The following is a 144,179-nucleotide window of genomic DNA, read 5'->3' as shown; positions in this document are numbered from 1 at the left end:
TTGCTAATAAAATTTGCTTAGATATTTCCCATTCTGCAGCATTGCTATAATTCATGGCAATACATTATATAGCCCACTCTCTATGGCTAGATTCTAAACATGCTACTGACTTCAGGACAATAGACTCATTTGAAGTTTATATGAAATCACTACCTTTCTTGTTGCTCCAAACAACTTCTTAGAATTTGGATAAAACCTTTAAAGATCAAAAATCTTTTCACATTTCTAGTGCAGATGGCCTGAGAAGGTATAACTCACATGGAAGAGCATAGAAGCCTGTATAATTGAAACAGAGTTTAAGGAAAATATTGCAAGAGAGAAAGTCGGGTGTGTAATAAAAGAGGTGCAGTTCATTAATGGTGGGCAGCTTCTTAGCTGGCTCCCAATGTTGCCTACCCACTTGGTATTCAAGCTCTTGCTAAATACCCTACCCTTGAGTATGGGCTGGACCTAGTGACTTGCTTCTAGTGAAGATAATAAATCAAAAATCATCTGATATTACATCCAAGATTAGCTTATAAATGACTCTGATTCCAACCTTGCTTGCCCTTCTGGACCTTATATTGAGAAACTTTATTAGCAAATCTCTGAGATGATGATGAAATGTTGGGTCAGGCTTGCTGTGACGCTGGGGTCCAGACAAGAAAGTGATTATGGTGAAACTCTAGAAGGCTCCTAGGCTCTCCTGATGTAAGCTACTAGTAGATTAAAATATTAGCATATTTTATATAATAGTCAGCCTACCAAAGAGCAAAAGAAGGAAAAGAAAAACATGAAAACAAACTGTGCAATCAAAAATACACAATTCTTCATGCTTTGTGTGTCTTCAGGATAACCACATTTGTAGAGCAGGGAATAATTGGCCTTGAAGAAATAATGAAGTGACAAGAATTTATCCATTAGCATTATATATGGATAAAAGATAAGACAAATACAAATACCAGACAATGAAAAACACTTGACTTGTGAGAGATTAGCACCAAAGTGTGAATTTGTTCATTGTTGCTAGATGTGAAGGGATATAAGACAAGAAATTTATTGACACTTTCGGGAAGGGGCAAAGAACTGTGTTTGAAACTTGGAATATGAGATACAGTGCCTGTCTTCAAAAAGTTTATAGTTTAATGTAGAAAGCAAATTTACAATTACTCTACAGTTTGCTTAAGTGTTATGATTGAGTAACACACAACGAGTTCTAGAAGAATTTAGTTAGAATAAGGAAAGGGTTGAAAATACTACTGGGTAAGAACACCCTGGCTTCTGTATGTAGAGATATTCAGGAAGGAAACAGACTTGGGATAGGATTATATACCGAGTGCTATAACATGCACAGCCATTGATGTATAGGCTGTGTTTGGAGATCTGAAAGCAGCTTGGGAGTTGAAACAGATGAGAAAAGTCAGGGCCAGATCAAAGACGAATTTCTTATGCCAAACCAAGGATCATAAAGTTGATTCTGAAGTTGCCAAGAGGTCACTAAAGTGTAGGTCTGTGAACTAGCCCACCAGCATGTGGGCTAGGTTGAAATGACACCATGTTTATAAAAGAAACTTGAGTTAGTATTAAAAATCAGAAAAATTCATATAGATTCTAAGATCCTCAGTCTGCATATGAGAAAACTGGTAAATGGGGTACTCAAATTTGCACAGCTGGTTGACAGGAGAAGCCAGAATTTCAATTCAGAAATACTAGCTGCACAGGTATTATACATCATCATTACTTTATGGTCAAGAGATTGAGAATTTGAAATGTGTGGCATTGAATATCCAGGTGACTGACCACGTAATACCAAAGAGAAACTAGTGCCCGTGATGGAATAAACATCAGTAAACTTATCACTTGCTCTTTTGTTCTGTGGGTTATAATGAAAGTTCATTTTGGAAGAGACTAAAGAGGATATTATACATTGACATTCTAAAAGTCTTTTTTGAATGTTCCAAGTTTGTCTTATCCAAAGTTATTGTCCAACTCCTATGGCAAAACGTATATAATATAGTTAGTGGAATTTCTTAAGTTCCTTTAAATCAAATGGCCTCCATGGTTACCTTGAATGGTACTACAACTCAGTGAATGAGTCCTGGGACCAAAAACTTGTGAATTAACTCCTCCAAGATTGGTATGGGTGGCAAGGCTATAAGAATGGCAATGAAATTTTAGCTTATATGAGAGGGTATTTATTTCCTTAATTTTCCATCTGCCTTATTTTCCAGGACAGAAGGAATAATATTTTTGCTCCCTTTTAGTTTTAAATGCCTCTATTTTTTTTTTTTCTAGGAGAGAGAGAGAGAGACAGCGTGAGCAGGGGAGGGTCAGAGAGAGAGGGAGTCACAGACTGAAACAGGCTCCAGGCTCTGAGCTGGCAGTCAGCACAGAGCCCGACACGGGGCTCGAACCCACGAACTGCGAGATCATGACCCAAGCGAAAGTCGGACGCTTAACCGACTAAGCCACCCAGGCGCCCCTAAATGCCTCTATTTATTTTTGAAAGTAAAAAAAATCAGAGAAGCGGAATAATGAAAATAAGGAATATTTTTAGTATTTTTACAACCAAAAGATAGTCACTATTAAATTTTGTGTATTTCCTTTAAGATATATTTATTTGTAAACACAGATAACCCTTGAACAACATGGGCTTGAGCTGTGCGAGTCGATTTCTGTGCAGACTTTTTTACAGTACATTAAATTATTATACATAAACACAGTACCATAAACGTATTTTCTCTTCTTATTATTCTCTTAATATTTTCTTGTCTCTAGCTTACTTTAGACTACAGTATATATTACATAAAACATGTAAATATGTGTTAATCAGCTGTTTTAAGTTATCAGTAAAGCTTGCAGTCAACAGTGGGCTATTGGTAGTGAAGTTTGCTGAGGAGTCAAAAGTTACACTTGGACTTTTGACCGCAGAGGAGTTGGTGCCGGTAACCTTCACATTGTTCAAAGATCAAGTGTATTTGAAAACTGGTATTTACAGAGGGGTCTGGGTGACTCGGTTGGTTAAGCATCTAACTTCAGCTCATGTCATGATCTCATGGTTCCTGGGTTCGAGCCCCATGTTGGATCCCAGCTTGGATCCTGGAAGGTGCTTCAGATTCTGTATCCCTCTCTCTCTGTCCCCCCCTACTCATGCTTTGTCTTTGTCTCTCAAAAATAAACAAACGTTAAAAACAACTTTAAAAATTTTGTATTTACATAGACATGAAAATGTTGGCACATTGTACAAACATGATTTCCAATCATCTTTCTAAATCATTCTATAATATACCATTGCGTGGTTGTATCCACATTTATCACATAATTCTTCTGTTATGTAATATATGTTATGTATAATTCAACTTTGGACCATTTAGTGAGTGCTAATCCTCCCCCTTAAAAAATACATTAAATTCTGGGGCGCCTGGGTGGCTCAGTCAGTAAGCGTCCGACTTCGGCTCAGGTCATGATCTCGCAATTCGTCGGTTCGAGCCCCACGTCGGGCTTCTGTGCTGACAGGTAGCTCAGAGTCTGGAGCCTTCTTCAGATTCTGTAACTCCCTCTCTGACCCTCCCCTGCTCACGCCGTTTCTCTCTCTCCCTCTCTCTCTCTCTCAGAAATAAATAAGGAACATTTTTAAAAGTTAAAAAAATACATTAAATTCCTATACATATTTTCACACTTGTCCTATTTTTATTCCTAACATAAATCCTTAAAAATTGAATTCTTAGCTCATGTGTGTATATTTTAAAGCTTTTGGTACATGTTACCAAATTCCCTTTTCAAACTTCAACAAATTTATATTTCCCATCATTGTTTTTACATTTTGTCAAGTCTGATTAATAAAAAAATAGTATCCCACTCATTTAATTTTTATTTCATATACTTTTCATTTATTATGGTAAGATATGAGATTGGGACCTAGTGATGTATGTTCTTTTCTAAATGATTTTCTCAAAACCAAATATTTAATCCTATTCCTTCCTAATTCAAGTGCTACTTCATTATATTACAAGTTATATATGTTAGGGTGTATTTCTAGATTTTTTCTCTTACATTCTAATGATCTATTTAACTATTATGCTAATACCACATTCCATTAATTAATAATAATATTAGATCCATTTTAAATTATATCTCAAATATACTTCTTAAACAAAATATTAGGACATATTCTTATTTGTTTATTCTTATTTGTTTATTCTTTTTATTTACTTTTTGAGAGAGAGAGAGTGAACAGAGAAGAGGCAGAGAGAGTGGGGGAAAGACAAATCCCAAGCAGCCTCCATGGCTCAGTGAAGAGCCTGACATGGAGCTCGATCTCATAAACCATGAGATCATTACTTGAACTGAAATCAAGTGCCAGATGCTTAACTGAGGCAGCCAGGCACCCATTTATTTGTTTATTCTTATTAGAAAATCTAACTGAGATATTGGGTGAAATTGTGAAATTTATAGCCTCACTTGGATCAACATCTTTGCAATATTGAGTACTCACATTCGTCATCCTTTCATTTATGCAAACTTGTTATATAAAAATATATTAATTTTCTGTAGGTCTTTCACATAGATTCTGTCCCTTTTTTACATGTATTACTGAGTATTTTGTTTTATTCAGAGTGGCTTTTACTTTTACTTCGTATTTAAATCCCAGTTAGTTAAAATCTACTGTAATATTAGTTTCAGGTGTACAGTACAGTGATTCAGCAATTCCATACAACACCCAGTGCTCACCACAGCCAGTGCACTCCTTAATTCCCATCACCTATTTCACCCATCTCGTCCAGCCACCTCCCCTCTGATAACTCTGTTTGTTTTCTATAGTTAAGAGTCTGGGAGTGCCTGGTGGCCCAGTCCACTGAGTGTCTGACTCTTGATTTTTAGCTCAGGTCATGATCTCACAGTTTGTGAGATCAAGCCTCGTATTGGCCTCCTCACTGATAGCACAGCTCCTGCTTGACATTCACTCTCACCCTCTCTCTCTCTCACTCTCCTGCTCAAACTTTCCCTCCCTCCCTCCCTCCCTCTCTCTCTCTCTCAAAATAAATAAAATTTTTAAAACATATGTTTCTTGGGGTGCCTGGGTGACTCAGTAGGTTAACCATATGACTTTAGCTCATGTCATGATTTTGCAGCTCATGGGTTCAAGCCCCGCTTTGGACTCTGTGCTGACAGTTCAGAGCCTGTGTCAGATTCTGTGTCTCCCTCTCTGCTCCCTCTCCCCAGCTCATACTCTATCTCTCTCTCAAAAATAAATAAACATTAAAAAAATAAAATTTAAAAAAGTATGTTTCTTGGTTTGCCTCTCTCCTTTTGTTTTGTTTCTTAAATCCCACATGTTTGTGAAATCATATGGCATATATCTTTGTCTGACTGACTTATTTTGCTTAGCATAGCATTCTCTAGCTCCATTCTTGTCATTGCAAATGGAAATGTCATTTTCTATGGCTGAGTAAAATATATATATAATATTCATTAATCAGTCGATGGACACTTGAACTGTTTCCATAATTCAGCTCTTGTTGGTAATAATAACTGCTCTAAACACTGAGATGCATGTATCCCTTAGAATTAGTATTAGAATTAGTATTTTTGTATTCTTTGGGCAATATACCTAGTGCTGAAATTGCTGGATTGTAGATTAGTTCCATTTTTAACTTCTTGAGGAAACTCCATGGTGATTTCCAGAGTGTCTGTGCCAGTTTGCAATCACACCAACAGTGCGCAAGGGTTCCCCTTCCTCCACATCATCAGCAACACCTGCTGTTTCTTGTGTTGTTGATTTTAGCCATTCTGATTGGTGTGAGGTGGTCTCACTGTAGTTTTATTTGTATTTCTCTGATAATCAATGATGTTGAACATCTTTTCATGTGTCTGTTGGTCACCTGTATATCTTCTTTGGAACATTGGTATTCATGTCTAGTGACCATTTTAAATTGGATTATTCATTTTTTGGAGTCTTGAGTTGAATAATTTCTTTCTTTTTCTTCCCCTGAGAGAGGGAGTGTGAATGGGGAAAGGACAGAGAGAGAGGGAGACCCAGAATCTGAGGCATGCTCCAGGCTCCTAGCCATCAGCACAGAGCCCGATGTGGGGCTCAAACTCATGAACTGTGAGATTGTGACCTGAGCTGAAGTTGGATGCTCAAGCCACTGAGCCACTCAGGCACTCCGAGTTGCATAAATTCTTTATATATTTTGAATACTAACCCTTTATCAGATATGTCATTTACAAATAACTTTCTATTCTGTAGGATTCCTTTTAGTTTTGTTGATTGTTTCCTTCACTGTGCAGAAGCTTTTTATTATGATAAAGTCCCAATAGTTAATTTTTGGTTTGTTTCCCTTGCCTCAGGTGACATATCTAGAAGAAAGTTGACATGGATGATGTCAAAGATGTTACTTCCTGTGTTCTCCTATGGGATTTTTATGGTTTGAGATCTCACATTTAAGTCTTTAATCCATTTTGAGTTAATTTTCATGTATGTAGTAAGAAACTGGTCCAGTTCCATTCTGCATGTTGCTGTCCAGTTTTCCCAACACCAATTGTTGAAGACATTCTTTTTCCCATTACATATTGTTTCCTACTTTGTCAAAGATAAACTAAACATACACTTGTGGGAATCATTTTTGAGTTTTCTATTCTCTTCCATTGTAATCTATGTGTCTATTTTTGTGCCAATACCATACTTTGTTCATCACTACAGTTTGTAATAGAACTTGAAGTTGGGAATTGTGATGCCTCCAGCTTTTTTTTGGTCCTTCAAGATTGTTTTGACTATTCAGGGACTTTTGTGATTCCATAGAGTTTGTTTGTTCTAGCTCTGTGAAAAATGATGTTAGTACTTCTATAAAGATTGCTTTAAGTGTATAGATTTCTTTGGGTAGTATACACATTTTACCAATATTTATTTTTCTGATCCATGAGCACGGAAAGTCTTTCCATTTCTTTGTATCCTATTCAGTTTCTTTCAACATTGTTTTAGAGTTTTCAGAGCACAGGTCTTTTATCTCTTTGATTAGGCTGATTCCTGTGTATCCTACTGTTTTTGGTGCAATTGTAAATGGGATTGATTCCTTAATTTCACTTTTTGCTGCTACATTTTTGGTGTACAGAAATGCAACAAATTTCTGCAAATTATTTTGTATCCTGTGACTGTACTGAATTTGTGTATCACTTCTAGCAGTGTTTTGGTGGCATATTTCATGTTTTCTATGTAGAGTATCATATCATCTCCAAATAATGAAAGTTTGACTTCTTCCCTTCTGATTTAGATAGCTTTTATTTCTTTTTGTTTTCGGATTGCTGAGGCTAGGACTTGCAGCAGTACCACATTAAATAGTAGTGGTGAGAGTGAACATCAGAATGGGATATTATTTTTTTTATCAAAGTATTTTTTGGTTACATGTAAGAATATTATTCAGAGGTGACTGGGTGGCTCCATTGCTTTAGAGTCTGACTTCATCTCAGGTCATGATCTCCCGGCTTGTGAATTCATGCCCAGCATCAGGCTCTGTGCTCACTGCCTGCTTCAGATTCTGTGTCTCTCTCTCTGCCCTTGCCCTGCTCGTCCTCTGTCTCTCTCTCTCTCAAAAATAAATAAACATGAAAAAAATTAAAAATAAATAAATGTTAGAATATTATTCATGTAGATATATTTGTTTAGTATCCACTTTTTGTATTTATATATTGGTTTTGAATGATTTCATTTGATTCTCTTTGGTTTCCCAATGAATAGTCATATCCTAAGTAAATAATTTTGGCACCTTGTTCTATGTCTTCCATTTCTATAAAGAGCTGCCAGACTCTCTCCACATTATGAAACAATCAAAAAGTTTATACAGAAGCATAGACCAGAGGACATATGTGGACTGTCACCTTGAAGGGTTATCATGATATCTTTCTCATGTCCAAATGTCTAGAATCAGTGATGAATTATTCTTTTAAAGAAATTAAAGAAATTCTATAGCTCACATTTGATGTATTTTTCAAATATATATTTTTTTATCTCTAAGAAACTTTCTGCTTATAGTTCAGAGTAGGCTTTTTATTTTTTCCTTAATCTTCAAGGCTTAATAAGTTCCTTAAGGATGTAAGAAGATACACAGCAAGCTGGACAAAAATGGAAAGAAAAGCAGAAAAATCATTACCCACCTGTGGCCTGCATAGAGTTTAGCATAGTGTCTGGAACAGAATTGGTTCTGCATAAACTTTAAAGAAAAGCCACTTCTAAAAGGCCTGGAAAAAAATACAACTTATTTTTTTTCTTAAATAGTTTATTGTCGGGTTGGTTTCCATATAACACTCAGTGCTCATCCCAACAAGTGCCCTTCTCCATGCCCATCACCCCCTTTCCCCTCTCCCCCACTCTCATCAGCCCTCAGTTTGTTCTTAGCATTCAATAACCTCTCATGGTTTGTCTCCCTCCCTCTCCCCAACTATTTTTCCTCTTCTTCTCCCCCATGGTCCTCTGTTAAGTTCCTCCTAATCCACCCGTATGTGCAAACATATGGTATCTGTCCTTCTCTGCCTGACTTATTTTGCTCAGCATAACACCCTCAAGGTCCATCCATGTTGCTACACATGGCCAGATTTCATTGTTTCTCATTGCCATGTAGTATTCCATTGTATAGATAAACCACATCTTCTTGATCCATTCTTCTGTTGATGGACATTTAGGCTCTTTCCATGTTTTGGCTATTGTTGAGAGTGCTGCTGTGAACATTGGGGTCCATGTTCCCCTATGCATCAGCACTCCTGTATCCCTTGGGTAAATTCCTAGCAGTGCTACTGCTGTGTCCTAGGGGAGTTCTGTTGTTAATTTTTTGAGAAATCTCCATACTGTTTTCCAGAGGGGTTGCACCAGCTTGCATTCCCACCAACAGTGTAAGAGGGTGCTCGTTTCTCCACATCCTCGCCAGCATCTAGTCTCCTGATTTGTTCATTTTAGCCACTCTGACCAGCGTGAGGTGCTATCTCAGTGTGATTTTGATTTGTATTTCCCTGATGAGGAGGGACGCTGAACATCGTTTCATGTGTCTGTTGGCCATCTGGATGTCCTCTTTGGAGAAGTGTCTGTTCAGGTCTTTTACCCATTTCTTCACTGGATTATTTGTTTTTCAGGTGTGGAGTTTGGTGAGTTCCTTATAGATTTTGGATACTAGCCCTTTATCTGATATGTCATTTGCTACAACTTCTTAAATTGACTTGTATTACTAAGTCTAAAATTAAAAGGAACTTCTAACACTATCATCTTCACTTCTGGGAGCAAGAGAGAAATGTTACTAAATGGGGCGCTTGGGTGGCTCAGTCAGTTAAGCATCCAGCTTCAGCTCAGGTCATGATCTCATGGTTCATGAGTTCGAGCCCAACGTCGGGCTCTGTGCTGACAGCTGGCTCAGAGCCTGAAGCCTGTTTCAGATTCTGTGTCTCCCTCTCTCTTTGACCCTCCCCTGCTCACGCTGTCTCTCTCTCTCAGAAATAATTAAAAAACATTGAAAATTTTTAAAAAGAGAGAGAGAAATGTCACTAAATGAAAGACTGTCACTGGTAAGAAAAGCATATAAAAACTCTGTTGTCACTTTAAAGTGACAGCGTACTAGGGGAGCCTCTGTGGCTCTTCTGACTTAACGTCTGACTTTAGCTCAGATCATGATTTCATCTTTCATGAGCTGGAACCCCACATAGGGCTCTGGGCTGACAGCTCAGAGCCTGGAGTGGCTTCAGATTCTTTGTCTCCCTTTGTCTCTGCCCCTCTCATGTTTGCGCTCTCTCTCTCTCTCTCTCTCTCTTATTTTATAAATAAGCATATAAAATTTTTTAATGATAATTTTAAAAATTGGCATGCTGTTGCCACATTTTTCTCAGCCATTTATAGAAGAACAAATAACAGTATTGAATAGTTACTGGGTTTAAAACTGGAAAATTACAACTAATGACAGATTATCAATTTCTGCTCCAACTCTGGAAAATTTTTGTATTCATGTCTCCTTAAGTTTTATGAGGAAAACTCTATTAATGGCTCCCTCTTTAGGCATCTTTCTCAAAGTGGGGAAAATTAACGTAAGTATGGGGTTCATTGGATTTTGACTTGCTGCAACATAAGTTACTACTACTTCCATTATAGGAAATACAGATAAATGACTGGCCCTTCCATTTTGGAAAAAAAAAAGTGATTTGAGTCAAGAGTTATTTAAGAAGAATAAAGTTAAATCTGACTTTCAGCATGTTTTATTGTGGCCATTCCTTTAGACAATTAATGCTTAGGCTTCACGATCATAATTTATTTTGAGATGTCAATTTTAAGAATGTGAAGGAAAAATGTTGAAGGCAACGATAATGTCCCACTTTAAAGTTCTTGTGTTTCTGCTTAAATGGTTATAATAACACATGCTGTAGAAATTTTCTATATTTATTTTAGAATTACTGCTATGTGCATGTGCATTATTCTTGGTAGGATGGGCATCTTCATATCTAGGGCGTCCCACTATGATGACTGATTATGTTCCAGCTGGTCTTTCTCTACTTAGGAATGAAATTTTTCACTAGAGTAAATTTAATCAGACAATCTTGTTAAATGTGGCACTGGTCCCAATCAGCTGAAAGTTTTCAAAAGAAAAAATAATATATGAAAAAAGACAAAAGCTCCAGTCTTTAAAGGCATGAACTTCTCCAGTGTGTGTTCTGAATTTGGACAGACTTTGAATCATGTCTTGAATTCATCCCTTACTGGCTCAGTGACTTTCAGAAAGCTGTGGAATCCCTCTAATTCTTGGTTTCTATAAGTTGGAGAATAGTATTAATAGCTATATTTTAGGCTTATCGTGAGGGTAAAATGAGATATGGTATGCATGTATTTAGTCAAGTGTCCCCAGATAGAAAGTAGGCAATAAATGTTTCCTTTTATTGTTACTATTATGTTTCCTAACCAGCATTCAAGAATAATTTACAAACCAACCATCGAATCATTATCTCTTGAGATACTTATTAAAATATAAATTCCTAGTCTCTCTCAGTACCAACTGTTTGAAGATCTGTAGGTTTTAGGCCTAGGAATCTGCATTTTTCAAGAGACTTCAAGGTGTTTCTTTTGCACATTAAAGTTTAAAAACCATTATTTAATCCTGGAATTTCCTTTTATTTTTTTTTAAAGTTTTTTTAATGTTTATTCATTTTTGAAAGACAGAGAGCACAATCAGGGGTGGGCCGGAGAGACAGGGAGACACAAAATCTGAAGCAGGCTTTAGGCTCTGAGCTGTTAGCACGGAGCCCGATAGGCGGCTTGAACTCATAAACTGTGAGATCATGACCTAAGCCGAAGTTGGACCCTTAACTGACTGAGCCACCTAGGTGCCCCTATTTTTAATGCTGTTTTCTTATCATATAGCAGTAGTTTAAAGTCATTCTTTAGTAATTTTATTGTTTCATATTCTCAATATGAATATGAAGACAGTAATGAACATTGCTAGATTTGTATTTAAAATGCCTATCCCCAGGGTGCCTAGGTGGCTTAGTTGAGCATTAGACTTTGGCTCAGGTCATGATCTCATAGTTTGTGGTTTCGAGTCCAGGGTTACACTCTGTGCTGACAGCTCATAGCCTGGAGACTGCTTCTGATTCTGTGTCTCTGTCTTTGTCTCTCTGCCCCTCCCTGCTCATGCTCTTTCTCTCCCATTCTCAAAAATAAGTAAACGTTGAAAACAAAAGTTTTTAAATGCCAACTCCCTCGCTTCCCCCCCCAAACTCAGGACCATTCATGACTGATTCCAACTTCCCTGGGGTCTCCTTGATCTCCTTTCTCCCTGCCCACTACCACTTGGATCTCTCTAATGCACTTATTAGGTCCTCTTCTTATCAAAATCTTTGAACTGTTCATTACTATGTAAATGGTAACTTCCAAGCCTCTGAATGTCCAAATTAAAGTCCTCAAATATAGCCCCTACCTCTCTTTTTGGCTATATCTCCATTCTGTCTCTGATTCTTCAAGTAACTAATTTTGCCTGCTTCGGTGCCCTTCCTTCAGTCAAGTAATGACTTTAAATTTCTTCCCATTGAAATCATGTCCACTAAGATCCAGCTCGAACGCCACTTCCTCCCAAGAGCATTTCTAAATCTTTCCAGCTGGAAGAGATTACCTTCTTGAAGCCCTTAGTTAACAACACTTTTCTAACACTTGGATTTTCCTTTTTTATATTATGTCCCCTATTAGGTGTTTTTTTTTTTTTTTTTTTAAATTTCTTACAGACAAAAACATATCATCTCTTCTTCATCTCTCATAGTGCTTGACATAATTCTGGTCTTAAAATGATTGTTCTAAAGTAACCACTAAATGAATGAATAGTAGTAACCTGTTGTTTGCCATAATGGCTTTCTAGAGACACTCAACTTATAAAATATTTATCTTTTGTGCTGGCGAGGATGTGGAGAAACGGGCACCCTCCTACACTGTTGGTGGGAATGTAAACTGGTACAGCCCCTCTGGAAAACAGTGTGGAGGTTCCTCAGGAAACTAACAATAGAACTCCCTTATGACCCAGCAATAGCACTGCTAGGAATTTACCCAAGGGATACAGAAATGCTGAGGCATAGGAGCACATGTACCCCAATGTTCATAGCAGCACTCTCCACAATAGCTAAAACATGGAAAGAGCCTAAGTGTCCATCAACAGATGAATGGATCAAGAAGATGTGGTTTATCTATACCATGGAATACTACATGGCAATGAGAAACAACGAAATCTGGCCATGTGTAGCAACATGGATGGACCTTGAGGGTGTTATGCTGAGCGAAATAAGTCAGGCAGAGAAGGACAAATATCATATGTTTGCACGTATAGGAGAATTAGGAGGAACTTGACGGAGGAACGAGGGGGAGAAGAAGGGCGGAAATGGTGGGGGAAAGGGAGAGAGGCAAACCATGAGAGACTCTTGAATGCTGACAAAAACTGAGGACTGATGGGTGTGGGGGGGAAGGGGGGATGGGCATGGAGGAGGGCACTTTGGGGATGAGCACTGAGTGTTATGTAGAAACTAATTTGACAATAAACTATTTGTAAAAAAAAAAAAATATTTATCTTTTGGCACTGTTTTTTTTTAAGTTTATTTATTTATTTTGAGAGGTTGATAGCATTCATGTGCAAGCTAGGAAGGGGCAGAGAGAGAGGGAAAGACAGAATCCCAAGCACGATCCATGCAGTCAGCACAGAGCCCCATGCGGGACTTACTCCCGCAAACCACGAGATGAAGACCTGAGCTGAAATTAGGAGTCAGTTTAACCAACTGAGCCACCCAAGTCTTCCCCCTATCTTTTGACAATTTGATTACTCTGGGAATACAAGGCAATTCTTGCTTTATTGAATGTATATCGACCTTGGATATCATCCATCCAACACTAACACTGCAGTTGAGTTATCAATGACTTGCCCAAATCATACTATTAAGGATGATAGTGGGTCCAGTAGTATATTAGATTAATTCTCTGTCCCAATGATTTATACACTTATTTTGTCATGAATTATTATACTTACTTTTCACTTCGGTATAGTATATTGTATAAGCCTGTACAAGTTTATTCTATTGCTTCAGTAATGCTGTGTCATCAATAATCACAAATTTTTACTGGCATACAACAAGATGTACTGTTCCTCACAGTTAAGAATCTATTGACTGTGCTTCAGCTGAACTACATTGAGTTCTGCTTTAGGCTGCATTTCAGCTGGGCTTAGCTGCAGACTGACAGTTGGGTTCAGGTTTTCTACATGTGTATTCTTTTGGGGGCCACACTAATGGTGCAGCAGCTACCTGAGGCATTTCTTTCTTGGTATGTCATAGGAGCTCAAAAATTAGACTTGACTTGTGACATTATCATCTATGCCCACATTACATTGGCCAAAGAAAGGAATTTGGTGAAGCCCAATATGAATGCTTCTGATGGTGATGGGGGACCCCAAACTGACAAGGCGAAGTACATGGATGCATAGAAAGAATAAGAATATTGAGAATAATTGTCTAACTATCATGTGTTTTTGTAATTAGATGTAATTAGATTTTACTATGTTTACAGTTACATTTCATACCTGAAAAATGAATGTATGTCAAAACAGTTCATTTCTAAAGATACGATTATAGATATTCCTTGTAACAATGGCAACTTGAAAATAAGCAAAAATCTACCAACATGGAAATTCAGTTTCTATATCTCCATTATGAAACTGGAAAAAATTCATTTTCAATTTTGTCTTCGTACTTGATGAAGTTCTTATATGATTGGCCTACACTAACCATTCTCTATTACTCATAGTTCTGCCAGTGTGAGAAATTACAGTGATTTCATTCATGCTAGCAACTTAAATAAATAAAACTCTACTTAAAGATATTAAGGGATTTAGATTTTGTTTCCTATTTGCACCAACAAACAGAAGAATGAAAAGTTATAATTTTTAATCTGCAGTGAGAAAATTCGTGAGAAAATTATTTAAAAGATATAAAGTTTCAGGGGTGCCTGATTGGCTTAGTTAAGCAACGACCCTTGATTTCATCTTAGGTCATGATCTCCCAGTTCATTGGATGGGGCCCTCTGTCAGGCTCTACATTGACAGCATGGATCCTGCTTGGGATTCTCTCTCTCCCTCTCTTTCAGTCCCTACCCTGTGTGCACTCATGCTCTCTCTCAAAATAAATAAACATTTTTTTTACAAAGATACAATTTTTTAATAATTACCCTGGTTGAATCAAATGCATGTGGTCTAAAATCATTTCATTAAATCCTTCTTAAAGGATTCCTCATGGAGCATGTCTTTATAAATACACTGCAGAGCAGTGTATATTGAGTGCTATGTGAAACTATATCATTAAACAAAATATTCAACTCTTTGCCTCCTTGAAGGATTGCCAGTGATTGACTATAGTCTAAGCAAAATATTATGTAAGAATACTTTGTTAGGCTCTATTTAATCTTATTTCAAAAAGTTTACTACTTTGCTAAGATACTTAATAAGATGTATAATTATGCATTTAGCTATAGATTTTCTTACTAATTCTGGGATGGTCAAGGATGCCTGAGTAACTCAGTCATTTGTGCAGCTGACTCTTGAGTTTGCCTCAGATCATAATCCTGGGATCATGGGATTGAGCACTGCATTGGGCTCCACTCTAGCTTGGAATTCTCTCTTTCTCTCTCTGCCCCTCTCCAGCACTCACTCTCTATCTCTAAAATTAAAAGCCAAATAATTCTGGTATAGGTAAATGTTTAATACCATTCTAGTTCCTGGTTTACAAGACAGAACAGTTTTAGAAAGCTCAAAATAATAAAAATTTAGGGGTTAATTGTTTTATTTTTGCTTGGAAATTAATATGCAACTAGTAATTGTTATATAGTAGTTATACTTAAGACATTGAGTCTGAAAATTCAAAGCAAAGAGTTGTTAAGAAGTATTATTGCCACAGTTTTAAAGATTCACTAATGAACTCTCATTAACTCTCAGTTATTTTATATTTGTTGGGTTGTCTACCAAAAATCCTTAGCCGAGCTTTCTTATAAATTTCATGTCAAAATGAGCCTAGTAATTCAGAATTTGTTTTTCTTCTCTCATATACAGTTTAATAACTGCTGGTTCTCTCTTTTTTTTTTTTCCAGGAATTCTGAAGAATGTAACCCATCAGATATGTTATTTGCCCCTAGTTGCCTCAAATAGAGAATTGGTAAGAAAGATATCACAAGAAAATTACCCCCCCAAGACTATCATCATATCATTAAAAAGGGAACACAATTCATTTCTTCCAGGATAAATATTTTTATTGTCTGCTGTCTTTGTAAGGTAGAATGAAGAGGCAGAAAGTATGTTCTAATTTGAAATAATTTGTAATAAAAGTAAGTTGTTTATTTCTATCTAACTACTCAGTGCTGTATTGATTAATTTCAACTAGGGTTCAGGTCTACATCAGGCAAGAGATATGTGCAAGTTACTCTGAAACTATAGTCAATTTTGACAATGTTGATGCTTTAAAAAGTTTATTGGCTTTCATTAAAATCATTTATTCATTTTCATAAGGAAAACTGTTTAAGTTTTTCAGTAAAAAGAATGCTGGACTGGTAAGTAATACTACCTTAACAAAGTACATATTTAATTATAAGAAAGAGGATGTCTCAATCTGGTTTTTAATTTCATTTTTTATAAAACGAGGAATTAGAACTGTATCAGATCCCAGGTCTTATCAGATAATAGAATGAAGTAGTAATGAAGAATTGTGTTTAGTCATTATTTTTATATACCAGCATGTATAATGATCAAATACAGAGCATATTTAGGATGGTCCTTGTAGAACATGTGACAGGGTTATTTGTTGAGATATTAATTTGTGTTTCATTTTCATTGCTATGGAAGGATCAGAAAAAGAGCTATTTTTACTTGGGTATCTCTAATTCACTCCCTCGTCATTTCAGAAAGTAGCCTAGAATTTGTGTTACCTAAAGATCAACTTCCCTCCCAGCGATTGTTTCAAAAGCTTCAGTTTATTAAGGTGTTAGGCTAGAGGCTGGCAAGAGAAGCAGAAGGAACAAGGAAGACCCAGAAGAGAAGCAGCATCAAAGTAGAAGAAGATTGTCTCAACTAGGAAGGTGAGGAATGGCTCGTAGACCTGTGATTAACAGGGGTCCACACCTCAGTCCTTTCAGAAACCCTAGGTGTCTGAAAGAACCTGGGGGAGGTTGTTTGAGTACATAGGTCTTCTAAGGAGGCTCATCTTGAAGTACTTGACAAAGCTTCTTTTGACTGGCACCACCTACCTTCAAGAAGAAATAAATAGGTTTGCATATTGAGTATGTCATCAGAGTCATGCTTGACTGAGGAACCAAGGCCTTCCGCCATCTTCCAGTCATCCCGTAAAACTCCTGGATTCCTGTGTGGTACTAAAGAGACAGATAGATGTGGCTAAAATGACTGAAGTTGGATCTCTTACAAGCCAAGCAAGTAGAAGTAGCTTGGAGTCAGATTCGATTTGACTTAACGATGAGAAAGATAATGTGACATTTATTGCTTGTGAATTTAGGAACTAAAAATTATAATGGCAACAAGTATTAAGCAGTAAAAAATTTATTTGAAAATAAAATATAAACATAACTGAATAATTAAGGTAGAATTATTTTCCTTCCCTCTAAACATCAAAAGGCCAAAATCAAACTGTGTGTGTGTGTGTGTGTGTGTGTGTGTGTACACATACATACATATATTTAATAGAGTGAAAATAGTGTTATTGTTTGTAGAATGGATCATTGTTGATAAAAATTCTCTAAGATTTTTTAATTCACAGAGAAATATAAAGATCTCAAACTTCTTTTTTACAACCTTAAGGGGTAAAAATTTTTAAATTCAGCCTTTTTATAGCACTTATGGATGTACATCACTACACATTCAAGAGATTTGCCTCTACAAAGCTTAGTTATTTCAGGAGATAGCCTGGTGAACTTGTCAGCATGATGTAGTGGTGAGAAAAATATTCTACTGTGTGTCAGGTATCCTAACTCTAGTCCTGGTTTCTGACCTTAACTTTGTGGATGTGGTTACATTTCTGAACTTCTCTGATTCATAGTGATATCTGCAAATTTAAAAGATGGTAATGAGAAATTCCAAAGCTTTAGCCAACTTGAATTTTCTATTATACTTTTTCCAAATACTTTCTTTTCCTGGGCTTTATTCGAATATCCAAGAGCCACTATCTTCACCGCCATTCATGTACTACTATGGCCAGTTAAAAGAATCACTCTAATGATTCTTGCATCAGCTAACAATTTCAGAATTCTGTTTTCTTGTTGTCTTCAGAGTCCATTTGAATTCCACAGCAAAGTGTCAATACTGTGACTTCAAACACACCAATATTTGAACAGAGGCAACATTACCCACCTCTTTTTACTCACAAGATACCCTGCAAATGGTTTAAGTTGTTTCAATGAAAATCCACAAAGGCTTCATTATATTTAAATTATTTAACAAAAATAAGTTGCCAGCATTGATGGCATCTATAAAGGATGAAACCTGAAAGTATTTTAAGCAATGTCAGTGTCTTTGAAATAAGCGTCATCCTTTAGTTTATATATTGAATTTAATTCACTAAATATAAGGAATGTATGTTTGCCTTACTTAGTTTATTTTTTCTTCTTTCTTTACGAAACATGAGTAAAGTTTCATTAATTGTAGGAGGTGCTAGGCCAAGGCAGGAAAGAGTATATATTTACACTGTTTATTCTTCTTCTTCAAATGTAATGATACCATACTTACATCAATGCTTAGAAAGGAGGCTTCATTTTCTGCATATGTACATTTTAAACTGACAGAAGATTATACTTCAGAAATATAGGGAGACTGATTTGGAATTTATGAATTAATTTATTAGGAGGTGAAAAGAAGTAGTTAAGCCTATTTTGCTTTTTCACCACATTGGTTGTTTTCTTTTTCTATTTTCTTTTATTCTTTTTCTTTTATGCATTTTATGTTTATCTGTATTAAATTTAATTAACTAAACTAAAAACAATGTATATAGCTTGCAAGACTCCAAGTAAGAAAAATAGATGAAATACCAAAGTATACCGGAAGATATGTTAAGCAAAAAAATATTTATAGAAATGGCTATTTCAATTAGGATTTCTAGAAAATGTGTAAGTCTCAGAAGCGATAACAAACTAATGAAACACATCAGAGAGGCTGCAAAATCATGTATATATTTTTTATTTTTTATCTGAATATAGTTGACACACACGTTACATTTATTTCAGGTGTACAACATAGTGATTCAACCTCTCTGTGTGTTACTCTGTGCTCACTACAAGCGTAGCTACCATCTTTCATAATATAGTGTCATTACAATATAATTGACTACATTCCCTATGCTTTACTTCTATTCCCATTATTTATTCTTCCCGTAACTGGAAATCTGTATTTCCCATTCCCCTTCACCAATTTTGCCCATCCCACCATATTCTTTTCCTCTAGAGACGTTTGTTTGTCCTTTGTATTTTTAGGTCTGATTCTACTTGTTTATTTATTGTTTTGTTTTCTAGGGTCCATGTATGACTGAAATCATTACAGTATTTGTATTTCTCAGTCTGACTTATTTCACTTAGCACAATACCCTCTAGGCCTATCAATGTTGTCACAAATGGTATGATCTTTTTTAGGTCTGTGTATATTCCATGGTGTGTGTGTGTGTGTGTGTGTGTGTGTGTGTGTCCTCTTCCTTATCTGTCAAGGGACACTTAGTTTGCTTCTATATCTTGGCTATTATAAAAACGCTTCAATAAACATAGAGTTGCATGTATCTTTTCAAATTAGTATCTTTGTTTCCTTTGGGTAAATACCAATAGTGTAATTACTGTATCCTATGGAATTTCTATTTTTAAGTTTTTGAGAAAACTCTTTACTATTTCCCACAGTGGTTGAACCAACTAACCTTCCCACCAACAGTGCAGGAGGGTTTGTTTTTTTTCTCCATATCATTGCCCACATGTATTATTTCATATGTTTTTTTGTCTTTGCCATTCTGGCAGTTGTAGGTGATATCTCATTGTGGTTTTGAGATGCATTTTCCTGATGATTATTGATGTTGAACATCTTTTCAAGTGTCACTTGGCCATCTGTGTGCTTTGTTAGGAAAATATCTATTGAGTCCTCTGCCCATTGTTTAAACAATGGGATTAAACAAACATGGGATTGTTTAGGTTTATTTGGTGTTGAGTTGTGTAAGTTCTTTATTTTAGATATTAATCCTTTATCATTTACAAATATCTTCTCCCATTCTCCATTTTGTTTTGTTGATAGTTTTCTTCACTGTGTATAACTTTTTATTTTGATGTAGTCCGAATAGTTTATTTTTGCTTTTTTCCCCTTTCCTTAGGAAACCTGTATTATTTTTATGGAGTCAGGTCTCACATCTAGGTCTTTAATCTAGGAGTTTATTCTTGTGTATGATTTTGAATCTATGAGTTTATTCTAGGTCTCTAATCTGGGAGTTTATTCTTGTGCATGGTTTGAGACCGTGGTCCAGTTCATTCTTTTGCATGTAGCTGTCCAATTTTCCCAGGACCATTTATTAAAGACATTGTCTTTGGCCCATTGTATATTATTGCCTCCTTTTTCATAGATTAATTGGTCATATAAGCAAGGGTTTATTTGTGAGCTCTCTGTTCTGTTCTACTGATCTATGTGTCTATTTTGGTACCAGTTCCATACTGTTTTAGGGACTACAGTTTTGTAGTATATCTTGACACCTGGAACTGTGATGAGTCCAGTTTTGTTCTTCATCCTCAAGATTGCTTTGCCTATTTCATGGTCTTCTGTGGTTCTATACAAATTTTGGTAGTAATTCTTCTAGTTCAGTGAAAAATGCTACTGGTATTTTGATAGGATTTGCATTGAATCTGTAGATTGTTTTGGGTAGTATAAACATTTTAACAATATTAATCTTCCAGTCCATGAACATAAAATATCTTTCCATTTGTTTATGTTGTCTTCAATTTCTTTTATCAGTGTTTCATAGATTTCAGAGTGCAGATCTTTCACTTCCTTAGTTAAGTTTATTCCTAGGTATTTTATTTTATGTTTTGGGGGTGCAATTATAAATGGAATCATTTCCTTAATTTCTTTTTCTGCTACTTTGTATTAATGTATAGAAATATTACTGATTTCTGAGTATTGATTTTGTATCCTGCAACTTTTCTGAATTCATTTATTACTTCTAACAGACTTTTGGTGAAATCTTCAGTACTTTCTATGTGTAGTTGTATAAATCTCGATAGTTTAACTTCTTCCTTAGCAATATGGATGCCTCATTTTTTTTTTTTTTTTTTTTGGTCTGATTGTGGTGACTAAGGCTTCCAGTATTATGTTAACTAAAAGTGGAAAGAATGAACCTTGCTGTTTTGTTCTTGATCTTAAAGGAAAAGCTCTCAGTTTTTTACCTTTGAGTATAATGTTAGCTGCAAATTTTCCATATGTAATTTTTATTATGTTGAGGTATTTTCTCCCTATACCCACTTTGTTGAGAGTTTTTATCATGAACAGATATCATATTTTGCCAAATGCTTTTTCTGAACCTATTGAGATGATCACATGATTTTTATCTTTTGTTAATGTGGTGTACCACATGGTCATTTAAGTTTGAACATATTCTTAAATAACAATTTTTTATTCCTCCACATTTTATGTAAACGCTGTCATGTTTTACATATTTTTAAAAAGTTTATTTATTTAGACAGAGAGAAAGCACATGTGTGTGAGTGGATGAGGGGCAGAGCGAATCCCAACCAGACAGGGCATTGCCAGCACAGAGTCTGACATGGGGCAATCATGAGATCATGACCTGAGGTAGACTCAGGCTTTGCTGTGTGAGCTACCCAAGTGCCCCATTTTACATCACTTTATTCATAATTTTCTTTTGGAGTGTATTTCTCTGCTCCCCATTTTGCTTGACGTTGTGTGTCTGTTCCTATAGATTAGAAAGAATAGATACTTATAAGTTTAAAGGAATGGACTGTGTATCTTTCTTGCTTTCTCTCTTTTGTCTCTCTTCCATCTCTTTTGCCATTCTATCTTTTGTTGTGCATAAGCTGTTCAGTCAGCCCTTAGTTCTTCAGAAAGAATTGCTCTCTAAATAGGTGTAATATGATGCTGTGTTTTGTGGAGGAGGTGAGTTAACAGTGTTTCTACATCACCATCTTGGACCAGAACACTTATTTATGATTTTCATTAAAATAAAAAAAATGCCCTTTTATAGAGGCATCTGCTAGACATGTGTCCACTGCTAACTGAAGACCCAGAATATCAAAGGGCCAGCATTCTTTCGAATTTAAAGATTTGGGATGTTTCCTGGAAATCACTTCAGTAACTGTACAATTATAATTTGCATACATATTTTTGCACATTAGCTTTTATCAGTAGGAATTATTTACATGACTTTAATGAGACTAAAATAAAGGCATTCACTTAAATTCTGAATACTCAGAGTTGTCCACAGGATTTGAGGACAGGAAAAAAAAGTAGAAAGGGTAGTAATTCATTGTACAGTAAAGAAAACAAAAGCAGACACATTATATTAAGTGAGTTCCACAAAGTTAGAGAGTAGACAATATCAAGTCTAGGACATAAAGGATCTTAAGCCATTTACCTTTCAGTTTTTGAAAATAAAGTCAGAAGGATTGATTCTCTCATCAATAGTTTCTGACTACATTTTGTACTTACAGAAGTATAAGAATTTTTGGCCCATAAAGTAAGTTTTCACCCACTCTCTAAAGAAATGATAATACACATAGCTAAATACAAATATAAATAACCCCAAATAAATAATCTGTGGTAGGCTGCAGCTTGTCTTATGAAGTGTCTGAAATTTTTACATCACCAAATAATTCATCCTTGGTTTCCTTAACCTGCAGAAAATAAGTTAAGCAGTCAAATTGTAGGAAAATCTCGTATGAATAGACAAATATGTTGTAAATATTTTCCTCTGCCCCATATTTTAAAAAAGTATTTACATTTATATATTTACATATTCACATAAGTTTATCCTATAAAGTATGCTTATTTTCTGTCCAATTTAAAATTCTCAACACTTTCCTTTATAGAGCTAAAAAATATGCCCATATGCATGACTTTAGTTGGAAAGCAAAACTTTTGTAATAGTACATAAACCACCTCCTGACAGTCTTAGTAGCCACTTCCTAAATTCTATAGATTGTATTTACTTTACCAAACAGGAAATGCAAATTCCCCTTCTTTGTTATTCTTCCATTAAAGACATGCCACTTCATTGAATTAGGGACTTTTGTTGAATACAAGCCAACTATTAAAATGAGATTATGAATACCACATATACATATATATCCAACCCCTTTCTTTCTTAAAAGTGTGGGAGAATAGAAGAGAATAGGAGAGAATTGTGAAACATCTCAGCGGTCCTGTCCTAAGACAGGAGGGCACTTGACACTTTTCCAGGACCCCACTCTTAGATGGGCTTTCATTTGTATTTTTCTCCCAAAATATTATATTATCATGAAAATATGAGGAATTGACTTGCATATATATGTTTCACTTTTTGATACTGGTCATTTATCTAAGATTCTTCTTTAGAACTGATAATATTTGCAGCAAATTAATTGGAAGTTACATTTAACTTTTCTTTCCTACATCCTAATTTTTTTCTCCTTATCTCTCTGCCCTCCTGCCCCCCTTTTTGTTTTCTTAGTAATAGCTAAATTGATAACACAAATTTAGAAAGGATTTGTGTTTGTGGAGTTTATTGAAAAAATAGCAAGAAAGATATTTTTTTAAATAAAGAGTTTTTATTTATATTGTAGGATTTCCTGAGTGTTTAGTTTCATATTTCTTTACACACTGAGAATCAAGAGAGGAATGGGAGACCACTGTGGTCTCCCCATCAACAGTGTTGGGGCTTTGAGCTGGATTCAAAATGAGAGAAACAAGGAAGGAAGGAAGGAAGGAAGGAAGGAAGGAAGGAAGGAAGGAAGGAAGGAAGAAGGGAGGGAGGGAGGGAGGAAGGAAGGAGGAAGGAAGGAAGGAAGGAAGGAAGGAAGGAAGGAGGAAGGAAGAAGGAAGGAAGGAAGGAGGAAGAAGGAAGAAGGAAGGAAAAAAGGAAGGGAGGGAGGAAGGAGAGAGGGAAAGAGACAGGAGAGAGAGAGAGAAAGAGAAAAGAGAAAAGAAAAAAGAAAAAAAGAAAGCAAATGGGGAGAAGTGCACTTGAAACATTATGAAGAAATAAAAATGTGTTAATTTTATTTATTATGCAGCCACTGTTTCATGTATATCATTAAATGATCATTTAAGTCAACAGTAATCTTGTAAATTGGATGCTGTTTTTTACCTGTATTTCAAAAGTGTGGAAACGGAGCTTACAAATATTAAATAACCTTCTCAGAATCACACAGCTATTTAGTGGCAGCAGCCAGTTCTGGAATTAGGCAGTCTAGCCCCAGAAATGTATTCTTCTCTGTGTCTCCCTCCCTCCCATCTTCTTCAGTTGAATCCAACATACTTTCTTTATTATTATTGTCTTCCTAGGCAAGAAGAAGCTTGTTTCTATTCAGAAAAATCTCAGCTGTATTATCAAATTTTTTAAAAAAACGAGATAAATATGTATAAGCTGGGAGAAAGTGAATGTAACAAGCATTGATCTAAGTGCTTGACAAAAGATAATTCCTTTTATCCTTTTATCAACACTGTGATGTAGGAATTTTATTTTCCCCATTTTGCAGAATAAATTAAGGTGCAGAAAAGTAAAGTAACTTACCTCATGTCAAACAACCGTAAAGTAGAGACGCTAGGATTTGCACCATGGCAGTCTGGCTCTAGAATCTGTGTTCTTATCAGGGCTTGACTTGTCTGTGAGGCACACAGACACAACACCAAAGGCCCACCAAATTTTAGGAGGACAGAAAAATGTTTTACTTTGAATTTCTTCTAAAATCAGAAGCAAAAAATGAAAATAATAGCATTGATTATATAATAAATATAATGAATTTGGTAATATTGAATATATAATTATGATTCCTTATGCCAACATATACTTAAAATATAATAATATAATTTTATGTATGTATGTATGTTTGTATTTTTCAATGAAGGAAACAGCTTATGAAAACAAATGCATTCACGGCCCACAGATGTCCTACAGCCATGCTCTTAGCACCTGTGCTCTGCCACATCTCATTAACGTCCAAAGTTGACTGGATGCCTAGGTGGCTCAGGAGGTTAAGTGTCTGACTTCAGCTCTAGTCATGATCTCATAGGTCCTGAATTTGAGGCCTGCATCAGGCTCTCTCCTGTCAGCACAGAGCCTGCTTCAGATCCTTTGTCCCCCTCTCTCTCTGCCCCTCCCCCACTAGAGTTCCATGCTGTCAAGTATGCACCCTCTATCTCAAAAATAAACAGACATTAAAAAAATAATGAAATAAGACAAACAAATAAATAAATAAATAATAAATTTTACAGTCAGTCTTCAGTTTAGTTGTGGAAATAATTTTCTCCCCTAATTACCTACTTACTATTTAGCATTCTTCCTATTTCCCAGTTAATGGCATTCCACCAACTCTTTCTAACCAAAAGGAATTAAAAAATATGAATCTTCCTTTTCATGGAGATATCACGTATCGCTACTAAATCCCAGACTCAAACTCATAAGAGAAAGTGCTGTTAGACACTAAAATGTAGCTGAGGTCAATTTCACAAAACAGAAGCCTGAAGTCAAGCATGTTATTCCACTAGGCCTCATTAATTCTATGGAGCACCATATTTGGTGGTGGGGGTGGGGGATTGATAACACAGGTCTGAAAACACTCTGAATATTAAACAGCAGTTTAAATGTTGCATCCCGATCTTTACTCATGTCAGGCCTTGTTACAGTCTACAGTTATTTTACTTTTTGTGTGAACACCCATGCTTTACTAGACAGACGGTACTGTGTTACATTCCAGAGGTCCATACTCTTTGAACGTTATTCAATATTCACTGTATTAAGGTACATATTTCCTTTCTGTGCTCTGCAAAAATAATAAGAGTTTCAAATAAGAAATTGAGGACCCATACTTTGTTTTGAGGATACAGGCTAGAATAGTAGTTCCCCACTTGCAGCTCACAGTCAAGCGCCTATATAGAAAAATCTTTTCATGCATTGTTATAGATTGTGTATTTATGCCCACCCCAGTTCATATGTTGAAATCCTCCTCCTCCAATATGACAGTATTAGGAGGTCAGGTCTTTGGGAGGTAATTAGAATTAGATGAGGTCATGAGGGTAAAGCCCTCATGAATAGGATTAATGTCCTTATAAAAGTCACAAGAATGCTTGTATCCTGTCTGTACCCTCTGCTATATAAGAATGAATGAGAAGGCGGGAATGTGTCAACCAGAAGGGGGCTCTCTCTGGTATATGTCGCTGTTGGTGCCTTGATCTTGGACTTCTAGCCTCCAGAACTGTGAGAAATAAATTCTCAATATTTATAAGTTGCCCCATGTATATTTATTACAGCAGCTTGAATAGATTAAGGCACATATATACACATATACATACTTATATTATACAAGGGTGTTATGAGATCACAGTAGTTAATTTATAAAAGTTATTCAAGTATATGCTTTATGTACTTTAAATTTATTTTCTTTTTTTTAATGTTTATTTATTTTGGGGAGAAAGAATGCATTCAGGAGAGGGACAGAGAGAGGGAGACACAGAATCAGAAGCAGGCTCCAGGTTCTGAGCTGTCGGCATAGAGCCTGATGCGGGGCTCCAACTCACCAGTGGTGAGATCATGACCTGAGCTGACCTGAGCCAAAGTTGGATGCCCAACAGACTGAGCCACCCAAGTGCCCCTTAAATGTTTTTTTTTTAATGTATTCTTTTATAAACTAATTTTATAGTCAAAGATAAGTAGTTCCCCTCTCCTCTGATATCCACCCATCCCCACCTTTGCCTTTTTTGTTACTTTTGGGTTCTTATCTGGTAAGACTGTTAGCTTTATGTTAAATCTTACATAGTTTTTTTTTTTGGTTTTGTTTTGTTTTTTTGTTTGTTTATTTGTTTTGTATTTTTATCAGTCCCCAGTTTGAGAGAACTGATGAACTGATCAAGTCTTTATAAAGGACATCCTGATATTCTAAGTGACAAACAATTTCTACTTTTCTGAGTGAACTCATTAAGGCTATAGGTACCTCAGAGACCGAGACTTAGGGCCCTACAGATCGAAAAAACAAAACTGGAAATTGGAGAAAGGACTCAGGGGAAGCGAAGTGAGTGGAGGGAATCATTTCATCAATATTAATTGGTACCAATTTTCTAGTATTCTTATTATAGCCTTTTCTTAGAAAAGAACATCTTTTATGTCCACATGATGATATTGAATCAGTATAATTAGTAGTCCTAGTGGTAGACTCCTTCTACCTGCTGTTTTGCTGCTTTGTTTTTGCTCTAATAATTTATACAAGTATTTCACAAACCATAATCCATAAAGCTTTAGTTCTATAAAATGTTCTGCCAGGGAAAAGTATTAGATGTTCAAATACTTTTGATAAGTTTAGTGTACTCTGTCTCAACCCTCTCTCCTCACCATTTCCATCTCTAGGCACTAAACCTCCTCCACTGAGATTAATTTCACTAGGAACATTAGCATAAGGAACATTAGCATATTAAAGTCTCTGATAAGTGCCAAAGGGTTATTTGTTTTGCTTTATTTTAAAGTGATTTGATTGCATTCAACTCAGCTTTTCTTAAATTCTCCCCCTGGCAACTTTTTCCCCCCAAGATAACCTCTATTAGTATTCCAAGATAATATCCTTCCCTCAGGACAAACTTTGGAATACTGTGTTCCATTTATTGCGCAACCACAGTTGTCAAGATTACGCCTTAGAATGTGCTTGAAATCAGACTTGAGCAATTATTCAGCAACCATTTGTTCATGGTCTTGAGGTGAATAACAGTCAAAGAAGCTGAGGTTGATGGCTCTGTTCCTCCATGTGCTGGCACTACTGACTGTGGGTGAATCCTTTGATCTTGTGGGTATCAGTTTCCTCAACTATAAAGCCGGATACTGATACTGCTTCCATGGACTGTCCTCAGTATGCAATGGGAAAATCAAGCAGTCTGTCAAGTGCCTAGTACCCAGAGCAGAACTCAGTGTTTTTTCCCCAGCCATCCCTCACCCCGCTGCATTCACAAATGAACAGTTCAAAATTAGCAACAAAAAAACTCCACTAAAAAATTTCCCGTCCAAGTTTTTATAAATTCTGAGAAAGTCAACTCTTTTACTCACCTTGGGTTAGTGGGGTAGTGATTTCCATGGCTACTGAAAAATAATTTTACAGGAGACTAATTGCAAAGCAGATCAATTTTTTGAATAAACGTCCTTGAAAATGTCTCTTTAATTTCCATTTAATTGGAACAGATTCGTCTGCCGTCTGTATTCATGCAAAACTCCCTTTGACATCACTTAGTTCTGAACTAAATGAGGTAATGTAAATGATAAAAGCAGCATCACTGCACAGACACAAGAATATTGGGCTCATGCTCTGGCTCCACAACTGAAAAAGCTAGAAGGAGGGGTGCCTGGGTGGCTCAGTCTGTTAAGTGTCTGACTTCGGCTCATGTCATGATCTCAAGGTTCGTGGGTTCGAGCCCTGCGTCAGGCTCTGTGCTAACAGCCAGCTCAGAGCCTGGAGATTGTTTCAGATTCTGTATCTCCCTCTCTCCCTGACCCCTACACCCCCCCCCCTCCCCGCTCATGCTGTCTCTCTTGCTTGCTCGCTCAGAAATAAATAAAAACATAAAATAAAAAAGAAATTAAAAAAGAAAGAAAGAAAAAGCTAGGAGGAGGGGACTCCATGGCAAAACAAAGTCGGTGATCACAATCCTGAAAACCAAAACCTTAAGTGAAGGCATAAAAGAAAAAAAGTAGAAGTATAGGCTTTGTCGTGGACATTCGGAGATAGGATTTATGGAAGAGAGTAAAAGAGACCATCCTGGTTTGAACATATTCCTACGTCAACTATATTCATTCAATGTGTATGTGGTACATGCTCAGTAGGAGCCAAGTCCAGTTCGAGGCAGGCTTGTAAAGAAAAAATCGTCAAGACCACTGAGATGCATCCTACCTTCCAGAGCTTACATCTTGTGTCGGTGAAGGAGAGGGGGCAGGTCAGGAAGCAAACAAAAACTAGGGGCACATAGGTATACACATGGCAAAAATTTTAAACAAGTTAAAACCTATGATGAAAATAAAACATTAATACGCTGGAGAGTGAGTTAGGAGAAACATGAGGGCATGTCATGAAAGACCTCTCTAAAGAGGAGTTTGGCTGTTACTGTATCTTTACTTTAGTTTATGCTCTTCATTTGTTGATGAGATGACATATTATCTATATATTTCTCATATAACACAGTGCCTGTTTCACTGTGGTAATGACTGGCAAACAGAATTTAATATGAGGGCATAAATTTAAACTTCAGGCTAAGGGATTTAGTTTAGTTATTACTGGACATATCCCTATCCTGAAGTGTTAAATCCATAAATGGTTTTGTTATTGAGGTTGTGCATTTCCTTTGTGTCTTAGTCTAGGGAGGCCTGGATGGCTCATCTGATTAGGCATCCACCTCTTGATCTCAGCTCAGGGCTTGATCTCAGGGTGAGTTTAAGCCCAAATGGGCTCTATCCTGGACCTGAAGCCTACTTAAAACAGCAACAAACAAACAAAAAAACTACTGAATAGGTGCCTTAAATGACTGAAATTTATTTTCTCACAGTTCTGTGGAAATCCAATATCACAGTGCCAGCTTGGTCATGTTCTAGAAATCTCTATTCCTGGCTTGGCTTTTCACTGTGTGCTTACAGGGGTTATTTCTGGAGAGAGAGGGGGGGAGGAGGGAGACAGAAGACAGTAGAAATGAGCAGGGCATGTGAGGAAGGAAGAAGGGAAAAAGAGAGAGATAGGGGAGAGAGGGTGAAGTAGGTTGGGAAAGGGATACTTTTCTCTTTCTCTTTAATCCCTTTTTCTTTCTCAATAAACCATCTCATCCATCTTGAGGACCCCACTGTCATGACCTAATCTAACCCTAATTACCTTCCAAAGGCCTCGTCTCCCAGGAGTATCACATTCAGTTAGGGCTTCAACATATGCACTTTGAGGGGGATATCAATATTTAGCCCATAACATTGTTTTAGCAGCTTTAAAAATAGGATGTGTTTACTAAATCGTTCAAGTCATCGCTCAGTCATGTGTAGAAATACAGCCATGAATAAGATAAAGTCCTTTTTGCCCTAGAGCCTTAAGTCTAATTGTAGAAGCCATTTTGCATAAATTAGAATGACAACTCTGTTCGATGTATGATAGATATTTTTAAAAATTTTTTAATGTTTATTTATTTTTGGGAGAGAGAGAGAGAGAGAGAGAGAGAACCAGCAGGGGAGAGGGAGAGAGACAAGGAGACACAGAATCCAAAGCAGGCTCCAGGCTCTGAGGTGTCAGCACAGAGCCTGATGTGTAGGGCTTGAACTTGAGATCATGACCTGAGCCAAGGTCGGATACTCAACTGAATGAGCCACCCAGGCACCCCAGATTAGACATTTTTAAGAGAGAAAATTATTATAGTAAGCTTCTAAATGGCCCCCAAATGATCACGGCCTCCTAATATTCACACTTCTGTGCCATTCCTCTCTCATGATCTTACTGGTCTCTGTGGCCGATATCATTAGGCAGAACTGATGGTTTGTCATTTCCAAGATTAGGTTGTACAAGACTGTGGCCTCCATCTTGAGCTTTCTCTTTTTTGGATTATTTGCATCATGCCCTCAGCATCCACAGGGAGAAACCCACATGTTGAAAAGGTGAGCTATATAACCAATAGTCACAAGGAACTGAGCCTGCAAACCATGTGAGCACGCTTTGAGGCACATTTTCCTCCATATGACTGTAGCTCTAGCCCATAAATTGACTACAATCTCGAGAGAGATCCTGAGCCCAGAAACACCCAACTAAGCAACTCAATTGCTTCTAGGTTCTTAATTATTAGATACTATGAAGTTATAATTGTAGATTGATTTAAACTGCTAAATTTGGGGAGAGTTTGATACCCAGTATAAATAACCAATGTAGGTCTTTCATTGTAGGAAGTTTGAGAAACAATGGTTTCTCAAATAGTCGAACTATTTGACTATTCAAACAATAGTCAAACTATTGTTTGACTACTATATTAGATATTGAAGGTTAAAGTAAGAATTAACTAGTTCTTATTAAGCATGGCTGGACGTGTTGCGAAATAATACCAGTTATGGCACTATAACAAACTAGATGAGCTATGGATACGTGTTCCTGCTGTAAAATCAAATTATCCAGAACCCAAGCATTGATATCTCCCATTACATCAGGAATGAGTCAAATAACAAGAGCTATTTATAAAGAATGTCATGGCTTTTTCTTCTCTTTTAACTGATAACACTCATTATTTTAAGAAATCTGAATAGATTTCAGTTGGAGTGGGTGTGAGAATGTGTGTAAGGAAAAAAATATCGGTTTTAACTCTAAATTCAAAAATTAATTTTAGGTCTCATCCATCCGCATACCTGAGGCAATGGAGCTCTGCTTCTGGAATGCCTTTCTGATAATGTCTTCCTTTATTAATTCAAATGATATTCATCTTTCCTAACAAAGGTAAGATTTTCATTCATAAATAACTTCTTCTTTGCTGGGTAGAACATGTTGCCCCAAAATATATTTGATAAACCAATAAACACTGATAATATTTGACAGAAGAGAACAGAGAGTAACTTCAATTTGGAATATAAAAGTGAACCAAGACTAAAAACCTGAGTTTTATTTAGAGTGTGTCATGCAGATACAAAGAAGATTTGTAGCTTTCTTTGATGTGCTTACATGAAATGCCTGTAGTCAAACGGCTATTTTTAAACTTGAGAAGAAATTCAGGACAAAAGGAACATTTTAAATATAAAAGGGAATTCAGGAAGATCACAAAGAAGTGAAATCACTATTACGAAGTTCAAAGACACATTGTTCTTCAAATACCAAGAAGCTGACTTGAGTATCATTGGTGACCCTGGTTCAAGGAAGACTCTCTAGGTTTTAAGGTTTATGGGCATGAGGCCATTTTTTTGCCACCTTTTCAGAAAATGCTCTATTTTGGAAAACTAGTCTGTTTTACTTTCTTGAAACTAATTCCTCTGTTGTGAATTCTTGTCAAATAATATTTTGTCTCTCTTTCAACTACTATGCTAGACTTTTTGAACTTTATAATGAGATCTTAATAGCAAAATCATTGGCCTCTTGTGTCAGGCATCAAGTCGGCCAACCACCAGACACCAGGGAGAGGGTTCTAATGTGTCAGTCCCCACCCTGAGCAGGGTAAGTATTAGAGTCCAGGAATTGCCCCCCACATATATAGAAAGGGAAAAAAAATTGTTCTAAACATGGGTAAGAACTCAGGCTAAGTGTTCCCAGGTGTCAAGGACACTTCTAAAAGTCATCCCTAAAGTCATAAGGATATAACTATGGCATCAGGCCAATGAGGACTAACAGAGGTAAGATCTACTGTCGTATGTCAGAGTAAAGTTCCAACAGATAAGAAAGGCAACTTTTATGGAGTTCCAACTCTGCCATTTAAATACATTAGCTCATTTCTCCTTCACAACAATTTTTAAGAAATAGGTTTCGTATACATTATATAAATGTGGAAGCTGAGACTTAGAGAGAAAAAGTGATTTAGCTTCTGTTGGAGCCAGTATTCAAATCCATCACTTTCTGGTGCCAAGTCCTGTTACTACTGTATGGTATTTTCTCCCATGTGGTTGAGTTCAACACAACTATTGATTAAAAATAAGAAAATTGGGAGATTCTTTTTGTAAGGGATCTAAGGGCATCTACTACAGACACTTCATTTAATAAATTTTAAAACTAGGTCACATTGAGACAAGCTATGATTCTGAATTCTGTTATTTCAGATACTTTGCTCTTGGTCATATAAATATCACAGCCTTAGAAATCACAAGAATGTTTTCTTAAAAAATGAGTTAAGCCTATGAATGTGAAAAATAAATGTAGTTGAATGCAGCTTTTAGTTTCCCTTTTGACAATAACTTTAAGAGCAAACTTTTAAGTAAGTACCGTTTGTACATGGGGAATCAATCAGCCCTTTTCACTTATCCAGTAATTTTTTTTTCAGAAAGTAATTGCTCATAACATTGCTTAAATATTTGAAATTTGTTTATATTGGTAGAGTAAGGCAGTTTTGCAGCATGTTTTCCATTTACTGCTTTTTTCAACCTGCAGCAAGCATTAAACACCTTCTACATGCCTTCTTTGACTACAAACACACTTGTAATCAAGATCCTAATGAGTTTATCAAATGAAAGACAGTATGAAACATTTACACATAATTTAGGGCTATAGAAAAATAGCAGCTTTGAGAGCCCATTAGGAGTTCTCCTCATTCTACTTGGGTGATCATGACAGGATAAAACAAACGCTTTCCAGGAAGACTTTCTAGAAGAGGCACTTTGTGACTATTCCTACCAATGTCTAATGCACATAACAAGTTAACTTGTTAGTGATTTAGATTGTTCTAAATCATATTGTGTCCCAGAAGAATAAAACTCCATTTCTGAAATGGACTTGAAGAAACCTTTTTGCCTTTGTTAACTAACCTGTCTTTTACATTTGAGGAAAGCAGAGCAACCACACCTGTATCTCTTGTGGTGGTTCAGAAAACAACTCTAAGAGTAGAGACTGGTGTACTTTGTTGTTGTTTTATTATTTTATTTTATTTTATTTTAAACTATTTAAAGTTGCCAACACTGTGCTTTCAGTTCTAAAAGATATGCAAGGTGTCCTCTTTTAAAAGAAGGAGAAGGATTTGTATTTTGTTCTTTGCTTATCACTTATTCCCAACCGTGTATCACTTAGAAATTTAGACCCCTGACCAACTACATATATTGCTATTCTATAAATGAAAACTCCTATGGTTCTTAAAAAACTAATTCTAATATCAACTGCTAATTCATTAATTCTTTTAATGAATTAAAAAAACATTATAATACAAGCATATTGTAACAAGCCATTGTAAGTAATAGAAGAAAAATTTAGTTATTTTTTACTTCATACTCTCCATTCATATCTACTGGAGGTACATGTGACTAATAAAAGATGGATGTGTATCCTTCTTTTTGATAAAAAGAATCAATATGTATAGATAAATATAGTATCCATAAGAAGAAAAAAAAGTATAGGTATATATTATACATTCTCAGCTGGCAGTGATATTACCCCCAAGTGTTGAAAATTGATTCCTGGAGGAATGCATGTTAGGTACAACAATTGTTTTTGACTCTACAAAGAATTACAGGACATGAACAGATATACAGTATTATCTGTGGTACTAAAATTTAATGGGAGGAGGGCAATTAGGGATTTTAAAAAGTCTGAAAAGTCTCCTTGGGGGGCAATAATGAAAAATATTGAGAAATATTGATATATATGTATTGTATATATATCTGTATATGTATATATTAGTACACCTTCATGCACATTATTTTATATTTTGAACAAAAACAGAATATACTATTCTCCATACTCTGTCTCCTGCTTTGTTCACTTGACATGATATGTCACATGTAAATCATGGGTGACACATGCAAATACTTACAGGGGTCAAGTGAGTAACATAAACAAGAAAACCAGGGATTGGGGAAGAGTGTAGACCATAGCAAAATTAAGAGCCCATGCTACTTTACCCTTAAAGAGTAGCAGTACCTAGGTCCAGCTAATAGTCATCATGGAAGAATTTGGACTCAGTGTTATCATATTCTCTGATTTGACAAACAATACTGGAAGTCTGGATTAAAACCAAAATTAATGTTTATTCATTTTTGAAAGGTGAGGGGTGGGAGTGCACCAGAGGGGGAGGGGCAGAGAGAGAGGGAGACACAGAATCTGAAGCAGGCTCCAGGCTCTGAGATGTGAGGCTCAAACTCACAAGCCGTGATGTCATGACCTGAGCCAAAGTCAGATGCTTCACTGACTGAGCCACTCAGGCACCCCATGGAAGTCTGAATTTTAAAGGCTGATAATGAATTCCCCATAAAGGTCAACATTATGTGGGTCAAGCAAAACATGTCTTTGCCAATAAACATGCAGCCTCTGCTTTGGACTTTACTAGAAGTCCAACCCAGGGTTTCTCAAGAAAGATTCAGAAACCAATTACAACAAATTCCCCAGCAACAAAATTTAAGTGTGATGTGCCTGCTGGGCCCCAGTTCAGGCCTACTGAATTAGAAACTCTATGGATCTACCTAGGAATCAGGATTCTTAACAAGGTATTTTGTGTTTGAGGACCAAGGACATTGCATACTTTTTAACAGCTAAATAACTAGAATTGAACTCCAAAACATGAAAGTTTCATACTTTGTTAAAACCATTCCCTTATTTATACCACATCTTCTTTATCCATTCATCAATTAATTGATGGACATTTGGGCTGCTTCCATATTTTGGCTACAGTAAATAATGCTGATGTGAACACAGCTGCTGCATGCATCGCTTTGAATTTATGTTCTTGTATTCTTTGGGTAAATACCTAGTAATGCCACTGCTGGATTATAAGGTAGTTTGATTTTTAACTTTTTGAGAAAACTCCATACTGTTTTCTACAGTGGCTGTACCAGTTTTTATTCCCACCAACAGTGCAAGAGGGCCTTCTTTTTCTCCAAATTTTCCCTAACACTCATTGTTTCTTGTGTTTTGGATTTTAGCCATTCTGACAGGAATTATATGACATGGCACTGTGGTTTTAATTTGCATTTCCAGGATGATGAGTGATGTTGAGCATCTTTTCATGTGTTGGTTGGCCATCTGGATGTCTTCTTTGGAGTAATGTCTGTTTATGTCCTCTCCCCATTTTTAATTGGATTATTTGTTTTTCAGGTGTTGAGTTTTAGAGGTTCTTTATATATTTTGCATACTAATCCTTTATTGGATATGCCATTCGCAATATCTTCTCCCATTCCATAGGTTGCTTTTCAGTTTTGTTGATTGTTTCCTTCACTGTGGAAAATTTTTTTATACAATGGAATGCTATTTTGCCATAAAAAAGAATGAAATCTTGCCTTTTGAAATGACATGGATGGATGGAGCTAGAGAGTATAATTCTAAGTGAAATAAATCAGAGAAGGGCAAACACCATATGATTTCACTCCTGTGGAATTTAAGAAACAAAACAAGCAAAAAAAAAAAATACATAAGAGATAGAGGGAGAGAGAAAAGTCAAGTCACAAGACTTTTTTTTTTTTTAAGTTCACTTATTTTTGAGAGACAGAGAGGCAGAGCAGGAGCAGGAGAGGGGCAGAGAGAAAGGGAGACACAGAATCCAAAGGAGGCTCCAGGCTATGAGCTGTCAGCACAGAGGCCGATGCAGGGCTCAAACTCACAAAATGCAAGATTATGACCTGAGCAGAAGTGGGACGCTTAACTGACTGAGCCACCTAGGCGATCCAATTAATCGACTTTTAATTATAGAGAACAAACTGTTACTGGAGGGGAGGGTCAGGGGAGATGAGTTAAATAGGTGATAGGAGTTCAAGACTACACTTGTGAGAAGTACAGGGTGATTTATGGAATTGTTGAATTACTATATCGTATACCTGAAACTAATGTAATACTCTTTGTTAACTAATGGGAATGAAAATAGAAACTTAAAAAACAAAACCCAAAACCATTCCCTTATTGATGGGTATTGAAATTGCTTCTAAATTTTCACCTCTATAAATAACACTTCAATAAATGTGTTTATATACATTGCTTCTATTTTTATAGGATTGATCCGAAATTAGAGTATGGGGTCTAATTTTAGGACACAATAGATACTGTCTGTTTTAGGAGCTAGTAGGTATTGTAAACTTACTTTACAAATGTTGCAGAGAGGTGCCTGGGTGGTTCAGTTGGTTAGGCATCCAACTTGAACTCAAGTTGTAATCTCATGGTTCATGAGTTCCAGCCCTGCATCGGGCTTTCTGCTGCCTGTACAGAGCTTACTTTGGATCCAGATCCTGTCTCCCTCTCTATATGCCCCTCTCCCATGCTCTGTCTTTCTCTCTTTATCTAAAACAGATAAGAAAGCCATATTCTGACCAGCAATAGAGTGTACTTATCCCAACCCTTACATCCCTGGGTATTAAAACATTTTTAATGCCATTCATTTTTGAAAATGTATGTAATGTTCTGACTTATAGGGCAGTTAAGAGTTTTTCATAATTTAAAAAAAAAAAAAGAATTTTTTCTAATTTGTCTTTTTTCTTTCCTTTCCTTCTTTTGTTTTCGCTTTCCTTCTTCCTTTCTTTTCCTCCCTCCTTCCCTTTCCTCCCCCTCTCCACTCTTCCCTTCCCTTCCATTTCCTTCTTTCTTTCAGAAAGAGAGAGGGAGAGAGAGAGAGTCTTAAGCAGTCTCCATGCCCAGCTGACTTCGGCCTTGGGCTTGATACTATGACTAACTTTGAGATCATAACCTGAGCTGAAATCAAGAGTTGAAGGCTCAAAAGACTGAGGCACCCAGGTGCCCCTAGAACTTCTTAGTCATGTGTTTGCATTTCCTCTTCTTGGAGTGTTTGCAGATACCCCCAAGCTGACAATGGCAGGGTTGAGAGTGGGAGCCAACACATTGTACACAGTGTCTATTTCTTCCATACCCTTACCTTCTAGGCTCCACCCTCCCATCCAATCCCTGTTTTCTTCTCACAGGAAGCCCACTAAGGCATTCATTATCTTGTACCATTCTGGCAGGTCTCTAAGTTTTCCCTTGGAATTATATTCATTTGTTTATTTCCTTCGAACATTTGCCTACTTAATAGTCTATTTTTTCCTTATCAATTTGATGTAGCTCTGTGAAAACTAGGCCATTAACAATTTGCTTTATACAATATTTTTAAGGAATGAATTATGAAAGCCACTATTTTAATTAATGCAATTCGAGCAAATTTAATTCTAATCATATTAATCATTTAAAACAACTAGTATCATTTTTCTTTTTTGCTGCTTTTAGAAACTCACTGTATTTAACATCGTGCATTTTCAGTATAATGATAAGTTAACTGTAGAAAAGCCACTAATGAGTATGATTTTACACTATTAACGCAAAGCAAAGGAACTATAAAGATTTAAGTAGCTTATATGAAAGTTAAAAACTTTCCAAACTTAGAAATGGATTTTTTTTGAGGGGGTGGGGGGGTGTCTTTTTCTCAAGAGCTCCTATTTCAAGATCCAAATGGGATTTCAAAATACAAGTAAATAAATGTCAAAGCCTCTTGGCCTCTGCTCTGCCATTCTTTGCCTGAAATCCTGCCAAAATGAAATTTTCCATTCAAGGATTGGCATCTTCTAAGCTGATTTTTTTGTAAAGACTCACTTTCAGAAGTAGTGGAAATTCTGTGCAACTTTTGACGTTCCTCTCTGTGGATAGAACAGCTGCCTCTGTAGACATTTTCCACAATGGTAACTTTTTCTGAAAAACATATTTTTAGTCCTTCCAATGTCTTCAGCAACTAGGTCTATTGATTTTTCCTAGTGCCAAGCATAGAAGATAAAGAGCACCCAAACTAAAAGGTAGCGTTTCACTAGGTATGGCAGCACAAAGTGGAAAGAAAGAGAAAAGGACAAAGGAGAAGGTGGGCGAAAGGAGCATGGTCTAAAAGTTCACTTGCTAGAGGGTCAAATGAGATCAATCTCAGAAAAATTGTGCTGTCTCAACAAAACGGAGCCGTAGCGAGAATGGCTGTCTCCTTATTCACATAATATCACTTTCAGTTACTGTTAAGATCAAATAGTTAAAAGCTGCGTGTGTTTATAGAATCCAAAGGGGGATATATGGAGCCCCCCTCAGTACGAAGTAAAGTTTTAGGATTAGGGCGCCACTTCTGTTTGCCAGTCCAGTGGTGGTGGGAATAAAGGGAAGTGCCTTTGGGAGCCTGTTAAAGAGTGAGGACTTGGGAAATGGAAACTAAAACTGTCAGCGAGCAAAATCCTGCAATATTCCTGAATGAAACTTTAAAATGTTAAAAAGAAACTATGCGATAAATTTAAGGTAAAAATGAAAATGACAGCAAGTTAGGTGAGAAAACTGAAATCCATCTGTAATCGAACTGCTCGCACTTCTAAAAGCAATGCCTTGAAGCAGCAAGCAAGTTACTAAGTCTGTCCTAGGCTTTCTCCCCAACGAACTTAATTCTCAAAAAGCCTTTCACTGCTTTTCTCATAGGGACTGCACGCTGAGATGATCTCTCTGCGAGCCTTCCTTTAATTTCCGATTTCTTTCTTTTCCTCTTGTTGTCAGACCTAAGGCTCCTTTTCCTCATACAGTATTTGTTCAGGGACGAATCACAGAGGAGGTAGCGAGGCAGAAAAAAGTTTTGCGGTTTAGGAAACTTAGGCCTTTGTTGTGTCATTTCCCTTGCCCCTCCACGCCCCCAACCACGTGACCAGGAAAGGCCGGAATTTTGTGAATGGAGCCGAAAGGTGGCTGCCGGGGCGGGAGAAGCTCCGCCCCTTCCCTGAAGCGGCCAATCTCCTAGCGGAGCGCTGCGGGGTCAGCAATAAACAACAATGGGCTGGGAACAGGCGAGACGTTATTGGCTGCGGCGAGAACCTCGCGGGGGCCTACCCCGAGGCCCCGCCCCTTCCCGGTTACCCTGGATACCGTCCGGCTCTGGCCGCTGAGGTCTTTGGAAACTGTTGCTCACATTACAGAGGCTGGGTTATCCCGGGAATGCTGGGCGGCGGGACACCCTTGCTATTGGCTCCCTGCCTGATTGCACCCTCAGATTGCACTCCAGAGCCTCTCTCCGGCTTGGAGAACCCGACTGTGCCCGGAACCCCTCTCTGGCCGCGGTGAACGTGGAGTTCCCGCTCAAAATGCTTGTAGGTGCGCGCGTTTGCAACCGCTACTCTGATTTACTAGTTTCAGGGAATGCACCGTGGGTGTCCTTGCTGTCTACAGTGAATGGGTGTTTCCCCAGTAACACTTTTTCTGTTGTTTATTTAAAAAAAATTTTTTTTGACGTAGGTATTTACCCTCCTATTTCCTCCCATGAGTCCAGAAATGAATCTTTTGTGCTCATACTCTCATTTTAACGCTTCTCCATAACGTTCCATTTAAGGGACGAAACTTTCTAGAAATTGAGAGCTGCAGCACGTTTCCCTACGGGCGGAACAGCTGCCGGAAACGTCCTTCGGTCTGGTCGCCATCAGTATCACAAGTGAATTTCAACACAGTGCACCAAGTCCCTGGTCCCGTCCCCACGGCCTCCCATCCACGGTTGGGCCGAGCCTGCTTTCTAAGCGACTTTTTACATCTCCAAGCCCCCATAGGCGCGGCAGAGCGAGTGGTTTGGGTCGCAGCCCTCACTTGTTAACGTCCCGATCATTGTCCTTGAAACCCGAGCCCCATCACCGCTCGCCCCCAACTCCTGGCTTGGGCTGTTTAGAAGCTGGAGAGGAAGTGAAAGCGTCAAGTACAGTAAGTGACACCCTCCGCCTCCCTGTATACATAACAAAAGCTCAGGAAACGTTCGAGTCCCTAGGATATCCGAGCCACCCCGTTCCCTCCCCGCTCCTCCCCACCTCCCTAGTGGACTGGAAGTACCTTGTCCCAGTGCACTCGTGGGACACATTTGTTTTTTATACTTTTCTTCACCTAGCTTGCTCTGTGGTCCTAATTCTCCTTCCCAGTAGACCCCCTCCTGACAGGCAGTTCCTCGGCTGCCAGGTGCTTTGACTCATAGATTCTTTATTTTACTGTCTCATGAACGATACTATCTTGTTTTACTTGAGGGATGGCTGCTAAAGAGAAATGTTTTTGATAAATCATTATGGTGGTGCTGGATGTTGAAACACGGGAAAGGAATTTGGGCCAAAAGCTTAGTGGGAACGAAGCTACAGAGCGAGGTGGGCTCCTTATCAGGTTAAAAGTACGGGGGGCTGGAGATCTAGAGGAAGGTGGTTCGTAGGAATAAGGAGGCAAGGGGTTGGTGGATCGCACTTCAGAGTCTATACCCGAACCGAACAAAAGTGCTCTAGGGAATCAGCCCTGTAGTGGACCAGACACACCAGTAAGGAGAACTAGCGACACATGGCTTCAGTGTCCCGGGCGCCTTAACAATAAGCAGCGGGTTAGAAAGGCAGCTGATTTCCTCCTGGGCGTTTGCAGGCTGTGGACCCAGCGCCAGCCCGCAGCACATCCGTGTAGGCAGAGGGGCGCGAGGGATCCAGGAGAAGGGGCAGCGAGCCGCCTGATTGACAGCTCGAAATCTGATCTTGTGAAAGAGACGCGGAGCCAATGGGAGGCAGCGATCCATCAGTTTGGATTGGAGGCCCCTGGAGGAGAAGTAGAGGAAAAACCACCGAATTGAGCTCTGTCAGAGGCGCTTTCGGCTTCCAAGGGGGAAGTGCTGGGCAATAATTAATGTTTTTATTAAATTTGGAGGGAATTTTTGCAGCCGTTCGCCTAGCGTGGCCTTCAGGTGGGTCTTTCCAACAACTTTTTATGTCTCTCCAGATAATTGCATGGTTGTGGGTTGCAAAAACTATCCTTATGAAAGAGGTGTCTCCGTCTCTTTAGTCCCGTTAGGTGCAAAGCAAGTCTCGTTGATCGCCATTGCTAGTTTTGCACACGTTTGCGAATCAGAGCTGCCCGGGGTACACCGACCGCGCAGGGAAACATCGAGAGTGTAAATAAATACATCGCCTCTTGTTCGGATTTTTGCTACTGCCGAAAATATGTAAATTGTGAACTCTCTTGGCTCTCTTTGGATCCAGGTGAAGGAGGCTGTGTAGGGAGGGTTATTTTTGTGAATGGGACTCTCGGAGGGTAATTAGCTATGCAAATTCAAGAGCTTCATTCATGATTTTTTTTTTTTTTTTTTTTTTTTTTTTTGCCTAAAAGCCATCTTGTTCCCCTCTAGGTTGATAGAAGTCCAGATCCCGAGGAAATCTCCAGCTAAATGCTCAAAATATAAAACACTGAGCTGAGCTTTGCGAAGAGCAGCAGAATGGATGGATTTTATGACCAGCAAGTGCCTTACATGGTCACCAATGTGAGTGATCAGTTCGAAAGTTGCTGTTTATAAACTTGACTCCAACGGAGGGGAGGGGGGGGAGGAGAGAGAGAATGAGAAGGGAGGGGGTAAGGGGGTTGGGATTGCAGATACTTTATCTGCTTTGTTGCCACTGTAGGGCGACTCTGCTTCTAGAAGCCCAGTCTTCAAAATGAGCTTACCTTTCAGTGATTTGGATAAGGCATAGTTTTGTTTTTAAGACCCCCCCCCTTTTTTTTCTGTTTAAAGTGCCCAAGATGAGTGGAAGAGGAGACGGAGGGCAGCAGCAGCTGCACTCAAAGTTTTTGGCTGGGTTTGTCTGCCACATTGAAAAGAATGAAGTTGAGACTAATGCTGACACTTTTTGTTTACATGGGGTGTTTTTCTTTCTTTTTTTTTTCTCGTCTCATTTTTTTCCTCATATTTTTCATTTCACCACTCTGTGTTTTTTGTTTTGGGGGGTATCAGAGAGAATAAAACTCATTGTATTATAGTCTAGCTTTGATCTAGCTGAAAACGACTTTAAGTGTGACCGCTTAATGTTGTTTTGATGCCGAGATGCCATGAACACAGGACTGATAAGTCGTAGTGTGTTCCGCTTCGCTGGGAACAACTCTCCCTGGTTGTTGAATTCTCAGCTTTCACTGTCAGATGAATGCAGAAAATGAAGATTAGATTGAATTCTATGGACTTTTATTTTTCTATGTAGAGGACCTAGTAGACTTACGTATGCATGTGTTTTTGTGTGTGTGACATCTGAGGTTTACATATTTTTTTAAAGAATTTTTTTCTTTCCCTTTGTAGAATCAGCGTGGGAGAAATTGTAACGAGAAACCAACAAATGTCAGGAAAAGAAAATTCATTAACAGAGATCTGGCTCATGATTCAGAAGGTGAGGTTTGATTTTGAGCTGAATCCCCCCCTTACCTATACTCGCCACCCTCATAAAGAAGGGGAACCCTTCAGTCTTAGCTTAAAAATAATACTCTTTCAAATTACCGCATTTAACTGAGACCTTTACTTGGAGCAATTACCATAATGTGACAGTTTGCATTGGAGGGCATTTTATGGCCCTGTCACAAACTAATGAAAGAAGGAAATGAAAACTTAACAGTGGCATCCTTCTTTTAATCATTCTTTTGTGTTTAAATACTTATCCATATGGTATATAACTAATCCCATACACTAAGGTAACAATTTTAAAATATCCAACACAGTGGGACAGAAGCAGCAATGTATACTACTTAATTTCTCCTTTTTACTTTATTAGAAGTAAAACATATAAATGATTGTTTGAGGTCCTATTCCCCTTACACTGAAACCATATACCATTATAAAACTTTTCATGGATGATTTCGATGACTACGTGGTGAGGTCTTAGTATCCTGTTTATAGGCCTTCAAGAATTCATCAAATCATAATTAAGGCCTAATTAATAATTATAGTAACTATTTGAAAAATTAGATTATAGATTTTTTTTTTTTTAAATGCACTATTGGTTAGAAGGTCAATATATTATAAACTATTCCGGCCATATGGGAGCATTCATAATGAACTTAATCTACTTAGATTTAATTACCAAAGTTCGGTTTGCCATTTTGATTAGGTATATTGAATTCTGAAACTTAACTCAAATCTTCATCCATATTGGACACCCTTCTCCCTCCCACTCTGACAGAATACACAGTTTTGGACTTGATAATAAACAGGTGCCAGGGAATTACCTCACTGACTTTGTAGAACCTATTGATGTAGACATTTTCCTCTAAAATATTGTATTTAAAAGTTGTCCCTTTTAGTTTTGAGGCACTGAACCTCAAAACATACAGTGCTTTAAAAATTATGCCATGTTCTGTTAAATCTTTTATATAAGATCCAGGAGAGAGAAAAAAAATGATTTGCAGCCTTTCTAATCTTTCCCCTTCAAGAGTTGACTCTATTTAAGAAAGGTTTACGTGGATAGACACGCCTTCACCTCAGCCTTTTTGTGAATCCTAGTGTATGTGTGTTTGGTGTCCCTGATCGTATTTATTAAGTTTTAGGTTCAAAGGAGGGAAATCCTGCCTTTATTATTTCTTTCACTAAAAGAATTTTTTAAAGAAGCATTGCTTACTAGCAATTACAATGGCAGGGTTATTGAGCTATTTAAGTCATGATTCCTATTTTCTTTTTATATTGACTCCCCTCCCTAAATTAAATTGATATTTAATACCAATTACATGACAAACATTTCTATTTAATGGAGCCTAAAGGTTTTCAAATTTTTTGTTTATGTCTTTGACTTGTTTTTTAGAACTCTTTCAAGATCTAAGTCAATTACAGGAAACATGGCTTGCAGAAGGTAAGGCAAAAAAATTGCTTTAAAAGGAGGGCAAAAGCAACTCTAGAAGGGGGAAAAAAAGTCCTGAACTTGCTGTCTTAATGTTCAACCCAATTAATTGAGCTCTAAAAGAGCCACCTCATGTGTCATGCATACATTAGAGTCTCTGATGAGTTTGTCTTTGGGGACTCTGGGGCTGCACTACCCAGTGTCATCACAAATTACCAGGAGAAATTGCTTCCAGCTCACAATCACATCTGCTTTTGGCAAGAACTAATGCACCAAGACTTCAAGTTCTAAGCCTCTGTTCAGATTTTAATTGCAATTGATCAGGTTTATATTATTGTACCTCGAGAGACCTCCTAGAGCCAGAACCCGGCTTGCTGTTTCTTTTAGAGCAGCGCATATCATTATTTGGTGTTCTGGTGGAGGACTTTTCTGATGGCAGAAATTAGTTTCTCTGGGTTCATCAGGACGGGATGCTTCAAGATTTAAGTGCAAGTGTCTTCTTTCCACCTTGTTCACAACACAGAACGTTAGGTGTGTATGCAATACTTAGGAAATCTATGGCTTTAAAAGAAATCTTTGGGGGATTTAAGGATTGAAAAAATGTTTTCTATTTGTTACTATGATGTGATAGTTGTTGAAACTGGTTTTTGCTTTTATGTCACTTTCATTAGGATTCATTTAAGACAGCAAGGTGACATCTAAAGGCAGTACTTTTATTTTTAGTTACTTTCTAGTAAAATTTTGTGCTGCAACCTATTGTATCTTTTATTGGGTACAACTTTATTTTACAGGAACAATGAGATAATGCTTCAATAAGGTTTAATACAACTTGAGAAATGCCTAATGTTGAGGGACTTTTGTTAGTGTCCATAATTTAAAATTTTTCTTTTGGATTTGTCATCATAATAAATGTGAAATATTAATTTTATCCTATGATATGTTTTATGGGGAACAAAAAGAAAATTATACATATTTAAGCACTGAGTTTAATTTGTATTTCTGTCTGTTATATGGATATGCAGTTTTCAGAACAGATTTTTAAGATTGTTGGAAGATGAGAGAGGGTCTCTTTAAATGGAACTCAAGTGTTGCTCTTGCTACTTTGAGGCTGGCTGCAGTGTTTTACCGGGGTCTTGCTTGCTGTTCATCAAGTTGCTGTTAGCATGTAAAATAAGTTTCTTTGTTTTGCTGATATTCTTGTTCTCTTAAAAGCTTTTGCAATCTTTATAAATCTTTTAAGTTAAATAGCTTTCCTAGTAGCCCTTTGAAAGGGTGATTGAATTTGCATGTTCATAAAAGGTGAGTATTAATTAAAGTTTTAGTTACATTTAAAGGTCATTTTGCTTGTCTCTGTAAATGAAACTTATTGCAATAGATTACTTAGTATTGCAACATGAACCATGCATTAAAACTTAACTTTTTCCGAAAAATTTGCACAGAGGTCCTTGTATTAACCTTGATCTGTTAGTTTTGCAAAGTTCAAGGTTGTGAGAACATTACGTTTAGGAGGACATTTGTTTCCTTGTCTAAAATAATTGGAAATATCTAGTTTAATTGTTCTCGAAGGTTTGTTGGTTCTTAGATGTTTAAGTCTCATTGATTCCAAGGCGGTACACTTGCTGGCAGATTTTGAATGTGCATAGCAACTCTCTTTCTAGAATTTTAAAATATGGATTCTGTGACAGACTCTTGCCATTTTATAATCAGTTTTACTACAATCTCTTACTTTTGTTTTGTTTATTTGTTGCTCGGGTAAGTGATTTGAATAACTTATCCAAGTTAATCTTTTTTAAAACACTGCACTGCATATATTCTTACCCATGATTATTAACGTACCTATAAATCAGATCTGAAAGATTTAGCTTTATGTAAAACAAACCTGGAAAATGATGTATTTGGAGGAACATGGACTTGTACTTAGAAAATAATTCATAAGCTTAAATAAGTTAAGGAATTAATCCTCAGGGTGTTTTAGTGAATACCCAGGTGAGCGACTGTTTACAAACTATGGATATGATTGCATTTTAGAATAATGCAAACAGTTTTCAAAATAGTTTACCTTAATTTATTCTATCATGATAGAAACAGTGCTGTTAATATGAATTTTTAAATCTTACTAATGGAGACTTCTTTTTTTACTACTTGTTAATAGACTGCACATTTATTTGTATTTTTAGCAATTCTGTTTAATAATAATATTTGCTTTAACATTTTAACTTGACTTATCCCACATCTTGAACTAAGAAGAGATCTTAAAATTACAGTCGGTTATTTGTAGCTAGATTTGTCTATTTATGTCCCTCTGGACATCCACAAATTAAAACATTACCAAATTGGCAGACTTTGAAATGTTTCTATATTTCTTTTCATAATGCTTGGTAGCCAAAAACGTGACCAAGGGATTTTAAGGCATCTTGACCCTTTTAAAAAAGATCATGGGCAGTTAACCAAGTTCCTCTCAAGAGTTAGAAACCCACTGGGAAGTTAAACAGGTCTAAAAATCTTATTAGATATAAGAGTCAAGTAGTGTTGTATGAAAATCATGTTTTTAAAAAGTTATCAAAGCCCTTAAATACTTGGGAAATGATAGATCCTAGAGTGTTTAATTTGTTTTTTTTTTCCTGTAAGAATTTTTATAAATTAGATTCAAAGTGCAACATGGGGATTAGTCATAGGTAAAATATTATGGATTATGAAATGTGTTTTATGTCTAAGGACAAATTGGGATAGATAAGGGAGGACTATTTGAGGGTGAAGGTTGGAGCCAGTATTTTCAATTTACTAAAGTCCTCTAATTTAGGGGAAAGAATGGGAATATATTTTAAATTTTAGGCAGGGATCAAAAATATGTGAAGAATATAACTTTATATTAGAATCACTTTTAAGTACTAACACTGCAATTTAAATGCTGTTAACAGGTATACCACAATTTAATATATTCACATTTCATTCTGAAGAAAATTGGAAAGATATTTTCAGTGACCAGAGTAGCACTTCAAAAAATAATGTGTCAATGTTAAGTTTTGCCATGGTTGCTTTATATTATAATTTTACTATGTACAATTCTTTATTGATTCTTTGTCTTTTGAATTAGATTGCTACTGACAGAAAGGCAATTTCAGTTATTTGATCTCATGGAATAATGAGTTCATATATCAATCCTATCAACATCATGGTAACGTCTTACTCTGAACAACCTGTTTTAAGTGGTGCTTTAGTGATAGTGTCCTAGAAATTCACAGTTAAAATGGCCCCGTTTGTGTGTTAGGAAGATAAATAGAGGGATATAAAATTGAGTTTAAAAAGGATTGCATTCTTCCAAAGTTGCTTACTAGAGCTTACCTACTATAACATAACTTAAAGGGAAACCATAAATTTCCTATGTTTCTACATAAATTTCCTACGTATCTACATAAATTTCCTATGTAAATACATAGCAACTTTTGAACTTCGTTTTTGGTATGGGTCTAGCCATTCTAGAGGTTCCCTTTCATCAGTAATATTAAGGACAAAAGTCAACAGTGATTCGCTAACACAGGGTAGATGTTTTTCAATGGTGTTACAGTAAGTCAAGTTTTCTGGTGCCCCCACACTTAAATCTAAGTTTTCTCTTCAAGAACAGGCTTTCTATACCAAAGGTTATTGCTTCCTGCAGATAAGGCTTTTTTTTTTTCCTCTTGTCTTGTGTGACCTTCAAATAATACGTTGACTTAACAGTAGAGATGTCTGCCTTTACTTCAGTGGCTGATACTAAATGTACATTCAAAATAGTTTCACATGAAGCCCCTTTAAATAATAGATGCTGTTGTTACTCGCTATACATAATGCCATCTACAATGTACAGTGGTCCTAATATACTCATTTTTATTTTTCAAAAATTATAACTGTTTCTTGTTGAAACGGAACATAAATTGGATATGTGCACATTAATGTATTGCTTTTTCTTTTAAATGTGATCCAGTAAAAACTAAAGATTTTAAAAACTACATTATGTTGTGTGGTTTTTGTAAAAAAGGAAATGAGAATAAAGCATTAAATTACAGAAGTCCATCCTATTTCTTAATATTGAGCAAGAATCGTTTCTTGTGCAGGGGGAGGGAGTGCTACCCCTCTTTTTGTTGTACCAGGATATACTCTAAAACATGAGAGCAAGGCTTCTCTTTTGGACTTGATTAAAAGATAGCAGGTAGAGTAAATACTATATTTCTAAATGTTTATTGGAATTCTCTAAGTGCCTTTTTATCTAGGGTCTACTTGCAATGCTCCCCCCCCCCTAAAAAAAACCCCCAAAAACCCAAACTTTGTTTAGATAGAACTTGGATTTGGTCTAGTTTAGATACAGTTTTTCCAGAAGGTCCTAATAAGTGTTAATGAAATACTGCTTTTCTGGTTCAGTTACAAGAAATGTGTCATTTTTTGAATTTCACAATATAACTATTCCCTTTGACCTGTGTACAAGCTGGTAATTAAAATGGTAATAATAATAAAGTCAGAGCTCCGTAGTATTAGAGAAAATAGAAGACGGCTCTTAAGACTTGCTCAAGTTTTTACGTCACTGTAGGTCAGTTTAGTGTTAGGAATTCAAGCTGCTTTGAGACTAAAGACAACTAAAACTTATGGTTTGCTTTCTTTTAGAGCATCAAGTATTAAAGATGTCTTTGTCATGCAGAAACAGCTCTCTCTCTTTTTTTGTCTCTTTAAATATGTTTATACTACCGTATTAATTAATGCTTATACATTGGTACAATCTTTTTAGTTTTAAAAGCGGATGTGGTGTAAAACCAGGCTTAGTGGCTTCATGATTATTTTGTTCCGTGGCCTGAAGCTTCATTTTAGGATTACACAGAATACCACTGTGCAAAGGTTGATTTTCTTGTTTTACCTTTATTTAAAATAAAATTTAAGTTTATTCAGAGCAACTCATTTCTAATTCTTTGATTCAAAGTGAAATGCTACAAAGTTCAGCAATAATCTATTCTAATTTCAGGATAAAGAAAATTTGAATAATAGGCAAGAAAAACAAGGCATTTCTTTAATGATTTTTTTCCATCCTTTCTTCCTCTGTCCCTGTCTCCACTCTCTTAGTTCCTTCCCTCCTTTCTTTCATCCTTCCCTTTCTCCTTTTTTCCTAGCTTTAGACATTTAGATTTTTGTGACAAGTTACCCAATAAAGCGGGATGCATTAAATCAGTCTGTCTGTCTGTCTATCTATCATCTATCTGTCTGTAGATCTCTAGATCTCTAGATAGATTTAATTTTGTAAACTTGTCATTTACTTAAATGTATACCTTAATGAATCCGAGCCGTATTTGAGATAGAGCAATAAGATGGATGTGTTTATTGCAAGTTCAAGTTGACTCGCTTTAGCTCTCTGGAAGGGTGTGACATGAAAAGATTGCGGTTGGGCCACATGGCTCATGCTGGACTAGGTTTTTGTGAATGGAGGCAGAACTCCAGTTTTGCCTGCTTGTCTGGAGGAATTGCTGAGGAGATCAGCTGTCTCATTCACAGGCAGAAAGAATGACTCATACATCTTCCGCCTTGTTTGGCTCCAGGTCATTGTTACAGTGGATAGAACTGGTTTTAATTAAATATTAACCCCTTTTATACTTGACATTTGTTCCATTTGTAATTTTCCCACTTTTTTCCCTAGCTTTAAAAGAAAACCTCACGGACACCTAGTGTGTAAGAAACAGGTTGCCTGCAGCCAACCTTGGAAAATATTTAAACCCTCCCCTTTTCTTAAGTAATTATTATTTCATCTGAAAGTTCAAAATAAGCATGCAGTAAAGGGACTCTATTTAAAAACTGCCCCTGTCTCCAGAAGTGTTGGTTAAGAAAGCATGTTGAAACTAAATATGAGGGTTTGTGATTCTGTGACATCTAGATCATGATTAATACTTTTGTGAGTTTGTTTCTCATACTCTCTATTGCTACGCAGTAAACGGAGAGAGAGAGAGAAACAACAACTTTGGATAATAATCTAGGTGAAGCAAATAGCTGAGAGTGCAGATTCTACCCTGTTAAAGCTCAAGTCCTGAGACTTGATGGCAACTTGTCTATTAATGTGCAATGAATTGATAGAGCCGCTCCAGCTTTTACCAATAAAATCCACATGCTTAATCTTCTTGAAAGCCTTTTATTGGTCTTTTGGTATATACTTTTCCCCCTTGTCTTTTCTTACTCTTCCCCTTCCTCTTTAATTACACGGTGTGGGGAAACATTTTCATTCCCCAAAGGTGATTATTCCAAGCATAGTTTATAATAGATAGCAGTGAAAATAGTATTGTTTAAAAAGTTGGCCTTTATTGTTAATTTTCCACTTTGGAGTTGGTATGGCTTGCCACAAATTTTCAGGCAGCTGTAGTTTGCTACTTCACAGTATTCCTGTGAATTGAGGAAAAAAGGAAACGCATGATACGAGTGTGGCAATACTTTGTCATATTTTCCTTGCCCAGATCCAACGTGTGTTTTTCGTTAACTGCTTTCCTTTTACTCGAACTTGAAATTAGAAGTATACTTAAGCCTTTGTCTATTTAAGTAGCATGCTGCTTCATTTGGTCTATTCAGTTTCTTAAGATTAGCTTCTGTGAAAATGTGAGTCATATGTTTTTTGTTAAAATTCTGTAATATGTTCAGGCATAAGTGTGAAGTATTTATGCAGTATGTTAGAGAGAACAGAAATAGCAGTTCTTAAAGCAATTCTTATTCTTCTTACAAATTGTTATGCACCTATTTTCTATGTATTTGTGAAGTATAACTTCCAGCTTGTTCTAAAATTTTGCTTTTTTTCCTCTCCAACATATTACAACACGTACCACGTATCCATCAGCGATTTTTATGTCCCTCTTGCCGTGATATATATCACAGAGTTACAATTTTGTCTTATGATAGGAAAAAATAATGTCTAGACTTTAGGACACTCATACCAGCATATTCAGTTACAAATATGTTTTTGTTACTCACCAGCCATTTTTAACTATTCCTGTAAAGGGATATTACATTTTTATTAAATTCTTGTAAATCTTGGCTTTTAAAAAGCATAGTAATTGCTGTGACTGATAATTTTGCATCTCAATAGTTATGTCTGTTTAGCTGTTAATTTAGAAGGAAAACCAAAACATGTGGCTGTGATGGAAAAACGTGTAGGATTTGGTTCTGTCTACATGCTGTTATTTATTAAATAGATATTGAAAACATTTTTGTATTTTTTTTTTTTGGTGTGAAGGCTCCACTTATACTGCTCTCTGAGAAAAATGTAGCTTATTGTAATGTCAAAAATGTTTACAGTTAGAGAATACTAATGTACCAGTTGTAGCTGTTTTTTTTTTTTTTTAATCCCTTTCCAGTATAATTCATGAGAGGTGAAGTTGTGTAACATGCATTGTAATGTTGGGAGGGAGGAGTTGTGTGTGTGTGTGTGTGTGTGAATTCAAAGAAGTGGGTGGGAGGTGAAAGTTTGGCAAAAGTAAATCACATGTAGAATTCCGTGTAATTGTGACAGAAAACCTGTGTTATCACTTTTACACTGAGAAAAAAAGTACAGTTCAGATGGGTTAAATAATGTACGTAGTTTGCATAGACTGGAAGTTATAAAACTATGATTTGAAGTTCGCGTGACTTTAGTTACCCATGGTAGCAAACATTACTGGAATATGAAGGGGAAAAAACATCTCTTCTATTATAGGTTGATCAGTTATAACTTGGAGAAAAGTTCTTCATTTTTGGTGACAGAGGATAGAATTAGTCTTTAATAAGCTGATACATTGGTTAACAGAGAATGTTGGGAAATAATGTTACATTGTATATATTTTAATACTTGGCAAGATTATCAGTGGTTCTGCTTTTGATAACATGATATAAATTTTATTGAGCTGGATATTTCCTTTTTTAAAATGTGGTTAAATAAGCCAATATAAAAGAATACTTAATCCTCTTTATGTTGTGTTTCTTTTTTATATAAAATTTTAATATAGAATTTGTTTTTATAGGGAATTTTTCTTAACTTATTCAACCATCAACACAAAACCTTTTCAGCAGAGAGTGATTCTGTTCATAAACATTCCCCATTCAGAGTAGGCTCTTTTTAAAAAATTAATTGGCATTTATTTTCATATAAATTGACTGGATAAAATGTTTCAACATTAGATAATACTAGTAGGGTAACACTAATACTCACATCAGGGCTAAAATTAAATAGGATAATTCCTATTTTTACCAAATTAAAAGTAACTAACTTCCCTTTTATGTAGTGTGTTTGTGAGTATGTATATTTGTGTGTGTGCATAAAAACTTGTTTAGTTATATCCTGTCAATTTGGAATAGGTTTTTTTGATGTCTAAATCAACCATGATGAAAATATTTTGGAAGTGAAAAAGTGTACTTGTGTTTTGATTGCTGCTGAATGCATTAAGTCCTTGCTATTCAGTATTTTTTCCCTTTACTAAAAATAGGGAAGGTATTTGACATGAGGATTGATGAACTAGTGATATTTGTTTCATTAGTGTTATATAGTTGCCTGGAAAATAATTTGCATGAAAAGATTGAGTTTATTTTTATTATTTATACTTCACTGTTATGTAATCACTAAAATACAATATTTTCTTATATATGACCAAAATCAAAGACAATGCTTTGTTTAAAAAAAAAAGTCTTCTGTAGTATATTTTGGCCAAATTTACATTGAACATTTTTAATTACAGCAGTCTGATTTGCAATAGACCGAATATACCAAAAGCAGGCATTTCTGAAAATGCAGAGGAATGTGTGTAAGTGCATATCGTTTGGAAGAACTGTGTAGTTAATTTAGATGGGCTGCTGACGCACTGGCTGTGGGGAATTGAAATACTTCTTACTTCATTCTGGCAAAGAAGCACTGCAGCTAATAGAAATCCTGTAGCTTCTTCTATTTTGTATGTCTCTCTTTTTTTCCATCTGGCAGGTGATAGTCAAAGGGACCACAACTGCCTCAATTATATTTCTGACATAAATGTTTTCTAGCTGACATCAATGGTTGCTTCTATTTTCCCTCCCAAGTACGGCAGTCAATACCATTTTAAATAGGAGCTCATTGGCAAATAATCATAGGTTTGATCGGAGCCGAAAAAGATCTTACTTGAAAGATCTTACTTGACATTCCTTATGCCTTGGCAGTTTCTCTCTTAATTTTTTTTTTAATTTCTTTTTTTCTTCAGCTCAGGTACCTGACAATGATGAGCAGTTTGTGCCAGACTATCAGGCTGAAAGTTGTAAGTATAGTATGACTCATCTCTTGAATTTTTCTGTCTTTCTTGTTTCCTTCTCTCATTCTTTCTCTCTGGTTGGTTTCTACTTCCCGTGTCTGTTCTTGCATTATGTCGGTACCTTTCTAGCTTACAGTCATGAGGTGATTATATTTGTCAAGTTGTGACATCAGCTGGGTCCCTGTATGATCTGAGCAGAGCTCCAAAGTGTAGCTAAGGAAAACTGTTTTGATTAAAAGATGGTCCTAATCTATGTATTTGGTTAATATCTTTGGAGAAGAAATAGGGTACGATCCATGAACGTGCAAGTGTTTATTTACTTCCAGTTTTTTTGTTACGTTCCTAAATGCTGGTGGGAGAAAGTCAGTCGTTAATTAACATCCATGTGAGATTATATACTGAATAACTTATACAAATTTGTTGGCTTATATTATATTACACTCATGAACGTTCACCTGCTTTCATTTAATTTTTACCTTCGTTTTCTGCTTCCTGGTTACAGTAACACAAATGGAAGTAGCCCTTGGCTTTTCTTAGGGTCCCTTCCGGTTTTTTCTTTCCCTGAGCCTTGCTCTAGGGCCTGTCAGAGAATATGTAAGTTGTGATTCATGGGATGCTCTCCTCCCAGGAATCCCCGAGTGAGCATTATGCTTGTACAAACATGGCTGCCTCGGGGGTTCCTTCTCATATTTACGCTTTGCCATCCTACCAGCTAACGGCGCCTGTTGACCTGAGGTGTAACTAGTAAAGAAAGGAGTATAAATGGCGTCTTGATTATGAGACTGATCTAATAGGTTTTCATTCGTTAGTACCACCTAAAGCTCTAACTTGTTTCACTTTTTTCCAGATCATTGGCAATTTCATATGGGGCAGTATCAATAGCAGCCAGAGATGTTTTTGACCTTACAATTTATCAAACCCATATTCTCACACCAATATCACACATCTCATATAGATACCTCTGTGACTTTGAGAAATAGATGTCTGTAAGCCAAGTTTTCTCCTTTTGTGTTTGGTATTTTAAATTGCCAGGTGTCAAGAGTTGTGAGACGTTATATCTAGAATTTGTCCTGTGTTTTAGTTCAGCTGCATTAAAATTTTTTTTTGGTTTAATTGTGGTAAAATATGCATAACAGAAAATTTACCATTTTAGCTATATTTTAAGTGTGCAGTTCAGTGGCACTCCTGTTGTTATGCAAACATGGACACTGGCCACCCCCAGAACTTCCTCATCATCTCACACTGAAACCCTATGCTCACTTATTGAAAACTAACTTCCCCACTGCCCCCAGCCCCTGGTAACTGCTCTTCTATCAGCTTGATTTTTGATCTGAGAATTTTGTGTGCTATTTAATGTCTGAATATAGTTATTAGAAGACGATTTCAAGAAACCTATTCACCAATGCTATAGAACTAATTAGAGACTCTTAGGAATTCCCAGAACAATGACAGATAAGGATGCTGGCTAGGCAAGGTCTTCCTTTCTTTGCAATGTGGGAAGGGAACGGTCACATTTCTAGCATTTCTCTTTCTGGACATTTGGGTTCTTTCTAAAAGCTAAACCCGTCATCTGAGTGGGAGAATTATTCTCATTGAGTCATTTTACATCTGAAGAAATTGGTAATGATTCCAATACTATACCAAATGCCACAGTAACATCACTACCAAAAAAAAATGTTCCTTTTCTTATTTGATGTCCTTTCAGTTTTTCAAATTCTTGACTCTTTCGTTTCCTTGAACTCTGTCTTCTCTTGGTTCACGGTGGGGTGACTTTTTCCTTTCCCTTTTTACTACTTTGGCAACTCCTTTTCACTCCACTCATCTTCCTGCTTGCCCTTCTGTTTCCCTAGGGTTCTTTCCACATGGCTTTGCTCTTATTTTAACTTGTGCCATCCCTGCAAGTTCCCGTAGAACTATCCATGATGATGGAAATAATCTGTATCTGAAACATTTGGTATTATAGCCACTAAACACATTGCTCACTGAGTGCATGAAACGTGGTTAATGGGACTGAAGACATGAATTTTTTGTTGTATTGTATCTTTATGACTCTAGATATAAGTTGACATGTTGTGGCTATTGGCTGCTGTAGTAGTCAGCCCAGTTTTGTGTAGTGGTGTCTCCTACATCATTATCTCTAGCCTGGGTGCCCCCTCTGCCCCCGTCTACTGGACATCTTCACCTGACCCACCACCTGATCCTTGATCCTTGTGCCAGGTCAGAAAAATGCAACATCTCCGGACTCAACCCTCAGCCCTTAGTGTGGCTTTGGCATAAAACGCAGTGACACTTGAGGTTCCAAAGATAATTCCCGCTCAGCCACACCAGTGTGGAAATTGTAATGACAGTTTTTCCTGGTCAGCATCTTTCTTCTGCTTCTGTTGCCTTTCCCAATTAATGACATCACCATCCGAGCTGAAAATCTTTACCTTCAATCCCTCCCTGTTCCTTCCTGTACACCTCCAATTGCTTACCTTATCAAGTTGTTGATTCTGCCTGTCACAAATCTCTTCTTTTTGTGGTCTCTACTCATCTCCATTTCACCCTCTGAGTTCACACCCACATTCTGCCTTGACTGATCTAGTGCATAAGCCTTTCACTTGGTGTTCTTGCCTTCAGTTTTCCCTCCTCCCAGGGCATTCTGTGCATGGCATAAACACATAGCTGTCTGACCTTGTTAATTTTCTTCTTAAACTTCCTTCAGAGCAAAGTCCTCCAGAACATTATTCTACCATCTGGACCTTGACTTGCTGTTTCAGTTTTAACTCTTGCCATCCCAGCACCTGGTTCCTCCCTATCTTCTGAGCTTGAGCCCTTCGAATTTTTTAGTTCTCTAAACCGCTGAAGCTGTTTTAGGTCTCTCTGTCTTTGTACATGTTGCTCATTTTGCTTTATGAACCTGTACTTTTGCTTTGTGGTGCTGGTAGGCCTCCTGCTCCGGACTCAGCTTAGACTTCATTGCGTTGACGTCTTTCCTGACTTGGTCTTGCCATCCATACCCTGCAGAGTGAGACTCTACAGTACCTTGTAACATTTGAGATAAGTGTCTTTCTTCAACAAGAAACTTTTGGAGGAGTAGGAGCATATCTGCCTCGCAAATATAGAAGCACAGAAGGTAAAATGGTTACCTTAAATATGATCAGCTACTTAGGACTTTTTTCCTTCTAAGTGTTTTCAAAGTCTTAATTCCCTTCTTAAGGTAGAAATACATGATCATGCCTTAAAACAATAGATGTAGTCTCATTTTGGAAAAACATGCTAAAACCATGATTGTTTAACCAAACGTGATCAGAATGGTGAAGTTCTATTTTTCTTTAGTAGTGAATAGTTACAATTTAACAAATAGGGCTCTGGAACTTGTGAATAAAACACCTAATTATGAAAGAAACCTCTAAACAAAGGTGAAAATAAATCTGAAATCGTCTAAATAAAAAGATGGAGATGTGCTTTATGTCACGTTTTTATTGACATAAAGGACTATTGTTCAGAAGATGGTGAACAGCTAATTTCAGTGTTCACTAAGAGCAGAACAAAGGGAAATAATTTAAAAAGAGAAATAGGGTATATGAATTCTAAGGATTTCTGGAGGGAGGAGGTTATCAAATATTGGAGCTGAAAGGTTAGATTGTCTGCTAAATACCCAGTACAAATGTTTGATTCTTCTCTGGAAATGCTTCCTGGAGCAGAGGCATCCTATCTCTAGTAGAAAGAAACCCCACCCACTCTGCATGGCTCATCTACAAATTCTCTGGGGCTCTTTTTTCCAAATGTAAATAACCAGATTTCCTTACATACCTCAATCACATAAAATGCTGCTCTTTTTACTGCTTTAGGCTTTTGGTAAGTGTAGGTTAGGAGAATGAACAGCCAAAGTCTGCTCACCACCGGATTACAGAACATACATTTGTCAATAAGGTGTCAATCTATGTAGAAAAGTAGAGAACAGAGCATTAAAAAATGGTGAAAAAATGAGATTAAACCATACACTTGGGGTTTCTCTAAAAAATATCCCCAAATGTTCTTTATTTTTATTTCTAAAATATGTCAGTTGGAAATCTAGAATATAAAGATCTATAGCTTGCTGTTAATCTTTTAAAGGGTGCTGACTTTTAAAGCACCTAAATAGACATTAAAAGCACATGAAAAAGTAAAAACAAAAAAAAAGAGTCAAACCAAACAACTCCCTACAAGTCCATCCTAGGAAGTGAATAGAGACTAAAAGAAAAGATTACTTGCTTCTAACAAATTGTTTATGACTTAGAAACAAATCTTTTCAGAACTTAGACACTATTGAAAAAAGCAGAGGAAGTAGAATTCTGTCTTTTCAGAAAAGAGAATTTAAAGAATATTTAGAAGGTAAAGTAGCCTTATCTTTCCAAATTAGATGCGAATCTGTATGTAAACTGAATTTTTATAGATTATGTGTTTTAAATTTAATACATTAATCATCTTATATTTTAAACCACATACTTTGCATTTTAGGTTCAGCGTGCTTGAAATCTACTGCCACTCATTTTTTTCATTACAGTAATATCTTACAATTTTTCTAACTAGTTTGCTTCCATTTGGTTATATTGGTTTCTTTCAGTGTTTTCTCTAAGTGATTCACATGATAAATGGTGTTTCCAATTACATTTTACCTCTTCCCAGAACATTCCCAGGGGTATAACCAGAGTTATGCAAAAATTCCCAGCGGGATAGATCTTTGTAAGGTACTGCTTTCTCTTATACTTAAGAAAGAATAGTGGAATGCAATTCGGTTAGAATAGCGTCATTAAAGGAATAGTAATAACCTTGACTCTGCTATGTTTGTGTATCACAAAGCAAATATTAAAACTTTGCAAGTATACTTCAATTGAAATTTGTAACACAGCACTGGTGACTCAACTGACAAGAATCAGGACAAACCGGTGTATGGGGTCTCAGCTGTTTAAAGCTTCTCTTACATGAGTGATACCTTGTTCAAATAAATAAAAGTCATAGCTACACTTAATTTTCTTACAAATTAAAAAATTGTTTTTAAATTAATATTTTGGTCCTTTTTGCAGTTACCATGGGGTGGGGGTGGGAGGGACCCTAACAGATTACTATTATAAATCTCTTTCTTAAGAAACTGAAGTCAGAAAAGTTTATGCAGACCCTGACTGAATAATTTCTTTTACATTAACACATCCTTACCCTGGATCAGGAAGTTCCATGCATAGTTTTTGTTTCTTATTTTTCTGCTTTTCTACTAAGCTACCTTCTTGTATTGTGTTCCTTTCTACACATATAGTGAGTACTTTATAAAAGTTTGCTATTTTTTAAATTTGCCTTTTATTACTAATTTTGAAACCTTTCTTGCCTGATTCAATTTTTTGGACATGACTGGCCGGGAAGACATTGTCTTTCATTCCTACAACTTCTTTTACCAGAAGGTGAGCATACGTTCAAAGAGGAATTCCATTTCTGGGATTTGAGAAACTAAGTTTGTTACTGTGCTTTGTTTTCTTTAAAAAAAATATTGAGTTATTTTTAAATATGCCACTATAGTCAAACTCACATCATCCATTTCTAGGATGAGTAGCCTCCTGCCTTCCTCATCTGGTAGTATTGCTTGAGACGTAAGCTATAGCTAGCACTTGAAGATTCTGTTTCCTTTGTGTATGGCTTTTGTTGTTTCACTTGTTTTGGGCTTTTTTACTTTTTTGTCTCTTTTATAGTTCATCAAAGCAGTATGTTCATAGAGTAAGGGGGAAACCCCCGCAAATAAGATAGTTTTTTTTTAATGCCTTTTCATTTGTTCCACATGCTTAATATCCTTGCACTGCAACTTCTTGATTTATCAGTTTTAGATTTTATCTCGCAGCCTATTCGGGAAGATAAGCATTTGAAATGTGTTTTAATTAATTTATTGAAAGTACTCAGATATATAATTCTACATGAGTCCTGACATCTTATTCATACTTGAGAACGAACAAGCATTGTTTAGAAAGCTTGTTCAAATGCAGCTTCATGTTCCCTATCTTATGAGAGCTTGACTTTCAGGTCTGGAATTGGGCCCCCAAATTTCTAATGAGCTGTTAGATAATTCTGATGTAGGCTTTCCATGCAACACAAGGTTAGACATTTTGCTTATGTTGCCATTTACTTATTTGTGCAACAACGGCAGCAGTATCAGTATTTTGCAATTAAGTTTAGGATGGGCTCTATTCATAAACATATACAATTCATTATGTGATAGATGTAGTTTCTGGAAAATTTTATATAAGTAATACCCTGTCTTTTGATATTTAAATACATCAGGAAATTAAAAATGAAGTCTACAGAAAAATGGTATTGTTAAAATAGCCCCTTAATTTTTATCTTCTTTGCTAGAATTATTTGTACTTTCCAGTTCCAAAGATGACTTTCTACTTCTTTTCTCTTACCTTTACCTTGAGAAAATCATGGCTCACTGTAGATCCCGGTCATAGTAGTAGAATCAGTTGTCATTTATAAGGGGTCTTCCCCTCACCAGAGAACCAAGCAATGGTGGTCCACCCTATACAGGTGCATCCACTAGGGATTCTCATCATCAGACTGTCTACTCTTCCATTGGTTGTGCACATCTGCCTTAATGCTTGTCACAGCTTAGTGTCCAGTGGTGACCTTGTCAACAAAACAAACAGTTTGTGATGCTAGATTATTTCACCAAGAACATATTTTTAAAATGAAAACAGAAACCCAGGGGGGAAAAGCTACATCTTACAAGAAACTTTGCTTTAGATAACCTCCTAGAACTCTATCCAGTCCATTAGAAGAAACAAACTCTAAATCATACACCTTGGGCATGTCAGGTAACCTTTGTTTACTTATGTGTAAAATGACAAGGAAATAAATAATCTCTCAAGCCCAGAACACATTATAATTATGGCACCTTTTCCCCATTCAAGGAAAAAAGAATGGATAGTGTCTAATATGGTGAATGCTTGCTAGTTATAAAATGGTAGACTTTAGAGAAACCACAGTTAATGGGGAAATGTAAGTAGAAATTACTGTAAGTAACTATACTTATAGCTAGAAATCTGCATCAGTTTTAATCAAGTCTGTTATGGTATGTTCTTTTCAAAATTTTTGGTTTTATCAACTCATTCTTCCTAAGGTTGATAGTTCAAAGAGAAAACCAGAAGACAAAGGAATACTAAACTCCCCACAAACCTGGGGTTTGTTGCTTTGTTATGGCTGAAAACTGAAATTAAATATTTCACTCCCAAATTTTTAGCCTTTTCTTTCCTATTTTATATATCCTCTTAAGTTTTGCCTTTAGTTTAACACATTATCCTAGAAATTGACTTCAGTAATAACGGTCAAAGGAAGTATGCCAATAAATCCTTTCCATTTACTCTGCCTATAATTAGTAACAGATTATTTTGAAGCAAGTGATCTGTGCCATCTTTGGTTAAATTTTACTTAATATTAAAGTAATATATCATTATGCAGTTACTGGACTTACTAGGCTAAAAGCCTAAACAACATTTGTTGGAAAGTTTACATAAGGAATGATAGTGGGAAATTATTTGCAGGACCAAATATTTATTTTTTTTTTTTTTACATTTATATATTTTTGAGAAACAGAGATAGAACACGAGCAGGGGAGGGGCAGAGAGAGAGGGAGACACAGAATACAAAGCGGGCTCCTGAGCTGTCAGCACATAGCCTGATGTGGGGCTCTAACTCATGAACCGTGAGATCATGACCTGAGCTGAAGTTGGACGCTTAACCGACTGAGCCACCCAGGCGCCCCAACAGAAGCAAATACTATATTGTTTGTTCTAGTATTTTTAATATATGTACATATGCTTATGTATAGTAATGAATTAAAAAAGCGAAGGAAACATTTATTAGTATTTGAAAATAAGGGCAAAGCAGTCATGAAAATAAGTACATTTCTGGGCCACTATTTCATAAGACATGTAAATTTTATGAAGTCAGATATAAAGAAGAAATAATCTGAGCTAAAGTAGTACATGTGGGCCTTTATGTCATAACTGTGTGTTTAGTGTGTTTATGGTTTTTATTCTTATTTTTTCCCCACTTTCTCCTTTTATAACATAAACATCTATGTAAGATACACAGTACTATTTGCTTCTTTTATTGAATTTTCTCCTCATGGTGGTTTGTGCTGTGTCTCAGTAAGTGAAAATGGTTGGTGTCATGTGGTTGAGTTTCTTCTTTTTGGTGGCAGAATTCGGGAATAAGCCAGTGGTGGTTGCTTTTTAAAACTCTAACGAATTACAACCCATTAAGCATTTCTTGCGCTTGACAGTAGCTGAGGATGATGTTAACTCAAGAACTCAGTTATTGACAGTGTATCAGAAATGGCTAGATTAAAATCCAGTTTCTACAATATCTAATTAAACGTTCAGGTAAAAAAAGTACCTTTGTGTAATGGTTTTACCTTCAGTCTATTATTTAAATCTAAAGGTGAGCAAAGAAGTTCGTTTTGCTGTAGACGCCATATTGTTAAACCAGTCAGGTTTGTTTCATAGTTACTCCTAGTTTTTGGTTTTACAATCATGTTAGGGGTGATTTTAGATCCTGTAGAAGAGGCTTGAATTATGATTGCTCCTTTATTTATGTCTTGCTATAGGGAAATCTTATATTCATTTTTCTGTTAGCAAAATTGGAATGGTTATATTCTTACAAGTGTGAGCCATATCCATTGGTTTCTTTGATTTGAAATAGAAATAATAAATCTTAATAGTATAACAATTAGTGTTTTCCTTAGGAGATTTTAGTTTCAATTATTTACTGACACAAATGTCCATAGTTGTAATGTTTTATTGAGGATGCTAAATAGATTTATATGTGTCATGTTTTGTCTAGGCACTGATGTTACAGTGGTGGACAGACATGAAAAACACCTCTGCTCTCATGGACCTTACATTCTAAACTGTATGTAACTGTTAAATAAGGTCATATTCATCCCATGTCAGGGGATTGAAATTGTATAGGGGTCAGTGTGAGTGCATAGTCATTGTGTTTTCAGATGATGGTCTACAAAAAGCACTCTTCTCAAAGGTATGGCCATTGGACTTGCCAGTAGATTATGTCATTGTCTATGTTTGCACCTCTTAGCCTTTGCCTAAATTCCTGTGATAATGACTAAGAAAATTATCTTATGTGTTTGAATGAGTCATATACTCTAGTGGCAATTATTATATATGCAGAATATTGACTTACCCTACTTTTTGAGATCATACTCATTAGTGAATCATTTCTTTCATGAACGTCATTTATTCTTTGCTTATCTTAGTGAGAATTAATGAATTCTGTGTGCTTATAAGTGCTTTATATATATCTCAATGTTAGTAATATTTAAGTTGGTTTGTAGAGGATGGATCATGTCATACACATCTTGGTATAATTCATATGTGGGTATTCAATGAATTGAAGGAATTGTTTCTTGGATATTTAGAATCTTAAAAAAATGCTTTAAACATATTTATGTACAGGTGGCTTAAGTCATTTGAAATCTAATGTAACTTATCTGCTTTTATTTTTCCATGTTTCATTTTTCTTAGAGGGATAATGGATAGCCATTTGCATTTACGTGACATTGTCAGTGGTCAATCCCTGTTATCAGATTAGAGCTCTCTAATAAATATTATTTGATGCTCATATCTCACAACACATTTTTCACTAATCTCTACTTAATACAAATATCCTAAAATAACTTGGTATTTCCCCTCTTTCTTATAGAAAGAAACCTAGGGCATAAAATTATCAAATAACTAAGACGTGAGGTGGTTGAAATTGTATAGGTCAGATCCCCAGCTCATACTTGCATTGTCTGGGGAGTTCTCCTTTCTCGAGGGCCAGCACTCTATTGACTTGTACAAGTTTTACTACTCTGTTTTAAATATATCTTTTTTTTTTTTTAATAAGCTGTACACCCAACATGGGGGTTAAAATCATGACCCTGAGATTGAGAGTTGCATGTTCCACTGACTGAGTGGAGACAGACATCTAGAGACAGATATCTTTGACCTGTCCTTTGTACACCAACTGTTACTACTCTTAAAAACAATCTTCATCACTAACAAAGAGTGCTCTTCATACAGGACATTGATTTTGTCATTGTTACTGACATTGATAAAATTCTTCTTATCAAGGTAAAGAGACAAAGAGACCCTTTCCCTAGGAGTTTGTCCCAAGAAAGATGTTCTGTGAACTTATTTGAGCTCATAGCCATGGGAAAGGAAGATGGGAGTACTTGGTACTTAGGAACTGCTCCCCTTTTCATCTAGGCTGTAGAACTTGCCTTTCCCTGCTCAAAGATGTTCTCTTACTTTTTCTGACTTCGATAGAGATTTATGATATATCATATATTTGCCTGGTGCTTATGTGCAGTTTTTGACCTGAAAATGTTTCCGAGATGATAAGTTTTACTCACTGTGGGAGAAGAAGCTTGTGGGCAAATGATGTAGTAGTGGCAGCAGCAGAAGTATCAATATTGGTCCTAGTCATAGTAGTAGGGTTCATGGCATCCCCTAAGTAGTAGTAAATATTCATGGCAGTCCCAGAGCTGCAGCTTGGAGAGACAGTATAGATTAATGATATCAAAGCTCTTGTTTTAAAGATGAAAAACTGAAGTCCTGAGAGGTTATTTGGCTCTGTGATTTTAAACAATAAAGGTCATATGCTCTTACTTGCATGCTAGGAAAATTGCAAGTAAAAATTTTACAAACCTAGATTCTTTCACCTATTAGTGATCTTTTCTTTATCAAATACTTGATTTGTCACACTGGAGTAGGAAAAAATTTTCTAACCATTTTCTTGTTAAAGAAGGTACTTTAAGCTTTGCTACCTCATTAATAGAAATATATTTTCTGTTGTAGGAAGGAATGAATTCACTTAGATATATCTTTATGCCAGGTTTGTCTACTTGATCAGTTTTAATGTGTTTGTGCATAAACACAGTTTACTGTTCTTTAGTTTTTTTCACTTTAATTATGATCAAGACCCTAGAAGCCAATACCCAGTCTGGATAAATTTTGGTCAGATATAATTCTATTCCCCTTTGTCCACTTTTCCCCCTGAACTTTTAATACTTAAGGCCCAAACATAAGGTTTTTATGGTTTTCTTTCAGTCACAGATTAGCCAGCAAAAGTTCTGTCACATACTATTAAGGCCGCTGGACTTAAGTAAAAATGGTTCATTCCTATCAAGATATATGGATAATATTGAAGTGTTCACTTCAATAGTGTTAGCTTTTCCTTTGAAATGGCAGTCATGCTGTGAAGTGAACTTTTACTGCTGTTTGAGGTTGTTTTTCTCCATCCTCATGGACACAACAGCCTTATTATGTTGATTTGATTTCACTCTGGTTCTTGGCACTGGGGTAGAATGTCAGGTGACACAGTTGTCTCAACTCACGGGTCTGCCGAGAAAGCCAAGTAACTAGATGTCATCGGTCTGTTTTTCTGGGTCTTTTGCCATCCTGAGCCTCTCCACATTGTTTTCCAGTAGGATAATCAAACCCTGTATTCCTTTCTGAAAGCTCTCCTTACATTCACTGTTTTATTGCAGATTAAAGGCCAGTGCATTAGAAGGTTATCAGCTAATCAATAAACTTCAGTCACCTCATCTTGTGATAAAGCTGTCCCATTGATCACAAAGTGAAAATTTAGGCCCTTGGCCTTTAAATGGCAATTTCTGAAGGTTTGGATAATGTGCTTATGGACTGTATAGACCTATCCATTTATATATATTTAGAGGTAGTTATCTGAAGTACACATGAGGAGACTGACATAGCCAAATGGCGCCTTCTGTATTTTATTTAAATATTCCATTCTTAACTTTTCTTAAATTTTTTTGTCAAAATCTAATCATCAGCAAAACTCTCACCCCTACCTTCTTTCTCTCTAAATATAGAAAACCTTTTTTTGTTAGGACTGGTTTTAAAATGCCTCCTAAAGCATAATGCAAAATTGTAGTAATTGGAAGCATCATAAAATACACACAAATGCTGGGATTATGAAATCAGAAAAAATATACTCTTATTCTGATATTAATTATATAGTTAAGTGGATAACAGGTTCAGCATCTAAAGATCTGGCATCTTTATTTTGGTAAAATGTAGCATGTTGTTTTGGTTAAGAACCAGAAAGCTTTTTTTTCTTCATAATGAAAAACAAGTTTGGACGACATTCAGAGTACCAGGTATTATGCTAGATGCTATGAAATGGAAGATAAAAACAATAGTAGTGATAGTACCAATCTCTTTTTCATTTGCTTAGCCATTTAGAGTTCATAGGTCATCTTCACACCCTTCATCTAATTTGCTCTTCATTGTGGCTGCGGATGGTGGCAGAGCAGACAAGGCTCACGCGGTTCAAGTGTAGTAACCAGAGTCCTATCTATAGTGAATGGCGGAACCAGGACTTATCTGGTAACATTTGCTCTCGTCCACGCGATAGCACATAGCCAACGGTGGTCACCACTCATTTATTGAAGGGCTATGACTCCACAAGGGACAAAAATTCATGTAGATAGATATTTTTGCCCAGTGCATGTACACATAGGTGTAAGTCTATATGTTTGTGTGATATAAATTTAGGAAAAATAAAACACTTAGAAAAATGTTTCTTATTTATAAATGTCTTCTGATTCATAACATAATGTACAAAATAACACATAGATGGAAATCAAGGGTGGAGTAGACAGCCCTGTAAGTTCCTGATTACTCTATGAAAATCTTCATCCTCATGCTTTGAATGGTAGAATTGTGGTTCAGTTCTGTGTATACATAAGCCTTTAGTTTCAGGAATCCTGAATGTTTGGTTAACAAAATAATGGTGCTCTCAAAAGAGAATTTTTAAATTGTGCTTGGGACACTGATTATCTATAAGTATCATATAATTAGGTCAGAAGTATTTGCTACTAATATGCTAAATTTAGCTGAACATCATGTTTGACATTGGGTCTGATGACAGTACATTACATTTTAAATATCTGTTGATGCTCTTATCTATAGTATTGATGCTCAAAACACTAAAGTCGTGTAATATGAAGTGATAGCATTCTCTCAGGACGGAGAACAGCATGCTGCATACGAGCAAGGTATTGGATCGTGGACACTGGAGTTCAGATCTCTGCCATGTAATAGTATGTGACCTTGTATAAGCAACTTCACATCATTGTGCCTTAGTTCTTTCCACATATAACAGGGATAATAATGTTACCTTCCTCTAGGAAAACTTGAATATCATACACACACACACACACACACACACACACACACACGTATAAAGCTATGTGTGTTTATATGGAATATATTAGACATGTATGTTTGGACATAAAAGGAAATGGTACAAGCTTTTATTCTATATAGTTACAAATATATATGAAATATACAAAATATAGAATTCATATTATAATTTTTATTATGAAATGCATTCATTTGATTGGTTTACTTTTTTTTTGTTTATTTGTTTTTGCCATACTCAGAAATGATATCCAAATAACTTACAGGCTGTCTCCATACATACTGAAAAATAATTGTAAGAACAACTTGACCTTTTACCATTTACTGTGTAGTACACTTCAGTACCTATTCACAGTGACACTGTCCAAAGACACTCAGAAGTGTTTGTTCAAACCTACTGTTGCTTTGACTGTAGGGATTTATAAGTGGAAAGTTGAGCTGAAAACATTTGGTACTTGTGATACTGGCCTGGTTATAGGATCGGTTAAGATCTTACATTTAAGATTATGGGTTATGATTTCTGGTTGATTGAGGACACTCTAATTTGTGGGTCTAGTAAAATTGCCTACATCTTCAATGTTTTTGTTGATTTTGAAGTTCATGTATTCTTTGAAAATGAAAAAAGTGTTCATTTTTCAATTAAGATGCAACCTTTACAATGCAAGCAATAATAATTATAGTGTTCACTCAGCTTGAAGAAAAAAATTTCACCAGTTAAATAGCAATAATCGAGATGAGAACTGTATTAGAAGGGTGCTAATTTTATTATCATCTCCTGTTTAAATAATAAAAATTAATCCATGGGACCATTGCTTTAACATCACTTGTGGTGAAATGATATTTGACTTTAGAGATGGCCTTCTGGAAACCCATATAAAAGTAATTAGCTGATTAAATTGTGAATGACCTAAGATCATTTTTATAAAATGGCTTCTACTCCCATGAATCAAGCATTAGGCAGTGGTTGGGCTTCTACCAGACTAGATGCGCTTGACCCAAAGTATTTCATGAGTATTAGTGTACTTAGGTGGGTATTAGTGTTCCTAAAGTATTTCATTCTTACATGGTACCGCATCCTTATATTTTTAGCTTCCGTGGAAAATGGAAAACCACAGGAAGACAAATTCAAATTTAAGAGTTTTAACAATTGGCCTCTGCATGCTAAATGTAAGAAAAATAGATTCTAGCTGTACCTGAAAGAAGTCCTGGAATTACCTTAGAGGATTATGCAGGCCTGAAGAAAAGATCTTGAAGTAGCTCTAATTTCACAAGGTGACCCGTTGGCTTTGGAGGCCAACTCATATAGGTTCAGTGCTTCGTTCCATATTTTATCATTTTTGTGATCTTGGGCCAATCACCTAACTTTGTTGAGCCTCCTGTGTAAAAGTTATGGAAAGTAAAGGGGTTGGTGTAATGACTGAATGAGATATTTTATGTTACAATTTTGGCACATAGGTTAATAATTGATAACTCGGTGGTTCTACAGAAGTAAGACATGGTCGGTGCTTATTTAACATATATACTGTTTTGGGGCCAGAGGATTTTATAAGCTACAGTTTTCAAAACAGTAACACCAACCGTACAGTTAAAACAAATTCAAAATAATGGCATTTGGTTGATCTAGCAGTAAAAGGGTTTGGTTTATGATATTTGTTCCTCTGCCTACCAATGCTGCTAATACACCTTCTCTAGATAGGTATATTGAATAAATTGTTTTCTGAAAAGTAAATATTAGCTTTCTTTCCATTTTGTTCCATTACCAACCCAAAAGGAGGAAATAGTACAGTTGTGGCAGCGTATACATTACAAATTTGTGAAAGACCCCTTTCTTTCTCTAGTTTGTATGGCAGATTGTCTATGCGTAGTGTTTTCTAGGAAGCACCCATGACTATTCATAATTCACAATTAGAAAAATAATGGTTCAGCAGGTCAAACCATTTTTAAGCCATGTTTTTTAGTTATTCCATTTTAGAAATTGTATAAATTGTGTAGCTAAAATGCCAAGATAATAGACACATATTTAAGTATTTATTAATGTAGGATACAGTTCTTATGCATTAATAAAGAACAAAAATGCCTCCCCCAACCAAATAATTCCTGACTTCAAAAAGCATACTGAGAAGTCTGAGAAGAGAGAACATTCTGGGGATAGTTAAGATACAGTAGAGTTGGGGTTAACACAGTAGCTAAGAGTGTAGGTCATGACATCATTGCCGCCATCTACTGCTTTCTAGCTGGGTGACTTCGGTGGGTCACTTAATCTCTGAATACTCTGTTTCCTCTTTTACAGAGAGGCTCACAGTAGTTTTGGAGGCCACCAGAATTTTGGAACAAGGGTAAAATAGGTCAGGACATTTACAATTGTTAACACCACTCTTATTACATTATTAAGAATAAAAAACCACTTGACCAATACTAAATGAGTGTTATTGATAGTAAATTCTATAGTTTTTTTTTAAGTGGTCAGCATAGTTTGGAATAGTTGAGAATGGCTTCATGAAGAAAATAAAACATGCCTTGAACTGGAAACTAGACTCATGAAATGGTAGAAATGAAATGAACCTAGAGATGATCATCTACCCAGTATCTCTGTATTTGATGGATAATAATAGCTAATATTTGCATAGTGCTCACTTCTTTGTGGATACTCTTCTAAGCCTTTATTCCTTAATGTATCTAGTCTTCACAACAGCCAAATTTATCTAGTAGGAACTATTACGTGCTTTTTTTCAGATGAAAAAAAAATTGAGCCCCAGAGTAGTTAAATGGATTGTTTCTTGACACACAGCAACCAAGTTGTAGATCTGACTCTGAAGTTTACACTCTTAACCACAACCCTACAACTGTTAGAGATAAAGCTGCATGCCACACATAGGTTGCTTAGGGCTAAACAGTTTGTCCAAGGTGACAGGAAGTTAGTGCCTGAGTAGGAGTCATAAAAGTGGAACTTAATCCTCTTCTGTATCTAATTTTCAATTTCAAACTGTGCTTACCACACCTCAAGTGGCTCTTCACTATTTATGTGATTTACACAGTAATGAAGGGAGGACCCATTAGATGGGATAAAGACCAGGTGTTAATTACTATGAACTAGGCAAGTGCCTCCTCTGTCCCACTAGAGAATGACAGCAGCATTTGGAGATAGAGGTGTGTGTTGGATAGTGGTGGAGATAAAGTTTGATAGGTCAGAGAACGTCAAATTTTATGGGTCAGCAAAAGTTAATCCCATATATTTGGGGTTTATCCTAAGAACAAATGGGCCAGCCTGGAAATTCCTTAGCATGAAAATTTTGATGTCACATTACTGAGAAAGAGAAAGTGGAGACGAAAAGGACAAAGGGGAATGAATATAAAATGGTTTTTTTTTTGGGGGGGGGCGTCAGGGAAATGTGTTTGAACATACAAGGACACTGTAGTTAAGTATATTTAAAACAAATAGCATACTGTATAATGCATATATATCCGAAATTTTATAATTATGTTCGTGTAATCTGATGTGGTAGTTCAAACAAATGTTCTCTGGCCAAGAATTTATGTATGCATTGTAAGAGAAGACTCCTTTTAAATCATGCTTTATCTGATTTAATTTTTATCCCCGTGCACACCCTCAATTTACAAAGCCTCTATTAACTTCAAAGGGCAAGGAAGAGAATGCAAACCAGGCCTATTATGTTTGTGATCACACAGTTGTTTTGCAGGTGGTATCCATGTGTTCCTCCAAAGTTCATTTCTATTTGCACACATGGAAGGAGAGCAGAAGGACTCTTTCATCTTCATATTTTTCTCATTTCTTGGAACTATCAATTACAAAGGAGGACTGTATAAATCTTCTTTGTGTGTTTGAGTGCTAATGTAAGCTGTTGCATATATCATCTGGCTGCAGTATTTGACACACCTACTGGTCACCTTATACATAGAGTTACAGCAGACCCATTGGCAGAGCTCTGTGTTCCTTTTTTTTTTTAATTTTTTAAAAAATACTTTATTTCTAGGAGAGAGAGAGAGACAGCGTGAGTAGGGGAGGGTCAGAGAGAGAGGGAGTCACAAACTGAAACAGGCTCCAGGCTCTGAGCTGCCAGTCTGCACAGAGCCCGACGCGGGGCTCGAACCCACGAACCGCGAGATCATGACCTAAGCGAAAGTCGGACGCTTAACCGACTAAGCCACCCAGGCGCCCCGCCACTATCCTTTTCTTATTGCTCTTACATTATTTAATGTTTATTTTTGAGAGAGAGAGAGAGAGAGTGCGCGCGGGGTGGGGGGAGGGACAGAAAGGGAAAGGAAACACAGAATCTGAAGCAGGCTCCAGGCTCTGAGCTGTCAGCAGGGCTCGAACCCACGAACCGTGAGATCATGACCTGAGGCGAAGTCAGACGCTCAACCGACTGAGCCACCCAGGCGCCCCCTTATTGCTCTGTTAAATGGGCCGATTGTCCATCACTGCCATTACGTAGGATNAGAGCCCGACGCGGGGCTCGAACCCACGAACCGCGAGATCATGACCTAAGCGAAAGTCGGACGCTTAACCGACTAAGCCACCCAGGCGCCCCGGCAGAGCTCTGTGTTCTGAATCATTCGATTGTATTTTAGAATGTACCATTCAAAAGAAACCTATAACAGAACCCCATTCTACACATGAGTTTCCTACACTGCGTTGTGTTGGTAAACTACTGAGGGGCTTGATCGAATGCTGTTGTCATTGTTTATCATCCTCTTTGATCACTAAATTATAGAGAAATGATTATCCCTGTATAACCTGTGACCTATAGCAGGCGTTGTAATATCTGTTAATTCACACGGGCATGCTTTTAACATCTAAGAGTCTCAAAAGGTTAAATTTAAATAGTGCTTTAGGTTGACATAGCAGCAAATAACAGTTTTGACCGTTTACAAGAAAGCAGTTAAACCTGAGAATACACTGAGTGTTTTCATTGTACGCCACTTTATTGAAGAAGAGGGATCCACTTATGTATACCTTGCATCTAAATTTTAAAAACCTGCAAGCATTAGTGATTGCAATATTTATTTAAGTGAAATTTATGTGAAAATAATATCCGATAATAGAATTTACATCCTAGTTAGTGCATCTGTATATCAAGAGTAACATAAAGACTTGCATTGTGCAAGGATTATTATGATCTCATGTGTATTTTGATGTTACCACAAAATTCTCTGCCCAAGACAGATGTAAAAAGATTTGTAATCTTCAAATATTATTACCTTCATGCTGCTATCTTTTATTTCCAATAACACCTGTACTACCCTGCTACCTAGTTACGCTCTATATTTTATGTTTAATGGGGTAATCTAATTTCCCCTTATTTGCAGTTAGCAAGTCAAAGTAAAAAAAAAAAAAAAATACATTGGAATGTTGCCATGACACTACTGTTATGAAGCCAGATTTAGTAACTGGTGAGTTGTCTTGGTTCTCATCAGACAGGGCTTGGTTCCTGAAGGATCACAATGATCTTATTATGAGGAGTTTTCTCCTGTTATGTAGCCTCAAGAGTGCACTTGTGGGATTGTGCAAGGGAGAGGCTCTAGAACAGGGGAAGAAAAAAGAAAGAAAGAAAGAAACAGGCATCTTTTGAACTACTAGCTAGAAAGTTAAAAAATTTAAGGATCATTTTCTACACATTCAAGAAGGATTTCTGGGATACTGTAAATAGAGTGAAAATTAAGAAAATGTCTTTGGTTACAAATGTATATAATTATTAGTGGCATAAAACTTGAGTTTATGTTTTGAGCTATTCTAATAATTATATATTCCTAGGTGCATATCAACCAAGTCAAATGTATTTTGTAACTTTATATAAATATGTTTTAATATAAATTAGGCTACAGGGTAGAGAGATTAGATTTAAAAAGTTGTATATCCATGATTGAAGTACTTCTTGATAACTGCTCATTGTAGAGTTTGTGAAGGTGGACAAGAGCAATCTCTTAAACTTCTTATGAGATACTGTAATCAGATTTGATTCATTTGTAATTTGTAACATCCAACTGTATGCCAGTTAAAAATTAGAGATATGTTCCATTAGGAAAAAAATAATTTTTAATCTAACCTACAATACATTTTTTAAAAAAGCTTATATTCAAAGAAAGCAATCTATTAAAAAATGAGTATGTTAAATCTCAAAAATTGCTTACCAGATGCTGATATAATTCTAAAAGTCTCTGTCCAATGACAGTCTTCTTGGGGTTACACCCTTTAGCTATGGAAATGTGATCTGTGTATACACCTATCAATCTTTCACATTTGCTTCACACAACACACAGTCAAATCAGTTTATTGTATCGTGGATCTTTTATGATATTTCATGGCCATGGTTAAGCCTATCCGTAATTCTCTTGGTTGGTTTTCTTTATTACCTTTCAGTTGTTTGCTTCTTGTTTTATTGGTGAAGGCTGGCCTTGTGTCAGTAGAGACTTTTATGGTTCATTATTCTGATATCACTCTTGAGCTGTAGATGTTTTTAAATACTTATTGTTAAGAAATGACAAAAAAGGCTTGATTGGCATCTGGAGGTGATGATGGCTTTGTCACAGTATAGAAAGCAAGCACTGGTTCTTAGCTGTGAGTATTTACAAGAAAGTCTTGGGGCTCCTCGGTGGCTCAGTTGGTTGAGCGTCTAACTCTTGATTTTAGCTCAGGTCATGATCTCATGTTTTCTGAGTTCAAGCCCTCTTTTGGGCTCTGCACTCACAGTGCTGAGAATGCTTGGGATTCTCTTTCCCTCTTTCTGTCCCTCCCACCCCTCTCTCTTACTCTTTCTCAAAAATAAATAAAGTTAAGGAAGAAAGTCTCATGGACTTTTCTAAGAAAGTTTGGGTAACATTGATATTATCTGCTGTGTAAAAGATTAAATGCACTTTTCTAGATGTTTCTACATAATATTCGTGGACTTTTTTTTCCTGCACAAAGACTCTTTTGAGGTTAAAAATGTGGCTTCTTAGATGTAGTCATATTCTTATATGTCATGTATCTCCCATTTCTTTTGGGAGGAATTCTTAATCTGATACAGTTAGATGAACATTTTCTTAGATGGGTAAAATAGTTTGTGTAGAAGCTTTTCTAGACGAATGGTGATTCCTCATGGAAACTGCTCTAATATACATTGAATTTAATATTACAGGTCACTTTTAAAGAAAATCCAAATGTTTCTTTTGGGGAAGAAATTAAAAAAACTTTCTGGCAAATTAGTAGTTTGTTTAAATAAACTGTAGGGTTTACCCTAGCTCGTATTAACAGCTGTAACAGTTGAGGCCAGATGACAGATAATTTCTTTTTAAGAGCATGTTTATTGTCATGAAAATTGCAAAGTTTCCTTTGTAATTATTATACCTTTGTTATTTGGACAGCCTGTAAAGTTTTATTAGCATTTATTGAAAAGGTACTTTTTTTTTTTTTGCACTAGCCAACTGGCTTTCTTTTTTTGGGCAAACTTTTCTAGCTGTGGTATTCAGCACATATTTTCAACTTTGATTGTCTACAGTGAGATCTTTCTGAACAAGGAGCCAAATGACTAATAATAACTGAATTGATCTCCATCATGTCTTCGGTAGGGTGACATCAGAATGCCGCAGGTGTACTTCAGCCACCTGAGTGTTGCTTCCTACTTCTCCACTGTGTTATTTTGATACTGAAGTGTTCAATTTCAGACCATTTAAATTACGGGCTCTTTTCACATATAACCTGGAAGAAAAATTATGAATGAAAAGTGAGGATTCACTCACTTGAAAGCAAATGGAATTTTCCAAGCAGGGCAGGTTCATCAAATGAAAATGAAATGAGCCTTTCCAGGGGCTACATACTAAAACAAGTAAAGCACAAACATTCCAAGGCATGGAACACTAATAGAATTTTATCAGACTTGAGAGGGAGGTGGGTGGATTTAAAATTTCAGCTGGCTTCGTGGTGGCATTCATTCTGCAGGCTAAGCACCATTTTTCTTACCTCTGTGCTTATTTAAAGACTTGTTCAGATCATGCTGATGCATGTGAGATGAATTCTAAATTTAGAATTATATTGCTTTCGTGCTGAAGAACATGGTAGTAAATTCATTCACGCAAGTATTTGCATCACTATGTTACTTATTTCATTGCTTTTAAAATGGGCAAAATATTTCTGAACGAATAGTGATTTCTCATGGAAACTGGTTAAAATATTTATACTTTATTTCATAAAAAACTTACTTGTGTGAATAGTTGTCCTTAGTGAGTGAAACTTACAAACCCTAGAAACTGCTGGTCTTTTTAGTAATTATTATTCCAAAGTGATGACAGGCATATTAGTAATTGGCAGTCTTCTTTGGCAATGAGATATTATCTTCATCTTGTATTTTTGTGTTACTATGGTCCATGGAGTAATTAATGTAAAATTTTATGTCAAAGCTCCTGTGTTTGTGATTTATAACAAGGGAAACTTAAAGATCACATTTATTGTGTCTTACTTCTTAGTAAAATATCTCTGCGTGTTACCATCCACATTGATTATTTCCTACTATTAGCTCTCTTTCTTTTTTGTATCATTTGATTGCAAGTAATATATTTACCACGTTTTCTCCCCCTGAACTATTTGTGAGGGGTCTATAGAGATAGACTACGGAAGGTGGCACTCTGGAGTTTGCTCTGGAGAGGACGGAGGATGCAGGAGAGAGGATGCCCTCTCCAGAGCAAACCCCAGAGTGCCACCTTTCAGCTTTTCTTCCTATGGGAAGGGCCTGTTTTTGTGGTCACAGTCACACAGTGGTGAGGACAGAGCACTCTTGGTGTCTGGGTATTATTCAGGGCCCATGTGCCACAGCATTCCTCTAAACCTCTTCATGCTACACTGAGAAACACCAGGCAGTGATGGGATCTTCCTCCCTCCCCTTGGCTAGGAACAATCATTAAGTACTGCCCAGTCTTTTCCAAATAGTGTTCTCTATCATTTGAAAGGAATTACAGAATTACTAGGCAGAGAAGTAATACTTATTTTCTAAGTTTGTAGGGCTTAAAGAATATCCATATTAAGGCAAAGTGAAACAGGTTCTGCACAAGAGGTGTTTTCCTTATGTATAAAGGTCATAATCAGGTCATTAAGTAGAGCCATTTTTGAGAGGTTACAGATTCAGTTGGACATCTTGATTCAGAACTTTTCTTCCTTTTATTAGATCTCTTTTCTCAAATAGCTGCAGCTTGTTCAGGTTTCATTCCTGCCAGCTGGATACGAAGCGCTGTATGTTTGGGCTCACTGTACAGAATTGGTTTCCAAAAAAATAGTGTCGTGCTGCTTTCCATCTACTGGACCAGTAGGGGTAGGAAGATCTGATTTGAAGCCAATGCAAAATGCAAACTGATTCGATTTGGATTGTTCATACATTAGGCCTTCCTTTCCCTGTTCTTATCCTTTTCCAGATGGAAGGACCAGTTTCCTCCCAAGGCACTTTCTCCTGGCACGGAGTCTGTGAAGACGAGGATCATTTAGTGCCACGGCCGCTCAAGTACTGTTAGGGCAGGATTGGACTTTAAAATTTAGAGGAATGAATCAATGCATTCTGTACTTGGTCTCTTTATTTTTCAATTAATGGTGCTTATGATGCTTTTAAAATTAGGAATATGAGTGTGTCTTTTGATTCTGCTTTGTGTTTTATTAATATAATAACATATTACTGCCGTCAGCTGGAAAGTAGGTGGTCCATGAAACACCTTTTAAAGCATCAGGCATTTTTAAATGCTGACATATTGCATGTACACTTTTCTAATGTGCGTTATGTACCCTTCCTTCTTGAATATAGTAGATTACACCTGATTCTGTTTTTTCATGATGATTAAGGCTTATGGTCATAAATTTCAGTGACCACTATTGGCTGAAAGGCGGTAATGCCCTCATTATTTAATGAGGTGTGTAGAGTTCTGTGTGGACTCAGAATATTATGCCATTTGAATTCTCGTATCAAATCTTTGCATTTTCCTCTTCTCTCCGGCATTAGTAAGAAGGCATTTACACCCAGACCTGAAATTTTAGAACCACCAGGAAAGGTTGCTTAGTCCAATGCATCCATTTTATAGGCAGGAATGGAAGCCCAGGAAGGTGGTACAGTTTATCTATGATCACACAGCGAGTTATGGGTGAGGGAGTAACTAGGTAAATATTATAGTTGACTCTTGAGCAGTGTGGAGATTAGGCATGCTGAGCCCCTGCGCAGTGGAGAATTCACGTATAACTTTTGACTCTCCCCAAATTTAATTAACAATAGCCTCCTATTGATTGGAAACCTTAAGTTGTCAGTCGATTAACACCTAGTTTCTATGTTTCACGTATCACATACTATCTTCTTACCGTAGAGTAAGGTAGAGAGAAGAAAGCGTTATTAAGAAAATTGTAAGGAAGAGAAAATACATTTACGCTGCTGTCCTCTCTTTGTCACAAACTCCACAGAGAGGTGCACCTGCATAGTTCAAACCCGTGTTGTTTGGGGTAAGCTGTATTTGTTTCCTCGTCTGGTGCTCGTTTGGCCTGCTGCACCGTAGGCTTTCAACTTCTGTCAGAATACATTTTCGTTACAGTCTTCTCCATGTATAAATGTCTTGCCCTTAGTGTGTAGTTGATGGGCCACAATAAAATTGGAAACAGGATGCAATCGAAAAAGTAGCAAAATAAATGATGGCTGGAAGTCGTGTTCTTGCAACGTCACGTTACTTCCTTGAGTCTTGGTTTGTCCTCTCTGAAAGGAAATGGTTGAACTGATAATGGTAATGACTAACATTTACTGAGTATTTACCATGTTCCAGGTACTATTTTAGGTTCTCCTGTGCATCACTTCATGTAATTCTTACATACACGCCATGAGGAAAGTCTCCTATTCCATAGGGAGAAAGTGAATCACATAGCAGTTACTCAGTTTACCAGAAGTCATTCAGCATGTAAGTAGCAAAGCCCAGATTCAGCTTCCGTGCTCTTTACCGCTATGCTCTTTTGTTTCTGAACCATCTGTGTGCTCTTTTTTAGATGTTATGTCCAGTGATTCTGCATTTGAATGATAATAGGACCGATAGCTAACATTATTAAGCACTTCCGCATACTTTACACAGTGTCTCATTTAATCATATCAGCAACTCCATTAGGCAGGTACTATTATCTCTTTTTGTTTTATATAAATGAGGAAACTGAAGCACAGAAAGGTTACCTGGCTTGCCCATTGTTAAGAGCTGGCAAGTTGCAGTATGAGATTTGAAAGTAGGCAGATATAAGTGTCTCTTAGTTCTGCCACAATACCTTATTGACTGAGAACACTCGAGTACTTGATCTAAGACACAGAGTGATGTGAGTTTTATAATATTTTTGTTGTTTAGGAGGGATTGTGTGTGTGTGTACATGCATACACGTATGTACACATCCACATGTAGAAACACATGCACTGATGGTTTCTTACCTATGGTTATCTAAACAATGGGAATCTGGCAGGCCAAGCATCTAAGTGAGTGAAGTGAATTTAGCACAAGAGCTACTGAGATGTGGAGTGGTGGGGATGGTGGGGACTGTAGCCAATAGGAAAATGTGTATCCTGGCCAAAGGGGCGCCGATAATGGGCTTAGCCAAGTGCTTTTCAGGCTGCAAAGTGGACTCAAATGTTGCTAGCTATTGTGTTTTTTTCCTAGAGAAGCCAGAAACTTGGATTTTTAAACCAGAGATTGTGAAGCTGATTTTTAAAAGATCACAATAAGAAATGATTTGAAACCATTCCACCAGCCAAATGGAAACATTGGCAACCTCTGGTTTAGATCACCAGGACTGCTAGTTGAATGACCTTCAGATGAGTAAAAGTTGGCTGCATCTCCATATCAATGCTATTTTTCTTTTGAAGAGAAGTTACACAGGCCCAAACCTAGAACATTTGTCCATTCTGTTCTGTCTGTTAAGATGGTATAATGGCACTCGGCAATGTAGATAGGGTTGAATTATTAAGTGTACTTTCAAGAAATAACTGTCTTGGGGCGCCTGGGTGGCTCAGTCGGTTAAGCGCCTGACTTCGGCTCAGGTCATGATCTCACAGTTCGTGGGTTCAAGCCCCGTGTCAGGCTTTGTGCAGACAGCTCAGAGCCTGGAGCCTGCTTCGGAGTCTGTGTCTCCCCCTCTCTCTGACCCTTCCCTGTTCATGCTTTCTCTCTTTCTCTCTCTCTCTCAGAAATAACTAAAAAATATTTAAAAAATTAAAAAAAAAAGAAATAACTGTCTTGTGAGGGTGTAACATCATCAGAAGGCTTTACCCTGAAGATAGTGAGGATCCTGGCTTCTGACCTCAGCACTGTCCTCAGCACTGGTTTCCGAGTCTGTGGACCTCTGATTCTGGATGGGGTCATGAGGTGCAGGATCACCTTCCAGACTTGTCAAAGTACGTCTCGTTTATTCAGAAGCATCCATGGCAGGACCATTCAGGAATCTCTACAGCAGTGTGTACACACACGGAGACTGATAGGAGTTTGGTATTTGGGGAGAAAAATAGTTTGATTCCCTTTTCTGAGACATGCACTCAGTTCTGGTGTTCATACTGAACAGGAAATTCCTTATGAGGGGGAGTATTAACTTCCGGGAGCGAGGCAGCAGCAGACTGATGACTATTTGCCTTCCTCTAATAAAAGCGGCTTGTTGTTTTTTAGTATTTTTTACCCAGTTGACTTCCACCTGTGATTCCTTTAGTACAATGGCTTCTGAGCACAAACACTAGCTCCATCTCTAAAACTGGTTCATACTTAATGTCCTCTATAATTCGTAAATTCTTAGTTTCATAACTAAGGGCGAGAGTTTTCTTTATCTTGCCTTTGTGATTACCACTAAGCAACATCTTCTGTATTGCCAAAATAGCATCAGACGGCAAATTAGGTTTGGGAACTAGCCCAACTGATAATATTCTTTTAAAAACATGATATAATATTTAAAAAAAATAACTACTCTACTTAAAGAATACTATTGAAATGAAAATAAATATCACCTTGCCATGCTATGGTCTCAGTTCCTGTCTTAAAAATATTACAGTTGAATGTGTTTCCAGAAGCTGCAAATAATGGAAAATCGGAAAAACTTGAATCAGGGTCCCTGTCCTTAAATGTGTTTCAGTTTGCATTTTGATAGCAGTTCAGAAATGTTATCGCTTGTTTTGTCACAGACATAATTCACATCTTTCTTCAGGCACTGTAAACAAGAGAAATGGTTTAATGGCCCCATAAAGGCACTCTGCTGATATCTGAGATTAGGCCCTTCAGTAATGGATGTTGGTGTGTGTATGTGTGTATGAGTGGTGTGTGCACACTGTGAGGGTGGGGAGGGCGTAGAAGAGGTAAATGTACTGGAAAAGAATCTGTGAGAGGCTCAGATGCGGCAGAAGTGCCCTCTGTTTTTCTGTGTGTCTCGGAAGATGGATTTACGGAGCATGTGACACTATTGTCTTTATTTGTATACAAGCTTCCCCCTTTGCTTCTGGAATTTAACTGAATACTAATTGAGGTCATTGCCACCCATTTATCACCTGAAATTGAAATGATATTAACTTAAGTGAATGCTTTTCATCTAGCGAGTGTATCCCTAACGGCATATATTTGTATAAAAGGCTGCATGCATTTTTCATGCCATGCTTGTATCTGGTCTTAAATAATCTAATTTATGTATGCCATTTACTTTTTCCCATTTTTACAGAGGTTTTGTTTGTTTGTTTGTTGTTGTTGTCATTTTTAGTTTGCTGCTATGGCCAGGAGAAGGTTGTTTGTTTTTTTTAATGACCATTTTAGTGTCCACAAAATGATTTGTTTTGACTTTCTCGTTTATATTTTGTAGACAAGTGTAAAAAAATGTACATGTTATTACCCATGGTCTATGTAAATGCCTTGAAATCCCTCAAAGAACGTAAATTTGTAGTATTTTAGAGGCCCGGTATCATGTAGTTTTTCATCTTGTTTGTGTATGCCCCTGTAAATTGGCTGCATAAGGCTGCACACTTGGTTTTGAAACTCAGTGTAAACAGAGCATTAATAAAGCAAAATCAAATGGCCTTTGTTAACTAATTTACCTAAACCCTATCAGCAGCAGGTGTCCTGTTCTATCCATTCACTTTCATGTTTTCTTTCTCCTCTTTCATTGTAGGCCATAATCTAGAATAGGGATCAGCAAACTTTTTTCTGTGAAGGATCAGACAGTAAATATTTTCGGTTTTGCAGGTCGTAGGGTTTGTCGTACATAGTTCATTATAACTCAAAGTAGCCCTAGACTATACTTCAGTGATTGAGTGGGATAATGTTCTAGCAAAACTTCATTTACCAGAATAGGTGGGAAGCCACATGTGGCCCATGCACTGTAATTTGCCAACCCCTGTTCTGGAATATCATACAGTAGACGATTGTAAAGCAGAAGTTTTGAGCAGATCAGAAATCTCAACATCAAAATCAGGAGACTCTCATAGAGGCTCTGTATTCCTAGGTAGTTTTTGTTTAAAAACTGCATTTGTGAAAAATTTGTAAAAAAGACACAGATTTGATTTGAGGACCTGCTTCCACTTAGTGAAGAAGTAATTAAAAATGTGATGTGTTTCTCTTCCCAGAGTAATTGTTTTGTACTCGCAGAAATTGCTATTCTATTTCACTCTTACGATAGGATTGGAAGGAAAGCACAGTGAAAGGTCAGAGTCAAGGCAACTTATCACTGTAATTATATTCACTGTCCACATAGAGAAGGGGACCCATCACTTGTGACATTTTGGTTACCGGACTCTAGGGGAAGCTTAGATTCTGGATAGCAGTATTTTTCCTTAGTGGACTATGAATGGTGTGAATTTTTAAATGCATAGTAGTAAATTGAAAAGAAATAAATTGAAAGAAAGTAGACTGCCTAGAAGTAAGCATGAATAGTCTGAGAAATGTTTTAGATAGAAGTGCACGAATATATTATTAAGGTCACATATATGTGAACATACATTGCACACATGAGAATTAATCAAACTTCTAAAGGAGACTGGCTAAAATCGGTATTAGAGAAAACACTTTAAAAACAAAGTAAAGCTCTAATTGGGCTGTTGTGAGTTCTCGATGGTAAGACTGTGTCTTACAGTTTATTCTGTAGGTTTACATTCTGTTTCTCTCTCAGCACAGTGTAGTATCTGGGCCATAGTAAATGAATTAATTAATAGAGGTATGATTGGATAAAGAAACTCCTGATAGGAAGTTACAGTGGTGCTTATGCATGAAGGAAATCATACTTGTATTTATTCAAAATAAATTTGAATTATATGCTCAGGAGTTCAAAGTTATAGCCAGCATTCTAGGGCTCTTAAGTCTTTTTTTTTTAATTTTTTAAAAAAATGTTTATTTATTTCCTTTTATTTGTCTTAAATAGTTTATTGTCAAGTTGGTTTCTGTATAACACCCAGTGCTCATCCCCACAAGTGCCCTCCTCCATGCCCATCACCCCCCTTCCCCTCTCTTCCACCCCTGTCAGCCCTCAGGTTGTTCTCAGCATTCAGGAGTCTCTCATGGTTTGCCTCCCTCCCCCCAACTATTTTTCCCCTTCTTCTGCCCCATGGTCCTCCATTAAGTTCCTCCTAATCCACCTATACGTGCAAACATGTGGTATCTGTCCTTCTCTGCCTGACTTATTTCGCTCAGCATAACACCCTCAAGGTCCATCCACGTTGCTACACGTGGCCAGATTTCATTGTTTCTCATTGCCATGTAGTATTCCATGGTATAGATAAACCACATCTTCTTGATCCATTCATCAGTTGATGGACACTTAGGCTCTTTCCATGGTTTGGCTATTGAGAGTGCTGCTATGAACATTGGGGTCCATGTGCCCCTATGCATCAGCACTCCTGTATCCCTTGGGTAAATTCCTAACAGTGCTATTGCTGGGTCATAGGGGGAGTTCTATTGTTAGTTTTTTGAGGAACCTCCACACTGTTTTCCAGAGGGGCTGCACCAGTTTACATTCCCACCAACAGTGTAGGAGGGTGTAGGGCTCTTAATTCTTATCCTGTTATAAATTAATCCTAGGTCTTTGGATAGGTTAGTTTAGCTTTTTATGTCTCCTGAAGAAAAAAATTGGCACAAGAGGGAAGCATAATAAAGATGCCTCTTGTCTTGAATGATGAGAATCAAATGGAGTAGGTGAAAATTCTTTGAAAACTTGATAATAACTGTGTAAACTTTGAGGGTTTTTTTAAAAGTGTTATAGCTAGTGTTTTTAAATCACAATTCTAAATTCAACTACAGTTCAATAAGTCATCACTTATACTTAAACATATTATTTTTCTTAAATGCATCAGAAGACATCATCATTTCACTATAGAAATATAAACAGAAACTTAATTTATAGATTAAACTGTTTATTCTCTGTACTAACACGAACCAGTCTGTTATAAGAGACATGTTCTGTTTTCAATTTAATGGTACAAAAATGTTCCAATGTCATGATTGTTTAGGAAATTATTCTCTTATGAGTAAGTTTTTAAATTCATTATTTTCATCTATATGTAAGTGTGTTCAAATGTAATTTGAACGAAAGACATGGTTATATGTCAGCTTTGTTGCACTTGGAGAGGTGGAGGGCATTGCTTTGCTCCAGTAGAATGATGGCAAGATTTTGCCTTTGTTCTAGAATGTAGAGAGAAATAAACTGAAAGCAAGATGATACCTTGAGGTTCCTAGTTCTAAAATGAAAACAACAAATGGGGCACCTGGGTGGCTCAGTCGGTTAGCGTCCCACTTCGGTTCAGGTCATGATCTTGGAGTTTGTGAGTTCAAGCCCTGCGTCAGGCTCTGTGCTGACAGTTCCGAGCCTGGAGCCTGCTTTGGATTCTGTGTGTGTCTCTCTCTGAACCTCCTTTGCTCATGCTCATGCTCTGTCTCTGTCTCTTTCTTAAAGGTAAATAAACTTTTAAAAAATTAAAAAAGAAAACAATTATTAATATAAGAAATACTTTATGATGAATACCATAACTCCGAGTAAACTTCTAAATGAAGAAGTGGTTAAGTTTATTTTGGAAGTGCAGTTTTAAAAGTCTTGGTATTTTGGAGCTCTTAAATTTAACCATTAGAAGAACTCAGTCATCATTAGTCAGCCTTAAGATGTGGTTTTAAAGGTCAAGGCTCCATCAAAGAAAAAATGCATCTCTGGAGTGTTCTTTCTGCTTCTTCTAAAAATCTGGTTGTTCAGAGGAGTCGGGGGTCAGAAACGTTTGCATGGAAACACGTCTGAGGAATGCTTGAGGAAGACTTCAGATTTCATGGATAAATTTTCTGAACTGTCCAAATTCAGGAATAAAGATATAACTTAATATTATTTGAACTATCACTTCTTTGCAAATGAAATGAAGGAGTTAACTCACGCAGTCTGTTACCCTGGAAGAAGGAAAGATTCACATTAATTAAAACTGCAAACAATGCAGATGCATGTCGTTCTCTGTTTTAGACCCAGCAAGGACAGTACAGTAAGCGAAATGAAATGTACCTAGCAGCCTCGGCAGCAGGCTGGAGCCCTGTTCAGTGAAAGTAATTTAATTAGTGTTGATCATGACTCCAGATGATGGTGATTTGATAAGGAATAATTTAGTACTTAACAGCCTTTTACATGCACCAACTCCATGTGGGAAGGTAAAGCAAATTGCACAAAATGAATGTGCTGCTTTCACTTGTGCCTGTGCCAGTGAGCTGGAAAACTGCCTGTTAGCAGGCACTCAGACTTTCAGCCCTGTGATGAAATACCCAACACGCTCTCGGCTCAGCCCGCGCTAGTGGGAGTCTTTGTGCTCTCCTTATTTAAGAATAAATAAGAGGAGTCACTTTTGTGATATAGAATCTCTAGGAAACAGGAAAGTAAAAATGAGGAAAATAAAGTCATGTGGGGTTCTTGTGCAAAATGTTGGAGATCATCAGGTTGGCTTCTTTTTTTCCTCAAGGCAATTAAAAAATAATCCTAGCTAACTCAAATTCATTGGATTACTTATTTGGCTTAGGAGTAGAAAAAAAAAATCACAGTTCCAAGGGCCCATAAGGATTAAGAGTCCCACACACATTGCATGTGTTAGAGACACATTCATGTTACGGAGTTATGTTAGGAGTAGGGGAGCCCTAAACTTCTGGATTTAGAGAATCCGTGAAAATCCTCAAGGATGGACATCTGCTGAATAGAAAGACATTGATAAATCTTTTCTTTTTTTTAAGTCTTTGCAAGTACTGGATCTATTTCATTGCAGCACACAGTGGATCTAGTTATGGACAAGCATCGCAGTGGATTTGAAAGTAGTCCAGTTATGAGAAGCACCTAGATGTTTTTATAAGATACAGGATCATGATCTATGTTCCAGCCTCAGTGAATCATCATTTTTGGGAGTGGTATATTAGCTTGCTTAGGGCTGCCATAACAAAGTACCACAAACTGAGTGGCATAAAAAACAGATGTTTATTATCTCACATTTCCAGAGGCCTGAGGTATAAGATGATGGTGTCAGTAGGCACTGTGAGACAGAAGCTATTCTATACATCTCTCCTGCCTTCAGGGCATTTGCTGGCAGTCTTGGCATTCCTTGGCCTGGAGAAGCAGCACCTCATCTCTGCCTTCGTCTTCATGTGGTGTTGTCCTGTGTGAGGGACTCTATATCCTCATGCCCCTTTTTAACAAGGACATGACTTTTATTGGATTACATTCTACCTGATGACCTTATCTTAACTAATCTTCTAAAGAAGGTTATACCCTGAGGTGTACTGGGGTAAGGACTTCAATGTGAATTTTGTTGGAGGCACAATTCAACCTATAACATAGGAGGTGTGGGAATGAATTCCTGTGTTTTTCAGAAGCACCTGATTAAATCTGATGACTGGTCAGATTTGAGCATCCTAAGTTTAGGAATCGACTTACCTCTGCTCACATTGTGGGGATCCTTACATCCTTTTATCTCAAGTGTATTTAGGAAGCTCATGGAACCAGTGTGAAAGCAATAGAGCTCCAGACAGTATATGTATCTACTAATGTGGATCCCGCTTTTTCTCCTAAGCTGATATCAGTAGACTCATTGATAGGATTCTACTGTTAGGCGAGCAGCCATTCCTGATGGTACCCCAGATTTGTCATTCCTCTCCTTACTCATCTGGACTGATTTATCCTGTAGAGTTAAAAACAAAATCACATTTCCAAGGACACATTCTTGGCTATCTCTGCTTAAACAGGAGTCCAGACATAGTCAAATATTTTAAGTTGTGTAGAATTGCTTAACACCCCTCATATGTTTGTAACCTTTTAATTGAGATATGTATTCATTATAATGTAAAATTTTAACTGCACAGTTTGGTGATTTTTACATATGTGTATATTCATATAAGAACCACTTAGAGCAAGACACAAAATATCCCTGGTATTGTAGCAGATTACCAATGCCCTTTATCAATAATTAACATTCTGTCCACCAAAGGAAGGGAATTCTTTCACTATCTATTAATTAGGTCTGTTCTTGAAATTCCAGTGCTACATACTCTTTTATGCTTGACTTCTTTTATACACCTTCACATCTAGGAGACCATCTATATTTCCGCATGTATCTTTGATTTATTCTTTGTTGTTCTGCATAATATTTCATTGTATGAATATCCCGTGAATTATTTCTTGATTTTCCTTCTACTGAACATTTGAATTTCTTTTCAGATTTCGTTATTTTGAATAAAGCTGCTGTGAACATTTTTATTTTTATCTATTGGTGAACATATGCAGTGCCTTCTCTTGGATATATACCTAAGAGTGAAATCACTGGGTCATGGGGTATGTTTATGTTGAAACCTTAGTGGATACTGCCAAAACATTCGTCAAAGTGTGTATATCAGTTTATACGATCAGCAGCTTATATACAAGTTCCTGTTGCTCTAGGTCTTCCTCACAACTTGGTAATATTGGGGCACAGGTGGTTAGATCGCTTGAGCATCCGCCTCTTGATTTTGGCTCAGGTCATGATCTCAAGATTCATGGGGTTTGGCTCTGCAGTGAGAGCTTGGAGCTTGCTTGGGATCCTCTGTCTCCCTGTCTCTCTGCCCCTTCCCTGCCCATTCTCTCTGTCTCTCTGTCTCTCTCAATAAATAAATAAACTTAAAAAAACTAGGTAATATCCATCTTTTGCAGCTTAGCCATTCTAGGGTGTGTATGATAATTTCATGTGATTTTATTTGTATCTTCCTCATAAGTAAAGGTGTTGAATACCTTTTTATATATGCTTTTTGTTGTTGTTCATTTGTTTGTTTTACCATTTGGATGTCTTCTTTTTTGGATTGCGTGTTCAAGAATTGCCTATTTTTAATTGGGTCATTTGTTCTGTCTTATTAATTTGTACTGATCCTTATTAGGAGCTTTTTGTCATATCTTCCTATTGAAAGCATCTTCTTGGAGTCTGTAGCTTACTTTGTAATCTTTTAATAGTGTTTCAAGGAAGAGTTTTTTAATTTCAGTGAAGGAAAATTTGTAGGTTATTTTCTTCTTTGGTTGATGCTCTTAGTGTCCTGTTCATTACCCTTACCCTCCCTCATAGGCCCAAAGATTTGGGACTAGTATAGGATATAGTAGTCTGTGATATATCTGATATTTTGATGAATACGATAAACTTTTCGTCTTACTCCATACTTATCCTCAAGGTCTCACCTGTTTTTATTCTTTTTCTTAGGAAAATGTAAAACCCAATACATAATCCCAAGTACTAAACTTGGGGATACACATTGTTACCATATATGTTCAAAGAAGTCATAAATAGTTGAAAATTGTTTGTTAAAGAAAGTATGGTTACATCATACAATATTTGTCATTCTGAGAAGTAGCACATAGACACAAACACAGGCAGAGAATTTTCTTATAGTCTTACTCTAAACCTTTGGATTTTTTCATGTTATAAAAAGTTTTTATCATACAAATATAGGACTTAGTTAAAAGTAAAGAGAATAATGTAATGAACTCCCACCTACCCATCAATCAGCTTTTAACATTTATCAGCATTTTTCTAATTTGATTCATTCCTCATACATCATTTTTTCTAGACCATTTTAAAGAAAATCCAAGATATCTTATTATTTTCTATAAATACTTTATGAATCTCTAGCATTATTTTTTTTGTGTGTCTACCATTCCATTATCACATCCAATAAAAATAATGATAATATCTTAAATATCTAATGCACAGTCCACATGCAGATGTCTTATTTGTCTTCAAGTTGCCTTTTTATAGTTGTTTTTTTTCACATTAGAATCCTAACAAATCCTCATGTTTTTAAATGTCTCCTGTCTGAATGGTTAATAACTTATAACCCTCTGACTTCATAAAGTTAATGAACATGAGTACTCTTGGCATTTGAAAATACACGTAATTTTTCCTTTGTTTCTATTCCTCTACTCTCTACTTTGAATAGGCTTATTAAACTCACAGTACATCAAGAAAAAAAAACTTTGAAACAGACCTCCCAGTGAAATTATTTTATTACTATTTGTTAAGTTTTTGTTAGCCAGCTAATTTAGGTGAACTTTACTTATTTCTTTGGCAAATGTATATTCCACAATGTTTCAGATGGCTCTTGAGTACCATTGAACATTTCTGTCAAAATTATGTACATATCCAAACAAATAGCATATATTTGCCCATAGCCTGATCGTTCTTGGTATCAAAGCATTATTAAATTATATGTGACATTCAAACAAGTGCAAATTTATAATGCTGTAATGTTACAGTCAAGATCGAGTGGCATCATAAACCATGAAGTTTCTCTTGTCATATCTCTCTTTATTGAAACAGACTTAATATTTTGTAATGTTTCTTTCTTTCTTTCTTTCTTTTTTTTTTTTTAGAGCAAGAGAGAGTGCACATGCATGTTCATGAGCAGGGGAGGGGCAGAGAGACAGGGAAACAGAAAATTCCAGGCAGGTTCCACACCTAGGGTGGAACCTGACAGAGAGGGCTTGAAATAGGGCTTGATCTCACCATCGTGAGCTTATGATCTGCGACAAAAATCAAGAGTGGGTGCTTCACTGACTGAACCACCCCAGTATTTTGTGTTTTGTTTCCAGTTCTTACATGAGCTAGAATAAATCTCTAGAATGTGTGTTTTTCTTGTGTTTATCCCTTGGTTACTCATATTTGTACATACTGTACATGAAAATAAAATCCATTCTTATGTCTACTTTCCTTTATGTTTTTACTAATTTTTCATTTACTACTAACACTTCAATTATTCTAATAGGATCTCTAATTTTCAATTTCATATACAAGAATAAATATATATTTATTATATTGGCTTTAAATATCTTTATTGGCTTAAAGCTATGACTCTTCCCAAACATACATATTTCCTCTAGAATTCATATATTATATGATCCTTATAATATATTAAGCATTAATGAATATAAGTTTAACCATTAAGTCATATGAAAAGGAGAAAGTATAATTTGATATAGAAGAATTATTTTATGGTAGATTATATGTGAAAAAAAGTTTTCAGATATTTATCCCATTTTATCTCCCTACTCTGGTAAGTAGATAGGCACTTATTTTTACCTTTATTTTGTCAATGAACATTGGCCTCAAAGATTTTGTGCCCAAACTACCATCAGTTACCATGGGACTTGCACTTCTAGCCTGGTTATCATTCCATTTAGCCATTATTATTGATGGGTTTGAGATATTTGCCTTTCAGTAATGCTTAAAATCATGTTCCAGGCTTCTCATAATTCTTGGATAACCAGTTGTGTTTTTTCTTTTTTAATCACTAGAATTTTTTGGCAGTATTTTTAAAACTTTTGGATAACTGTGCTTTTAATATTGTTAATATCAGCTAAACAAATTATAATTGATTCACTTGAAGTAATGAGAGAGAGTTCAAGCATACATTCTGTTATACAGTAAAAGCAGAAAAAGAGTATATAGAGATTCTCTCTATAGTCATTCCATCCATGAAGTTCATTAAATGTGATTTGTCTTTGCTATGTAAGTTAATATGAAATGTTAAGGCCATTTCAACCAAGTGAAGCGGAACAGATTACTGTACTTAATTTCTAACTACATTTCATTTTTGTGGGTATTTTTGTTTTGTTTTCTAGTGGCTTTTCATGGCCTACCACTGAAAATCAAGAAAGAACCCCACAGTCCATGTTCAGAACTCAGCTCTGCCTGCAGTCAAGAACAGCCCTTTAAATTCAGCTATGGAGAAAAGTGCCTGTATAATGTCAGGTAAAGCAGTCAGGTGTACATACAGAGGGTGGTGGTTCTTAGTAAAACACAAAGTCCAGAATAATATAAAGTCTCAAATTATATTTTATATGAGTTCTATTTCACCATGTTACACAGCTAATTAGGTAGTGTGTTCAGCAGGTTCTGAGGAACCGGTACACCATCTGATTACCCACTTTGAGAATCATTTTAAAGCAATAATTTTCATCCATATCGTTAGTTGCTTTTCTACCGTAGTGATGCATCCTGGTTTGAAAAGAGGGTCTTCCTTGGCATGAACAGCTATTGAAAGTTCTCATTAGAACGAATGCATTATGCACTTTAGATAGAGTCTGTAGGAAAAAAAATGAGACATTTGGCAGGTCTGAGCAGTACATTAGTTATCTGACAGGCTTTGCAGATGATCTATAAGATGTGTTCATGGAGAATGGCAATAAAGTTCAAATTTTATAAGGCTCAGCACAGACTATTACCTATTAAAAAGCCAGTTGTTCCTTTTGATGATAGTAAAGGGTGGAGCAGTAAAATTACTTTGCTCATTTGTTAGAAGATTTGATAACATATATGTTCATTAAAAACACTTCACAGTAAATTGCATTGTTACTTTTCATATTTGCCTCTAATTGCATAAGGAAAAGTTGGCCGTGTCTATTGACTATCATTATTCTCAATTACAGTAGATACTTAGTTCTTAAAAGGAGTTCATTTGGAAATGTATAAAAATGATTACAAATATTTGCAGTTATAGAAGTTACATAGATTCAGGTTCATAATACATTAGGATCCAAAGGAGCCTTCTTTATTCTCATATATTCGCAACATGTAATGTTATATCCAAGATATATAAGATTCAAGAAACTCAGATTTGTGCAGTCTCTTGGCAGCTGACCAATGTTGGGATATTCTCTTGCTGTTTGTTCTTGCAAATTTGTCTCTTATATCTGTTTTTCTAGGAGGATCACCAGAGCCTGAAATTATGAGCCAGCTCACTTGAAACTGCAAAGCTTTAAAAAAAAAAAAAAAAGATGTCTCATAGAAGACATTAAAGCTTACTGAGTTCACTTAAAATAATATTGATCAATCTGAGTTTTCTTTATAGTGTTTTTCATTTTTGCATTTTCTCTTTAAGAATACTGCATATTCATAGAGTAATTACTTAGCATAATGAAGAATTTTAAGTTAGTGGGCCAGGTAGATATAGAATTGTCATTCTGTTTCAGCATTGATCAGAGGTGTGGCTATGAAATAATTATTGCTTTGTATGATATATCTGACATTCATAAATTAATAGAAAATGAATTGCCTGAATATTTCCATGTTCTTCTTGGGGACCAATAATTTCCACAGTGATATATAGATTAAATTTTTGTACTTCCATATCCATACAAACAATATAATTCAATACAGTAGTTCACGGGGGAAAAAAGTAGTGTCCTAGGGCAGAGGATGTATCAGTTTTTTCTTTACATGGGAATGAGACAGGCAAACTAATTGTAAAATAAGTAGTTTCTCCTTCAGAAATATTGGTAAAGGATATAGGTAGAAGCGAACATAATATGAGTACTGTTGACTTTGCTTTAAAACCACCAGTGGTCTTATACAGCACACACTCCTACGCTTCTGTGAAGTGTTTTTGTGCTTGGAGGTATTTCTGTGGATAGATGTATCAACTGAATAAATTATTACATAAGTTAATCCAAAAAGAATTGTTTTTTATAAAAAGCAAAAACTATGTATTGATGATCGCATTTTATTTTGAAAGAAAATATATTATTTTAGCTTCAAACTATCTTCCTGATTCAGAAATTTAATTGGAGTTTATTTTTATTTATTTTGAAAGAGAGAGAGAGATAGAGAGGCAGAGAGAGAGGGAGACAGAATCCCAAGCAAGGATGTGGAACTCGAACTCAGGAGCCCTGAGATCATGACCTCAGCAGAAGTCAGGAGTTGAATGCTCAACCAGCTGAGCCACCCAGGCACCCCCCTATCAGAGACATTTTAATTTGCATCATTACTCTTTATTATCCATGGGAGGAAGTTAATGCCAGGTATCACTTATTTTATATAAAAAATGAAAATAAGGCAAATGCATTGCCTTCTTAAAATTATATCCCAAATAAAGACAAACTAGGAATGGTCTCCATCTTACAAAACTGAAATTAGTTTTACGTAAATATGGAGCAATGGCAATAACAGAAATATGCAATGATTTAGGTAAGATCTATCCAACTTGCTAAAGGAGACATATCTAGAATAGATATGTCAATAATTATTTCCGTAATTCCACTGCTCTCATAGTGCTTTTCCATATACTAAGTTTTTTGTGTAAGTGTGAAAATACACATTTTATATTTATGCTGATACCAAGTTATATATCAGTTATCCTATTTTCTCTTTAAGTGTGTGGTGATTCTGAAGGTTATGTGTTTTAGGATCACAAAACCCAGCACATGTAAAATTCTCACTTCCTTATGACTTGAGCCTATTATATTTTCTTTTTTTTGCTTTCCTTCCTTGGGTAGTGCCTATGATCAGAAGCCACAAGTGGGAATGAGGCCCTCCAACCCCCCAACTCCATCCAGCACCCCAGTGTCCCCACTACATCATGCATCTCCAAGCTCCACTCACACTCCAAAACCAGACCGCGCCTTCCCAGCTCACCTCCCTCCATCGCAGACCATACAAGACAGCAGCTATCCCATGGACCACAGGTAAACTGCAAATACTATATATATATATATATATATATATATATATATACACTATATATATAGTATATTTTTTAATGTTTTGAACATCTTGAAGGCAGTTTCTGTGACCAATTCCTAAGACCTATGGTAGATTTAAGGTGAGCATACTAATTTTGCACATCTTTGCAGAATATTTTTAGAAAGAGCTTGCTCTATCTATAGTTATAAATAATTTGTGGAGAAGGTCATTTATAAACATTCCTTTTATAAACATTTAAATTGGTTGCTAAAGTGGAAAATTAATCTATATACTGACATTTGAACATTTCCCTTTTGCTTTGCCTGAATTAAATTGCCTCACTTAAACTTTAAATCAGATCATCCCATTTTTATGAGCATATGTGTGTACTTGTTCTATAAAGTTAGGAGACTAATTTTAGTAGGTGGCTTATGGAATTAGGTTCTTTACCTTAGATTGAATGGTTTAACTGTACATAGTTTTGCAGAATAGAACTTATTTGATTAAAAGTATTTTCCATCCTTTCCAAGTGATGAATATTTAATGTCAGTAGATGCGTGACCCTGGACTCTGAGACTACAAAGTAAAGAGATAAAGACTGAATTATTATTTCTTAGAAAGAAGGAAGACAAGACCTAGAGCATGGAGCTAATGAGGATGCTCTGGTGGTTAATTCTGGACTCCTTGAGATAATTCATATTTATAAAACAAAAGAGCCCCTTCGCACAATACAGCTTAAAACACACGCTGATAGTATATAGCATCTATCGTTTCCTTTCTACCTTGTGATTATAGACAGCCAGTGGCAGGCAGGGAAATGTTTAACAGGCTTAATGGGAGAAAAGCCAGAAGGCCTCGTCTATAGCATATGATGAATCTGTGATATAAGTATTGCAACTCTGAGCCATCATTGTGACAGTTCTGAACACAGAGTCGGAAACACACGTGTAGTAGCACACCTTTACATAGCATCTCTACCACACAGATCTAGGAGACGTTAACTTCCAGAACATAGTTAGTAGCAAGACGTAGGAAAATAATTAGCAGAGGATGAACTTTGAATACTTCTTGCCTTTGTTTTTAATATATTTTTTAAAAAGTTATAAATTTATATCATTTACAGGAATTAGCCTGTGTTTAATAATCGGCTCACAGTATTTCTGAAAATTTAACAATAAGCCAGTGCAAACTGGCTCTGACACACCGTTATAAAAATAACTCAGCTGAAGGAATCCTCTAGATCAGCAGAGGAAACCAGAAGATGTGTCCCTGGCAACTTTCTGAGAAGAAGGGAATACTCAGATCAGCTTTTATATAGGTTACTTAATGTGACTCAGTCTCAATTTCACTTAAATCTTTTTTGGGATGATGGATAAGATAAAAGCATTCTTTACAATGTGAAATGAAGCTGTATTTTTTCTACCTTTGTTTCCATCGCTAAGTGTTCTTGTGCTCCAGTTATGAAATGCTTCCTATGATCTTTCCCTTCTCACTCTGTAGACTCGAGACCTTGTCAGAGCATAATGGTATGTGCATCTGTGTAAACAGTTTTGTAAATACAGATGAAAGAAATCTTATTGCAGGGTGGGCCATTGAACAGATGCACATTGTGCAGGACTGAAAGGGAGAAAGAGTACAAACAAGAAAAGCAAGTTTTATTTTGTCCACTTCTGCGGACTGCCCAGAGTTCTCGACACCCGAGGATCTCATACTTCGAATGAATGCCAGCATCAGAGATGGTGTCGTTGGCTGTTTGTGCAGAGCAGTTATTTCTTAGGGAAGGTAACTGCTGAACAAGCAGGACGCCTGTGTTGAGGTGACCTAACTCGAAATGCTTTAGCCAAATCCATTTTAGTTTCTCTACTTGAAGTCAAATATCTGAGACTGAGAGCAGCCGGCCCGGAACTATAAGAGGGAAGCTCAGGGTCTTTTCCCGCTGCCCCCCCCCCACTGAGTTTTGAGGACAGTACCAGCTGGCCAATCCCAGGAAAATCTCTGGAGCCGTATGTTTCTGAGGAGGATTCTTGGAGGGTTCTAGCCAACAAATGACAGTCCCTCGGTTATAAATGGCAGATTTGCTCTGGAAACAGATCCTTTCTCCAAATAGCCCCCTCCAGGCCGGGCACCCCACTTCACTCTGGGAAGGCTCTCTGGCCAGCTGGGCTGCACCCTGCCTCCTTTCCTCAGGCTCATTCTGTTCCAAGGGCCAGCCCTTTGGCACTTGTTTCTGAACCCACTGTTTCTGAACCCACTGTGCCGGAGCCCTGTCTCTCTTTCTCTGTGTTTCCTAGCACTTATACACTGTTTTTCTGTATCCAAGAGCCATGAGCATGCTCTCCTTACCCATTAACGCTCTTCCAGAAGCTACTTGAGTCACTTTACCTTTACCATCACCTAGTGCCTCATACGAATGGCGTGAGACACTTGTGTGTTTGCTATTTACGTGGTCCTTGGCATGTACCCACTAGAATCAGGTTAAATCGTGGAAACAAATGGCTTGATTCCTTACAAAGCTTTTTAGTATAAGTGTTATTAACTTCCTTTTAAGGCTTCACATGCGAGCTGGTGTCTTATTTTAACCTCAAGTTACAATTTTCTGATTCACTCCTTGACAGTTCTTAATGATAATTTCTGTTTCTTTTTTTGGCTAATGAAATAAGCAAGAGAAGGGAAGTGAATACAGTGCCAGTCAGCCTGTTTTGCAATATCCGAGTTTCTAAGTTTATTTTCTGCAGGTGTAGGTGGAATTTCAGTGCTGTCTATGGCAGCCGGGAAACATAGAGTTAAATCACAGGAAGAGGAGAAGGAGCCTTTGTAGAAATGCTAAAGCAATCACATTGCCATTCTTTCACTTTTACCTTATTTTCCTTTAACATGACCCGAATGAAATGTTTAACTTTCCAAATTAAAGTCTCAGGAATGCTTTTAGTGTAGGGGGGGCGGTTCATGGGTTTATATTTGTGCATCGGAGTGTGGGGTAGATTATTTGTAAGCACTCTTGGGGCATTTTTGAGCAGTTTTAAATCTTTAATTAATCCACATCTTTGCGGCAGGTCAATGATTTTACGGATGAGAAATACGGAACGGAACAATGATGTAATTAGCCCATCATTACACAGCATAACCAAGAAGGAAGGAACCTTGGGGTTCACTGTCAGCTTCTAGTGAGGCCTCAGAAACTTCCTCATGACCTAACAGCACAAACTGTCCCAAATCTATGCAGCAACAAATACATCTTGTTTCCTTCTGCCTTCCGTATGCTGTACTATGTATGCTTACTTTTATCAGTCTGATATTTTGTTTGAAGCCATTGGAAGCAGATGTGTGCTGTGCTGCTGTTTGATAGGAAAGAGAGGTCTTTTAAAAACCAGCTTAGATTTTGATCTTTGTAATATTTCCCCTTTTAAGTTCTCACTAGAATACAATGTTATTTAGAACATCGTTGAAGACTTAAGAGTCCTATCTATTTGTATTTGAGAAGAGGGCCATTCTTCTTTTGCTTCCTCAGTAACTGATGGTAAGCGATGGAAAACCACAAAGTAGGTTAGTATAAACCTGGTTGATTTTTAGTAGGTTTGTTGGTTGGTTTGCTAACAGAATTAAGAGATAGGGGATGCAGTTTGGAATCAGATTCTTTGTGGTTTTCCAGGTTTGTTTTTTTTCTTGTATATAATTATATGAGACTCTCTTAATATGGAAATTTGGTAAATGATCCAGTTTGTTTAGAATTGAGCATCTTAGCAGTTAGGGTGTGTGTTTCCTCAAAATGGTATACTGCTCAAGGCACACCTTTCACCCGCTGTAGTGTTCCAAAATGGTACTACAGGGGACTAATTATCAAGGGACACAAGTCATATTATGATGTAAAAAAACATGATGCTACTGACCCAGGAAGGAGAAATCTAGTCCTTGTGAAAGAGTTCCACTTCAAGTCAGTTGGTATCAGGCTCATTAACAAAACAGTTAAAACTTGTACCAGTGTTGTAAGGAGTATTTCTATTATCCTTTTATTTAAAACATGTTCTCTTATTTCCCAGATTTCGCCGCCAGCTTTCTGAACCCTGTAATTCTTTTCCTCCTTTGCCAACAATGCCAAGGGAAGGACGTCCTATGTACCAACGGCAGATGTCTGAGCCAAACATCCCCTTCCCCCCTCAAGGCTTTAAGCAGGAATACCACGACCCAGTGTATGAACACAACACCATGGTTGGTGGTGCAGCCAGCCAAAGCTTCCCTCCTCTGATGATTAAACAAGAACCCAGAGACTTTGCATATGATTCAGGTAGGCCCATGCTTTAAGTTACCTTTAAAACATCTTTTACTTGCTTGTCACTTTGGTTAGTGTTGGCTTCTGCTTGGGTCTCTCATGACCATTTGGTATGGAATCCTTCTGATTTTGTCCCCTCTGAGTCTTTCTCTCTTTGTGAAGTTGGACTGTCAAGCCATTTTGGCTTGAGCTCATGGTTGACATAGTGTCTAGAAATGAAAGCAGTCCAAAGAAAAGTATAATTTGTAAAATTAGGCATACTCTCAGTCCAAAAGAGTAACATTGTCATTCTTTGGATTTGGGGCTTTCTTTCCATTTTGCTACTGTAGTGTTACTTAATAACAGTGGTTGCAGAAAGTACTATTCTTTTGTATTGACTTATTTGTTGCTTATAACTGTTTGTTTTGTCTTTTACTGGTGGCAGTATTCCAATGGTCCAGAAGTAATGATTCTTACATATTAAAAGAGGAAGTGCAAAAGTATCTGAGTTTCAAAATGGTTTAGCTTTGGTCTCACTGAGGCGGAAGGCCCCCCACAAAGTAATATATCAAGATGGAGAAAGGGGGTCTCCTGCCAGTAAGAAAATGTACACGAGTTACAGATATCACCCCAACATGTAACCTTGAGACTTAAGAAGAATTACTTAACTCCTTTTCACCTGTAAATCACAACATCAGGATGCCTGTGTTTCAGGCATCTCAGGAATTGTGAAAAAAAGTATGAAATAAAAGCTAATGCTCATGAGAAGGGCACCATGTTCCTATAAAATACTATTAATGTTCTTGTAACTGGTGAATAGATGGTTGTGGACTTGGAACGACCTGAAAACCTGAAATTTCCTCTTGATGCAAAGTTATGGATATTCTTTATGAGAGAACTATTACTTCTCTAGGAGTAACTCTGCTGAGCTTTTCTATTACTTCTACTTGAGGAAAAAAATTGTCTCTAGTTTGAGTTTTTAGCTTGCATAAAATTACCTGCTTTATTATGAACTGCTCTCGAAACTCAGCAAAGGGGAGTCTTACAATTGAGAATCTCCCTTTGGCCATCATTCTTCTGTGGGCAAGAGGTTCAAAGGATTAAGAGGAATTGCCTACTCAGAGGCTATGCCTCTACTTCTAGGAAGAGCACTAGCTGCCAAGGACATATGAATTCCTGGCCTGATTGGCCCTAAGTCCACTTCCGGAGTCTAAGCAGCTTTATCCCAAGCTCAGCTTTCTCAGGGCAGAACACGTTGCTTCCGTGTACACTCCTAGGTCCAAGGAAGCAGCTTCCGGGTAGCTCTTGGGGTCAGACTGAGGATGGAGCTTGGATGTGCCTGTGTGTTTGTATATGAGGCCCTCATGGTATACATGATATATGGGACAGGGTAGGGTGAAGGGAAGGGAAAAGAGGGAGGAAGGGGGGTGAGCTAGGGTCTGAAGAGTAGAAGCTAGCTCCATGCCATCCTATGCCAGTGCTCATCTTAGAGAGTTCGCCAAATTCTGGATTTGACTTGGCCTTCCAGTTGTTATCTATGATATAGTTCATTCATTTCAAGGAATTGGAGGAGAAAACATACTTATCATCTGCTTGTTAGTTGGTTTACAATCTTAAAAATTTAAACCTCTGACGTGAGGGCTTTTATTTGAATGCTTGCCTCTCAGGCCCTGTCATTTACAGACTACAGATACCTGAAATGCATCATTAGGATTTCAGTTTAGAATTTTTTATATTTGTCCATAGTTTATGTCCATAGTTAAGAATCCTATAATGATTTATTATAGATAGAATTTATTTTTCTCTGCAAAGTTCAAGTCCTTTTAACAGATATTTTCTTTATTTCCCAAACTATATTTTGATTTGCTACAGTTTTTTGAAGTCACCATGATTTTAAGGGATTTTACATGGAAAGCATAAAATAGCCCAAATAAGTTGTTCAAAAGGACTTTTAGAGCATAGCATTTAGAAAGTATCTCTGTGTGTTCTAGAAATGTTTTTGTATGTATAATTCATAGCAAGATTGATATTGAAACTGTTTTTGGGGGGCACCTGGGTGGCTCAGTCAGTTAAGCATCCAACTTTGGCTAAGGCCATGAATTCGTGGTTTGTGAATTCGAACCCCACATCAGGCTGTCTCTTGACAGTTCAGCCTGGAGCCTGCTTCAGATTCTGTGTCTCCCTCTCGCTTTGCCTCTCTCCCACTCATGCTCTTTCTCTCTCTCAAAAATAAATAAACATTCAGAAAATTATGAAACCTTTATTTTTGATTCTGTAGTTAGCTCCGTATATGTATTTTTTCTTCATATTAATGTGATAGGTTAAATTATGTATCACATAGTGTTGAATGTGTGTAACTTTTTTTTTGAGGAAATGTGAACCAAACAAGAAAGTGATTTAAATAATTCAGTGAAGTAAAAATAAAGAAAGAAAAATAAACGGGTTGTATAGGATTTGATTGCATTATTTGTGGGCCATACATAGTATGAACTTCAGAGTCAGTCACTGTCTGACCCTCAAAGCACAGATACAGACTGAAAAGCATAGTCCATGTCTTAACTCAGGCTGCTCTGATAAAAGTACCATTGACTGGGAAGCTTAAACAGCACACATTTCTCACAGTCCTGCAGGCTGGGAAGGTCCAAGATCAAGGTGCCCACAGATTTAGTTCCTGGGAAGGGCCCTCTCCCTGGCTTGCAGATGGACACTTTCTCACTGGTTCCTTAGGTAGCAGAGTGAGAGAGTAAGGGAGTTCTGACCCCTCTTCCTCTTCTTATAAGGGCACTGATTCCATCATGGGGGTCTTGCCCTAATAACTGAATCCAATCCTAATTATCTCTCAAAGGCCCCATCTCCAAAAATACTCACAGTGGGCATTAGGGCGTCTACAGTGAATTGTGGAGGACATAATCATTCAGTCATAGTCCAGTATCAAATTTAAATTGTTTTAATGTTTATTTATTTTTTTGAGAGAGAGACAGAGTATGAATGGGGGAAGGACACAGAGAGAGAGGGAGACACAGAATCCGAAGCAGGCTCCAGGCTCTGAGCTGTCTGCACAAAGCCCAACGCGGGGCTCGAACTCAGGAACAGTTAGATCCTGACCTGAGCCAAAGTCGGATTCTTAACTACGTGAGCCACTCATGTGCTCTATCCAATTTTAAAGGTATATGGGGCATGTCTTTTGTGAGGTGTTCATTATTCCTTGCAAATGACTTGTAGAACACTTGTTTAATATTTGAGAAACCGTTTGTTTGTATTCCTTCCTACCCTCCAAACTCTCTGGCAGATTGCTAAAATTGTAGAGCACCTCTGAATGCTAATATCAGTGTTGCCAATAGGATACATTCTGTTTTGCTTGAATAATTAAGTTGTAAAGTTGGAGCTTCTGGTTGTGGTCTAAAAGATTGTTAGTAACAGTGTGTAACCAGGGCCTGTGAAAAATTAATATGCAAGTATCAAAATGTGTTTCCCTAGCCACCAACTGGGATCCAGTTGACACATCTGTCTATGTCATACATTGCAGTCCAAAAATATGATCTCCAGATATTTTGTTTCATTGTCATTACTTCTTTCATCCTTGCTGAGAGTGCATTAAATAATCTTTTTAGGAAATCTAATGTATTTATCACTGGATCATTGATTTCTTGGTTCACTTACTGATGTTGAACAAATAGGACATTAGGAAATAGTTGATGTGATTTAAAAATAATGCAAAAATGTTTCATAGTTTACTTAGCGTCTATGATCCAAAGGTTTTCCTTTCAGAAGGCCTCCAGAACTCTTTATTGCTTAATTCAATATAACATAAATGTTGTGAAAATAAAAGAAGCTTTGTAAGTGAAAAGGCAGCATGATTATGCTCTAATAAAGCCTGACATTAATTATGACATGGGAAATGGAAGGTCTATTAGTTATAATTATAATTACAGGAATGCAATTTCAGCTACAGAGTATTCAAGCTAAAAAATGCAAAATATTATGTTAGTTGAGTAGAAATTTTTATTCAAGAGAAGGGAAGAAAACCTGGATCAGAAGACCCTGAGAAGATGAAAAGAAATGGTATTTAGGGCCAATTTGGTGAACCAGTGTGTGTGATCATCATTATATTACGATATTGAAGTTCTAAACAATTACATTTGTCGTTGTTTTGTTTTTTTTTTCTTTTCCTCTTCTTCTGGAGCCTAATAGTGCTACACAAAGTAGTACACAGGTTTTTTGTTGGTTGTTTGATTTCTCCTGAATCCAATGTGGTTTTCCGTTTTTAGCTTAATGGCCAAATGACTACATGAAATGGGTTGAATATGCATTGAGTGCTTCAGTGGAAGTGCCGTATGCAGTGCCCCATTTTCATAGAATCGTAGTCACTTTCCTATTTTCATGCCTGCATATGAGGTTTCACTGATTTCACAGTGCTGAACGAGGCAAATATTTTATATATTCATAGCAGCATAATTTATTGTAGTTGTTTGTGTTCATTGATTGGTTGGTCTTTTGTTTCTCTTTTTCTTTCTTTTTGATAGATTTTAGGGGTAGTATTTTTAGGGGGGTGGTAATTACATGAAACTGAAGTTTGGCTCAAGAAAACATCAGCACACAGTGTTCATACACTGTGATCAGATCATTTCATTCTGGAAATTATGTTAAGTAATGAAAGACACAGTGAATGAGTGAGAGGGAGAAATCTTAAAAGTATATAGTAGTTGTATGGTAGAGTAAGTTATAGCTATCCATAACAGAAATGTCAAGCAACCATTTGAAATCAGGTTTTTAAAAAAAATTTAATTAAATGAGACTTGAGTAAAAAAAAAAAGTATTTTAGATACACCAAATGACTCATGCAAAATAAGACTCAATACAGACATACTGTGGCTTAAAATTTTTTTGTTGTTTATGTATTTGAGAGAGACAGAGATAGTGTGAATGGAGTAGGGGCAGAGAGATGGAGAGACAGAGAATCCCAGTCAGGCTCCTTGCTGCCAGCTTGGAGCTGGGCATGAGGCTTGAACTCATGTAACTTTGAGATCATGACCTGAGCTAAAACCAGTAGTCAGACACTGAACCAACTGAGCCACCCAGATGCCCCAGACATTGTGGCTTTATATGTATGATGATATCCTAAGCAATTTCTGTTTTGCCTATGAAGTACTTTGCATTTTAACAATGCAAAGAATTGTAGAATTAGGTACTACTTTTCTAATCAGACAGAAAATAAGTATTATGTTTTAAAATATCAACCCATTTGGAGTTGAAGAAGTGCCCAAATTAAATTTCCTTTAAGTGGAAAGAATGCTAGGTAAAGGATTATATTATAGTCCCACAGGCTGCAAACCTATCTGGCTTGCTATTAGTTTGTGTCCAGGACTGCCTTAGAGGTGGGAGCAGAATTAATATGCTACTTAGTGGGTTTCTGGTTCATCTCTGCTCAGTGTTTGCAATCCACAATTAGTACTTTGTTCCTTTGCACTATGGGGTATATTAAAAATCTTAACCTAGGAGTTGATTGGAGGGTAACACGTTAATGAGATGTTTTTAGCCCTCAAGGCCTATTCTGTTACTCTAATTAGTTTAAAACATGCCTCCCAGCCACCCAGCCACGTGGTAGAGCAGTTTAAGAGCTGCGGATGGAGATGGGGAGAGGAGAACTTTCAGGGACATGCTCTGATCAGAGAATGGGACGCAGTGTATACCTTGAGCTTCAGGAGAGGAAGAAGTAGAAGTATGGGGTAGTAGAGAAGGCTGACATCATGAGTTTCCTGAACAAAGTGTTTTATATTTTTAAATGGTGTTTTTTAGGGCCACTCTGCTGGTATCAATAGGGCTTTCCTTCAGTTGGGAGGCATGTAACGGAAATGTGGTAGGCAAATGTTGTCTAACACTACTGTAAATTTGGAAATTGACACAAATAGTTGTTTCATAGAATTATAAATTTTTGAAATCATGAATGTTCTTGGGGATCACCTGGTTCACATTTTTTCTCTGCACCCCAGTTGTGCAGGTAACACGCCTGAGGCTCATCCGAGTCACCTTGTCTCCAGGTATGCAGGTACTGTGTGAAACAGCCGAACCTGGAGCCAGAGTCTTAGTTTAATACACTGTTCACCGTCAGTTTTTCTCACATAGTTGTCCAAAATACAGTACTTTAATCCAGCATTTGTTACATATGTTGTTGATACCATGGCCTAATTTTCAGACTAAGTTTTTCTATGGTTTTTAAAAGCTCTCTCTGATCCAGAGCAATAAAAGCATCTGCATTGAGACCTCAGGTGTACTTTTCTTAATTTGGGGGTCTACTTTTTACCATAGATGGTCCCCAAATTTTATTCTAATTGTTATGTGTTCACTCTTGTGAGACAGGAAAATATAGACCTCCAATGACATTTAGGATCAAAATGCATTCTATCGCCTTTTAAAAATATATAACATACACATTGTCAAGGGTTGAGATTGTCAAGGAAGTGATTTTCCCTAATAGGTCTTCTGGAAAAGGCTTAGTAATAATTAGATGGATAACTTAGCTAATTAACACCTCATCCAGCTCCAAAATGCCTTCATTATATATGAACCTTGAGTTTATCTGTGCCTTCTTATTGGGTATTCCTCTTTCTTTGTTAAAATTTTTGATTTCTTGGGGTGCCTGGCTGGCTCTGTGGGTAGAGTGTATGACTCTTGATCTTGCATTGGTAGATTTGAGCCCCACATTGGGTGTAGTGCTTACTTAAAAAATTAAACCTTAAAAAAATCTTTTGGCAGTTCCCAAAGACTTAAGATTTCACTAGCCCAGTCATGTTCAAACTTTTTTCAGATGATTCCATTTGTCCACCAGAAAGCTTATGAGGGACTGCATTATGTAACACAGATATAAGGAAAGGTTACATTTGGAAGAATAAGATGGGACTTTTCCATCCTCTTTTTTTAAATCCATTCTTCACCCAAGCAACCTTTCCAAGTTCCCCCATATCCTTCTCTATCACCTTAGGACTTTGATAAAGGCCAATAGAGAAACCATTATCTATTTTTATCAGAGAATGATTTTCTGCACTTAGCATGTTGAAGAATGTTACAGAGGCAGAGGAATTATGAAATAAATACTGAAAATATGTTCACCTCATATTAAATATGTTAAAACTAAGATTATGTTCAATTTTCATCTGTCAGAGCTGACACATGTATTTGGTACTCATGTAGGCCCAAGCTGGCACTTTAGTCGAGAGAGTTAAATATAAATACCCTTGGATTTCTAAAATAGCAAGAGAGGAAGATTTTTCCACTGTCATTGCTATTCTGTGTTTTTGCTCTTTTGGTAGCTACGCATCTTGGTCAAATAGTAGGAAAAGTAGTAGTCAAGTAATTCCTACCACTGCTTCTAGTAAGCCTTGTTTCGGATTCCCCTTGCAGAGTTTATAATAAGGTTTTAAAGTGGAAGTTATAGGTTGGAATCAGAGGATAACAGAGCAAGATAATGTAATCATTTTCTGCAGCCACATAGAAATATGAGTAAGTAGTACTTTATGTGTTTGGAGATGATTCTTCAGGGCCCCAATTAGTTGGACAAATTACATAAAACTTTTAAAAAGCAAAAAATAAGAGCAAAATTCAGAAGGCCTGAATTAGTAGACTAATTTTGCCACCACTAGAATAGTATCTCAGGAATGTTGTCATCAGGGTTTATTTGAGAGAGAATTCCAAGGCAGGGTCAGCGAGAGAAGGAGAGAGAGAGAATTCCAAGCAGGCTCTGTGCTGCCAGCGCAGAGCCCTCTTTGGGGCTCAAGCCCATGAGATCATGCTCTGAGCTGAAATCTAGAGTCAGACGCTTTACCAACTGAGTTGCCCAGGGTTTATTATCCTTTTAAATGATATCTTATTTTTTATTTACAAGAGGAGATAATATATTTGAGGAATTGACTTCTTGTGTGTTTACTAATACATTTTCTCATATATTTTCTGAACAATTGAGTTACACATAAATAAACAACCAAACATATTGTTCAAGAAACACAAGGAATGCAGTGTTTACAAAAGGAAACTGTTGAAAAATGCTAATTAAAGTCAGATGGAACAGAGGGACTAAGGGCTCCTGATACTTATTTTGAACATCCAGGCTTTCCCTAAACTACCAGCCTTCATCATCTCTAAAATGGAAGGTCCTGTGACAATAATTATAATTTTAAATTTTAGAAATATAAAATAATTACATTTGAAAATATTCAGCTTAATTTTATCATTTTATTTGCATATCTGGGAACCACTTTAAATAGAAGAATATTGAATTTTTTTAAGCCTTGAATAAAGAGTGTTACTTAGGAATTAATAATTCAGTGTATGTCCACCCTTCAGTGGTCTTGTCTCTATTCCACATTTTCTCTGGATGGGAGATTATGGAATTCCTTATTCTCTACTGTTATATCTACCAGATAAATATTAAGTTGTCATTACATCATAATAGAAAATCCTCCACAGGTTTAAAGATGAGTACTCGGAATTTTTTTATGTTTCTTCTCATTCTCTCTTCAACAGACATGGTAAAGATTTCATGAGAAATTGTTTAGAGATGTATACAGATCTATACAGATTATTGACTGCAACTGTTTTCCTATATGGCTTCAGATCACTGAAGAGAGAAGTGTTTTCTTCCCTTTAGAGTCAAGGTCTAAGTTACAGATGGCTGATAAAACCTATTATATGTTTAACAATGTTTGGTATAGGACTGACTCTTCACAAATCGTTCCCATAATTGCTCATAAATAGCTTTTTTCTTCTAAAAACTCTAGATGTTTTTAAACATTACCATCTTTAGTAATGTCCAGCGCAGTGATGATTATGGTTCCATGAACTTTGGCTTTTTGTACCTGATGTTTTACACTCCCAAAGGCCAAGCCTTGGCCCTATTCCATTAATAAGCATCATTTGCTTATGGTTACATTTTCTTCTGAAACATGGCAGGTCATTTTTTTTCCATCTTAACTTTAAAACTATTGCTTTAAGAAAGTCAACTGGAGAATCACTTGGGAATTTAAAGGAATGAGCTATTGATCCTTCAGAAAATGTTAACATTCTGTCTGTTTCTCTAACATCCAAAGATAATTTTCTTTTCCTCAGCCAGTGATTTGTGGATGAGTAGATCATTTAATCTCTGATTTTTAGGTGCTTCAATTGTGAAAAGTGACGGTGATGTCTTCCTAATTGATTTTGTTATTACAATAGAGGTCAGGGATTGGCCTTACAACTTGACTTTGCTTTTTATTGTCTAGCATGCCTCAAATGGATTTTCCTCATTCTTCTGAGTTAAAATAGCAAATCTCCCCAAACAATACTCTGGTCCACTATATCGCTTTTTCTAAGAAATACTTAAATATGCTCTAAATCTACAGTTACAGTAAGTGGCATTGCTAGTGATTTGATTTGAGAATTGAGACCATGGTCTGGATTTACTCTTTATGCATTAACACAGGTCAAATGGACAGGGACTGCATTTTAAGTCAGTAATGGAAGGCTGAAGGCTGTCTTAAACCAATCATATCAGTTTTACCCATGACTGATTGATCCCCGGGGGCAGAGCCCTGTAAGCATTTGTCTTACATGAATGGACTCTATAGAGCCTGGAGTTTCATTCATAAAATGGAGACTGAAAGGAAACACGCACAGGCACACACAGGCGCGTGCGCGCACACACACACTCTCTCTCTCTCTCTCTCTCTCTCTCTGGAATGTCCATTTATACAGAGCTGAAGGGTTTAGTGTTCCATCAGTTGCTGCTTTTGCCAGTTGACTAGAAGTAATGATTAATGCTCATTGGTCCTGCCTGCATGTAACCCAACACTATTTATGGCCTTGCAGTGTTCCTAATGTATAGTGAATGAGAAGACAACATTCTCAAATCAGAAACATAAACAGGAACTGGTGGGTCTGAATTCCATTCAAATATGTCATTTCAGCCACACAGTGTTTGTCTAACTTGGATTTTACAGGCAGGAAAGGGGGAAGGGAGGGATAATCTGCTTGTGAATTGTACTAGCATCAAAAAAGGGAATTAGAAGGGGGAGGGGACAGTACTTTCATAGTGTGAGATTTTTAGTGTCTTTTTAAAGAAAACTACCAGGATGCTTAGGCCCAGAACTGCAAGGGGATAAAATGAACATACAACTGTTTTTATATGTGCAACTAAGATTTGGAATTAAAGGCTTAAGTATGCATATTTGTGTGTATGTGTGTGTGGTTCATGAATGTGAACAAGAGAAGTAAGATAATATTATTTATTTTTTAAAAGCATCTATTTGAATATATATTTTTAGAGTTAGAATGTTGTGATACAATTTTTTTTTTGCACTTAAAGGATTTCTGTTTCTTCAGTGAGCTGAGAAATTTCATAGTTTAGAGGAAAAGGGAGGCTTTTTATTTCTATGAAGTACTTTTGCCTAACACATGAGTAATGTAGCTGAAATCTTTTCAAGGAAGTTTTATCACCTTAAATAGATGATGATTATTGTTTTTATCATGTGTGTGAGAGAGACTTTTAAATTAATTGTTTTGAATACTCTGGAAAATTTTACAAGGAGAGATATTCAAAGTTAATTGTGCTCATATAATTAAACACAACCAAATTAATCATAGAATATCATATAAATTAAATAATATCACATAATTTAAAAACAACCAAAACAAAACAGAAAGACAAGGATGTGTCACTGTGATTTCTTTACCCTTCTCTGAAATTTAGAGAAGTATCTGAATACTCCATCCTGGTGACCTTTGTTTCCTCTGTGTGGGCCTCAGGGTGCACTGCTTCGTCGGCATGTTTTTGTTATTCTTCGCATTCAGAAACAAAACCACCCACTTTGTATGACACTGGAGATATTATCCTGAATTTTGCACCCGATGACTATTTACTGTGTCATATCAAGTATGTTTTGTTGCCTCTTTTGTCCTTGGTTTCCTTATTTATAAAACAAATAGTTCCTCTACCTTTCTGTTTTTGTAAGGATTAGATAGGACGACGTTTGTAAAGTTACTAATATATATAGTCCTAGGGGTCCAGGCAATAATAAAGGATATCTGTAGGTATGATTTTATCCGGACTTCTAGAGATTTCCTAAAAGGCTGCTAGTCCTCAAATAGGAAGCCATTATTATTTCTAAAATTTAGAAATACCTTTTGGGGGCTAAAGGATAAGACAAAGTGAGAGAGATCCTCTTATGTGAAGACAGTCCTATTGTGCAAGTCCAACCATGTACTGAACTATTTTGCCATCTTCAACATAGAGAAGTAATCATAAGAGAACTTGATACTAGTCTTATTCATGTGCGAAGCAAGTAGAATAAATATCTGAATATTATAGTGATCTAAGGAGAGATGAAAGGGAGAGGGCACAGCAATTCAAGACATGTTTGCTTCAAATTCTGTGGACTCCAGCAGTGGACCAGTTCGGTATCAGAACTCAGCATTAACACTTCTACCTCTTCAGAATTCTTTTGTGGCCTCAGTTTAGCAGCTCATGTTATCTTTTCCTGCATTTTCTTTTAAATTTCTCTTAATTGTCAAGAGTACAGTAATATCTAGTAAACAATCAGAGTTACACTTGTGCTTCTATTTCTGATCACTTCAATTTCCTTTTTAACTCTAACTTAATAAAACCTTCACAGTCTTGTAAAACTTGAAAAATTGTCAGCCTACTAGATCATATAAGCTAATCCTGTTTGAATCTGGTCATTATTTGTGTAGGAAACTATCCCCCCAAAACTTCGATGCTTGTAAGAGACGTTTGTGGTTTCATACATAGGCTGTTCTATACTGTTCTTTCATGTTATTTAAAAGTATCTGAATGCAGATAAGAGCATTATTTAACAAAATACTTTACATATACTGCACGAGGCATATAAAGACCAAAATAGTTCTCATTCTGTCCTCAGTCTGTTAACAGTAGATTCTGTATTTCCAAGCTGTGGTGGAAAAGAATATCTCTGCAGATTTTATGTTATTAACAGTTTACTAAAAATCCCAATGAAAAAGATAGCATCTAAGTGTGAATGAGGTCATACAAAATTCATCACTGTCTTCTTCAGATTTCAGCCAACTCCAACTTTTTAGCTTTTTTTATATGATGTTCAGCAACTCAGATGTTACATCCACGTAGGGCTTTTGTGACTAACAACAAATAGGTCTTATAAAAATTTATTATTATTTTGCCATCCCACTTGCCTTCTTTCTCAAATGAATTCAAATGTACTCATCCTGGGTCTTATTTTTAGAGTTAATTACTTTTAGATTTGTTCTATCGTAGATCATATGGGTGTAAGAAAAGTCCTTCCCCTTAGCATCCTTTTTGGAAAACTTTATAAAATATAATTTTCTCAATTAGCTACATCTAATTGATTTATGGGGCAAGTAGAAACCCATAGTAAAAGGATGCTAGACTAAGGAATATCTGAATGCATTTGCATTTAAATAAATCTTCATGGGGCTCCTGGGTGGCTCAGTTGGTTAAGCGTCCGACTTCAGCTCAGCTCATGGTCTCACAGTTTGTGAGTTCGAGCCCTGTGTCAGGATCTATGCTGGCAGCTCAGAGCCTGGAGCCTGCTTCGGATTCTGTGTCTCTCCCTCTCTCTGCCCCTCCCCAGCTCGTGCTCTTTCTTTCTCTGTCTCTCAATAATAAATAAATTTTTAAAAAATTAAAGAAAATACATCTTCATAAGCTTCTGTTACTCATACACTCTAGAAAACCTTTGCATTTTATTTTTTTTTTAATGTTTTATTTATTTCTAGGAGAGAGACAGCATGAGTAGGGGAGGGTCAGAGAGAGAGTGAGTCACAGACTCTGAAACAGGCTCCAGGCTCTGAGCTGGCAGTCAGCACAGAGCCCGACGCGGGGCTCGAACCCACGAACCGTGAGATCATGACCTAAGCGAAAGTCGGACGCTTAACCTACTAAGCCACCCAGGCGCCCCAAAACCTTTGCATTTTAAACACTGTGCCAGGAAATGGGGAGAAACAAACAAAATGGTAAACATGAAGTTCAAGACAGGTAAAACTTTGGAAGATAATTCATAATGCTCATCTTTCTTGAAGGAGATTAATGTCATTAGTTCTTGCAAAAATTAGTTCTTTAGATAATAGATACACGTGTTTCTGAAAAACTTGTTTAAACACTGATGCATGCATTTAATGGCACACACGTACACGTATTTTTCACTAAGTACCTGATGATTTCAGATGTATGTCTGCACTCATATTTTAGCCCTGGACGTTTAATACGGCAGGTTTTCCGCCATCATCAATGTGTAACACATAAGTTTATGTAGACCAGATTTTGTCAGATCACTTCCCCAAGGAGTTAGTCAAGTATATAGAAAATCCTACTTTTTCCACTGCACACACAAATGAAAGCAACATCACATTAAAATACCTCAAACTTACTCCTATTTTACAGGGATTTCTTATTTACTCTTAATTCTTAATTAAGTTATCCCACTGATTCTTGCTACAAGAATTTCAGTTAAAACATCCAGTGAAAGAGAAGCGTTTCTTATTCCTTGTCCAGAGGACAATTTCTTATTCCACGTTCAGAGTTTACAGTACCAAGAATTTTCAGGTTTGTGCACTATTTGATAACAATTTCAGCAAAGTGTAGGGATATCTCAGATGCTCTTGGCAAGTATGTCTCGGATCTGGCCTATTCAGCTCCTAGAAGGTTTAGGCAAACCGTGCCCTGAAGGGGATCCTTGCTTTTACTACTGGGCAGCAGTACGCAAATACACAAATCAGAGCAGTGTGTAGCTGTGTGGTGTGTATAAATTCATAATTCCACTTTGTGGCCAAACTTTTGGTAAAGCTCCCCAAATCGGTGCTCTATTTCCAAGTATGGCTTGGAAATGCAAGAGACAGAAAAAACAACTTTTTCATTTGTTGTTGTTGTTTTTTGTTAAGATAGCTGCATATCTTAAAGGCTGTTTTAACAGTCTTATTAGAGGAGAAGACTCAATCAAATCGGATAGTTTGGGGTGTTTGTTTACTATTCTTCTTAACTGCCCCTACATTAACTGGTGTATTAAAATGACAGTGATGCTTTGCCACTTTGAATCTTTGTGGCATATTGATTATCCTCCCCCAAGGTCATCTGTGACAAATTACAGGCAGTGTAGTTTCTGCAAGCTTGCGGGGCCGGTACTACGGTCATGTCCTAGCACTCTTTGATCCATAGGTTTCAAAATAATGCAACATTCTTTGTGTTAAATTAACTTTACATACTTCAATTTATAGATTAAATTTAAAACCTTTTAAGCCAAAGTCATATAACAGCAAATATTAGGGCATAATACTATAAAAAGAAGTTCAAAAGAGGTACCTCTGAATATTTTGAAACCTGAGAAGCCATAAGTTTATAAGTTTGAAATATCATGGGTTAATGGATTTGTGAAGAATATCAGTGAAAAAAATATACGAATAAGCAATAAATCAACCTTCTCAGTAGGTAATTGTGTTAAGAACATCAAATTAAGATATAAAAATAATTTCACTATGTAATTATTTTTAATTTTAAGTACTGTAGTTCACTCACTTTAAACACTTGTGAGGGCCACTTAAAAATCATTTCTGTTATTAATGATAAGCACCATAGCCTGAATCCTCACTGTTAGCACTAAGTGAAATGTTGCACATATGGTCCTCCCAGCAACACTTTGAAGGGTTTCACTTACTATTCCCATTTTACAGATGTGTAAGTTGAGAGCACAAGATGTTAAATAACTAACAAAATGTCGTACTCCCACAAAATACCGGAACCAAGGTTCAAAACCAGATCTTTTAGAGGACAAGGTGCTTATTTGTGATCACAGTGCTGTGCTCATGATCCTAAAATTATAATCTATGGACACATAATAGAACAGCATAAATATGCTGTCATAGTAACCTGTGCATAGGTTAAACTACATTTTATTATCGCTGCTGAATTTTGTAACCTTCATCCCATGAAAAAAACTTGAGTATATACATATGCAGTGCCTCCATTTCCTGCCGTGAAGTATTTGCCTTTGAAGTCACCGCTTAGCTAGTTTGGATCTTGGCTGAGCATTTAGCAAAAGTTAAAATGTAATGCCAAACTTCATTGGTTGGATTTTTTATTAGATAAGGTAGAAATGAAAGCAGCAGGCAATTTAATTAGCAGTAATTTTTCTGGGCAAGTCATTACTTTGATGAACTTCAGAGCAATGTTTATGGCTCCTAATTAACCATGTTAGTCATTTGATTGAATAATCACTTTGGAAATGTTTCTACAATTTGATTAGAGTCTGACCCACTCTGATAGTCATAAATTAACTGATACCACTTTAGGATAACATGACTTTAGTTACTTTAGGGGAATAAACTCCTCTTAGCTATATTTTTTCAGGCTTCTCTGGACTGTACAGAGGATGCCAATTTTAAGGGTAGACTGGATTTAAACACTGCCAGCCAGTGTCTCAGTTTCAAAAGCTAGATGTTAATTTTAATTACTCTGGAGTATAATAAATAGTGTTAAGAGTAGGAAAAACACACTTATTCTTGTATATGTATTTTTTTCTAAGTTGCCATTGCTTGTTTTTCTTAGAACTTAGATCACAAACTTGGCCTCTAGCACTGTAATGGAGGTCCTGGCTTTAGCCTTATTACAAATGATTAATTTATTATGGATTTTAAATCAGTATGCTTTAAATGTCATAGATTAACAAACAATTTATGAAAAATATTACAGAATTAGTACAAGAAATAACAAATCAGCAAGGTCAATAGATACATGAGAATTCTTGAAATGATCATCAGATTCTATCTTTGATGTCAGATGTCCAAGATCACGCTTGTTTTGTATTATGTTAGAGTAGTTTTTTTTAATAAGATGTTCCTTCAACTTTATATAGTGGGTTTCTTACAAGTACTTTCAATTCCTCTTCTCCTCTCCTTCTTTCCCTCTTGGGAGGAAAGACTACATTTAGTCACACTTTATATATAATAGAGTTTAATCTATATGTTTTCCTCTAGTTGCCGTCAGAGCCAGCCAGCTGTTTTTACAGCCATACTCCAGCTGGCCAGCAGTCAGGAAAAGTATTTTGTGGCAGGGTGTCAACATTGGTACAACAAAATTCTTACCTCTAAACAGCTGCTGAGCTGATGGCAGAGTCATTAACACTGTCCCTCCTAGACCCAGCTGCTTTGAGGGTGCTCTGCCTGGCAATAAATCAAAATAACATTAAAAAGTAATTTGAAGTACCACTGGTTAAAAAGTATGGATGAAATGGATTGCTAACTTTTTGGTAACCTAGACGTTCAACCACTCTACAACCCCATGCTAAATCTCCTGATATCAGGAAACAAGATGAACTCGGTCTTTTGTATGGTCAGAATTCTATACTAGATAATTTGTCATATAAAGAAGGCTTAGTATACTAAAATGTTTGATAATAAGTTTATGCTGCTTTCAACTCATAAGTTGTTGATTTCTAAAGACTTTTAAATGTTATTGCTCTAATGAATCTCTATTAAGATGTTTTTGGCTAGGGGCACCTGGGTGGCGTAGTCAATTAAGCATCTGACTCTCAGTTTCAGCTCAGGTCATGATCTGGCACTCTTTTTGAGCCCTGTGCTGATGGTGCAGAGCCTGCTTGGGGTTCCCTGTCTCTCTGTCTCTCTCTACCCCTCCCATGCTCATGTTTGCTCTCTCTCTCTATGTCAATGAATAAGTACACTTAAAAAGTTTAAAAAGTATTTTTGACTAAAACCACATATTTTCTCTGAAAAAATATCTCCTATTTTGGTTGATATTAATCACCAGGCACATTTTTTAAAAAAGCAGATACACTTTAAAAATGGAACATTCCAAACTAAGAAAGAATGACCTTTAGGCCAAATAAATGGTGCTGCTTATTTATTTACAACGTTAAATTCTATGAATGGATAGTTAAGAAGAGATGAGGGTCTTTAGATCCCAATTCTTATAAGTGATCTTTATTACGTGTTCAGAAGTCATGTATTTACTACAAGTGGTAGAATGGAAGACATACTCATATTAAATAGTACATTTATCATATGTGTTTTATAAGTTTATCGTTATATGTGTTCAAAGTTTCAAACACTTGAGTATACATACAGAAGATTGAATTCATGTAGTCACATATATTTATACACCCCTATAGCATCTGTATATGTTATATACAGACTCTGGCCCAGGTTTGTGGGACCTAAAACATAAAATTTGGGGAACGTTCTGAAAGAAAAAAAAAATGAAATGGCATATACAAAATTAGGGGCAAGACCCTAGGAGGGACTCCTGAAAGTGGAGGATCCTTCCTGGAGCTACAACTTCATTGGCTTCTCCAGACACCGACCTCTGGTCAAGTAAGTGAACTTCTATATTCAGAATCAAATAGCTTGAGCCTGTAATAGATTTTAGATAACATCTGACCTGACCCTTTATTTTATATAAACTTAGACACAGAATGGTTTTTCTAAAGTCATGTAGCTTTGTTAGTAGTTAATAAAGGACTTGAATTTTAATCTTTTGTCTCCTAATCCATATTTCTTTCCTTGTCCCTGTCCCTAACCTACTAAAAATATTAAATACACAGCCATCACCATAACTCAACTTTAACCATTAGCCAAATTTATTTTTTCATTAATGAGTTAACTTGGTCAGATAGGTAAGACCTAACTCCTAGGGTGATAATGGTATTTGCTATGAAATTGTGGGATTTCTGTTTTATAGCCTCATTGGTTTGGACTATGACCTGTGTGCTTAACAAAATTAAAAGCTAATGATACTTTAATTTGGGGGTGAAAATACCAATTACCTTAAAAGGCTAGAATAATTGTAAGAGATAGAGCAGTTTTGGCATTTAATTAATAATTTCCCCCAGTGTTCATGAAATAAACTGTGAATGAGCTTCTGTTGAGCTTTGCTCTGAATACCACGGGATATACAAATTTATCTCATAAATGTTCCCAAAACGTATCTGAATTCATTACACCATTTGTTTCAAGGGCACTCTCCTATTCATGCAGGATTGCAGGAGAACCACTCTTCAGTAAATGTGGGTATAACTGTGAATTCACATGCCTGTTGAAGAGAATCCATGTTCACCATTTCTTACGTGGGCCCTGCCTAAAATGTTAACTCCCTGTTGACAAGCTCTTCTCATGGACACTCATGTCACTTTCGGTTATTTCCTCTTTGCACTCTGTCCATTGATAACCACATGTTTTCAGCTCCAGACTTCTCTTTAATGGGTGTTGTTTCTTCTTTCAGAAGTGCCTAGCTGCCACTCCATTTATATGAGGCAAGAAGGCTTCCTGGCTCATCCCAGCAGAACAGAAGTTAAGTTTTCTATTATTGAAATTCTTTGTAAATCCTGTCAAAATCAGATGTGCCAAGGATGCAATCACATGATTAATCATTATCTTTTATGAGAAAAATCAGTTACATTCCCTAAAGCACTATTTTAAAACTTTATGGTTTTCAAGTAAAAGAAAGATGTTTCGGGTCATGTTATCTTGAATTTGGTTGTTAACATGAGTCATGTGCATACAAATAGCTAAAAAGTGGATTTCTGTGTTCTGTTTTTGTTTTTCTTTAATGCCAACAAGCACATTCTTTTAAAATAGAACATGTGCTTTATAGACTAGCCTACCTTACTAATCTCAACTTAAATGTATCTTCAAGGAATGTCAGTTTTTCTTTACAGACCTAAGTCTCTGTTTTGAAATAAAAGGCAGTATATTTAAATATGTTTGCCTTTAAATATACTGGATTTTCATTTTCAGGCCAATAATAGTTAAGAATGGAATTTCACACAAGAGGCCCACAGAAGGAGTTTTTATTGTGGGTGTGTTCATGGTAACCATGGTGGGAAAGCTTTGATCTAATGAACTTTGATACCTACAAAGGAATGAATAAAAAAGATCTTCTTTGGATACATTCCCTATTAAAATATTTCTGGAAATGTGTGCATGGTTCTTGACATAAGCGTTCTGTGTCCTCAGGAAGATGACATAGATGCATGCTTTGACATTGGTTGTTTGGCATAAGTGATCTTAGTAGAAGAAAATTCTTGTATTCATTTAAAATTTTTTTTTAAATGATTTTTATTTATTTCTGAGAGAGAGACAGCATGAGCAGGGGAGGGTCAGAGAGACAGGGAGATACAGAATCTGAAGACAGGCTCCAGGCTCTGAGCTAGCTGTCAGCACAGCTTTATTTATTTTTGAGACAGAGCATGAGTGGGGTAGGGGCAGAGAGAGAGGGAGACACAGAATTCGAAGACAGGCCCCAGGCTCTGAGCTAGCTGTCAGCACAAGAGCCTGACACGGGGTTCGAACCCACAAACCGTGAGATCATGACCTGAGCCGAAGTCGGACTCTCAACTGACTGAGCAACCCAGGCTCCCCAAATCCTTGTATTTAAGTAAGAGTATAATGAGCTGGTAAATCAGAAATACTTGAGACCAAAATGTTTGCAGAAATGCGATGTAATTATTGCCGCTGCTGTCAATATTATGTACTCACCGTAGAGACTGAAATATTTGAGAAATGAAACTGTGATTAAATTGTATGAAATATCTTACTGGTGATCAAAGACAACAACAGTTCAGTGAAGGTCACAGTCAATGACATATGGAGGAGAAAATGACTGTTAAAGCTGTTGATATATTTTGCTCCTTTTTTTTTTTCCTGTGGACTTAAGTTTAGTTACAGGAAACAGGCGGAAAAAAAAGAATTAAACTGCCTTGGCTTTTGAACATGAAAACATGAGAAGGTTAGCCTAGCTAAATATTTCTCCCAGGAAGTAAGGGGTAAACTGAATGTATTTCAGTTTATCAGGATAATCATGTAGGGTAAATATAAGTAATTCATCCTGATTTCCCTCTTGTCTCATGAATAACAAAACTTGGAAGAGAATGAAGAAGGAGATGATGATACAGTATAATTTCTAAGTTTGCCAGTGTTTACCTGCTCTGTCCTTGGGTTACTAATGAGATAAATGCCTAACTGTCATATATCACTGTGCACTAGGTACTATTCCAAACTTGCATATATTAAATCCTTATCCTCACAACAACCCTTTAAGATAGGTGATTTAGTATCATTCCCATTTTATAGGTGAGGATACAGAGACACCGAGGCTAAATAGTGTGTCTAAGGTCACAGAGCTGAAAAATGGCAGAGCACTTTTCTATCCCAATTTTTGTGTTAAATGGCTATATTTTAAATTGCTTGTGAGTTTCATTACTATCATGAATAAATGTATCCTATTTCTCCCCACAGGCTGTATGTTTGAAAAGGGCCCCAGGCAGTTTTATGATGACACCTGTGTTGTCCCAGAGAAATTTGATGGTAGGTTTTTCATTGTGCTTCAAGTCTGATTTTTTTCTAAGAGGGAGTGGAGAGTTCACCCTCAATTCCCCTGAAAGAAGTTGATATCTCTACTTTAAAGATTTCTACGCACATCATGTGTGATGTCTTCAACTCTTGCTAACCTTTACCTTTTGTAAATTCTCTCTTCCTTCCCCTATTCAGAAGTTTTGTTTTCTATTGTCCTTGGAGAGATCTCGTTTTTAGAGTTACAACCAGAGTATCATTCTTGCTGAGCTCTGTGTTGAGTAAGAGGGGTCTTTCCATTGTCCCGCTGAGCACATGCAGCTTGTTGTTCGAGATTTATTGAAAGCTGATCCCATAATTAACAAAGCAGAACAGAAAGCATGCTACTGTGGATACACAGATGACTAATGCGGTCTTCTTCCTTTTACTGTTCATGAAAAGATGCATTAATGGAGCGCAGGGACAACATAGCTGCCCATTTCGTTAGTGATTGTTAGTCCTTTTTGTTTTTTCCTTTTATCCCCCCTTGGGAAGGTGTTCATTCCAAATCTGCCATTATTTTGTAATTGCTTAAAATGGAGTCAGGAAAGCATTACCTTCTTAATGTCACTCTCTAGTGCAGTGAAAAGGTCCCAGATTTTAGAAAAGAGTATCAAGTTAAATAGAATTTCATTTTTCTCGACAAAGGTGACAGAAGTCAGCATCCATGCGGAATCTTGGGTAAAAAGTGAACAGCTAATTGATTTAGTGGTTCTTCGGAGTGGTCTCCATATTTCCTGCTTTGATTGTTTAACAGGAAATGAGCAGGGACCCTCTGATTAGCTGATTGCACAAACTTTGGGGATCATGGCAGTAATGACTTGGTAGCTCTCGTAACTTTTTAATTGTCATTATTTAAACAGCAAAGTGCATTCTCAGACTGCTGCTACATCTCTAATTAGTTGCTTGAAGACTACTCTATTCCTGAGGTTTTTGCTACTCTGGTCCTTCACAGAAGGAATGATAATTTTTGGCAGATCTGTTTCCTTAGTCTTCCTTTCAATTACTAAATTCATTGAAGGTCACAGGGTTAAGCTCCAGTAGGGGTCACTTTTTTGGCCTTATTCTAAATAGATGTTAGTTTTAAGCTTCGAGGTTCAGCAGTGTGATATGTGCAGAGTGTCACAATTCTTCAAATGCAGGTTTTTCTCTTCTTCTATTTGGAATGACCTTCATCAGACTTTTTTTTCTTCTCTTCATTCTTAACATTTTAAGAAATCTTGATTATCAGTATGGGCATATAAGGAAGAAAAAGTAGCTCAAAACTATCCCTGGGATTATGACTTTAACAGGCCTAAGTCACATCAACGTTCAGAGAAGCTATCTATCTAGATGATTCATTCCCTTTGACTTTTAATATGCTTTAATTTTGTACTAAGAAAACGTTTTTTGGAAGATAGTATTTGTTACTCTTATATTTTGTAAGGAATAGAGAACAAGAGAATAGAAAAACAAAGGGTTATTTTTTTTCATTGACAAGGCCAGTACAGTCAGTCACATTTAAGAGGCAGAAGCAACCTAGAGATTATAAAATGTGACAGTGTTTCACTCTCTCTGTATAATTGCTCAGTTAACCCCATAAAAAACTTGTGAGCCTCAGAAGGAAAAACTGAGATAAATAAAACTGTCATTGAAATCAATATGAAGAGACACTTCTGTATTATCTAGTTTACACCAAAATGACATAATGATTTTTAGCAGCTATTGACTGAATAATTTTATTTTGGTTATGGTTTTTAAAGTGTTCTTTTTGTAATTACTTTAAGAGGTGTGTTTCTATGTACTAACCAAAGGAAAGTTTTAAGAGGCTACTGATTTAGTCTGCTTTATAATTCACACTCACTGTGAATAGACTAGCTTCAATATATTCTGTCTGAATTCTTTCTATGGTGGAGACGAGAAATTCGTGCATTAACAATGATATGTTCATAGGGCCCTAGACATTCATTCCCCATTGTGACCAATTCCATATATTTTGGAGTGGCTGGAGGTAGATGTAAATAATCAGCAGCTGTGACTGAATTTCTGTTTTTTTGCTAAAAGCAAGACCAGATTTATGCCAGAAAAATTGCAATACTAATGCCCGTATTGCTGTAATCTACTTAATAGGTTTTTACACTCTGTATAAATAACAAAGAAATGTAACACAAACCAAACTTTCTTGATTAAAAATATAGATTTACAGAGTATATATGCTCCAGTATATATGTTTTCAGATTGCACTTTTAGAAAAAGACTAGCAAGCTAAATTCACATGAGTGAAATTCAAGCAAGATATAAAGAAAAACAAGGAAATTTTGATTTGCTGCCAGTTAAGAAAGTGATAGTGCCAGTGTGAAAGTCTGGAAAAAGAATGCTATGATGATAATCCAATATGCCCTGAATTACCTATGAGATTTTCCTAATGTATATAATGTACAGATTACTTAACCCAGTGTTTAAGATGTTATTAAACTTGCTTTGAAATATTTGCATTAAAATTTGCAATAGTTTGTCATGTGGAGGTCAATGAGGTATTACAAATTATAGTTTGCAAAATTTAATTTAATTTAATTTTGTACAAATAAAATGCTCAGAGCTTAAAATTACTTTCTCTTCACTGTTGCTTAGAGCAGTGAATAATGTCATTAACAATAAAAGCAAAAAGAAGTGTGATTAGATGATATGGTTTTTAAATGAATGAAAACAAAAGGATGAATATACAAAAATTTTATAAGTAAATGACATCTGTGGGCTTATCCTGCACCTGTGTGGATTTGTTTTGACCATTCTATGTTATATATAGTTGTTTTTAAGTTTGTTACAGATTGTTGGTTTACATCAAATCCTTTCATTGTTTTAAAGCCCCATTTAGCAATAGCATTACATTTCATAGATACCCATGAAGAGGTTGTGTTTTAATCATATTAGTGATTGGTTTAATGTAAATTTTATAAAATATAATATTGCTAATAATCGAAACATTATTTTTTTAACTTAGGAGACATCAAACAGGAGCCAGGAATGTATCGGGAAGGACCCACATACCAGCGGCGGGGGTCACTGCAGCTCTGGCAGTTTTTGGTAGCTCTTCTGGATGACCCTTCAAATTCTCATTTCATTGCGTGGACTGGGCGAGGCATGGAATTTAAACTGATAGAGCCTGAAGAGGTGGGTTTAATAGATTTTTGTGTGAAAAACCAGATATGTTATAAAGTTAAAGAAACATATATTTGATCAGTGTGCCAGATTTTTTTTTTAATTTTAAAACTTTAGGGAAACCTAAATTAAAAGGTGGGCAAAGGGAAAAAAATCTATACATTTAAACTAAGAAATGAAAATGTTGCACACTTTTCCAGTTGAATATCATCCTGTGGAATTGATGAAGAAAACCAACTGGAACATATCATGGGCATAAGACTTTATTCAAGAATGCAGTGCTTGGAAAGTCACTAAAAGAGCATCTAAGTAGGGGTTGTGTCTTAATAAAGGTGCTTTCTCTGCTACTATTAAAATGGACTTTAGTTTACATTAGCCAAGAAAGCAATGGAAGACTTTCAGTTAACATGTCTGTGACTGATCATTTTGGTTGTAGGGTCGAAATGTCTCAGAAAGATCGAAAAAGTTAGTAAGATATCCAGCTATTTTTGAACCCAAGTGATTAATTTCACATAGACTGGACATCTACAACCTAGGCTAATGAGCCTATACTCTTAAATTTTCTGCCCTTTGAAACCATGTATTCATTTATAATCAGATCACATGTCCTAGTTTGATATCCAGAGGATAAGTCACCTTTCTTATTTGAGGTTTTCTGATTCAAATATGTAGTAAAAGAAGTTTGAAATAACAGGAGGTGGTTAGCATAATTATAAATCTATGTCAGATTATAACTAGTGCTTAGAGGGTTAGTTTTGCATCTCCATTGCCCTATACCAAACACACACAACAAATTTCAGATTTTGAAAATATCCATTGTCTAGTACGGGCTAAATGTTTGGGTATTTGAAATTCCGTAGCTTAATTTGGCTGTCAAGTGGAATTCGTTTTTATGTAGATGGACTTAAATGACGTAAGTTAAAGAGTAAGTTAAAGAACTGTAAAATGTGAAGCACTAACAAGTTGAGACTCGAAGCACTTAATGTAAAATAACTTGAAAGCCCTTTAACGTGATGGAAGTGTGTGCCGTTCACGTCATCGAACACGTTAATAATCACTGCAAGAGTTGGTTCATCGGAGAACTGGGCACGTGCAACAGGGATTTATATCAAACGGTTATTTCCCTCTACCTGTGACTAAAATAAAGTGAATAGAAGCAGAATTTTGTATTTTTTTTTTTGCCATGTATTTGTTGAGGTGAAAAAATTACTGAATTATGTTGGCAATAATTGACCTCTTGAGAATAAAATCCTTATAAATGTAATTAAGTTCTCTATTTAGCAATTGTTGACTTGCATAATGATTATGTTGAATTAAGTAAAATGGAAGACTTGAACAGATGACCATTTAAGTTCCATCACATTCTGAATTTTTGTGATTTTTAAATGCAGGACAAAAATACAGTTACATCTGTTCAGTACAACAAACAAACATTTAGATACCTTTTCTGTAGTGGACTCAAAGTAGAAGAGAGCCAGGTAATTCAGAGTCAGTAGACCATTTCTAAGCAGTAACTAACTCAATGGTAATTGTTTAGTAAGTACTAAGTCTCCTAAGGCAATTGTTTAAATGAAATATCACATTTCTTTTTTTTTTTTTTTTTTTTTTTTAAGTATATTTACTTTGACAGAGAGAGTCGTTGCACACATGGAGAATGGGAACAGAGGCAGAGAGAGAATCTCAAGCAGGGTTGGTGCTGTCAGTGGGGAGCCTGACACAGAGTTCAAACTCTCAAACTTGTGAGATTGTGACCTGAGCCAGAATCAAGTGTCAGACACTTAACTGGCTGAGCCACCCAGGTGCCCCAAAATGTCACATTTCTGCTGCTGCTTTGAACGCTGTTGCGATTGCTTCCATTAGGCAATGACTGTGCCTTTTAAATGTCTTCTTTGCAAAGTGTTTGAAATTTCTTTTAGCCTCTGCGGCCCATGACCACCCTCTTTCTCATACTATATAGTAGCTCTTGGAGGATCAGCACAGCTCTGGAAATGTGCCTCTGAAGCCGTCCTTGCTGGAATTACTCATAGGTTCCATTTCTTTCTAGAAATGTCATTTTGCAGTTTGCAATATTGAGTGAGACTATAGTCCTGTGGCTGATTATCCACTCAGTGTGTTTCGCTAACTTTAGCAAGCACATGGCTCTTTACTATTTCTCTTTTTGAGATATTTGAGATATTGAGATGTTATTTTCAAATTAATCATGGATCCTTGGGAATTGTCTCAGGGAACAATTATTAACATAGTAAAATATCTCTAGGACTCAGAAGTCTTTCAAAGATAATTCAAACTTGTTGACCTGAAAGAGTTACCAAGAAGTCTGATAAGCAGGCCCTGATTGTGGTTTCCAGGCTTATTGTTAATTATTCGCATGCGTTTTTAAAAGTAAATTGAGTAATCTACTTACTTCATTTGACAATAGGGGTGATTTTTATAGCACAGTTGCCTTTTTGGTTTCCTCACTAATGGTTGAAGTTTTCACTTGGAGGAGTATCCTAAGGAAGGCACTGGAAATATAACCACCATTGCACCTACTCCTTGTTGAAAATGTTGCCTTGGCTTTTGGCAGTGATGAAGATAACCGTGCTGGTGGGTCACACATGAGGGCTGAGAGGGCTTTCCTAGTTGGAAAAGGTGGTCTCACCTATCCTGGAAATTATTTGAAATATCTATCAATTTTTCAGTCTTTTTTATATTTATTATTGGGGTAACAACATTTAACATGGCATCTACCCTCTTATCAAGTGTATCATATAGTCCTGTTAACTGTGAGTACACTATAGTAGAGCAGATCTCTAGAACTTACTCATCTTGCATAACTTGTCTGCATCTCATAGGCATATTGGTATGTCACACTTTCCTTTATGAATATGACACTGAGTCAATTTAAACAGCTCTAAGAATTAGGGCACCTGAGTGGCTCATTCAGTTAAGCATCTGACTTCAGCTCAGGTCATGATCTCATGGTTGGTGGGTTCACGTTGAGCCTGCTTCAGATGCTGTGTCTCCTTTCTCTACCTTTCTTCTGCTCATGCTCACTCTCTCTCTCTCTCTCTCTGTCTCTCAAAAATGAATAAATATTTAAAAAATTAAGAAAATAACTGTAAGAATAAATCTATTGTTTAAAAATATCTAGTAATACCCACTTGTGCTGAGAATTACCTGGCATCCTCAAGGCCAGACCCTGCTTATGGTATAAAAAAAATCATCTTTTTTCTCCCTAGAGACTTCCACTGTGTTGTCTTCAAGTTGGTTGCAGGTTTTTTACTTTCTAGGGGAATCCTGGTGAGTTTCTAGATGAGAAGCATTTATAAATGAAAAAGTATTCATAAGTCGTTGTTTAATTTATGGAAATATTAATAGTTTATTTTCAAACAGTTACAAACAGGGAAGAAGGGAGGCAAACCACAAGAGACTCTAAAATACAGAGAACTGAGGGTTTATGGGGGTGGGGAAGAGGGGAAAATGGGTGATGGGCACTGAGGAGGGCACTTGTTGGGATGAGTGCTGGGTGTTGTATGTAGGTGATGAATCATGGGAATCTACCCCAAACACCGAAAGCACACTGTAGACACTGTCATTTAGCCAACTTGACAATAAATTATATTTAAAAAAAAAGAAAAAAAATATATATATAAAAGAAAAAAGAGTTTGTTTTCATGTCTCAGGTTTGCATGCTGTTCACTTGCCGAATCTCTTAAAGATTTACTGATATCTATTCGGTTTTTAAAAGGCATTTTATTTAGAAAGTATTGCTTTCATTTCTTACTGCCACCCTCCCATTTCACTACTGCTTAGAACACTTAATTAAAATGAAGTTTATCTTTGGACAATTAAGATGTGCCTGCTTTGATGACCACTTGGGTATGTCATCATGTCCCTGTTACATCACATTTCTCTGCTCTTAAAAAAGTATAGGAATGCATGTGGCTAAATTACATTGTATGTTTATTCAGGGAATACAAATTAGGGAGATAGAAAATAGCAAGGATCAGTATTTTCAAAAGAGAGGAAAAAAACCCTAGGGAAAGCCTATTGTTAATAAAACGGAGAAAAACAGTCTAATCTCTCTGAAGAGCATTCTATTTTAGTGTATGGGACATAGCAACAACTTGGAATTTCATAGATATGAAGGAAAACACTAGCCCTGTTAGATAATGCTCTCCTGAGGTTGCCTAGGTATGCATGACAGCTGCAGTGTCTGCTCAGACTAATAAAATATGGAAATTAACGAGAATACAACTTTAGCCGGGGTAGCAAAAGCAGACTATGCTGTTCCGTACAATGCTTCAGCTGGCCCAGGGCAGTGGTGACACAGGGGACACATATATATGGAAGAAGGGGGTTTTCTTGAAAAACTCTCCTCTGCCAGATAAGTCGCTCCTCCAAAGCCAATTTATAAAAAGTTCTGAGATTTTTTCACTGAATAACAAAGTCGACATTCTGCTTTAGAGATTTTTGTTTGTGGACTCGTGTACATGGTGACCTTTTCCACTTCCTTCTTATTTTTAGTATCCAATTACTGTTGTCTAAATGAATGCCTAATTCGCCAGTTTAGTATTGGTTACAGTTTTATTCTGATGCTGCTTCAGGCAATAAAAATTATTTGCAGTTCAGATTATGAATTTGTATAGCGTTTCCTCTGCTACACATAAAATGCCACTTGTGCGTCTTTTATTTAGTATCAAACAGGGTATTTTTTTCTTTAGTTTATCACAACCTCAAAAAAACACCTTTACAAAGAGACCACTAAGCTGTTCTTGATCTATGGGTTTCATCTGAAAAACTAAGAGGGAAAAACAGGCCGTATATCTCAGAATGGGAAACTTGCCTCATCTTGGTGAATTGCAGCCTGTTTGTTCCCATTGTAAACACATCCCCTTATTTCCATTTAATTTTGTATCCAAAACAATAGTCACAAAGAATTCTATTGTGAAGTTTCAGAATGATCACTGCGCTGCACGCCTGGTTTAAAACCAGACCAGGACACAGGAAAATTCAGATCATGATAGCTTTTGCCTCTTTACTTAGGTCTTTAATTTGGATGTGATTTGGAAGATTTGGAAGTAACTGATTAATTCGCTGATGTTTTACGAAATATCTTGATCAGGCAATACTTAACACTACAATGTCATTTTGTTTTGGTGGCAGGTGGCCCGGCGTTGGGGCATTCAGAAAAACAGGCCAGCTATGAACTATGATAAACTTAGCCGTTCGCTTCGCTATTATTATGAGAAAGGAATCATGCAAAAGGTGAGCAGCTAAAACAGCATTAAAATTCATTGAAATGTTGCACAATAATCTGCATGTCATACTTTAAAAGCCACATATCATTGCATTGCTGAAGCAAGGTTTTCACTCATTTTAACATATGCTTAGCTCTTGGTTTTGGTATAAGCCTTACTATTTATAAATTCCTGGGCATTATAGACCAGGGTAATAATATCATATAGAAACTACTAGACTTTCTTGCAGTTCCAACTTTGCCGTATTTGGTGAAAAATGTTTCAGTACTAATATTCACGTGTATCTTCCCAGACATTGGTAATCCACTGCATTCCCCACAATTATATAATTTGGAAGTGCTTTTATTTATAGATTCCAATACACACTGAATGCTTACTTCTTCCGCTCCTTGTTCTGGTCCTTTAAAAACATTCAGAGCATTTCTTGTTCTGAAAAATGTTTTCTTCTTGTCTGAGATTTTGCCTGGTTTCAGCACATGACAGCTTAGAATTCTAAACCATTTATGGAAAATAAGTATTTGATACTATTTCATTGGTGAATGAAGTTAAATATATTTTCATTCATTTCAGTTGAGCTTCTCCTAGTATTTGAAAGATAAGACAAATTAAGTCCATGTAGAAGAGTTTGTAAAAGTTTTGAAGAAGGGAATGAACCGATGAATAAAGATAAAACATTGGACATTTGTTACTATTAGATCCTTCAGCCTTGTGTGTGTATTCATTCCAGTTGTGTAGACTGTGAACCAGGTTTATGATTTATCCATTGTGAACATTACTGTTTTATTACGCATCCTCTGTTCATATGGGGGACACAAACATAGTTACATATTCCACACCGTGGCGTATTTTTAGACCACGATAGTTATGCCAGGGAAAACTAAACCATTTGCTACATGTAACATTTTGGAATAGAGGGAACAGCATCATTGAGTCTTTAGACCAGACGAATCGGTGCTCTGGACTTCGTTAGCTCGGAAGTTAAAATGACCAAGATCCTTGAAAGATAAGGCTGAATCCATTTCTTGTTTACTATTTCCCTGAATCTCACCTTCAAGACATATAACCAATACTTGCTCCCCTGTGTTCTCCATCTCATCCATAGGGTCTGTTTTATTCCTCCCTCCTTCTCACCCACCCTTCCCATGGACAGTGAGACCCTTTCACTTCCCTCACCGCATGCCTAGTCCCAGCACATCACGTGGGCTGGTGCTGCATGTGCCCCCCAGTCCTGGGCAGTGTTGCACAACAGTAAGAGAAAATGCACTCAGGATTTAGGTTTGCATGCTGACTTCTTGGTGAGTCACCTTTTTCAACAGATTTTTTCCTTGCTAAATGGTGGTGATTTTACTTCCTGAGGCTGTTCTGATTATTAAATGAAATAAGGCACCCGAGACCGTTGTGTGGTACCTGGCACAGTAGAAGTCTTCAGCGAATGGTAGCTCTGAATTCCACTCACACCCTGAAGCCAGTGTAAGCTGAGACACATTTGGCTTGTGTGTCCTGACCATTAAGTCTCTTATTAAAGGGAGCATTCACAGAGAGCTAAAAAGAAGAAGGTCTCTAATTACACCTCAGCTTTTAGACATAGTGTTTGACAGGGTATCTCCAGGATGTCACGCCAGGTCTTAATTATTCTCAAGAGTGTTCAGACGTGCTTCTTATTACTAATATCGCCATGTTCCATGTTCCTATTTATGTATCCAGTGATTACATATACCATGTGTTTACCTCTTATTTTAATAGATTGATAAAACAAGATGCTGTCAAATAATGGCATAGATACTAAAATACAGATTAAAATAGTGTTGCTCCTCACATTTTCCCCTATTGGGATGTAATTGCCAAAAGAAACTGTTGGCACCTATTTATCTATCAGCTAGTATAGGATAGCAAAATGTCTGTGTTTTCTATGACACACCCTTTGGGGTGTTGCCGCGTAATGTGAGAAAGCATAAGATGCTTAATGGTGAAACATACAAAATTGAAGTCTCTTGTAGGCAGCACATAAATGAAGGCTGTTTACAATTTTTACAGACATATTTATTCTTTTTCCTCATATGTGTTTAGTGATTCTGTTTGCTGCTATTTGACACACCTCCATCCCCCTCATTACTTCACTGATATGGTTCCCTCTTTATAGAGTGTCTTGCCTTCTGAGTCTTACCTAACATATATATCAATCCAGTGGTTAAGTAAATTTTAACAGGGTCACTGAGGGAAATTATGCTATCCTTTACAAAAAAAAGTATGATATAGAATTTTATATTCCAGTGTATAGTGGAAAATGTTTATATGACCACACATGTTTAGAAACTTAAAATTATGATACTCTGGCTTCTCTTCAGATCATATAAACTTAAAATTATGAATGTATGTGGTGTACATCAAGGAAAATTAAATGGAAAGATTAGAAAATAAAAATAAATGGATCTAAACATATTTAAAAATTCCGATTATTTCAGTAGTTTTGAAAGAAGAAATGGTGGAGTATGGCTTTTAGACTGTACATACATGTGTGCACTTCTGTTTCAAAACTTAGAAATGCCTACACAAATACATGCAAGTATTTTAACAGTGGTTATTTCTTGATGATATAATGATAGATCATTGTTTCCTTTGGTTTAATGTGTAATTTTTAATTTTCCTCTAGTTACCCTGTGTTACTTCTGTGATTTTAAAACTTAACACATAATTTAAATATGTAGTCTTTTAAAGCACAGTTCAAAAGATACTTCCTTGTTTAATTCTAATTCATCTCCTATAAAATTCATGTTCTATCTCAGCATTGCAGTTTGGGTATACTTAATGTACAGCATTTGTTACATTATAATTGTATTACTACTAATAAAACACATTATTTCCCTCGGGTAGTTATCAGCCTTGGTTCTAAACTCTGTGGCATCTAACATAGTCTGATAAATATAGTGGTAGCTCCAAAAATGTTTTTCGTAAGAAAAATAGCAGGAAGCAGTGAGTCAGGGCAGACTCCTTAAGAAGTTTTCTAATCTTGATTGCATGTTGTACGTTTTAATTCCCCATGGTGATTTATCAAATCATTTCTAATTATAACCAATAGCAACAGGTTGGATAAAAAAGCTACCAGTAGCCTAAAGCAAATACCTCTTTTTCTGAAACTCCAAACAAAACAAAGAAGGTTATTAAATGCTCTGAGGTATGCAGGCCATTTATTATTTTTTTTCCTCAAAATGCTTTGAATAAAGAAAAGAAAGGAAAACTAGGATTTCATATCTTAGCTTTGTTTTTGATATTACCTGTTTTTATATTTATGGTAAATCCACCTTTATGAGCTTAATTTCTTTTTTATAAAGGACAAGTAAATAAATTTATGCCAGCTCCTCAGTTTGTGATGCAATGTACTAGAAACTTCCATCTCAATTTTATAAGAGGCTTTCCACAGTAGCCATTTCCACTTTATTTCACACACAAAAAAGGGGAACTGAGAGCAGATTAAGAAACATGTCCAAAGTTATAAAAACTGAGTGTTCCCTGTTTTCATACCTAAGAATATTCAGATTATTTGGTTTCTCTATACTGGTTGCACTTACAAGCTAAAAAAAAAAATTCAGTACAAAAAAATGTTCTAAATCTTGAGTCCAGAACACTAGTGCTCTTTGGTAGTTGATTCATTTTTTCCAGACAGATACAGATAGTTTATAAACTATGAACTTACTCTTCTCCGGCATCACAAAGCAAATAGCAGTGCCTTTTTGATTCATAGGAACCCAGAGGTTTTGAGTAATTTTCACCTTTCTAAAATTACGAATCTCTACACGCACACGAAAAGTTACTGTCATTGTCAATACAAAGAATTGTATTCATACACACACACCCTCCACCTCTATCCCCAACCCACCCCTGGTTTTTTTAGAACCTTAGTTTTGTCTATTAATAGAGGTGAGGGTGCATATGTGTTTCACTTCATTATTGTTTATCATTTCCTAGAGAAACATTATTCTTCCAAATTTAAGTTTGGGACATGTCATTCCCTACAAATTATGCTACGTCTCCTTTATTTCAGACAGCTGTCACATTTCTTTTTTCTCATTTCCTCCGTATGCATTGTATATTTTAAATTCCTTTCACTTCTTTACACCTCTTACTTCAATTTGACACTTTACACACATCCTTAACTTCTGTCTAATGCATCTTGCCTTCATTTTTAAAAGTGATGTACCCAGGATAATGCTGTCTCCTTGATCCATCTTTCATTTAAATAGGGCTATGCATCTTTTGGGTTTTTCTTTTCCATGAGAATACACAAGTGCCCAAAAAAAAGAAAGAAAAAAAGAAGAAAAAAAAACAACAACAATCCACCCTGTGAATCAGTGAGTCACTAGTCTAGTCTTATTAGGATTAGGAGCATAACACATTTTTCTTTTAATGTTTAGAAATTTAATTTTTATACAATTTCAGAAATGTAATATTAAGAGGGAGACACTACGCCTTAAAGATCCAGTCATTTTATAAATAATTACCTTTTAAAACAAAGGGAAAGAAACTCCGATGGGAGTTGTCTGTCTGAAATCATTGATTCCATCCCCTCACCCCCATAACAATGTAAATTTCCTTTTATTTAAAACAAGCAAACCACTAAGCCTTCTAGCTGTGCCTGGAATAAATGTTATTTCTCAAAGTCAATCTTTACTCCAGGTCGCATTTCCCTCTATTGGACTGTAGTTTATTCCACAAAGTAAAGAAGACTTTTGTTTGGTGTTTTGTTTTGGTTTGTTTTTTTTTTTTTTGGCTTTTATGGATATCTGCAAACCCTTGGTTGCTTTTCTTTAGTTATGCATCCTTTCTGGTATATTAAACCATGTTTTTATTCTTTCCTTTCCCTGCTCTTTATCATTTGGTGATGGTAAAGATCACAGTTCTTCTCATGTCCATTGTCGAATAACGTTACATCATTTTCAGGTGTAAAACATAATGATTCACTACTCATATGTATCATGAAATGTTCGCCACACTAAATTCAGTTAACATCCTGCACTATACATAAGGCTGGGTTTTTCTCTTCCGTGTTTCATCAGGTGGCTGGAGAGAGATATGTCTACAAATTTGTGTGTGATCCCGAAGCCCTGTTCTCCATGGCCTTTCCAGATAATCAGCGCCCACTGCTGAAGACGGACATGGAACGTCACATCAATGAAGAGGACACGGTGCCTCTGTCTCACTTTGACGAGAGCATGGCCTACATGCCGGAAGGGGGCTGCTGCAACCCCCACCCCTACAACGAAGGCTATGTGTATTAACACAAGTGACAGTGAAGCAGGGCCTCCTCACGTGTTCCTTCGTTTTGCAGGATGCAGAGAATCTCTGAGTTCTCTTCAATCTTTGTTTGATTTTTGTTGTTTGTATTTTATTTTTAAATAATAATACACAAAAAGGGGCTTTCCTGTTGCATTATTCTATGGTCTGCCATGGACTGCGCACTTTATTTGAGGGTGGGTGGGAGTAATCTAAACATTTATTCTGTGTAACAGGAAGATAATGGGTGAATGGGTGGGGGAGTACGGGGATTACTTTTTACTTAGGCTTGGGATGGGGTCCTACAGGTTTTAAGTATGATGAAGCTATATCATGTTTATTTGATTTCATAACAACCTAAGAAAATGTTCATTTTCTCTGGGTATCTATGGTACAGTTAATTCGCATTGTGTAAATATCCACTTGGAGACTATTAGCCTTGGGCATTTTCCCCTATCATTTCTGAGTCTCTGCAAGGTGTACAAAAAAAAAAAAAAAAAACAACAAAAAAAATAAAAAACCACACACACAAAAAAAACAAAAAAACCCTACTGTAAATGGCAGTTTAATTGTTAGAGATGACTGGTTTTTGCACCTGTTGTAAAAAGGTATTTAGAGATTGCATTTGCTGTTTTTTGTTTCGTTTTGCTCTGTATGTGACTCACAGAGGATAACCATAAAATGGGTAATTCTCTGTGAAGTTGAGTGATCACCATGACTGTAAATGAGGGGCACAATTTTGTACTCTGGCTCCAAACTGAGTCACAGGCCAGTAGCATTACATGTATCTGGTGCCACCTTGCTGTTTAGATACAAATCATACTGTCGTTTAAATATTTTGAAGCCCGTTTCAGTTAAATAATGATATGTCATGGTCCTTTGAGATCTTCATTTAAATGTTAAACCCGGGATAACAATGAAGCAAAAAAATATCTATCTCACTTCCTTCAATACATAAAAAGACATTATTTAATCGATAAGAATTAACTGTACTAAATCACATATTATGCTGTTCTAGGTACAGCAAGCACTCCTTAAGAAAAATATCCAATACACTAAATAGGTACTATAGTAATTTTTAGACATGGTACCCATTGATATGCATTTAAACCTTTTACTGCTGTGTTATGTTGATAACATATATAAATATTAGATAATGCTAATGCTTCTGCTGCTGTCTTTTCTGTAATATTCTCTTTCATGCTGAATTTACTATGACCATTTATAAGCAATGCAGTTAACTACAGATAGCATTTCAGGACAAAATAGATGACTCAAACCATTTATTGCTTAAAAATTAGCTTACGCCATGCTATGCTATAAGCAGCTTTTATGCACATTGACAAATGAAGAGTAAGCTTCAGCTTGCTAAGGGAAACTGTGGAAACTTTCGTAACTTTTGGTGAAATAGAAAATTATTTACAAACTGTCAAAGAATCTGAGGAAGTTGCTGTATGACATAGTGCTGGCACTGATACTCATCATCTTGTTTTGGACACTTGTGTAAATGTGATTGGATTGTTTGAAAGAAGATTTAAAGTTTCAAAGGTTTTTGTTTTGTTTTTGTTTGGCATTTGGAAAAAAAAATACTGAAAGCAGAATATGTTGTTTCATTCACCTTGAAAAAGACCAAGTAAATGGTGTTATGATATCTTTGAAGAGCTGGCTGAACCATTCAGACAAGAAGCATGAATTTTTTTCAGTCCATCAATATCCCAGAGGAACGACATTTTTTAAGAGTCTATAGTGAAATGTTAAAAAAAAAAAAAAAATCCAACACACAAAGCCAAATGAACCTATAAAAGCATTTCTTGATGACCACAGGAACGATTGTTGAAAGATGATTTCCTGGCTACCCATTTTCCAAAATGACACAGATCACAGCTCATATATCTAAATTGAACAGTTATTGGGAAACCCATATACTGTAATCAATACTAGTCACGTTTAATCCTACAAAAAGGTCTATTTTAATTTCAGCGTATGTATGTAACCTGTGATTTCAATGATTGTTCTGCATATACATTATATATCATTAGGCCCATTATGGGTTAATAAGTATGCCTTAAAAATGAGAATTTTCCCCCTACTATGCTCATGTGGCCATTTACAGCACTTAGAATAAAAACAAATTTTAAAATACTCAGCTAAAGATTTATTGGAAAGAGTATTAACATATTTGGAGAAATTGAAGGAAAAATTTTAAGTGGGTCTTTAAAATAGCACCTAAATGAAATTGTATTGAGGATTCTTTTTCTTTTTTTCTCTCTTCCTTTTTGTTCTTTTTTCTTTTTTCATTTTAATATTCTAGTTCTAATTTCCCATTGGGGAAGAATCGGTTACGAGTAATCTTAATGGATGAAAGGAAGAACTGGTATTAATTATATAATATTTAAGGACAAACTATTTTTCTGCTTAAAGTAGTGACTCACAAAACAAAATGAGTAATTGGCCAACATTAAGAATATTTCCAACATAGAAGGATTCAAATGTTACATTTTAAACTCTCTTGGGAAATGTATCTAAAGTTCTTTTTTTTAAAGTTCTGTTTTTAGTCTACTTTTTGTTTGCTTGTGTTTTTAGTTTCAGATAGATTAATAAATCTGGCAGCTGATTCCTGCAAGATTCTTGTGTTTTGAATTTCTAATTGAATTGGCTATTAAAAATCAATTAAAAATATAACATTTTCCTTCAACTTGGTAAAATTAAAAGAAGTCTCTCACCTAGGGTGTTTGCTGCCTCTCAGTGAGGACATGCTATTACCCATAGGCTAATTACAACAAAGAATGGTATATTCTAAATAACTAATGAAAAATGACTTTTCTTAAGTTATGCCTATGAAGAATACTGAAAAATAAAAATCCACAAGCCTAGCAGGGCTGAACAGTTTTCTCAAATCACAGATGGCTGTTGGAGGTCATTTATTTGAATCTCCTCTCTACAGATTGTTTTAATTTCTTGTGGCTGCTGTAACGAAGGTAATGGTTTAAAGCTACACAGATTTATCCTTTTATAGTCCTGGAGATCATAAGTTCAAAAGGAGCCCACAGGAGCTAAAATCAAGATGTGCATGTAGAGCTTCTCTTGAAAGTTCCAGGGGAGAATCCCATTCTAGCTTCTTCTACTTTTAGGGGCTACTGACATTTCTGACTCCTGGCTCCTGGCTTCATCACTACGATCTTTGTTTCTGTGGTCACATCTCTCATTCTACTGAAGTCAAATCTTCCTCTGCCTACCTCTTCTAAGGACACTTAAAATTGCATTTAGGGTTCTCATGGAAAACCCAGGATGACTTATCCATCTCAAGATCTTTTCTTTGTCACACCTTTGAAGTCCCTTTTGCCAGTATCATTCACAGCTTCCCAGGATCTGGCTATGGAGGTGAAGGGGCATTGGGAAGGTGCTGTCATTTAGCCTATCACCTAGATGAAGACGCTATAGTAAAAATATTGATTTACCAACAGACAAAAGTTTTGTTGATGGAGATAGGGTTAGAAGTTACTGAACAGCATTTTCGTTTACCATTGAAATAGTTTTACTTTACTCTGCATAAATAGTACTGAAAGCATTCTATTAAAGTTTACCTAGTCCAGTAAAGGATCTGGTAATTGCATGAAATTATTACATGATTTAATAACCCCTCATGTAAATATTATGTGATGAGAGAAAAGAAAGTAAGGTGGGATAAATACAGAGTAGTAGCACAGTTAATTCTTTTGTCCAAGCCAGATGATATATTTTTTAAATAAATTTCTTTTTGTGCTAGTATCAGTGGTTACTATACAATCTTAACATCTGCAAGGGATTACTATTTATTAGGTAAGAATTTTAGAATATGTCTGTTTCTCAAAAGAACAATTCTAAAATATGAGTCAACTTATCTTTATATGACAAGGAAAGAACTCTATTATCCACTTTTATAGCATTTAAGCAGATCATGGGAGTTTCTAAAATGAGCCCCTTTGTCTATCAGGCAACATTTTAAGAGCTTATAATGACAAAACATTTCAGAGGAGAAGGCCATTTGAATGTTCATACTTGATATCTTAGAAGAAGTAATATTTAAAAGTGAATGAGCTATTTTCCAGTATAGTTTGAGAGGAAGAAGGGGAAAATAGAATTGTAAAAAAAAAAAATAGAAGGAAATTAAAGGAGGCAAATGAACATATTAAACAACTGTGGTAACAGTTCCATAACAGCCAACATTCCATAAAATAGCAGTGTTGGACATGGTGCTGGAGAACTTGACCCAATTTATTCAGAACACAACTAGTACTTTCAGGGCCTGAGTTAATTTTTTTAACATAACATGCATTTAGAAATATTTATTTTAAAAAATTATGGAAAAATATAGTTTAAGAAGAGAGTGGAGTAGTGGGTATCTTTATTGAAGTAATGATGGCTTTAGAATGTTCAATTATATATAGAATAGCTATGGTCTCTGAATTCATATGTAAGGTAGCATTTTATGGGGTATTTTTGCTTTTGTTTTTATTTTGCACGTAGGCTCTCCTATTCTTATTTACTTTCATTCTAACAATATATGTTTCTAGGGGGAAAACATTTTTAATTCACTTGGATGTATTGAAATTATACTTACGGTTTGAGAAAACATGCTATGACATTTGTGATGATAGAAAATTAAATATGCTCAAAACTTAAATCTAAAATAAAAGCCCAGAAACTGAAAACATGATCGTGATCACTCTGGAAGGTGGCACATCTAAAACTGGTACATGTCTAAATTTTTGACTTGCTTCTAATCATTTGCATCAAAATCATTTTAATCGTTTAATGTCTGACCGAACACTTGGGTAACATCTTTGCTGTCCACTACTTCCCATGTATTGTTCTCTTTCTGATAACTTAGTTCTCAGGACACGTGATCAATATTTTTAATTTCATGTTCTAATTTTTTTTTAATGTTTTATTTATTTCTAGGAGAGAGAGAGAGAGAGAGAGAGAGAGACAGCGTGAGCAGGGGAGGGTCAGAGAGAGCGGGAGCCACAGACTGAAACAGGCTCCAGGCTCTGAGCTGGCAGTCTGCACAGAGCCCGACGCGGGGCCCGAACCCACGAACCGCAAGATCATGACCTAAGCGAAAGTCGGACGCTTAACCGACTAAGCCATCCAGGCGCCCCTGTTCTAATCTCTTTTAATACATTACTTCACTTAATCCTCTCAGCACCTGTATGAAGAAGAAATCTGGGGACTCTGAGTCCCCAAATAATTCATGGGAACTCTGAGTTATTTCAGTGTTTTCCATGTGCTACCCAGTGTGTAAGTGTGACCAACAGCACTGCCTCTATCAGTTCAGGCTCTTTTTGGGGAGAAGCTGAGTCTCATGGCAAAACAAAAGTGTCATGTCAAGATGTCATGCAATCACAGGCAAATTCATTAACTCTTTTCTGTAACTTGGACCTAGCCACTTTCTTGATTTAAATTTCTAATGACTTAAAAATGCATGTAACAATGATTCACATTTTGCTGAAGCGCAGTCTTACTTAAAACATTTCTTGAACCATTTTTGAATAGTCTTTATAGAAAAATCTGGAAAAGAAATCAAGTGCCATTTAAACAACAGCACATCAAATGATGATTTTCCCCCCAAATCTTGAAGCATTTTAAAGACAAAATGATTGAAGTACCACTTTGTTTTTGTTTTTGGCTTTTTTTTTCTACTCAAGAAGCATACAGCTTACTGCTCGCAAAAGAGGCAGATGTACTGATCAAATTCGTCAGAAAGTTGTAAACACTGCCCCCATGATTTATGCTATTAGACATGACTTGTGAAAGTAATAGATTTTCCAGAAAACTTTTAAGGCACAGTAAATCTGAATTTACATGATTCAGAAGGAGCAATAGATTTTTAAATTAGAAAGTAGAGGGGCGCCTGGGTGGCTTAGTCGGTTAAGCGTCCGACTTTCGCTTGGGTCATGATCTCGCGGTTCGTGGGTTCGAGCCCCGTGTCGGGCTCTGTGCTGACTGCCAGCTCAGAGCCTGGAACCTCTTTCAGAGTCTGTGACTCCCTCTCTCTCTGACCCTCCCTCTGCTCATGCTGTCTCTCTCTCTCTCTCCTAGAAATAAATTAAAAAAAAAAAAATTATAGAAAGTAGAGCTGAAAGCATAGAAACTATTTTACAAAGAAATCTTAATTTGTTAAAATATCACATTACTGTGAAGTGAACTATGACATATTTATACATTTTAATTTCCTGAATAGTTAGTAAAAGTATTTATCCTATAGTTTAACGTGAATTCAATTGTCAGGAAAAAAAATGTAGTGGGAAAAAAATGGGAGAAAAAAAAAAGACAATGTGTGTGGCACTACTTTTTAATCTGCAGGCTAAACTGCTATCCTACTTTTAATACTACAGAAATATTTTATTTTATACTTAATCATAAATATTGGGGCACCTGGGTGGGTCAGTTGGTTAAGCATCCGACTTCAGTTCAGGTCATGATCTCATGGTTTGTGAGTTTCAGCTCTGCATGGGGCCCTGTGCTGGTGGTGGGGAGCCTGCTTGGGATTTTCTCTCTCCCTCTCTCTCTCTGCCCCTCCCCCACTTGTGCTTTCTCTGTCAAAATAAATAAATTTTTAAGAAGTAATCATAAATATTAAATTCTTTAATTTTTCTATTTTAAAAATGTAGTAACATGTACATAACACAAAGCCTGCCATTTTAACTATGTTTAAGTGTGTGATTCATTGGCATTAATTGCATTCACCATGTTGTGCAACCAAACCCACTATTTCTAAAACATTGAGATCATTTTATTCTTTTGGTTAAGTTTATTTATTCTTAGTGAAAGAGAAAGAGAGTGTGCACCAGTTGGGGAAGGACACAGAGGAGAGAGAATACTAAGCAGGCTCTGCTCCATCAGCACTGTCACAAACTTTGAGATCATGACTTGGGCCAAAAGCAAGAGGTGGGTGCTTAACCGAGCCACCCAGGAGTCCCTAGATCCTTTTATTCTTAAAGTATTACTAAAAATACTACAGGAAGTACTTTTTTATCTATTAGAATTAGAAAAGTAAACAATGAAGCTATTTCTGCTTTTCAATATTCCATATTACCTGTAGTTTCTTTATTAATAGGTTGTTCTTGGTTTTACCCTGTAGTTTAATAGCTTTATTAAGGAAAAAAAAATGAACATTATGTATAAACACTAGAAAGCCCCAATTATTGTTGCAGGGAGAAAAGGTCATTTAGATAACCAGCTTATTGGCTATTTTGAAAATATCTCCATTATTTAAGTGTACATTAAAAAATAAAACAGTCCTTTTACACAAGCCATGTCAAGCAATGAACTGATATTTTGCATTCTTGTTTTTAAATTTGAAGTGACATTTGATTAACATATCATAAAAACACAAATGTACTGAAGCTAGGCTTAAGCTCTTTTAAGACAGTGATAATTTCAGATAATTAAAAAAATTCAGGGCACCCTACTGTCTCATTCGGTTGAGCGCCCAATTTTTGATTTTGGCTCAGGTCATGATTCCAAGATCATAGGATCATGGGATCAAGCCTCACGTCGGGCTCCACCCTCAGCATGGGGCCTGTTTAATATTCTCTCTCTGCCCTTCTCCCCAGCTTGCACACTCTTTCAAAAAAAAAAAAACACACTTACTAGTTTCAATAACATTTAATTAATGACAGTAAGCTATCAAGATAAATGGGCATGTCTCCACTACCCTCTCACCATATTTTTAAGTCTAAACACTAATATCTTTCTAAATTAAAAGATACAGAATATTTTTTTCTCTGGCTTTTCAAATCCCTTATAATAGATCCCTTTCAAAATCTATTCCTTGCAATTTAGAACTTAGTCACATATAGATTAAGGTGGCTTGTTGAGAATCATTCACTTATGGGGTAAACTGCTTCATTATTGAAAGGGTAGCATGTAAAGAGATAAGAACAGATTTAATTTTTTCTCCGCTCTCTAATCTTAGATCCATATGTGATCATTCTAATCTTCTTTATTAACTGTTGCTGGTTTCATGAAGATCTTGTAAACAGTAAATGTTACAAACTGCACATAATATTGCCATTCTAATTATTGTGCATACTTACTGCTGAAATTCACTACTATGAAAATTATGAAATAGAATCAACTGAAAAATGACTTCTTCCCCACAATTTGCTGTTTACTTATTTTCACAAAAATTTATGATTATTTAGATACCCTGAGGCAGTATTTCTAAAATCAAAACAAGGAGAAAAATGAAAATAAGTGTTTGGAAAATTTATATCCCAAAGGAGAAGTATATTGCACACTGATTTATTCATTGACTGAATATTAATTCATTCATATTAGAACAGACTTGAGATGATTCATTTCAATTTGCTCAATATTTGGAAATCCACTGATTTAATCTCTCAAAATCCCCAAATATGAATCTTCCACAGATTGATAGTAAACACAGCTATAAATCAACTGATTGTGTATTTTTTGCATTCAAACTAAATGTGCCATTTCACAGGTAAACTATATGAAATATACAATAAATCTAAAAAGCAACCCCTGTCCTCAAACTAAATAAGACTAACCCATGTAAATCTAACATAGATTTAGAGATTTATATGATGTGCTGCATCAGTTATGCTAAAATAATCTATTACTTAGTGCACAGACTCTGCAAAAGAAGTATGGTAAAGAAGTAGCTTTAAGAATGCTAGTGGCAGTGAGAAGCAGGGATACTTTTATTCAAGTATAATGAGGATACAAGTTCAATCATGCCTATTACCATAAAAAGAGGCATTTAGTTAATCACTAAGTGTAAGTTTATGTGGCCCATAATGCAGTAGAATGTTGAAAATTTATAAATCAAGGCAGAACAGACCACTGACTCATTAACTTCTGGACTGCCTTGATCCTGAACATCTTGATTAAAAGCATTTATCAATGCCCACTTGCTGCATATGTGTACATACTGGGATTCCTTAGCAAGTTATGAAGGGATTATTGTGTTACTCTTGGTTGATGGTTTAATGGTTCCAAGCAACAGTAACCACTGATTAGGAGGTTTCAAAGCCAAGAGGCACCATTTTGTAGACACTGTAGCTTTCCTTTGTACCTGCCCTGAAGACTAGCCCCTGTCCCTACCCTACCACTGATGCTTAAAAAGGTCAATAGAGAGGAGTAAAGCATCCTTCTAACACTGAGTTATTTCCACTCTTTGATGCACCCCATCTCATAATTGCAGGGGCAATGACTATTTTATAGCAAATAACTCGTAGATTGATACCTGCCTAAGTACCATTGGGATACTAGGATAGTTCTTGTTTGCCTGGCACAACTCACCTATTGCCCCTGCATATTATTAACAGTGCCCATGTTTCACTTTCAAACTTTGGAAAATAAATTCACTCTTTACCTGCACTCTATAGCAGAAAGCCTGATTGCAATGCTCTTTTTGGGTTGCCTCGCATGATGACTTTTGTTGATTGAATTGTCAAACCATCCTTCCAGGACAGATCTACTTGACTGGGAATCTTTCCTGGACCTGACAAAGGTAACATCCCTCCTCCTCAGACCTGTGGTAACTCATAGTATTTTATCGAAACATTTATTTTTTTTATATTCCTAGATCTTCTACTTTATCATCCAGGGAATGGTGGAGGTTTATAGGCATTAGGCATGTAGGCATCTATCTGGGTGTCTGTGGAGCTGAACTGGAGAGATTTTTTAAGGTTTATGAATTTTAGATATGTCCTCATGAAAATGAATGCACTGTGACTCTACCTGTTTTAAGTGGAAAAGGTGCTTAGTAGAAGGATAGTAAGATGGCAAAACTGATGGATATGTTAAAGAACTGAGCTTTTTAAAAAAAAGTATAGTAGAGAGAAATAATGATAAATCTGTTCAGGTCCCCAATACTGAAATCAGTTATTACCAGCTGTCTTCCCATTCTTATATCACTTTACTCAAGATTCAGGAGCCCAGGAGAGAAAACCCAAGAGCTGACCCTTGGTTTGTGTCCTTAAGTCTTGCCTCTAAAAGGGCATGGCGTCTTTGTTACAGCCCCATCCAGCCCCTGTACAATGCATGAGAAGTAATTCCCTCAAGTTACTGGCAACTTAAAAAGAATCAAAATTGCCTGCTGGCTATCTAGTCTTTTTCACAGTCCCTAAAAATAATATTATCGTTCATCTTCAGAGTGGGAAACTGCTGAATATAGAATGTCTTTTTTGTGCTTCCCTTTCCTTCAAAAATGCTTTGATTCCTACAGGACCTTAAAGCCTGCTCACATGGTACATGGGCATAAAAGCCATGATTATCAAGACATGGACATATTTACCCAGTTCTCGAAGAGGATAATCTAAGAGGAATAATGATGAAAACAAACAATATGCCTATGAGACAGGTACTCAGTTTGCTAGGACTCCCTTACCGAAGAGCACAAACAGGAGAGTTGACCCAGCAGAAATGTTGTCTCGCTTAAGAAGACTGCAAGTTTAAAATCGAGGTGCCGGTAGGGTTGGTAGCTTCTGAGGTCTGAATCTCTTCCAGGACTCTCTCTTTGGCTTACGGTTGGCCTTTGCCCCCTGCGCCTCTTCACATTGTCTTCTCTGTGATTCTACCCCTTTATCCAATCTCTCCTTTTCAGATAGATGTCAGTCATATTCAACTAGGGCTCACTATAATGACCTCAGTTTCGTCCCCTCTGTACGAATCCTATCTCCAAATAAAATCACATTCCAAAGAACTGCAGTTAGCACTCCACATGCCTCTTTTTTGGAGGGAGGCCACAGTTCAACCCGTAACAAGGATTTAAATTATGGCCAAGTGAAAACTAAAGAATCCATTAAAATGAAATAATTATCATTCATTAAGTGTGAAATTACAACTCATCTTTCTTATATGACAAATATGGATAAAGACATTGCATAAATGGAACCAAGGTATTGCCTTTTATTCTCAAAGATGTTTGAAATAAATTTTATTGTCAGTGTTCTGAGAATACCAAGCACTAAAATGTTGTTATAGGAAAATAGGAATAAAGGGATTAGTCACATAATAAATGTAATGAAAATCTGATATGAAAGTGTAGGGATAACAAATGGGAAAAACAATAGGAAGGCAAAACAAGAAAAATGGTACCGTCGTAAAACTAGTATCTTCTTTCTGTTCCCTGGTGTTTAGGACCTGGGAACTAGCAATGCGCCAGGAGAAAATCCATGAACAAAAACACTATAGACTTTTCTGAGCTAAAATGAGAAGTTAGATGAGGAAATTTGCGTTGAGCACTACTTATCATTTAAGCACTATTGAGCAATAAGCAGCATGGGTTTACACAGAACAAATCATGCCAAACAAATCTGATTGCTTTTTTTTTATTGAATTACAAGATTAGTGGATGAATGCAATGTGGGAGATGTAATACATTTGGATTTTAGCAAAACATTTGATACAGCATCTCATGAACTCAAAAGTGAATTCAAATAGTCAGGAATATTAACACCGGTGTAAGGAGTGGAAATTAAATGAAGGATTGCAAAGAAAAAGAAGTAATAATCAACCGTGATATGGCAGCTTGAGAACACATCATTATAAAGTGCTACAGTGATCACAGGATTTATTCAGTACACATTAACATTCACACAGCTTTCTCAGGCTTGGTGAAAAGAAATGTAGCCCATGATTTCAGACAGTATATGCAATCCATCGAGATCTATCGGGAGGAGAGAATAGATTTGGCCTCAAATACTGACACTTTTGAGAATAGTTACTTATGTCACTGGATCATTTAATTCACTTAATGCTCTAAGTTCCTGTCATGATGCTGTTCTTTGATCTTTTTCTGTATCTCAAGACAAGCCAATTCTTTCGTCATCCAATCCACCTGGACTTCAACGAAGGATGCACCAGGTAGATAGCACAAGCTCTCCTGTTTCCCTGACTCTTAGGTCTTCAGGAGACTTGAATTCTACTGTAGTGTGTGGCCATCATGATAGATACTGCCGCCATAGTGCAAGTTAAATATGATACCTAGTGAAAAAAATAGAAAGGAGTAGAAGCATTCCAGTGAAACTCACGGTTGTTGATACTAAATTGGGAAATATTAGTAAAAGCAGTGAGGCCAGTAAAATGACAGCAGTGCCCTCACACAACTGAGAAATGCTTACATCAAAAGCAAAGCACCCAGGTGACTAGGAGAGGAGAAATATTCAGCAGTAATGCCAGAGGATGCAGCAAGATGACAGGAAACAGCAATCCGCATATGAGTTTACAGCATCAGCTCTCATCCAAGACATGTTACATGATGTTTGATGTATTAGAGGAGATTGGAAAAGATTGATCAGTTTCTGAATATGATGCACAATGTTTGATATATTAGATGAGGCTGGAAAAGATTTATCAGTTTCTGAATATGATGCTAAACTCCCTTCTGGAAGACTGAATTTATTCCCTTTGGAAACATCCTTTTCTAGAATAGCAAGAAGGTACAGAGGGAAATCATAGTATAGCAACAAAGAAACACTGCAAAATGGTAGGATGGGCTCATGGTGAAGGAACAAGATATGTACAGTATTGTTTAAAGGGAAAGGAACTATAGCATTTGTCTGGAGATGTGTAACATCTGTTAAGGAAAGTGGTAAAAGAGAATAAAAACTTTTGTGAAGGGCAGGAAAAACACCCAACTGGAAAAAAAAACTGACAGTAAATAAATTTATATCCACATTAGTAAAAATTAAAATCCTGAGAGGGTGAGACACTATATGTCTGAGAAATAGTCTTCAAATTTCACCCTTTGATTAAAGAACTGATTTAAGAATATGCTATAAAATTAGAAATGCAATGGCTTTCAGAGCAAGTATTTGTTAGGAACATGAGAATGTTCTTGACAAACAGATAAATTAAAAAACGTATTTGAATAAAAATTCAAATTCTGATATATTCACTTTTCATTTATTCATTATAAACATAACTATTGGATCTGCATAACTTCCTTCTTTCCTTCCTTCCTTTTCTTCCTTTCCTTCCTTCTTTCTTCCTTCAATATAATTAACTTGCATATTTTAAGTAGTTTGTGTGGTCTAGTGTTCTCCACCAGAGCAGTGAACATACAGGCTAGACAATTCTTGAGCAAGATTCTCCAATACATCATGGGATGTATAGCATCTGGCACCCCCAAGGCACTACCTGCCAGTAAGACCTCCAGTAACTCCAACAGCCATACCCCATACACACACATGCACACACACAGACACACATATAACACACACACTTCTAAGTGTCCCTAATGTCACCCCCACCCCAAAATAACTCAAAATTTTTTTTAAAAAATTAAGATTATTTATTTTGAGAGAGAGAAAGAGAGTAAGAGAGGGAGACGGGCAGTGGGAGAGAGAGAGAATTCCAAGGAGGCTACATGTTGTCAGCACAGAGCATGACATGAGGCTGGAACTATGAGATCATGACCTGAGCCGAAACCAAGAGTTGGACACTTAACTGACTGATTCACACATGTGCCTCCAAAGCTCAAAAAATTTACTATAACTAACCTTAGTATAAAAACATACCAATAGTTAAGGTTCCCACATTCAGGTTTATTTCCATACCTGCTT

At 36.4% G+C, this 144,179-nt stretch overlaps 1 protein-coding gene across 3 annotated transcripts; it reads left to right on the top strand.

Annotated features, from left to right (window-relative positions):
• Positions 1-39,373: 39,373 nt before the first annotated feature.
• ETV1 (ETS variant transcription factor 1) lies at positions 39,374-132,395 on the top strand. Of its 3 annotated transcripts, XM_039219422.1 has the most exons (15): positions 39,374-39,433; positions 39,871-40,027; positions 41,129-41,325; positions 41,472-41,603; positions 42,408-42,495; positions 43,897-43,944; positions 53,127-53,180; positions 89,490-89,619; positions 92,142-92,330; positions 96,366-96,610; positions 114,843-114,911; positions 116,858-116,926; positions 119,931-120,100; positions 125,237-125,338; positions 130,383-132,395. In XM_039219422.1, the coding sequence occupies exons 4-15, from the start codon at positions 41,559-41,561 to the stop codon at positions 130,602-130,604; spliced, it is 1,431 nt and encodes a 476-aa protein (XP_039075353.1). In that variant the 5' UTR covers positions 39,374-39,433; positions 39,871-40,027; positions 41,129-41,325; positions 41,472-41,558; the 3' UTR covers positions 130,605-132,395. The 3 variants fall into 3 exon arrangements, with proteins under 3 accessions (XP_039075353.1, XP_039075355.1, XP_039075354.1); XM_039219423.1 differs by lacking the exons at positions 39,374-39,433; positions 39,871-40,027 and adding an exon at positions 40,975-41,030; XM_039219424.1 differs by lacking the exons at positions 39,374-39,433; positions 39,871-40,027; positions 41,129-41,325 and adding an exon at positions 40,972-41,030.
• The last annotated feature ends 11,784 nt before the right edge of the window (positions 132,396-144,179 follow it).

This window comes from Hyaena hyaena, unplaced genomic scaffold (assembly GCF_003009895.1).
Source record: "Hyaena hyaena isolate Hyena2069 unplaced genomic scaffold, ASM300989v1 scaffold_818, whole genome shotgun sequence".
Classification (NCBI taxonomy): Eukaryota; Metazoa; Chordata; class Mammalia; order Carnivora; family Hyaenidae; genus Hyaena; species Hyaena hyaena.
The sequence above is the reverse complement of the archived record's forward strand: the minus strand, read 5'-3'. Positions and strand labels throughout refer to the sequence as shown.

Excerpts from the sequence above, each read along its gene's own strand:
- ETV1 (XM_039219422.1), top strand. The coding sequence starts at position 41,559 with ATGGATGGATTTTATGACCAGCAAGTGCCTTACATGGTCACCAAT. Across the intron at positions 43,945-53,126 it reads GGAAACATGGCTTGCAGAAG|CTCAGGTACCTGACAATGAT; the intron begins GTAAGGCAAAAA and ends TTTTTTCTTCAG. Across the intron at positions 96,611-114,842 it reads AGACTTTGCATATGATTCAG|AAGTGCCTAGCTGCCACTCC; the intron begins GTAGGCCCATGC and ends TTCTTCTTTCAG.